Source organism: Phoenix dactylifera, chromosome 2, assembly GCF_051530095.1.
Source record: "Phoenix dactylifera cultivar Ajwa chromosome 2, Ajwa_hap1_PhDact_Kaust_v1.1, whole genome shotgun sequence".
Taxonomy (NCBI): domain Eukaryota; kingdom Viridiplantae; phylum Streptophyta; class Magnoliopsida; order Arecales; family Arecaceae; genus Phoenix; species Phoenix dactylifera.
The window spans coordinates 40,198,387-40,313,916 of NC_143191.1; the positions used below are offsets into that span (position 1 = coordinate 40,198,387).

The window sequence follows — 115,530 nt, forward strand, 5'->3', positions numbered from 1 at the left end:
TTATAAACTGTCTAATACAAATTACAAACTAACAAATAAAGAAAAATTCCATGTCTATCAATTTAACCACAACCTTATTTTTATACGACAAAAAGTCAATAGAGAATCTCAGAGATATACAGGGGAAGAGTTATAGATGACCCTAAGATTATGCAGATGTATAATACAAGAACAAGCACATATTTAATCATCAACCCATGCAAAATGGAAAGGAAAGTAAAAGAGAATAATAATGAAGGAAATTCTCCAATTTCACAAACTCCAATCCAACAAATAGTTTGCATACGTGGATCAGGTTGGGTCAAGCTACCCAACCCCTCAACCTGGACCAGACCTAATCCAACCAGGTTTCGAAAAAAAATCAGCACTAGAATGACCCAATCCATCTAAAACCAGAACAAAACCAACCCAACAAAATTGGTTCAGGTTGACCTAAATCCATAGCACCCCTGGAGCCAGCACCCCTGGAACCAAGCAGCCTGATATTCAGGCATTCAGCTTGACACTGCTTGTTTGCATCCTTCCCTCCCCTTCTTCCCTAGAAAACTCAAGAAGCAACCATTCGTTCTCCTAGATTTGGGGAAAAAATACAAACAGAAACAGAGTGAAAAGGTGAAAGGAAAAGAAAAAGGACACATTAAAGCGAACCTTCGTCAGCTTGGTATTTGTTCTTATGGTCTCCTGCATATGCCAGCAAATTATATTTAGGGTTCCACTCCACACTGTTCATTGCAGCCTTACGGAAGATCTAATGCACCTACCATCCAGTCTGAACACTGTACTAGAGACGGGAAAAGATTATCAATCAAACTATTGCTCACCAAAAATTCCAAAAACAAAGCCAAGAGACAAAGGTTCCCAGTGGCTATAGACAATATCGATAAAAGGATCTTCATAAGTTGAAGCAATATATTTTCCGGTGTAATTAAAGCTAACGGTTCTCACAGGCTATCTGAAATGTAGACAATGCCTTATATAGAAAAGCTTATGACATGCAGCTAAAAAGCAATTTCCCATAGAACTTCATCAGCTTTTGTCTTGCTTCCATGTAGATAATAATTCAAGTTTACGAGATGTTTTTAACTCCAGATGGCTCTGATATCAATGCTTGAATTAATATTTAGTTCAAGCAGCTTTGTTTTGATGAAAAACTTGTAGAATGCCTAAAGAAATGAGGAGTCAGAGAAGCTTACACAAGCTTTGTGATTGTTTGGACGCACAACATCTCTGAAATATCCCAGAGGCTGACCAATGAATCAGCGCTTCCAACAGAAAAGTTTCTATAATCATAGACATAGTTGAAAAGGATCGTATTCATGCTGTGTTGGATCCTTTCTGAAAATTCAACAGATGCTGGCCATATGCAGACACATCTAGAAACAAGCCTCCTCATAGTGAAAGTGAAAGCACATACATCGTCTCCTAGGGAGTTGTATGTTCTAATCACTGCTGTTAAGTAACCTTACGGAATTTGCTACAGTGTCCAACAGCCAACCTTTAGTCTTCAATAGTTTAAGATGTGTCAAATAACAAAGAGATGTTTGGAAATTTTAGCTCAAATTGACAATATTATAGAAAGAATACTTAATGAAATGAAAGTTCCAAATTTTAGACTGGACAAAAACACAATGACAAGAATTATATCCCAATTTTACCTAGCAATCTAACAAGATATCTTAGAAATGTATAGCGTTGAGAAGCAACAGATTTCAATTACCTTTTTCTGAATGATCTCAACTAGTACAACATTATAGTGGGGTTTCCCATGACTAAAAACATTTACCATTTATTTTTCAAATACTAAAAGCCATGACAGAGGAAGTCTAAATTCTATTGTCATGTGAACTGGTCTTGCCTGGGCTAAATTTTAGGCTAGAAAGAATTTTGGGCTGAACAAAGCATACAGCCAAAGCAAACTTAGCCTTAACAGTGGAGTTGCCATTTCATATGCCAAACAAAACAATTACAGATCCAAAAGTGGTGGATCCCAAATTTAAACAGTCAAGCTTTCGGCTGGGCATTTAAATTTCTGCTTCAGTTGGCTAAAGTCCTAGCCTAATAATTTTGTTGAGGGATGGAATCATGATGATCATCAGAATCCAGGAATCCTAATCCTAACCTTGGTTTGCAACTGCCCCTGTATACTGTTTTCCAACCCAACTCCAAAAGTTTGCAGTTGGTGCACATAAAACCTCATTATGGACGCAACCTAAAATAGAAAGCTCATTTAGGACCAAGTGTACACAATGAGAATGAACATTTGAATTTAGTGGCAACTAATATATATTCAAGTTCTCAAGCGACTGAGCAGAAAATGAAATACAACCAAGACTTTAAAACGAAATATATGTTTATTATTTCACGGAGTTTCAGAAGAATAAAATGCTACCATTTTCTTGGCGAAGTTCAAGTAAATGCAACTCTATTTTGAATTTGAGACAGCTGATGTTCGTGCAAAACATGGGAACTTCTTCTAGCGATATTTTGATCACCTCCCCAAAAAGCGAGGTACTAATTTTAGTATTTCCTGGTCTGAGAACTAACGTGGGCATGTTCTGCTCAATGTGAATGAAAAATGAAATGAGGCCAAAGCATAAACTCAGTGAAAGGAAGAAAGTGCCTAGCATTTTTCTTTTTGTAATGATTCTATTTTCTTTCATCCATTAAAAAAACCCACTGTCACAAACTGTAGATATAAGAATGAGATGCAGATAAAAGAAAATTTAAATAAGAATATCTTGATCACCTTCCAATGGGATCAGTTGCGATATTATAGCAACCTGCTGTATAACCCACCAAGGTGTGAAGCACCTTAAGAGATTGATAAGCCAGTACCTCAACTGTAACTGCTGAAAGAAAACAAAATTCTATCAGGAGAGATTTTAGGATACTAGTCATTTAAGTTAATACAGTTCCCTGAACAACGAAGAAATAGCTCCTATTCTCAGCACTGAAGTAGAAAGGTTCTTATACTAGTCATTTAAGTTAATACATTACATTCAGACACTGCTTAAGAACCTATCAACACTTCAATAGATACAACATATCATCAAGCAAATTTACTGACATCACACCTCAAGTAACTCCTTGAATGTAAAATGGTAGAACTGTTGACCTACTATGGTAAAGTTAAGAAGAAAAACAGATTATACAGAAATATATGAAACACAAGAAAATTCACATGAATGCATATGTGAATACACAACATTAGTCTCTAATACTCAAAAGTTATAAAGAAAAGTTAACGATAAACAAAATGGAAATAGGTTGCATTCATATGAAAAAAGACCTTGATGCAGAAAGCACAAAGCAGGAATCATGAATTTAAGCATTGCTTTGGGCATGACACTAATAAAGCAGTCCAAATAGTGTCTGATTTATTGAAATTAGGATAAATTTACTCACTACAAGCATCCCAAAGACATACAGTCTTGTCCCCTGCTGCAGTTGCGACTAAATCAGGATGCTTGGGGTCCCAGCATAGTTGATCTATGCTGTCCGCACACCCTTTAACTCAATATCTTGGACTTTGCCCTGCATTTAGATGTTCGGAACTCATGAATACCTCAGCGGAAACCATATCCAATTTACATTCCCTCATTATTTCTTCCTCGTAGCAACAATGTAGTGATCAAGGTATGCCATATCGTACCATACCAGATGATATGAGGCATACCATACCAAACCAGTACACAAAATAGAGGGCGTACTGACACTCGATACGCTAAACTGGCCTCCATACCGGAAGTACCGATACAGTAATAGGGTGGCACCGATACGAGGCCCGGTACCGAGACAACATACCTTGATAATGATGAAATTTGAACAAAAAAGGTTGTTAAAGTATACCTCCACTACACACACACCTTGCATAATTAGCCCATGAAACACTGCAATGTATAGTTGCTAATCACCAGGAATATAGAATGTTCACATAGTATTTTCTAGTACGAAACTGAAGATATATTCAAAGTGACCATATTGCCAGTTTTCATATATCTTTTTTTTTGTATATGCTTATCTAATGTCCTCTGACTTTTTTAAAAAGAAGAAACCAGTTAGAAGTAGAAAGAAACACATGCATAAAATGCGTAATATCAATAAGTACTCAAGCTCTTAAGGAATAACTTTATAGTCCTTTTCCCTACTTGGTCAAAATTTATTTTATAACACTCCCTAGCTACAAGGCACGTGCAATGCATGTTTCACGAAAAAAATGAAACTAAAATTGTAAGCTACATTATCTACAAACTATAAAAGAGAACATTTAGAAAAAACGACAATATATTTTTGAAGTGATTATTAACAAATAGGATTAGACCTGAAAGAATTATTAACTATATATACACACACACCAAATTGGGTTTTCAAAAGCAATCGAAAATCTTCCATATTTTATCAAATATTATTTTCTTCAAATCAGTTTTAAAAAGTAAATCTCCACAAGTACGACTTGATTTGGAAGAATATTTTCTTTTTTTGTAATGAAGTCTTTTTGTATTTTTATCAGGTTGTGTTTTCAAAAGTAGGGGTGTCCATGGTTTATGTTTGGATTGGGTTTCACGTATCCATTCCTAAATCCCAACTATACGTATTAGATGCAGATCCAAAGCTAGACTCGATTAAAATTCCATGTCCCTACCCAGTACCAGACATCCAACCCCACACAAAAGGAAAAGAAAAGAAATAGAGAAAGAAAGAAAGAAAGAAAGAAAAACAGGTATCAGGTCATATATTGGGTCGTCATCCGATGTTTAATAACATATTTGTTACACTTTTGGACTATCTTTTCATGTACCCAAAATGTTATTTCATGAACTATGAAACATGAGGGTAAAAATTGATATTAAAAAAGAGCAAAAGATGGATCTAAAAGAGGATATCTCCATGTTATTACTTCTATTACACGGCAACCAAAAGAGACAAAAAAGAAAAGAATCTACAATAATCAACCTCAGTATAAATGTTTAAGTTACAACAAATATATAGTAAAGATTAAACTTTTTGCAGTAACTATTAGCCACAACCATACATTACATGCCCATAAACATTTTTGCCATGAAGTCATATGCATGGTCTGTTAAACCGGCCCATACCGGCCGGTTCAACACATACCGTACTGGTACCAGTGCCAACCAGTACAGTTCAGCCATGGAAAACGGTTCCGGCGACCAGTTTCCGCTGCGTACCGGTGCGAACTGAAAAAGTTCAGCCACGGGGAAGAGCGCCCATGCGCGGGGCAAGGCACCCGCATGGTTCCCCGCGCTAGGAACCGCGCGCGTTTAACTCTATCGGTACCGGTTCAAACCGGTCCAAATTGGAACCGTACGGCGTACCTTACTCATATGCCATGGATAGAAATTTGATGTAACAAGATCATTTGCAGTTTGACTATTGTCTACTTGATTTTTTTTTATGATAAAAATGTGTTCACGTGTGCGTAAAATCAGGTCCGGTTTCAAGTATGAATCCACCTAAATACAAACCCAATCCAATAGTAATTAGGGTCTGATTTCGGGACCAAAACCTCACCCAATAGCTTATATGATCCATTTTTCAGACCCAAACCCTCTACTTCATGTCAGTTTGGATCACATTATTGGGTTATTGCCCTCAACAATCCAAAATCATTCAATATTTTTTTCTTTTTGTTTAACTACAGGAATTAATGAGGGGGATAAGTTATAGATTATAGAAAAATAGGAGGGTATTTCCAGTCTAAAAAATGACAAATGGAATCTACAAGTAATATTCTCTGATTTCAAAAATACCATTTTTTTCTCTTTGATATAGTATAGATGGTGGAAATGTTTATGTAGCAAAGCACTTCCTTAGGAAGAAATAAGTGGGAAAGGGAGAAGATCCTTTGAGAGGTTATGATGCAGTCATCCAATAAATTTTTCAATTATAGCAAAAGAGGGGGAAAAATCTGTAGTTAGTTAAGAGTGAAAGGGGAAGCATCCAATGCACAAAATCAATGTGATAAAAGCAGATGTTTCCTTATCTTATAAATTTAAACAAATCAAAAAAATTGAATGGTTCCATATCTATTTACTAGTATTTGGCATATAAATTAAAGCATGTACCTCAGATATCCTAAAATCCATAGAGTTTAGGATAATGTGGGCCAGCTCATAATGGTTTTGGGGCTTGATTGATTGAGTCGTAATGGAATTGGAGAATTATTTCTTGTCTCAATATACTAGAGTATAGGTCCCAAAGGATTACTAATGAATAGAGAGGGACTAAGCAAGTTGATTCTAGTTAGTCTTTTTTCATCAACTAGTCATTCATTAGGTCATGTGAAGGCCAATGAGATGGTTGAGCGATTTTTTTTTTTTTTTTTTTTTTTGGGGGGGGGGGTACAACTTTGAGATTGGTGAATGCATTAATTTCTTTAGTTTACTTCAATTAATCATGACAAGCACCTCAACTGGAATCAAAATAAATATCTATGGCTAGAGCTTCCTATCAAATAGTTGGTGATGTCATTTGGTTTAGGATGTTCAGAGAAATGGTTGGGAACTCAATTATCCAGACAAGATAGCAGAGAAATGTCTTAACTGTCTCAATCTTGAACCAAAGGGGTTAGTAATGACATTGAGGTTGGCATGTTTCTCTAAAAAAATTCAGTTGGGACCAGACTTGTTGAAGAAGTTTGCACACGTCGCTATGTCCAATTTCCCCATTTATCCTTGTTCATAATTTTTAATTAATGTTACGTAGGTTGAGCATTCTTATGGTAATATTTTTTGTAGGCAATAAGAAATAGCAGGGTAATGACCAAAATTAATGTTTATAGGTATAATATCCAAAGGTGGGGGAAGGGCAATTTTAGAACATGGTTGGATGCCCATTATAGATTGTGGATGATAATCAAAGTCTTCATCAGGTAGAGTGTAGTGACAGTTTCAGATCAAAAAAATGGATGCTCACTATGAGGGGATGTGATATTGAATTTCATGAGTATTCATGGAAGCAACTCATGAGGATTGGATACTGCAGAGCTAAGGATAACTAAGAGTCTTAGACAGTAAAAAGTTCCTGAATGTGTTCTAAGTCCAAAAAGACATTTGCCACGGAAGTGATATATATAGAATTTGTGGGGAAGAATTTATTAATTAGGAAGGGGAAAAAAACAAAAGTTCTTTCCTAGAATGGAGGTTATAGCCTTGAACCTAGGAATCACGGATATTTTTAATCTGCATTGTGTCCATATCAGATACCCATTCTCTTCAGGTACTTCTCAAATACATGTCCGACACTTATGTTAAATATCTTATGTTTCCAAATTTTTTTTAAAAAAAATATCTGATACACCTTATATACTTTCATGATAACTCCAAAAATGGAGGAGAGGGTCAATTCTGTAGCTTAGTGATATTAATATTAAGATAGAAAGCATGGATTATGGTTTATTAAATAACGACTAACGATGAGCCTATAGAAGTTAATGCTACCATATAAAGTACGGACTTTGTTATTTTGATAAGACTATATGCTTTATTGATACTTTTTTATATACATAAATATGTATATATGCATGTACATACGTACAAAATAAATGTATATATGTATACTTGCATGCGCATGTATATATGTACGCACATGTATATATACATATATACATGCATATGCATCCTAGTCATATCATATCCTACTTTTTTTCAAGATTTGTTTTATCAGTTATATCCATACCGTATCGCCTATGTATCCTATATCCTTGCCCATCCTCCATAGCCTCAAACTAATGTCGTAGGAGTGAGGAGAGTGGAGAAGGTTAATTGAGATTTTAGTGATAATGAATCATTGGATTTTGACTAGAATAGGTAATACTAAAATATAAAGGTGCAAAGCTAAAGAGAAGCATTGCAGCATTAGTTACTTTGATGGGCCATGATCGAATGGAATTATTGGGTAGATATGTCTAAAAGTTCAGCTGTCTGGTCACTTTTGCAAAACTCCTCATATAGCAATGCTATGAGAAAGAGAGGTATCAAAATAAAGAGAAAATTGGCATTCGCCCAACAAGGTTGAAACTGTGCAGCATCTGGTTCTTCACTAAAATTTAAGTATGACCAGTGTTAAATGTTGTTGAGATTAGACCTTTCCTTCCAATGAATAACTGCAGATACTGACACTACTAAGGATAGAATTATATTTGTAGAATGATAAAATCAATATTCATTAAAAAAAATGATCAACAAAAAAAGCACCACAAATTGCTATGAGCAGGCCATAGTTGGACTGAGCTTTCACCTTGATGACATAGCAAAATGTGCTATATACCACTGGAGGCCTTGGGCAATCAATCTCCAGAAATACTTGTTAGAGAAAAATGAACATGTAACAGATGTCTCCCCCATAATGGTTTTTGAACAAGCATGGTATATAACTAACTCTGTTATTGTACTAACTACTTTCCTATTAGACAATAATTTGGTTATAATATTGCGTATGCTCGTTAACTAGAGTTTACCCACTTGTTACAATATTTCCTTCATTAAAGGAAAAAAAAAAAGATACAACCTTGAAGCTTAGGTACACTTTACTCTTTCTTCTTTCCTCATTTATCTTCTTTGTTTAGCAGAACACAACCAATCTCTCAATCTCAAAACTGCAAAAATGTAATTTAATTCACGTAACAAGATTCTCAATCCAGCATAAAACCATTTTCCAACTATCACTTGTTCAAGAAATCCTAAAACATCATCATGACTTTTTATTCCACATATGCACAAAATTTGAAAAAACGGAAAAGGGAACTTCCAATTTAGGTCTAATTTTCATCCTACTGTAGAAATAACCCCATAAGAATCAAAATTTCTTCTTCTAGAATACTGTGTTGACTACTAATTTGAAAGAAAATTTTGAAATTTTAATATGTTTCTTGGTTCTCAGAAGCACCAAACCCAGAAAGAACAGAAAGATCAAAAATTTTCAATCCAACTCTATTTTTCCTCCTAACAACAACTTGTTGGGGTGGGGGTCAAAGAAGAACTGAAGTGACACGAACCAGATAGGGAGCAAGATTACATGACCATGAGGATAGATGTTCCAAAAGCAAGCAGTGTGATCAACAAAGCCAAACGCGAGCTTGGTGCCCAAACAATTCCACGCCACCAAGTGAACCTTACCGTTGGAAGTGATCACCACTTCTAGGGTTTCTGAGGGATCGAATCACGAAAACATTGTTTTTTCTCTCCACATACGTTCTTCTTGTGGCTCTGGTACTCTCTTCAGATCGGGTTCTTGAAGCTTAGGTCTTCTCTTCCATAGCCGCTGTGATCAACAAAGCCAAACGCGAGCTTGGTGCCCAAACAATTCCACGCCACCAAGTGAACTTTATCCTCCGGAGTTTTGGGGAGAAAAGAAAAGAAAGAAAAACTTTAATGAGGGAAAGGAAAAGAAAGGAATAGAATAGATTTTTCTCTTCTCTTGTTTGGGAGTTTTAGAAGAAAAGAGAAAGTACTTTTCTTCCGCTTATTTGGAAGTTTGGAGAGAAAAGAAAAGAAAACATACCTTTTTAACACTTTTACTAAAATACCCTTATTATAAAAAGGGCATGCTTATGAGTAGAGGTGCAAATGGATCGGGTTGGACCGGGTCATGAGTAACCCCGACCCAATCTGGATCCTTGTTCGGGTCCTAATTTTAGACCCAGACCCAACCCACTAGAAAATCAGGTCGGGTCGGGTTGGGTCCACGGCTACAATTTTTGACCCAAAAAGTCGAAATTTCATTTCCTCTGTTTATTCTAGCTATACTAATGTTTGTTTGATAAATTTAGTTAAAGTAACCCAACGAGAAAGACTGAATATCCATACAATCAAATAAGCATACGAGATCTATACAATCAAATAAGCAAACAAGCATATTAGTTTTTTTAGTTTTTACAACTTTTTCAAAATAACTTGTCCAAAATGAGAATGCTTAACTAATAAAACTTGCCCACAAAAAAATACATCAAAGCGGCCTGCAAAATGTTCGCTTTCACTGTAGAGAAAGTAACCACTATCCAGCCACATCTGAAATAAGTATAAAGTAAAATAAGAGGTTCATTCAATGCTATCTAAAGAAATTAGTCATTGCTTCTTACTACTACTAATATAGACTTTTTATAATGGGCTAAGAGGTTATACCTTTTTTTCTCCAAAGCATCAACCACCATAGGAGTCTTTCATCATTTTCTCCAAAATGTGCTTCCTTCTACTAGATGGACAGTCAAACATGATTCTTGCACAATCTGGATGTTTAGTGAGAAAAAGGTATGATTCATCAAATAAATCACCCTCCATTCCAATGCCCAACAATTCATTAAAAATTTCTTCCTCCGAATATACATGTGCTCGACCTTTCTCCCAAACATCATTTCCTTTCTCAAGAATAGCATTTCCTACTTTGAGGGCATTAGCAACTTCTGTAATGGCATGTTTTATACCTTCAAATGGTTCATCACTCTCTTTTATAGACTTTCTTTTTTTTTCTTTTGAGGATGCTTCACTTTGAGAAGGTGCTTGAAATGGCGGGTCCATGGACATCATATCAACTTCATTATCAAAATTATCAAATCCCTCTATTGTAACTTCATTTTGTGAAACAAATTCATCAATATCTTGAATAGACTCTAAATTATTCACACTCTTTGAAGCATCCAATTGTCTTCGTCTCTCCTTAGCTGTGATGGCACCTTCTTCTGTTGCCCTATCTTTTGCAAATAACTCTAACAGGTTCTCATAATTCTCAATAGGTGTAGTCATCCACTTTTCTACTTTAGGATTTGCCTAATACAAATAGAAGAAAAAAGTAAATAAGCATAATTTGGACAAGAAAAAATATTTTAAATTAAGAATCAAGACAAAGTAATGAATTCCAAGTAACTAATTTTGAAAACATACTTCTATCAATGGCTTCCAAACTTCAACATCAGCACTCAACAACTTTGTCACTGAGTTCTAAGAAAAACCACTAAATTTTGTCGCCTTGAACACATCATACCACTCATTGAAATGATTTTTTAAAGTTTTCATATGATTCTTCCCATGGTTCTTGTTCAAGTCCATCTCAAGATTTTCCTTCAATTCTTTAAGCACTTTATCATATGCAGTTGTTGTGAAAGTTCCATCATCCCTATTTTCCATTCGTTGTTGCTGAAGTAATGCTTCGATTAAGAAGTAATCCATACGAGCAGTCCATTTCAAGTATTCCTTCTTACTACCTTCACCTGGATTTGATTTATTGTTCATTGGTTATATCTATGTGACAATGAACATAAAAGAGAGTGTAATGATACGTGCTTCAATATAATATAAAAAAGAACTACAATCAATTGCATTAATAAAGCCAACATATATAAAATCAAAACGAGATATACAACTAATTCCAATGAGTTTGACATATATGAAAATTGTTCACAATACAACAATAAAATAAATATGTTTGAAGAAAATATAGAATTAATTAGCACATCATAGAGCTCCTATGGAATCCTATTATGTACATAATCAAGCCACATTTTAACTGCTATAGAGTCCCTAATGAATTCTCCTCGTGCAGTATCTTCATTCATGCTTCTTGGAGCGTGAAACTCTTCTTCAGTTGGAGACTGATTTAGAATCTCTTAATCTACTTCATCAATAAGTCTTTGATCAGGATCTACCTCCATTAAATAATTATGCAAGATGCAACATGCCAAAATAATATTTGTTTGTGTCTCACATGAGTAAGTGGGCTCAGTTGTGCTTCGTATGATGGAAAACCGTTTCTTTAGTATGCCAAATGCTCTCTCAATTGCATTACGTAATGATGCATGCCGAAGATTAAACAATTCTCTAGGATTCTCTAGAGCTCGAGTAGAATACTCTTTCAAGTGATAACGCACGCCTCTGTAAGGTGCGATAAGTGTACTTCTTAGCATGTAACCCGCATCAACCAGATAGTATTTACCTATTAAGAATGAAATTTAGTACTATATGATACTATAAGTATCATGCTTATATTTATTTTGTTATATTTAGCAAAAACTTACCAGTAGGAATATGCAGCTTATCTTCTCTTGTAAGCACATTTTTTATTATCCTCGAGTCGAATGCAGTCCCTTCCCAACCAGGCAAAACATATGTAAATTTTAAGTCAAATGAACAAGCAGCCAACACATTTTGCATCGGGTAACCCTTCCTACCACGATACCTCGGAGCATCCTTATTGGACACTTTCACACGGACATGTGTCCCATCAATTGCCCCCACACAATCCTGACATATACATGTTAGATGAATATATGCATATTTTCTTCAAAATTTAGATAAAGTATTTGAAATAAAAAATATTTTACCTTGAAGTATGGATAGAACCTATTATTGTTAAGTATTTCTGAAGGCACTAATGTTCCAATGGGTTGACGAAGAAATTGCTCCTCCAATGATATTAATGCTCTTAATACTCGATGAAAATGATGACTTATGGTATATCCGGAGCGATAGAGAAAGAATGACACTGTACGATTCCTCACATTGTGTGATACTATGTGAAGAAATACAAAAACTTGCTCCTCATTTTACTTTGTACTTATTAGTTAAGCATTCTCATTTTGGACAAGTCATTTTGAAAAAGTTGTAAAAACTAAAAAAAACTGATATGCTTGTTTGCTTATTTGATTGTATAGATCTCGTATGCTTATTTGATTGTATGGATATCCAGTCTTTCTCGTTGGGTTACTTTAACCAAATTTATCAAATAGACATTAGTATAGCTAGAATAATCAGAGAAAATGAAATTTCGACTCTTTGGGTCAAAAATTGGAGCCGTGGACCCAACCCGACCCAACCTAATTTTCTAGTGGGTTGGGTGTGGGTCTAAAATTAGGACCTAAACAAGGATCCAGAGTGGGTCGGGGTCACTCATGACCCGGTCTGACCCAATTCATTTACACCTCTACTCATAAGCATGCCCCTTTTATAATAAGGGTATTTTAGTAAAAGTGTTAAAAAAGGTATGTTTTCTTTTCTTTTCCTCCAAACTTCCAAATAAGAGGAAGAAAAGTACTTTCTCTTCCCTCCTAAAACTCCCAAATAAGAGAAGAGGAAAGTCTATTCTATTCCTTTCTTTTCTTTTCCCTCCTCATTAAAGTTTTCCTTTCTTTTCTTTTCTCCCCATAACCCCCAAACGGAGGGTTACTGTTAGAAGAAGGCATCAACCAGTTAGGCAAAAAAAAATAAAAAACTTAGGATTTTCCGTGGGACCCCCGATAAATAAAACGGAAGGGAAAGACGTCACCAATTCTAGTGTTTCTGAATTCTGAGGAATCTAATCAAGGAAAGATTGTTTTTTCTCTCCACGTACCTTCTTGTTGTGGCCCTGGTACTCTCTGCAGATCGGGTTCCTGAAGCTTGGGGTCTTCTTTTCCATAGCCGCTGTGATCGTCAAAGCCAAACGCGAACTTGGTGCCCAAACAATTCCACGCCACCAAGCGAACCTTACCGTTAGAAGAAGACATCACCCTGTTAGAAAAAAAAGAAAAGAAAAAAACCAGGGTTTTCCGTGGATCCCACGATAAATAAAAGCAAAGGGAAAGAAATCACCAATTCTAGGGTTTCTGAGGGATCTAATCACGAAAAGATTGTTTTTCCTCCCCACGTACCTTCTTCTTGTGGCCCTGGTGCTCTCTGCAGATCCGGTTCTTGAAGATTGGGGTCTTCTCTTCCATAGCCGCTGTGATCAGCAAAGCCAGACGCGAGCTCGGTGCCCAAACAACTCGACGCCACCAAGTGAACCTTACCGTTAGAAGAAGACATCACCCTGTTAGAAAAAAAAAAGAAAGAAAGAAAGAAAAAAACCCTAGGGTTTTCCGTGAATTCCACGATAAATAAAAGGAAAGGGAGAGAAATCACCAATTCTAGAATTTCTGAGGAATCTAATCAAGAAAAGATTGTTTTTTCGCTCCACATACCTTCTTCTTGTAGCCCTGGTACTCTCTGCAGATCGGATTCTTGAAGCTTGGGGTCTTTTCTTCCATGGCCGCTCTCTAGAAGACCGCCGGCTCTCCCCTCTTGCCGCGTCCGAAGAGCCGAACGTTAGAAACAACAGACCGCACGCTATATATCGCCCAGGTCTTTTCCCACGTGGGAGGGGCATTTTAGAAATTTCAGCTATTTTATCGGTCCGCTGCCGCTTCCGGTCGGTGCCCAGAGCCGTGTCGGTGCGAGGCATGGGAGATGTTACTGCTCTCACAAACCGGCGAATATAACAGCTGATTGCGGCATTTACCTTAATTACATCCGGTAAAGTTGAAAATAAAATAAATTATAACGTATTAGAAAAGTAGTCTAAAATTTTTCGAATATTCTTGAATTGGTTCTGTTTATCATTTTTTTTGACAAAATTATATTTGTTTTAACTCCAAAAAAATCTCTCAATTGTAAAAGAAATAAAATATAATAATGTATTTGAAAAAAAAGAAGTAATCAAATATCTCTTGTATATAATTATAAGATGAGGTGCAATTTAATATTATTGTATATTTAAAAAACAATGCCATTAAGTAACATGGTACATCAGAAAAGAAAATGCAATCGAATATTACAACATATCATGAAGGAATATGCAATTGAATATCACAGCGAGTTTCTTATTTATTTCAAATTATGATACTTTTATTTTGTTTTCAGAACTATTTTTAGAATCTATTTCATTTGCATGGAATATAAATCCATGTAACTTAAAAAGTAAGAGGTTCAAAATAATGATGCAGGTCTATAATTATACTATATTATATCTGTTTTTTAGAATTATCTTATTAGTACTGTCTGCTAATATTTTGATAGAGAAAGAATAATCTATTATCGGTCAAAAATTGGTATTGCATAAACTTATTTCCGAACATTTTACTTAGCAATGTAGACATCTGCCCAAACTTGCATCGTTGCACAATCAAATATAGTGCATTGGTGATGATGCTTGTAGATTTGTATTTGAGAAATCTATGCTTATCTTTTTTTTAAGGGAGTCTTACATATAATTTATGTTGCACAGTAGATATAACCTTATGTTAATAATCTGTAAGCCCTATAAGGGTATGTCATGACTAAATAAAGACCTTATCGTTATATAAGCTACCATTTGATGTATATATTTTCATATGATCGAGTGTCTCAATTGTGTCCTACCACATTTTTTCCTGGATGATGGAGAAGATTCTTCATCATCAACATGCTTCGAGTTAATTTATCTTCTACAACCAGTAAAAAGCGTTCGTCTACAATTAATATGCACAGGACTACAATGTTATTAGAAAATAGACATTTTATCCCTACGAAACCAAAGACAATATTTTTCTAAATTTGATTAATATAGCATTAAGAAACATGAAAAAGAAGGTTGGCATCTCCAGCAGCTTCATAATCTTTTGCAATACTCACCTTTTCCAAAAGGACCAATCAGGTTACACTTATGAGTAGGAGGGTAATATTTGGCATGGTTGAATATCTAATATGGTTACATTTTTAATTCATTGGAAAATATAAAAAATGAATTATTATAATATCTTTGGATCTTATTCTCCTTTGTCAATAAAAAGAACAATACTTTAATTAAGGATGGAGTTTGGGCAGCAAAAGGTACAAAGAATGATGAATTTTTCTGCTAATATATGATTTATTAATTTATTAATTATTTTGTAGACAATTGCTGGATTTTTTTTATTTCCACCCCTCCCTTGTGTTAAAAATTACTTGTAACCTATTCTCCTTGTATTGACAATGCGGAGATCCATGAGTTTAGACTTCCAAAATGGTAAAGTGTATAAATACGAAGTCTTGGTAGCTTTTTTTCTTTTTTTTAGGTGGATATCTCACGGTACATGAGTACGGACGCACCCAATAAAATCTAAAAATAAAATATCGTGGGGAGCCCTAGGCAGCTCTCTACCCGGCATCCATAGAGTGTCGCTTGAATGACTAGCCACGTAAGAGACCACCAATTCGCGGCCCATTGGCCTTCCAATAAACATGCTTGGCCAATAAGGCTTTTCCATTCCTGCACATAGCCCAAATGTCATGAAGTAGGGGATGGTCCCACCCTGATACGCTCGAACCCTTTTGGATCCACCCTATATTAGTAGTCAAGTCATCCTTCATAATAATGGATCTGGCCTGCAACACTCGCCGCACATATCAAAGACCCTCCCATGCAGCCTTCAGCTCAGCACTGGGGACCGAAGTCTTGACAGCATTCATCGTGGAGCCTTTCAACATAAAGCCACAAGTTGCTAATTTTAACAAATAAAAATCAAAATTGATTAATACAATATTTTTTAATAAGATCAAAATTGTGCCTTCCTCCCCCCTGTATAAATTCATGTCTGGATAAGTCAATATTCTCATATGGTAAAGTAAATTACTTTAAAAGTTTGCTATCATGTTGAACAACAACTTCTTGTTAAGTTATTGTAACAACTCTTGGACCTCATCTAAAATGGCTGGCTACAAGATATTATTTGAATTTTTTAGTCTTGTATAAGTACCCAAAATCTTCTCGGCGAATAATGAATGTGGGACTAAACATACTCCCGCACGGGTTCTCATAATTATATTGACCATTCTATTAAAAATTTGCACTGCAAGACTTTAAGGATCTTAACATGAAAGAAAAAAAATGAAGAAACCAGACAAATTATAAACACTCGACTCTCTAAATAAGTTTATGCTTGTGTGCATTAATTGTAGCTAGACCCATGGATTAGTTTTCCAAGCTAGTAAGTGAAATATTTCAAAATTTTACATTATGTATCATTTCCATCATGATATCACGTTAGCGATCATCATAATGAAGCCTTTTATCGTGAAGCCATGCGTCCGTCAACATGCCATAAGAAAACGGAAACCGACAAATATCCTCAACTTTTTTAAAACAGTTTCAAGTTTGAAACCCCCTCCTTGGTAACAATAGTTAGATCCATGGATCGTTCTCCTAGCCAAATAGAATGAATTGACTTTCTTACTTTATTTTAAAAAAAAAATGTGACTTGCTTTAAAATCCTACCACTACGTACAATGACAATGTTACGTAAAGTTATGTTGACGATAGTTGAACCTTTGATTGCAAAGCTAGGAGTTGCTTCGCATGGCAAAAAGAAATGAAAATTGATAAAAATACATAACTTTTTAAATAGGGTCATCCTTGTGCCACTTGCCATTTCATATTGTTTATAACTAGAGTAAAGAGTAAACTTTTGATATGAAAAAATAATTGCTTTAAATTCCCACTGTTATCTTGCGTACTTATGTCGGTCATCATGATTAATCCTTGCATGGTAAATTGAGTTGCTTAATATGGCAGTAAATGAAAACAAACATAAGAATCTATTTTTTAGATGTTTTTACTCATCCGGTTTTCTACCCTATATTAATTGTAGCTAGACCCACAAGTAAGTTTTCTAACGAAGAAGAGAAAGTATTTCAAAATTCTTTGTAAAGTTGTGCCAGTCATCATAATGAAAGCCTTCTAATATGAAGCTGAGTCATTTAACATGGAAAGATAGTATATAAACAGCCAAATATCCTCCACTCTTTAAACTAATTTTATACTTCTGACCCCCTCCCTATTGTATTAATTATAAATAGTGTTATTGCTGAAAATCGGACCCGGGGTGATTGCGAACCAGAAGGAGGAGCTTTTGCCACAGGCGGTGGCGGATGGCTGTCTTCGGCAGACCTGCAAGAAGTCCAGGCTGGAAGATCCGGCGAAAGCCCTCCGATGCTTAAGTCAAAGAGGATTTATAGATATTTTAATGGAGAAATCTTTTTATCGAGGAGGAGAAGTTCCTCTCTCCCCGGAGTTCTCCCCTCCTTATAGGAGAAGGTGTGGCGGTTATTCGCCATCGGATGTGATTGCGCAAATCTGGGGTTAAATAAATTACCTTAGATGGCACAGAATTTCAGACAAGCTGGCAATCGGTTGAGATTGTAAAGATTCAAATTTGACAGCTGTTATGGCGGAGACTGTGGGATTTGATCCTGAATATGGTGGATTTGGTGACCCTTTCTTTATGCAGACGACGCTCCGATTTAAAGACAAGCTTGACTTTCGGTGGAGTTGGGGTTGGTCTCAGCTTCTGATTAGGTCTTTTTTGGCCTCAAGGTCAATCAAGCTTTGCTTAGCCGAGACCGAGATCACGCTCGCCGAGACCATGCTCGCTGAGACCATATTTACCGAGACCATGTTCGCTGAGATCATGCTTACCGAGATCACGTTCGCCGAGACCATGCTTACCGAGATCACGTTCGCCGAGGCTTGGCTTACTATTGGATTTGGGTGTTTTAACTCTATGCGTTGGGTGATCCACTTTTTTCCCCATCAAATAGAGCCACCAACAAGTCTTCCATATCAATATAACAAATTAATTAACTCAAAATTCTACTATCATATATGATTACAATTTGTGAAGTCCTGTTGCCGACATGATGAAGCCTTTTACTTTAAAGTTTCAAGGCACTCAATATGGCATAAAAAAAGAAAAATAAAAAAACTAACAAAGGTGCTTCCCTTTTTATGCAAATGTAGAGAGATAAACACAGAGGCATCGTATATGTCGAAGAGGGCATCGTTGCCACCACGAAAAATAAACAAATTTACTGAAAAACATTACAAAAATGTTTGTTTGAACAAGATTTTAGCATATATAAAATTCTTTTATATTTTGAACTTACAATTGATCAATTTTGATATTCTACATCCCAAGAATTACATGGTATTACTTTGGCCAATAATATTATATTACCTTGGTTAATATCTAAAATGCCAAAAAAAAAAAACTTTAAGAACATATATTTACTATGGGATCTTATTTGTTTGATAACTACTTTTGCTTCTGAGATGAACAATTTTCATTTATTACCCATTGACTATCAATTACTTTGAGGTGTCTATATGTTATTTGATCACTCAGTAGTCATAGAATTATCATCAAAGATATTGGTGTAATATAAAAGGGACAACAATAATGATTGGAATAAGAGGGTTGTAGGGATAATACTAGTGAAAAGGATTTGAAAGGAGTGATCATGACCGGCATGGGTCCAAACAAATTGACAGTAATAATGTACTTTAAAAGGATTTTAATGCTTTGCAAGTTTGGTAACTAAAGGATTAATTGAATGGTAATGATGACTGTGTTTTTGAAATTTTTTGTTGCAGATAGGTTTAATAGAGAGAGGACCAATGCTCATTGTTAATCCTAAAGATGGCACAGGCTTGTAAAGAGAGCAATAATAATAAATAGATAGCTCTAATTATAGGCTAACTTTCGGAAAACATTACAAACTATGAGGAGAAAAAAAAAAAAACATGTTATTGTAAATCTAATTTTTAGAAAATGATAAAATTATTTTTTGATTTTTTTAATTCTAAGGATTTTCTTATGGATTTTTTCACAGGCAAATAGTTTTTTGTGAAAATATAAAAAACTTTTAGGTATTTGCTTACGAAAATGCAAAATTTTACTTTCACCCCTTTTTTCACAAACATAGTGAAGTGAATGGTAGGCCTTGCGCTCTTCTCCCTCTCCTCCTCACCTCCCCCATATAAATATATCCTTCTTCCCCTAACACCGCCCCCACTCCCCCTTCCCCCCCTTCACCAGCCCCTCTTCCTCTGTTTCTACCAGCCACCGGGGGGTGCTCTTGGGTCCCCGAGATCTCGCCGGAATTCTCCCGTGATCGCCGCAAACTGCCGGCATCCGGCGTCGATCTCGCCGGAACCATGGCTTCCGGCAGATACATGGCCTGCTCTCCCTCTACGGCCCCCCACTCCCCTCACATCACCGGCATGCGCTCCATCACCAGCGCGTTCGTCGAACAGCAGAGGTAGGGCTCTTCCTTCATCCTAAAACCCCGAGTTTTGGTTTGGAACGAAAAAGCTCCGATCTTGTGCTCTCACCCTCTAATCTTTCTTGTCGTTTCGTTTATTTTGCGAATAGATCTATAGACTTGTTCCTTAAGCAGATGCTGCTTGCTATGAGGTTCTTGTTATTAAAAGTTCGATCTTGTTGTGATCTACGCATGTTATCGTGTTTTGAAAATTGAGTTTTCGGTTTTCTGGTTCTGTTGCATTTGTTGATGCAAAGTGATCGCAGATTGCAGGCGAATTTTTTTGCAGTTGTTTCGTGATTATTAGTCTTGGATCACTGCTATTTTTTATTGCATTTAACTGCGTTTCTCCATATGCATGTGTTTTTTAGTTATCGAATGAAAAGATAGATGGTTCCGGTGAGCTATGCTATGTGCTCTGTAAATTGAAAACACTTGGAATGGAAGATGAGTACTTGTGTTTCAAGCTCTGGAACAGTCTATTAGCAAGATTTGATTTTTATGGTTTCTTATGCGAGATTCACCGGTTTAATGCTTTTCTTTTACAACATTTAGTACTTCTGATTGATATGAAATCTTCGCCTGGATGGCTTCTTTGGTATTGGTACCTTTTTTTTCTCTTCGTTTTCTAATATGTGTATGTGCTTTTCAAGGATCTAACTCTTCCGGACCTTGTGATCATTTTTGAGTTTTTAAGTCTTTTGTGATTATTTCATAAATAGTTTTATATTTATGAGCTCCTCTTCTTATGTTAATTATGGCTAGACCCATGAGTTAATCTTCCAGCCACAGTAAAGTAAAATACCTTTAAGATCTACTGTTGTACATAACGTCAGATTCTTATGAAGTTGTGTTGGGCATCATGAAGAAGCCTTTCATTGTGAAGCCATCAATCACTTTACATGGCAGATGGAAAAGAGAAATCGACACACTCTGCGTTTTGTGCGTGCACTTTTATTATTACATAAGTCTTGCATCTGTGGTTTTACTTGCATATATCATATATGTACATATTTTAATTATCTAATAGAGTGATAGATGGTTCTGATGGGTTTTAGAACTGAACTTCTGGTCTTTTGGAGCTTTAGAACAGTTTATCAGCAGTCTTTGATTCTTATTCTTTCTTGTGCAAGATTCACTAGCTTTATATGCATTTCTTTTGCAAGATTTAACACTTCTGATTGTAATGAACTTTGACTCAGATGGCTTCTTTGGTGTCGATAAATTATTTTTTCTTTCTAATTGTGATTTTCATGGATATAAGTTTTGGGGATTTCATGAGCATTTTGAGTTTTTAAATCCTTTTCATCCCTTAGTTAAACAATTTTATATTTTTGATCGCCTCGTCTTGTCTTAATTATGGCTAGACCCTTGAGTTAATCTTCAAAGCTGGTAAAGTGAAATACTTTTAAGATCTACCTTTTATATATAGCAACTTCTTGTGGAGTCATGTCTGGCATCACGAAGAATGCTTTGTGATGCCACGAGTCACTTTACATGGCAGAAGAAACATAGAAACCGATAAACATGCCCACTTTTTGTTTACGCACTTTTATATTTTTTTAATAATATCTAAATAGAAATAGATCCAAAAATTTACATATCGGTGCATATTGGTCTATATTGGCCATACCAATGTACATAGTAGCCATATTGGATCATATCAATAAGGTTTCAGTATCCGTAGAAGGGTCTTATTAGTGCCATACTGACACATGGTGTTTCACCTCCATTTTCTTGTTCTAGCACAAGGAGGCTTATTGTGTATCAGTATGGCATGGCACTGTACTCGTCTATACCATGCGACTAAGGTACTGATATGTGTGGCGGTATCGGTACTTCAATCCTTGGATATATCTGATGCCAGAGAATCTAATGAAGAGAGGGGTCGAATTTGATATTTTTTCATGCTTATTAGTCTTTTAACAGTGCTTTCTTCCTTAACTTTAATTGTGTATCTCATACATGTACATATTTTATCTATCTAATAGAATGATAGATGATTTTGGTGAGTTATAGTTTGGAATACTTGGTTTACGAGCTGTCAAGGCTTTGGAATAGTTTATTAGCAATGTTTGATTTTTGCTTTCTTGTTTGAAATTCAATAGTTTTATTCTTTTGCCTCAAGATTTAATACATCTGAATTAAATGAATTTTAGCTATTTGGTGTCGACAAATTATCTTTTCTTTTCTGATGTGCATGATACTCAAGGATCCAAGTATTCTGGATATTCTGAGCATGTTTGAGTTTTTAAGTCATATATTTGTTAAATATGACTATATTCCTTATACCCCTAGTATTAATTACTGCTAGAACCCTGAGTTAATTTTCCAAGCCAGTGAAGTAAAATACTTTTAAGGTGTACTTTATATATAAGAAAATTCCTTGTAAAGTTATTTTGGATCATGAAGAAGCCTTTCATTATAAAGTTACAAGTCACTTTATATTGCGGAATAAAATAGAATGGATAAATTCATTCCACTTTTTATGAATGCTTTCTTACCTTTTCATATAATTAATATTTTAAAATGTGGTGCATGAGGCCACATTTGCGGATGTGGTCCTGGACCGCACCACATTGCCTATATGCATTTATGTATGCAGTCAAACTGCATATGGACCTAAAAGACCACCCACTTACTATTGTACGGCAATGTATGTGGCTCAGTTAGCATTGTGCAACTACATATGTGGCCCAAGCACCATGTAATAAATGCTAATTTTTAGTTGTTATTGTTAATAATATTGAAATTATTTATCTAAAAATATTATTATAATTATTATTGTTTTATTATACTTAATGTATTTTATATAGTTAAGAAAACTAACCACATAGATGTTTGCATATGCAGCCCGTATACTGCATACGCCTATGCAGTCTCTTGACACCTGCATACTACAGCTGCATTGTAGAACACGCCGTAATATATATATATATTGCTCTAGTGCATCTGCCAAAGAGGGCTTTTTATTAGTTTCAAAAAATACTTCCTCCAAGAAAGAAACTAATTTATTTTAAAATTACATTTTATTCACAATGTTTAACATATAAATTCCTTGTTGACTTTGAAGTTATGAATATTTTCTTTAGTTGCTATTTGATGAGGCAAGGACACCTTGACATTACTTAAAGGTTGAAAACTAAAATACAAGAAAACTTTAAAATTTTAAATTACAACATCGTTGTGAGGCATAATTCATTCAATAACTACTTTGCTCTTGGGCTGAACAACTTTTCTTTGATCATTAAACAACAATCAATGATCTTAGGGAGCCTATCAGTTATTCGATCACTTGTATGGGCAAATGGTTTGTGGTGGAACTATCAATCCATTCCTACATTCATCATATGATGTTGCAGAAGGATTGTCAATGGTATTTCTAGGTTATAAAAGGAGTGACAATGATGGTTGGAACCAAATGGTTATGGGGTAAGTGTTGGCGGATGGTTCTAATAGAGTAGAGTTATTTCTTCATGTGAGTCCAGAAGAGTTGATAGCAAGATGAAATTTAAAGAAGTGATAACCTGTTATATAGGTGTTCAATGGTAGTATGCAGGGTTTCGTTGAGGGTTGGAGATCTGTATGTGTTAATATTCGGGTGGCAGCATCTAAAGGGAAAGGACTTGGCCATTATTGATTTCTAAATCTGGAGAGACCCCAATAATTGGTAGATGTTGTCTCTAAACATGGTAATATGAAGAAACCTTACAATGTTAAAGAAAAAAACTACCAGATTTTGAATAGGCATAACATCCTAAATGGGGAGGTAGAGGGGATGTAGTTGCTAACTACAACAAGGACTATGGGAGATATAAGTGGGTTCGATGGTTAGAACTTGGTGATCGCTGCATCAATTGTGACAACAGAAGAAACTAGCACCATGAAGATGGGTGAAGATGAATGCATAGATAAGAATGATAATATCAGCAATTCACCTGCATCTATTAAACCAGCCTGTTCTTCTCATCCTGAACAGTTTTGGTGAAGTTCAAATTTTCTTTAAGCAAATATTTTTGCCTAAATCTGAAGATTGTTTTTCCTTACATAATTGAAGCTCAATTTTTCTTCTTTTGTTCCTTATACAGGCAAATTTAATTTCATGATAAATAAATTCAAGTGTTTGAGTGCAAAAAAGCCACTCTACTATTACCCCATTCTTTTACAGCATAGAAAAGTTAATGGTCCTTCACTGATTCCTTTCTCTTCTTCTTACCTACCAATGTAACTACCTCAATCTCCCTTTTTCTTACCTTTCTTCCCCCCTTTCAACAGTCTCTAAACCCAAGGAACTCTTAGGGCACTGGGATTCTCCCCACAATCACTACTATCTGCCAGGTTCTGAAATTAATCTTGCCGGAATCATATCTTCTAGAAGGTACATGGCCACTTCCCCTCCCTGGCCACCGAACCCCACTCCCATCATACCTTGGCATGCTCTACACCAACAGTATGCGTGTCAGGTGGAAGATGGGCTGTTAAATTATTCCAAACCCCACCTTTCACTTAATACAACAGTGATCCTTGTTGTATCCTTATTAGTAGTTGTTTGCGGCAAGGTCTTCTATTAAAGTTTGAACCACGTTGTGGTCTACATATGTTAGTCCACTTCAGAAGATTTGGACACGGTTATGTTTTTATTGCATGCGCTGATGCAAAGAGATTGCAGATTTTGGGAAAATAATGATAATTCTGTCTTGCTTCCCAGGCTTGCATCACATTTTTCTTCAAATGCCTTTACTTGGTTATCTCATTTATATATATTTTAGTTACTTAATAGATCGTTCCGTCGTTACTTTTTTTTTGGTTATCACAGTAAATAGTTTGGAAGGTGAATTTCTTATGCGTCAGGGCTTGGGAGTAGTTCATTAGCAACATTAGATTTGTGCACTTTCTTGTGCAAGGTTCTCTAATTTGTTGCTTTTCCTTTATGATACTTAATACTTTTGATTTGAACTAATTTTGGATCATACAGCTTCTTTGGTGAATATTATATTTCTTTTTTCATGTGCATATCAATTTTTGGGATCCAAATCTTGTGATATTGTGAGCTTATTAGAATAATTTAACTATCCTTTTTGTTAAAACGTACTTAAATGGGGTGGGTAAATTGCTTGGCAGGTATCTAGCAGAGTTGCTGGCAGAGCGTCAAAAGCTTGTCCCCTTTATGGCCGTACTGCCACACTGCTATTGGTTGCTGAACCAAGGTGAGTTTTTGAAAAATATAATTTTTCAACATTTATGGTTAATTGGCAAGATCTGGTAAAATGGTTGGTTTTGGTATTTGCAACTCATGACTCTCTGGCATTTTTCTTTTTTTCTGGTGTTCTGTGTTAAGCCAATCACAAGTCTCTTGTTAGGTATCCTCCACATTCTTCCCACAGCATCCTGAGTCTGATTTAATAAATTGATTTTTTTTATCATAATTGTTCTTGTCGCGTGGAAATATTCATGTTTTGTATTAAGCCAATCTGAAGTACATTATGTGACATAGATCTGAAAATTTTAAAACTTTAATTGCAGTGCAGAGAATGATACCATGTCTAATCTGTTTTCTTTATTGGATGGTGCTTTCTTGCATCTAATCATATCAGCGACCTTTACAGAATGTGGCAGAGGGATCACATATTCGGCTAATATATCTGAATGAAAAGGTCAAATAATTGAAATATCTGTAAATTCGCTCAGGGTTTATGCTTCATAAACTAGATTAATAACTCTTAGTGGAAAGAGGAGTCGATTGGAGGCTCCTGCATTTCAGGAAATTAGATATGGAGGTGTTATTTGCGTGAAAGGTAATAGATTGTTTTGGGAAGATAGCATCATTCAAAGGGTACTGCATGAACATTTTTTGCCTGGTGGACATGTGAGACTGTAATGGTTATCATGTGGTGAAATTTCTTGTTTATTGGTGCATCCTGATACACTGTCATGTGCGCTTACCTTTGATAAAAAGTAAAATGTTGTTGCATTCATGCCTGTAGGTGGGCTGTTACAAAGGCAACTTGAAACTCGACACTTTGAGATTATCAGTCATACAAAGTATACACTTAAACAGAAAGGAGATAAGTTGTTTTTATCATCACTTTGCAACATTAACTGTTCATGAGGAATTACTTGTGTCAATGGAACTGTGACATATGATATTTGCTATTTCGGATTTCCTGTTCATGCAATTACTTTGAGGAACTCCAAGGCTTATGAAGATATGAGAGATGGTGCTGTGAAGTTTAGGTCCTTTAGTTTTATGATTTGTAAGCACCTCTCTTAATCTTTAAAAGGTAGTCCCTATCAAAACTAATGTACTGCCACATTCTGTTGCAAAATTTTGGCATTTTGGCTTCTTGCTGTGGATAGTCCTTGCAAGGACTGGTGCAGATAATAGTAAATTAGTAATCATGTGGTTCTATGGGCTATAAACGTAATTTTGTTTATCTAGGAATCTGAAGGTTAGTCATTGGTTGGGAAAAGGAAGCCAAGCCATTGATCAAGGGGTGAGTCTAAGGGAACATTCTTTGGAGGTAAAAAAACTTAGCTGGTAATCTGTATTTTCATGGGTAAATGTTTGCTAGGCAGCATTTAGATAGAAAAATAATTTACCTATATTCTTTTACGCATTGAAAAGTGGCTTCGAAATCTATTACCCATGTTCTTTTACATTACTACTTTTCCCGGTAAGTTTCTAATATCTATCCATATTTTCCATGATACTCTCTGTCTATATATATTATATATTTATAATAATATATAAATATTATTATATATTTATAATAATATATATATTTATATATTATTATATATAATATAATATTTTGTATATAATATTTTATACTATATATAATAGTAATATAATATAATATTAGGGTTGGAGATATTTTGGCAATAAAATAAAAAGGCTATTTTATTGGTTGATGGAAAAATGACTTACCCACCGTCCAGGTGGGTAAGACTTCCTCCCATTTCATAGGTAAATGCTACCCATGGGAAAATAACTTACCCACTTGGACAAGTATGAGAACATGTATAAGTTGGTCAATGGAAAAGTTGACCAACTTTCCCATGATATTTACTCACCAAAGGATGGGCCCTAAAATAGAAGGCCCTAAGGGATTCAATGAGTTGGTGAAGTGGTATATAGAAAGAAGACCTATAGATGAAGAAGAGATGGAAAGTACACAGGCCAGCTATCAAGCACTCAAATGCAAGGAAAGGTGATTGAGAACAATACAAATGGGAAAACCAGATAATCATGATGATCAAAATTCAGATGGACTCATCAAATGTTTATTCAATAATCTCCAAAGTTTGAAAGAGGCAAGTGATGCTTTAAAAACATAAAAATATTCTAACATAATTAAAGAAAAACTATCAAGAGTTTGTGTGAAGGATGTAAGTACAAGAATAGGTGAAATGGCGATCTTTGACCTAAAATACAACAACGTAGCAATATAGCTCTGAATTTGTACCATAAGATGCAATTTAACTAAAACATGAAATATTTAGAAATATATGCTAGACTAGAGACTCAAGAGGGTTAAAATAACTCCCCTGATATAATCTAGAGGTAAATTTTGCTAGTGCAGTATTTGGGTTTGATCATGTAAGGAAGGAACTTGTGTGGAAATGGTGGTAGGATCTCATAAAGAAGAAATTTTGGCCCGAGTTTTTCAACAAGCCTTACAAGGAGCTCTAGGAACTCATACCTGGAGTGGTCTTGTAATGGAGTAGTTGAATTTTGAGATCCCAACACATGACCCTAGAATATATCACATAGGAGATGACTTGTGCTTCACAATGAAAAAAAGTTCTAATATTGGATTTTATGCCCTCAGATATGTGACTTGAAGCTTCAGGGTGTGGTCCAACAAGGTTTCTGACTCTTTTTGGGATTAAACAGTTGTTTCTTGTGATAGTCAGAAGAAGCTGGTTGCAAGCATATGTCAATGAATGAGTCATCATGGCATTTCAATCCAACTTGGAGAGCTCCATAGATGGCTCTATTGCATATGGCACTTCTCTAATGGTCTGTACTAATCTAAATCTTTGATGCTGTGTAAGTAAGTTTCCCAATTCTTTGTTGGACATAAAGCTAGGGCAACCCGGTGCAAATGGCTCACCCTCTGCTGGGTTTGAGGAGGTTCGAATATACACGACCTTACCCCCATGTGCAGAGAGGTTGTTTCCTTGTTTCGAACTTTTGATAACCATATCACAATAAAGCTTCCTTACCACTGCACTAAGGCTCACCTCGTTGGAAATAAAAGCCAATGGATGCATATATAGATGAGTCTCATCCAAAGATAGATTACCCTGTGATTGGCTGAAGTAGATGCATGCATCCAATAAGGTAGGTATGAGGTGACCATGGAGGTAGGGAAGATTATAGAAGGGGGTTGTGAGGAGACATATGGACGGGGAGAATAAAGGAAGAGGTTGGTAGAGAGGATATAATGTCCAAGGAGTAAACAGTAAAGTGAAAGGGATGTTAAAGAGCAAGAAAGGGTATACATCATGCATTGATTAGATTCTAGGAAGAAAGCAATCTCTCTCTCTCTTCTCTCTCTCTCTCCCCCCCATTTCTTGTGTCGCGCGTGCACGAATATGTTCCTTAAAACATGTGGGCAAGGAAGGGGAAGGGTGAAGAGCTACGAGGAGGTGGAGAGAGAAGGTAAGGTAGGGATTTTCTTTTCTTTACATATAGAGTTTAATGGATTGTGTAACCTTCCTTGCTTCTAGTTGTATGCATCTTCAAATAAGTAGCAAGGCAGTAACCATAGTTACATCCTTAGAGAACTAAAGAAACAGAAGTTTAGAGCTTTCTTCAAACAATGGCCTGCAATTAGATTCTGCAGTGGTATCTAGTGAAAGTACCATTTTGTGTATATTAGACATTGATGAGATGGTCACATCTAGCCGCAAGTATATTGGCAGGATGTATACATCTCATGCTTTACTTCTTTGAAGTTGATGATAAGGGCCTTGGAAGCCATTGAGGAGTTCTAATATCAAGAGCAAGGTTTTAAGTACTGCCTGTGCCAACTGGTATGAGGTGTACTGGTATTGATACGATACTAAACTCGGTATGTACCCATACTAACACATAATATAGGTGTTGTGCTGACTTCAGTTGTGTACCATGTGTTGATATGTGGATGTGTTGTACCAGTAAGGTTTTGGTGACCTGATATTGAAGCATTGATCAAGAGCAGGCATCAGAGAGATTGCAAATATGCAATATACTATTTTTGTAGGAAATAGCCTAATTTTCACGATTGCCATAGGAACATCATCTTCTCTTGTACAATATGTGAATGCTGGCATCATAAAATTACTATTGTATGAAAGTGATACAAATATGTACATCAGTGTTACTAATAGTGCATTGTTCTGCTGCAGTAATATACTACTTGTCTGGGCAATAGCCTGATATAAACAATTGCCATTAGGAATATTATCCTCTCTGATATAATATATGAATGTTAGAATCATAAAACTATTCATATATGAAAATAATGCAAAGATATGTATTAGTATTTCTAACAATGCATTACTCTGCTATACTGATATTCTGTAACTATCAAGATCTTCAACTTACTTTAATAAATATGCTATCTCTAGCAATGTGTCATTCTGCTGTACTGATATTCTCTGGCTACAAATTTAATTTAATGTTTTCCTGCAAAAGCTTATAAGGTAAAGGCAGTTCAGCCTGATTTTCTTTATACGGTTTCCCTGTTAACTCTTTGTGTTTAAGATAATACTTTAATACATGTAACTTTAATACTCCATCCATTGCATATAAGAATTAACATTGCTAACATGCAAGTGCATATTGCTCCAGTATGAGTGCATCATATTCAGCTGCAACTTTTGAGATGCAGATTACAAAGCACTAAAAAACTGCACTAATGAGATTCATACGTGACATGGTGGTGAGGTTACTTATCTAATGGTGAAAGGAATTGGGAACTTTTGTTTTTTTGGATATTACTGGACTTATTAAATTTATTTAATTGGGAATAGCAAAAAACTGATTTTTGCATGTTTACTGCAACTGTAGGCGTTGGCATTTTTTTTTCAAAATCTAGTTGTTTAAAAAACTCAATTCAGAAGGATTTTATAATGTTACTTATTTTACTTATTGTTGCCACGGTTGCTACATCTAGATTTTTGCCATCAAAAGTCATTCAATGTCCAATTCTGTCACCCTGAAGTGTAAACTATAGGTATAGGTTGTCTGATTTTTTTAATTTATATGAATAAATAGATTTGTTTTGTAAATTCTGGAGAGTGCAAATTGGTGCTTTTGCCTCCCAAATGCTGAATTTTCCTAAAGTTTTTTGTGCCTTATTCATTTACTTTTAGACAGTCATGATTGTGATAATAGGACAAAGAATGTTCTTCTATGTCATAGCGTAAGGTTGGTATGCATTGTACTATCTAGTTCATTATATATCAGATTGTTTTATTTTGCAATGAGACTGAAATGTCTTGGTTGTGCTACTCTTTTATGTAATTTAAAGGTAACAGTTATGATATTAGTTAATATAGTGTATTTTTCCCATGCAACAATTAAAGCCCTTCCATTTTTTGATGGTATTATTACATATATCTATATACATAAGATCTCCTTAACCTATCAGATTGCTAATAAGCAAATTATGAGCTTTTGTCATACTAGTTTTTTTTTCTCCTTTTTCGAAATTACAATTGCTGTATTTAGACTGATATAGTACTGATTTTTGGGCACCCAGTTAGTTGACCCATGCCTGTCCATTTACTGCTAACTAATTTCTTAAGAAAAGCTAACTGGTGCATCTTATGCTTGGAATTGAAATTGTTGGGCAGAAATTATGCGTGTAACCACACTGTTGGGGAATGCCTCTCTTTTAGATCAAACTGGGCTTGAACATGGTAGCCCGCTGACCACCGGAGGATTATTTTCGAATGGAGGAGCGGCTGATATGAATGGGTGGGCATCACCATTTCAACCAGAAGTACGGATACTAACCATTAACATAACTCTCTTTTGCATCTAATTTACTGTTCACCAGAAGCGTTTCTGACATAATTTCTTGCAATTCATGCTAACCTGATTAACTGTCCTGATTGAGTGGCTGCATTCTTAGCATATTCAGTTTGCTGACTTCTATTGTCTTGTATATGTTCCTTGATACAGTTTCTTACATTCATTTGAACTTGAAAGTAATTGGACTAACTACTATGCATGATCCTATGTAATAGACTATTGTTTCTGTGCCTGGTTTTGTGACATTAACATTTAGAACCAGTGAGTCTGTGTGACCTGGTGTTTAACTTATTTACCCTTCACCAGTTCACCTCTTTTCTTCTGTTATATTCTCAAACTTATAATGATTTATAATGACTTAGTGCTGCTCATAAGAATTGTATCCCTTAATTTTAGGTTTGGTAACCCATGAATTGCAGCAACATATATGATTTTTTTCTGCATTTCTGTAGTAGCATCAAGTTTTGTCTTCTTAATGGTATTGTGGTAGCTGATTGATTCTTTTTGCCTTCATTATTGTAACAACCCAGGATCTCATCCAAAAAGGTTAGTCGAAAGGGTTTTTTTTTTTTTGTTTCTTAGTCCTATATAAATATCGAAGATCTTCTCGACAAATAACTGATGTGGAACTAAACACACGCCCGCACGGATCCTCACATACTCGCCCCGTTCAAGCTTTGACGTCCTTGTTAGGCTAAGGATTCAGATCCATTCAAATCTAGTCACAAGCACCACGATTGGCCCGTGGTCAGCTTCTATAAACCCATGCTGCAGTGTCTCCTAGTCCACACAGGTTATGGGTCGGGTTTGCTTTGATATCCTTTGTAGCAACTCAGGACCTTGCCCAAAAAGGCTAGCCGGAAGATATTTTTTTGGTTCCTTAGTCCTGTATAAGTACCCAAGATTTTCTCGGCGACTAACTGATGTAGGACTAAACACACTCTTGCACATGCCTTTACATACTCTCTCCGTTCAAGCCCTAATATTCTCGTCATGCTAAGGGTTCAAAACCATTCAAATCCAATTACAAGCACCACGATCGGCTCGTGGTCAGCCTTTATGAACCCGTGCTGCAGTGTCCTCTAGTTCACATATGCTATGGGCCGAGTTCGCTCTAATACCATTTGTAACAACCCAAGACCTCATCCAAAAAGGTTATCCGGAAAGTATTTTTTTTCCGATTCCTTAGTCTTGTATAAATGTCCAAGATCTCCTCAGCGAATAACCGATGTAGGACTAAACATGCCCGCACGGATCCTTACAATTATGATAACTAAGTAGCAGCTATTTTTGGTCTTTCCTCTTAGTCCTTTTATAGGGTGACCCTGGAACCTTACCATGTTTATTCTAGAAGCAGAATGCTTCTGAAACATCTGACTGCACCCATGAGTCTTTCTTTCTTATACACCTTTTTTAATATGCTTCGTGAATGCGAGGTTTTCTTCTTTTCATCTGATTTTAAACTGTCTTTTTAGTGTTAATAATAATGTGTAGTTATATGTTTTTTACATGGATATCCAATACTTGCATTCAATATTTTAGAAGCCAAATCATATGTGAAGGACACATCCTTATATCAATATATACTCCTTTCAAATGTTTTTGTTGCTCATTGTAGCTTCTCATGTAACATCTTTATTAAATTGCAGAGGTTAGGGTTGTTACAGCCTTCATCAGCACATGGCTGGCTTGGACAGCAAGGCAGCTCCTCAGGTCTCATTGTCAAAAAAACTATCAGGGTTGATATTCCTATGGACAAATACCCAAATGTATGCAACAATCTTCTCCTTTTCTGTTATTTTTACTTTTGATTATGTTTGAAGGCATTCATGAGATTCTTTTAAATTGTTCTACAGTACAACTTTGTCGGGCGGCTCCTTGGTCCTAGAGGAAATTCTCTCAAGCGAATGGAAGCAAGTACTGAATGTCGTGTCCTAATTAGAGGACGGGGTAGCATCAAAGATCCTGCGCGAGTAAGAATTATGCTTTGATCATTACTGTCTTTAGATACATGCATCATTATTTAATCTTAGCGTGCATCTACTACGTAAAACAACCATAACTAGAATAGTGGAGGAAGTTGATGCAAGAAAACAAGAGTAAATTATATTGGCCATTTATGTCTAGAAGGTCTGGGCAGATCAGAAACATTCAGTTAGAAATTACACTACATTGCTGAAAAGTTAATGTGAATGCCAAATGGCAAATCTATTAATCAGACTCAAAATGTGATGCCATGTCTTGCAATTTGATTATTTCCTACATTAGTGTTTATGGATAGGGAAGTGTTTGTTTGAGTTCTAAGATGCTTCTGAAGCAAAATTTTCAGATGCCACAGTTCCTAGAGAAACAGATGGTTGGTCAGTTCATTTACAACAATCTAATTTGATCATGCAACATTAATTCACATTTAACAAAGGGGACACCTGAGTAATTATAATTGGATTACTCCTTGCTATATGTTTGTTTTTATTTCTGTAGGCCCTCCGTGACCTTGTTGGTTGTGGGCATATAGTTGTTGAGAGAAGGATGGTAAAAATTTAGAGTTCGATGATCTACATATGAGATCAGGATAACAATACTGTTCACAACATCTATATGTTGATGCTATATAAGAAAAGGAATACTTCAGGTTTTAAGTTTGTACTTGTATCTTTGTCCATACCTACACCTTGAAATTAGATGGCACACTGTTTGGTTATCCTACCAGTGAAGCTATGAAAGCTCAGCATTGTGATGATGGTTTATAATGAAAAACAGGTCATTCATTTTTTTAAGAGTTTGTGAGATGTGGACTTCAGGGAATCCTAGTTTAATGATATTGCTTAACTACAAAAATTTTATTACTTATGTTTTTTCTAATCTGCTCATGTTTTGGGCTTTATGCCCGGCTTTTTATATGTGACTGCAGTACAATGAAGAGTTCTGTCTTTACTAGTAACAACTATAGAGTTTTTACAAGGGAAAAAGGCAAATGGCTAGAGAAAAAATGAAATGGATAATTGTTATTCTGCCTCTTGAAATGACTTTGGTTTATTCATGCTCACAACACTCTTTGCTTGACAAATTTTTTACGTGCCTTATCCTCAATACAAGAGGTGTTACTTATCCTACTTTTATTGGCACAACCAGTTCTCATGTATCATTAATTTGCAGGAGGAAACAATGAGAGGAAAGCCAGGATATGAACATCTGAATGAGCCCCTTCACATACTCATAGAAGCTGAGTTGCCCGTTGAAATTGTTGATGCTCGCTTGATGCAAGCTCGTGACATTCTTGAAGAGCTGCTGAAGCCTGTGGTATTGCTTCCTTTCCCTGCATCCAAAACCTAATTCTTGCTTTCCTCATCCACTAAGTTTTTAGTTACCAGAAGTTCAATTTTATCATGTCCATCACACAATCCTCCTTTTTCTTTTCTCTGAATACAGGATGAATCGCTAGATTTCTTCAAAAAGCAGCAGCTTAGAGAGCTTGCTATGCTCAATGGAACACTTCGTGAAGATGTTCCGCAATCACCTTCCGTATCTCCCTTCCACAACAGCCTCAGCATGAAGAGAGCCAAGACAAGGGTGTAGATTGAGATTGTCGTCTTGCTGCCCCTCTTTCTGGGGGCCATCTTTGTCTGCCATGTTACTGCCAAATCTCCATGAAGGGTTGCAACGTCAAATCCATGCTCCCATTAACAAGATGTGCAATGGGACAAGGCATGCTCTAACTTGGGTTCTGTCTGAAGTTCGTGTTCCTGCTACTGAGGGTTTGTTGGATATATTGGGATATAGATGGCAAACCATTTCGGGTTGTGGAGTCTGCCTATGTATGTGCCTTACTAAGTGAAGAACAAAACCTTGTGATCTTAATCCAGAGTTATATGCTTGCATTTTACAGTTTGATACCATTGTCGGGGTTGTATAGAAAAAACCGGTCGGGTTTGTGTATAAAACTGTGAGACAGTAGTTCATAGTCCCCTAAAGCAGGTCTGGGTAGTTGAGCGTCCTCAATAAGAGTTCTAAATCTTATTTATGACCTTGGTGATTAAATTCTTTGATTATGTGGATGGTGATAGTTCCTGTGGTTTCCTGGTGCATGTATCTGAATGCAGCTTATTCAAGCTGCAAAAATAGCTAGTAAAGGAAGATAGCCTACTGGGTATAGCTTTGCCTTTGATGCCTGGTAGAAACATGGATGGAATACCGTTGAAATTACATGATAGGATGTTGACTCGAGTGATGCATATTTGTTTACATAAAATTCTGCACTGTAATGCCATGTGTTAGGGAGGCTATGCCTTAACCTGTGGCTTTGTTTTTTTGATCGGTGTCTTACGTCTGCTTCTTATTCTTTTTCAAGGTGTGCGTGCGCATGCATGCATTTGCTTGTTGCACATTGGTGTTTTCTTTTATGGTGATTACTCAAAGAAGCACTGTATTTATTTTTAATGTTATTAATAATTTTAGCTGGAGCTTTGCAGAAGAGTGGTTGTTTTAAATTTCCTTTTCCACATCTTAGGGATGGAGTCAGCATTAGTTTTTCGGCGTATGACTCCTTGGAGTGATCCGACAAAAGTAGTTCTATTGCTTATGCCATGCAGCTTTGGTTTCAGCACAGACGTGAATGCGCGCACACACACACACACACAGAGAGAGAGAGAGAGAGACCTTCGCCTTAATTAGGTTTCAAATGTATCTTGTGGTTGGGAATAATTCTTCTCGTTCGTTTTTGGCTGCTTAGAAACGTTCGTAAATCAATCCGTTTCTCTCCAATTCCATAAAGTCTAAATATGATGGCCATATGATTGGCAGGACCTTGGTATTTCTTTGGCATGCATCTTTTGTGACGTTTGAATTCCAGTAGTTATGAATGCTCCTTTTTCTGCATCTGAGAAAAACACTTCAGGCTCATTTGAGATGGCCGTGACCCAATGTTCAAACATGGGTTGGGTTGGTGAAGAAAACACAAGATACTTGAAGAAAAGAGGTGGTTCCGCTTCACACAGCTCACTCACAGCTCACTAAAAATGATTCAATATTGGCTATTGAACAAGAGCCGGCCTTCCTGCCAATTAGAAGCAGAATTTTTTTTTTTTGGCATGCCATGTTTTAAAAACAAGACTCATTTTACTATGATTTTCTGAGACTTTGGTGGAACAGATCATTCATTGATAATAAAAATACTAGCATGGTACTAATACATAGTTCAAAACTAGGTGGTTCTCATTGGATTAAACCATCGAATATCAGCTGGTAGAATACATGAGAATACTCAAGGGCTTGATGGTTATTGTCATAGGATATTTGATAATTCTGCTGTTACAGTAAGGTTGCAGTTGAGAGCCAAACATCAAAGCATGAAACAATGTAATGAAACCATTGATACGAAGAAGAAATCAAATCATGCAACCTTGAATCTGAGTGGCTGTACCAGCGTGACCAACCAAACATATGATCAGATGATATGGCCACGACTTACTCAGGTTTTATTTAAAATACACAAAACTAAAGACAACATTTGACGATTTCAGATGAGATAACACTTCCCATTGAATAGTTCCATCTTGTTTCGGGTTGTGCAGTGAATAGCTGTTAAAATATGGTCACTGTTTGGAAAACAAGCACTGGAGATTGATCTGAGTCTTAAACTCAAACAGGAGCTCTTGAAACTTTACATGTCAAAAAAATTACCTAAAAACATCACAAAATTTACAAGCTAGATGGACAAGTTTCTGCATGAGCAACATGTAAATCGACATCATGCTTGAGCCATCTTGCTAAATTCTCGTGCTCGATATGTACAAATTGTTTTATATAATTCTACCAGTAATAATTATGTTTTATATTATGTTTCAATCTCTCTCTCTCTCTCTCTCTCTCTCTCTCTCTCTCTCTCTCTGTGAGTAATGAAAATGTCCTTCCTCCACATCTTCCACTTTCTCTTCCTTTCCCCTTCTATCTATTATTTCAATTTAACAGTAACTCTTATAACCTGTCTACTCGCACTGAAGTATCTGGACTATGGTAGAACATGGATCTTGAAGCATCTGCTACAAATTTGAAGCCTGAAAAATTGTTGGGGACTGGCATTGTTCTTTATAACCGCAGCAGTGCTTGCATTGACGCAACATTTTTTGGTATAATTTGACATAGGGAACAACATAATATGACATGCCCAAATATGTTTAAATTTTTGATATAATTCTAGCATTAGGTAAATCTTCAGCGACAACAAAATCTGTTTTAACAAGCCTTCAGATAGCATTCAATAATAAGCTATGCACAGATGTTCAAATGGGCATAAATCAAGTAATAAATGAATTCAAGATTGAACAATGAACTATCACGACTACAAGATTTGAACTGCAAAAAGAAAAGAATTCATTTGCTAACTTATCCTGCGATGGATGACATTATACACACTTACACATTCTAAAGATATCAAGACCAACATGAATAAAGACTCAAGCAAATGATAGATGCCCGTGAATGTCCAGCTAAAAATGTTAATAACATCTAAAATAGAAGTTTCATGATAATACTAGATAAATTTATGCAGACGCATATTTGGATTCTCCAGATCTACTAGTAGTATTATATATTCTTGTTCTTTGGATTATATAGGGCATAAATGCAGTCCCTTGAAGTGAAACGTACTTCAATCACTATGAGAAAAACACAGATGATACTTGCTGGGAGATTATCAAGGGGTTTTAATTGATGTTTTAGGTTTCTCATTAGATATAACCATCATTTCAAAAGCAACTTTCACTCTCCCTATGATCATAACAGATGGAAGACTACTAAGGACTGTAAAATCAACCAAGTAATGGGCTCAAAGTTTATTTAGGTACATCCTTGCACTCCATACCATGGGTTAATGGCTTAACTGATTATCCTAAAGGGCAGTGCTAATAATCATCTATATGTTTTTCATACCTTTTTTGAGCTATAAACATTATAAAAGTCCAACCTGAATAGAATAAAAGTCAAAACTATATTGCAACGGTAGCAATACTACAATTCCAGCAAATCTGAAAAAAATTCTTTCTAAATAATGTCAGCAGCAACTTACGTTGATATCACGTATCCAGATATTCATTTCCAGTAGAAAGTTCAAGACATTAGAAAACTGAATCACAATCAATCTGCAGTAGCCAGATGAATTCATTCCAGCTTTTGCATTGCAACGTTCTTGCACATGCATTCCTTGTGCTATCACAGCGCCAATGACGTCACACTCAGCAAATTAAATATTTCACAACAGCATATATTATTTTGTGGAGCCACAAGAAAACAAATCTTGACTTAATTTACCGAAATTAACTGCAACTGGTTAACAAAATATTTTCATAGTTAAACATACAATCCTGCGAACCACAAATGATAGAAATGAAGTTAACAACAGTAATACCAGATCTCTCATTTTGCATATTTGTCTGCAGCATAGATGATTCTGTAGATCCAAACAAATATATCATCCTTCAAAAATAATATATGTAACACGACATTAATACTTGCAAAATTGAGCACCTTGTCTCACCCTTCTTCACCACAAGGCAAACAAATACCAATGTCACTTGCAGCAATTTCACAGCAAGCATCTTAAGGATTCATTATACCATGATTACTTCATTAGATCTAGTATTTAGATCATTTATTGCATCAGTTCACAAATCACCTCAACTAGAAACTCCATTCACTAAATGTAATATCACAAACATGAACTGAAGATCCCTTTTGATAAGAAGAATGTCAGTTTCTTCCCCCAAAATTTATCTATAAAAATGTTATAACCATGTTTATGATTTAAGTTTTTCTAACCTCTCTAATATGAAGTAAGAATCTACCTCAAAAAAAACTATGAACCTACATCTGGTAAACATAATTCTAGAAGACAGTATTACCATGCCAGGGCAGCTAGGCAGGTCCTCCAATTACATGTGTTTGTGAGCATGCCAGGGCAGCTAGAAGATAGTATTACCATGCCATCATATTTTAAAATATCTTTCACAATCAAAAGGTACATGACCAATTCAATCTTAAGTAAATAGAGATGAATATAATAAAACACATACGAATTTCCATGTGCATGCTCAATGCATGGACATGCTTTTATATCTCGTTGAGACTACTAGCATGTAAAAAATGCCCCAATTTTGTCCATGCTTTTATATCTCGTTGAGACTACTAGCATGTAAGAAATGCCCCAATTTTGTCCATGCTTTTATATCTCGTTGAGACTACTAGCATGTAAGAAATGCCCCAATTTTAAAGTTGAATGAATGGCCCCAGAGAACAGTTCTTTAAATTATAAATAAGTCAAATATTCCAACCTATATTGTAGAACAAGTTCATGGGCATTAGCAAACTCGAGGACATCTATCAGATAAGAAGTAAACTATTTGAGACCAACCATGGGACCAACACTTTCCTCGGTTCCCTAGTCCTCTGTGTGAAACAAGCAACTACTAAGTGCCAAAATAGCACCCATGACCCCACTAGACATCGCCAGGAGAGAACCAAAAAATCAACAAGTCTTCCTTTACTCATAATTGCATTATCATATTAAAGATTGCTAGTAGACAACCAAAAATCAACAGGCCTCCCTTAAACTGCATATGTAACATCCAGTGTGTAAAAGACACGATTCTAAGATATCACCTGTTGTGATAAAGCTCACAACATGGAAAACTTGCCTTCATAAGATGCCTAGTAGGATATTATGACATTACCAAAGTGCCTTTTGCGGTCCTAAAACATTAGAATTTAAAGTGACTCAATAACAAATGCGACAATCAATTACAGAATTCTATGTTTGAAAAAGGATCTTTAATTCCTTCAGCAACATCCAAATGTAGCACAAATTAGACCATGTTTTCATTAGTATGCTTATGGATGATGGATGATGAAAGCGACTAAAAGCCTTGGATGCACCATTGATCTGTGGATCTCCATGTTGCTTAGGCCTCTTTTTGGTTTTTATTTCGCATGCATACATACATACATACATTCTACAAATTTACTACCTGCCTGTACATTATTAGGATAACACCTTGGTATTTTGGACCTTTCTCCATAAATTTAGTAAGCCCTTTCTCCAGTAAAGATAAAGAAATCATGAATCAAATGCATCGGTGTTAACAACATTCACATTGTAACTTAAATTATAACACCTCAGTTAAACTAAGCTTGACAGCCCAATTAAATCAAGTCCTAATGACAATCTGAAAACTACGGATGCATAAAATTGACGATAAATGTAGTAAAGACAATAAAAGGTTAGAGGTGATTATCCTTTTCTTTCTATTATGTTCCATACCATGACATCAACATTCCTGCAGTTAAACGAATTATTCATCATTAGGGGTCAATGAATGTCAATCTATAATCCATAATCACCCTAACCAGGGTGCTCCTGTTTTCCAATAATGTGCAAAAATACACGCATATCAATTATGTCAATCTATCAGACCCATAAGAAGTAACTAACCATCACCAGATCTTACAACGATATACGGCATGAGATACATTTGTCACTAGACATACACTGAAACAGATGGGTAAATTTGAACAAAAGAGACCCATCCACATAAAGCCCACAATAGACTAGACAAGCAAAATCTAATTGAATAGTTAGTTTTTCTTCTACTCCCTTCCAGCATCATTACAGCAGACCAGTCCCCCCAATTGTCCACATTCAAAACCAACGCTACCCATCAAAGCAAACAAAGAACATAGGAAAAGGGGGGAGATAGTTTGGCAGGACTCACATTGCCGGGCAGCAGCTACTGCGGGACATAGTAGTAGGAGAGGGGGTCGGCTGGCGGGGCCCCGAGGGGGCGGGGCACGTCTTCCTTCCCCTCCTCCCTGGGCACGATGTCGACAAGGAAGTCGAAGACGTCGGTGCGGGTGATGGCGGCAGCAATGTCATTCTTCTGGAGGGTGCGGCGCTTGTTCTCCTCGGCATGGGCCCAGGAGCGGTGGGTGAGCTCCAGGATGAACATCTCGCAGGCGCGGGCAAAGACGACAGGGGCCTCGGCGGCGATCATGCGCACGTCCTCGTCAGCCTTCATGATCTTCTTGATGCGGGCGAGGGGCAGGCTGTGGTTCTTGAAGTCGGTGGTCTGCTCGATGTCGCGGTACTGGTCAGCCCAGAACATCTGCAGCATCTGCTGCTGCTGCTGTTGCTGCTGGTGGTAGAGGTGCTGGTAGGCCTGGTAGGGGCCGCCGGCGGCCCCCGCGGCGGCGGCGGCGTAGGGGACCGGGCCGGCGACACCGATCACCGGAGGGGTGGGATGGCCCTGCTGATCCATTCCGTGGTGTCTCGACCTAGAATCAAACACAACCCAGGCGTCAAATTCCGAGAGGAAAAACGAAGGATTTCGGGGAATCAAACAAAAACAAGGCCAAAACTCGATCTTTTTGAAGAAAAACGAAGGAATTAAGGGTATCGAACACAACCGAGTGACGAAAATCCGATCTTTTTGAGGAAAAAAGAGGGAAATTAGGGTATCGAACACAACCAAGACGTCAAGATCCGATCTTTTCGAGGAAAAACGAAGGATTTTGGGGTATCAAACGAGACCCAGGGGTCAAAACCCAATCTTTTGATGAAAGACGAAGGGATTTTGAATTTCGAAGTCTGCTTGAAGAGGGGAGAGAAGGAATAAGAGATCGGTCTGAACTGATTGGAGGAAAGTGGAATTTTTATGGGAATTTCAGTGGAGTGAGGGGGAGTAGAGGGAGAAAGATGGAATGTCTGGGGAAGACGGCGGAATTTTAGGGTTCGCGATTGGGTTGAAGCGGCTTAGGATTGTCGCTGGCGAAGAAATCAGGACGCTAGATTTTGAGAACGAGGTGCAAACGGGAAACATGGTTTTGGTGCCGAGGAGAGCGAGGAAAAGGCGAGAGAGAGGTTGGATTTCCTTTTACCTTTCGGACGGAACGGGGGTTGGAACAGGGAGAAGAGGAGGAACAGTGGAGGATGGAAATAGAAAATAGGGAGCTTACTCTGTTGGGGTGGAGACGATGGAGTTAGGCCTGGAATTTTATTATGGGTTGTTACAAATCATTTAATGAAAAGTTAACTATAATAATAGGCCAAGAAGGGAAAGGTGATACAGGTAGAGATGATGAGATCACCTAGATTTTTTTTTTTTTTTTTTGGTGCAACCGCAACTTTTCAAATCTTGATGGGGATGTTTCGTATAGGAGGGGTGATGACCTCTAAATCAAAGATCATATAGCTAGAAATGATGAGATTACCGAATTTGGTTGCATCATGGTGATTCTACGTGGCAGTAATCCTAAATTACTCCTACTTTTTAATTCACCATTCAAACTGGTGATGTGAAATCTTTTCTGAGGACATGTATCCAAGATCACCCTAATGATAGTAATCTTGGGCTGAAATTAGGATACCAAATAATCAATAGTCAAAAAAAAAAAATTGGTATATCAATATACCATTAATATATTATATCAATATTATATATTATATTATATTTGATATTGCATATAGTATTTATAATAGATTATAATATAATATTGATCATAATATTATTCAACTATATTGTTAAATTATAATAGAAATATATTATAGTACTTTTTATTTATATTAGAAAATTATTTAATATATTAGTTTTATTTGCCTTATTTTTCTAATCAAAATAAATATTAGCATTAAAATAATGACATATTATGTATAAATAAAGAATAATTTTATAATAATAAGGAATATATTTTTAGGATTAATAATTTATAGGATTAATAAATATATTTTTATGAAATATATCATAGATGGTTTTGGTATATATGGTTAGTGATCTTAGATTTTTTATGAAATACCAAACAAGTTATTTATAGATATCGAATATTTTTAATCATTGAAATGTATTATATTAAACACGGATCATATTATCCTAAAATAAGGATCAACAATGATCCAAAATCATCTTAATGATTCTATTTGCGCGGCCAAATGCCACCATAAAATTTGTGGTACTCCTATTTGGAGGGCAGCTACTCTTCAGCTTTTAACCTATTGTTTATAAGATCTTTCTATATTAAAAAAAGAAACAAAAACACAAACAAAATGCTGCTTAAAACTTCTCCATTTCAAAATAAATGTTATATTCTAGTAGTTGAGAGCACCACGTACATGAAAAAAAAAAAGTCATGAAGGCAATAAGAGCCACCTCTTCCATTGTGTCACGACCATACTGACATTATCTCTAATATTCTTTAAAAAAACTCAAATCCTTCATGTTTTCTTTTAATCTACCAGTATTTTAAACAATATGATTTTTTACAAAATATTTGGTATTTTCAAGATTCTTCTGCCACCGAAATGGCTATTGTTCTGTCCACCTTCAATAGGTAAAAGGAGAAGAAAGTTGAAAAACAAATTAATCAACAACCATATCAAGCCTGCTAACCAAAAATGTGGACAAACATCATATGACCAACAAATTGGAGACATAATATAATCTTTTCTAGCAAAGAACATGAGGTGTTCTCCTCAAGAGCTAGTTATTCTAAGCTTTCCATTTTACTTGCATAGTACCTCCTTGTTTAATAGGTTTGTCATGACATAACACAAATCTTATCATATTAATAGATAATAACCTTAGGTTAACAGTCAAACTAACAAATTAGGTCTCTAACGGCCCTCATCGAGTCAAGGACATGGAACCACATTAGTGTACAAGTTATAGGTCTTGAAAGGACCAAATCAATGTGGACCATGCATATCTCCAATGTATCCACCTCTTCATTTCAAATAAACTTGGCTAATCTCATCTCAGAAGTCCAGTTTAAGAGGAAAGCGATGGCGCTCTTGGAGGATAGCTATCGTTTGAGTTGGTATACCAAATTGCTGCATAAGAGGAATTGGAGCAATGAACAATGTCCACCTATGGCAACAGTGTTTGCGACCGATCGAACTAAAAATTGATGCAATAAAGGCCGGTAGGTCATTGTCGATTGGGTCAAGGCTGGCTTGAGCTGAGCCTAACCAGGTCCCATCTATTGTCATCCTTAGGTGGTCCTTTTCAAAATTTTCTACTCTAACTCACATGATCTTGGTCTCTCAAAGAGCAAATCTATTGCAAATTACACAAATATCTAACAATTCTTTAAGCAAAAAAATGCATATGTTAATTTTAAGGCAGCCGGTGTTTCCACACTCTGTATCCAATTATCATCATCTCTGGCCACCATTGCAAGTTCGCCCAAATTTTTAGAGTAGGAGTTCATGTGGGGCAGTTCGGGTCTGGTCTGACCTAATGCAAATGCAGTTTATATCTAACATTATCAAACTTGAATTTATTTCATTTTTTAACATAATTTCAGGAGATTCTAAAACTCAACATGAGATTTTTCTTTTTAATGACAGAAAAAAAACAAAAAAAAAAAACTTCTTAAAAAGCATATTTCTTTTAGTTTCTATGTACCTTTAGCTTTATGAACAAAAGTCATACCATTTCTCTGTAGAGAGAGTGTCTGCTGCTTGCTCTCTTTTTTTAATTTTAAATGGACCTTTAGTGTCTTCACAAGTGCATTTTCTACTTCCTCTTGTGCTCTACTTCTTGTTCGGGTAGTTTTATTTTGCTGTCTTCTTCCTACTATTTGTGAGGATATTTGTTTGGAAGGAACATGGAGGAACTTCTGATAACAGAGTATGCTTGATCTGATGTCTGCTCTGAGCTAAAGTCTTCCTTTATTCCTTGGTTATTAGCCTATGGAGCTTTTACAAAGCACTTATCAGTTGATCTGGTAGCTTGTAGGATACAAATAATTATGAGAGACAGCCATGTTAGGCCATGCCACATCATCTCCTTTCCACTCATATCTCTTCAATATAATTCTTTGTATCATCTGTCTTTTTAAATTTCCTTGTCAATTGGGAAAGATTAAGTGTTCGACGAATTCAAGTAAGTAGAACAGTCAAATACTGAACCAATTCGCAGTCAGGTATATTCGCATCAACTATCAGCTGATGTTAGTTATGATCTGCAGCATTTTATCGCATAAGGTTAACCCCTTCATTTTTCATACTGAAGCTTGGGGTGGCATCGGTGCGTCGATATTGGCTACGAAATTACCAGAATCTATAAGCCATTCACTTGGCATATTGTAGTAGGTTGAGTTCATTCTAGGTTCACTTTTTATAAGGCATGCCCATACTCCTGAACAAATTTTAGTTAGGTCCAATTCCACCAGTTCCGAACTCAAACCTGGCGTCGATTAACCCTACCTGAGTCCATGGACAAGTATTCTTTTGATCCGAGATGGACTCGTTACATGATGAATATAGGTCTATATGGCTTGTTCACCTTGGTTTTAGGGTGTATATGTCAATTGAAAAAAAATGGAAGATAAGTAGAAATTACAGCTAAATTATAAGGTCAATCGATCTGGTCATATTTTGAGAAAGAGATCAATGGCACCAACCTAATCGATTGACCAAGAAAATTTGTTAGTTGGCTGCGGAAGAAGAAATTCCCTACAACCTTACAACCAGTTCATGATTCAGGCATAACAGATGTTGGTTTTAGCACCTGGTTTCCTTTTTTTTTTCCCCTCTACCTTTTGAATATTGTAGATGGTCTCCCATGCAAAAAGTCGTACCAGTTACACAGAAACACGACCAAATTATGTTGAAGTCGCTAAACGTGTACTTTTCACTGCATGAGAAACACCTGGTCACCTTCAGCAACATAAAATTTATGTAAGAAACTGAGGGAGGGTATTGAATTCAGAGGCATAATCCAGACCAGTTGTCACCTGATAAAATTATGAATGCAAGTGACAGGAGGCTAACTAAATTGCTTCCAATCCCCATCAACCACAGGACCACAGATTGAAAAAAAGGACCCATTGTTTGGTTAGGTGGGCTGCATTTGTTGTGGTAGATAGGTTGAGTCTTGACCTTTATTTCAATTTCCAATTCATGACATTGTTTTAATCCTGATTAGGACCTCAAGATTGCCAATATCCTTATCAAGTGAACTTTGTCTGAAGGTTCCTTTTTTAACCTGTTAATATTGCACTTTTGAAAATGAAAACGAATGAAGTAGATTAAATACACCTTTATTTGTTTTTTGGCAAGAAAAATCCACCTCAAATTAGATCTGGCAAATGCCATCTAGATCTAATCCATGCTAAGTTCACTCACCAACATGAGTCTAAAATTGCCTCAAGCCGAGACCTCCGGTAAGCGCAGAATTTTTATGACCTGATCGAACCCCCCATGAATATCTGCAGCATAATTGATCAGATACAAGAATAGTACATAGTGCTGTTGTTATAGAAAAGATTACAAGTATGACGAAAATATAGAATTTCTAAAGAGTTGAAAGTATTCCAATATGTATTGATTCATGCAAACATTCTTCCCAACATCATAGTCATCTCATCCCTAAAACATCATGGATATAATACAACTTCTGACATCTTTTTTACATATTTGAAGCCATCAATGGCATGATATATAGCGTACTCCGCATGCAAATCTTATTCTTTTTCACAATACTTGCATGAGAGACAGCGGAAGGAACAAAGGAAGATATGAGAGAGCAAGAGGTTATACATAGCTCTAAGTTGCTTCGGTTGTTTTGAGATCAGAGCTACTTAAGAAAGGCCTTTGATTAGCTTTTGCGATCCTCTCAAAGGATCATCTTTCTTCCCCTCTTCATCCCATCAAGATAGGTATGTGCCGCAGACATCAGAGCTACTGCTGCAGCCACCGCAAGCACAGCCCTTCCCTCCGGCGACCACCGACCCCCTGGGGGCCTTGGAGCGCTTACGAGGGCGGCTCGCATCATCGACGGAGGCGAAGATGATCATGGAGATGATCGAGAGACACAAGATGATGACACAGAAGATCACGTCGCCGCCGTTGTGGGACTCGAAGGCCATGGGCTCCATGGTTTTGTTGTGGATGCTTTCTTTCTTGACCTTTAGCTTCAGTTGCCGGGGAGGCTTATGTTTGATCTGCATTAGTCCACTAGTGGCACTTTATATAGGCTTTTGAGAGGTGCTGCCCTGTGCATGTATTCAACTTTGAACACAAACCATTTACACCGGCGTTGACTGACCCAATGTATTTGTGTGGCAATATCTATATCTATATCTATCAATATATATATGTGTGTGTATTTTGACTAGGCCAATCTATACCTATATGTATCTAATATGTGTGTGTATTTTGACTAGGCCAATTTATATGTATATCTATATATCTATATATGTATATATATGTGTGTGTGTGTGTGTGAGTTGCATGCTAAAATAATGGGTAGATCCAAAGGTTTTTTTACTGTAGCTATTTAGCCGGAAAGAAAATTTTTATTGCATCCATCAAATTTGAATTTTTTAAAATTTTTTGGCAATATAGATTTTGACAAGTTGCTATGAGAATATATATATTTTTTTATATATACTCTTGCAAATAAAGTCTATTATATATTTACCCTCCAAAAAAATATTATTTATATATTCTCTGGTAATCATGGTTTGCATGGACATTCCATCTCCTTAGACTTTTGGATGATGATAATATTAATAAATAACCAATTTAAATATCATTTGATTCTATTACCTTTCTACATTAACTAGAAAAAAATAAAATTTAGTTTGTATTATAAAAAAAGCTATAGTTTTATATAAATATTGCAGAAATTTTAATCTAAAAGTCTAAAAGCTTCAATCCCTCCCAAATCTAATCTATACTTTCTTCTAGTATTCAAATTTTATTTTAAATCTAATTATAAATCCAATATATTGGAAGATATAATCATTTCGATATCTGTTTCAATCCATTTCGGCGTCTGTTTCAGCTGTCAACCTCTAAAATCACTCTCATTTAGGGCTCGTTTGGTTCGCGGGAAAAGAAGGGGGGAAAGTGTGGTCAACGGGAAAGTAATGAGATGTCTCTTGTTTGGTTGGAGTTTTCAAAGGAGAGAGAAGGAAAAGTTGTATTTCCATGGGAATGTGATTCCCACATTTTATGGGAAAGTCTTTCCCATGAGAAACATGGAAAAGTTACTTTCCCATGAGGCGAGAATCACTCCTTTTTTACTTTTTCCCAAAAAGTCCCTTCAGTATTAAAGAAGCATTAAAGAGGCATTAAAAACCTAATTTTTATTAAGGGCATAATAGGAATTATATATAACTTTCCTAGAAAAGTGGATGGCCAACCAAACATAAGCACCTTGAAAATTTGTCACTTTTCCATGGTCAACCAAACATGCCAAAAGTACTTTCCTAGGTATTCTCTTTCTAGGAATTTGTTTTTCAGAAATCATATTCTTTGGAAAAAAATGCTTTCCGCGAATCAAACGAGCCCTTAGAAATTTGTGAGAACGAGAAGGTTTATATGTGAAATGGTCTTCATAAAGGATGGCTACCGCTTTTAGGTAAGCGGGGGAGAAAAAAGTTGAGCCTGAGTGCCATGTGTGATACTTCCCCACGCCAAAATGGGATGATTTCTTTAATGCTGGTGTTGGCTCTTCAGGCCACGCTAACGTTTTTGTCTTCATTTCCATGACTTCGATGTCCAAACCGCCATGGTCGGTAGGAGCTCATGCTATTTATTTCGTTTGGTCCGGACGTGGAGGATTCCGCTGGGAGCATTTAATGATTATAGCGTGTGAAGGACGATGTCTGCTTCGTCCCCACCGACGGAGAAAAAGACGGACATAGTTTTCTATCTTTTTGTGATACCAATGAAGGTTATTAAATTTGAGAAAGCTCAAAAATTTCATTTTCTATGTCCTCAGATATAAAAAAATAGCAATTTAGTAAGAAAAGGAATAAAAGTAACAACCACAAAAGATCAACTCCATGTCAAGTATCTGTCCGTTCTGACCTGGCTTATTTAAAATTTAAATAATTTTAAATTTTTAATTTTATGATCCAACTCAATTTTGAACAAGGCTCACGGGCCTTAGCGAAGATGCAAATAAGTTCTGAAACTATGAATGAATTGGTCTAAACTGGCTCGAGCCCGAATCAGATCTGAATTTTTGGATTAGATTCGAATTATACATGAATTCTGCCCAACCCAACCTAAATGATCTGTTGGGTCTGTATCCAAAAATAAAATTTAAATAAGAAATTGAATTGGATCGGATCACTCATAACCCGATCAGATATATATATATATATATATATATACACACAACCCAAAACTTTGAATTTGCCATGAGAAATGAGAAAAGGTTAGGTCCAAGCCTAAAACGGGAAAGTTGGCTTGCTTAATTGCCATAATCGAATCAACGTACTCCTGGAAATATTAAATCCCAAGGCGCTTCACGGAACCCCGCAGACAAGGGTCCGTAAACGGTGGGCAGTCCAAGTCAGCTCTGAGCCTCCGAGTCGAGAACTTGGACGTGGATTTTAAACGCCAATGGTTTTGTTGCTGCTTTTTACGTGGTACTGTAGGGGTTGGTGGGCGGCTCGGCCGGACCCCTGACTTTATCGAAAGACGCCGAATTCGCGAGTAGACATAGGGCTGTTAACGAGCCGAGCCGAGCCTCCGCAGACTCGGCTCGGCTCGTTTCACCAACTTCCCGGCTCGAGCTCGGGCTCGGGCTCGGTACCGAGCCCAGGATTGGGCTCGGGCTCGGGCTCGGGCTCGGGCTCGTGAAGCTCGTTTGCCCGAGCCCGAGCCCGAGCCCGAGCGGCGAGCCCGAGCCCGCCCCATCCCCAGCCCCATCCGGCCATCCTCGTCCCTGTCTCCGTCGACCGTCGGAGAGAAGAACGAGCAGCCGCCAGCCGAGCTCAGTTCCGGCGGTTCGTCGGAGATGAATGAAGGAAGGAAAGAGAAGAAGAAGAGAAGAAGGATAGAAAGAAATTAAAAAAAAGGAGAAGAATGACTCACCTTCTTCTTCTGAGGCGAACGAAGGGCGGCGGAGGGAGCTCGGATCTGGAGAGCTCGCGGTCGTTAACAGCCCTAACGACCGGTGCCTTCTTCTGAGACGAACGAAGGGCGGCGGAGGGAGCTCGGATCTGGAGAGAGGGAGAGGGAGAGACGAACGAAGGCGACTCAGAAGAAAGAAATAAAAAAAGAGAAGACGCACCTCGTCGGCCGGTGCCTTCTTCTGAGACGAACGAAGGGCGGCGGAGGGAGCTCGGATCTGGAGAGCTCGCGGTCGTTAACAGCCCTAACGACCGGTGCCTTCTTCTTCTGAGACGAACGAAGGGCGGCGGAGGGAGCTCGGATCTGGAGAGCTCGCGAAAGCGACGATCGCCGGTGGAGGAGTCGGCAAAGAGGGGAAAAGAGAGAGGGGAGAAACGGAACCGAGCTCGGCATCGGCGGCGGAGGGAGGCAGCGAGTCATCGGCGGCGGAGGAGAAAGGCGAGAGGGGAGGGGAGGGACACCCGGAGGGGAGGAGGGGAGGGATACCCGGAAGAGGGGAGGGGAGGGCACCGGAAGCTTCTGGAGAAACCCAGAAGAAAGGAGAAGAAAAAAAGAAAAAAAAAAGAGGAGGTGGTCAGCCAGTCAGGTGGGAGGGAAGGATTAACGGATTGGGTTTGGATTAACGGGCTAAGTCCCAACCCAAACCAATCCAATTCGATTTTGGAGCTCTCTTTTGGGCTCGTTTGGGCTCGCGAGCTGCTCGGGCTCGAGCTCGGGCTCGGGCTCAGATTTAAACGGGCCTCATTTTGGGCTCGGGCTCGGGCTCGTTTGACTAACGAGCCGAGCTCGAGCCGGGCTTTTACCGAGCCGGGCCCGAGCCGAGCCCGAGCAGCTCGGCCCGTTTGACAGCCCTAAGTAGACATGGGCATAGCCGTGCCTGGCCCGGCCTGCTACTAAACGGGCCGGGCCACACACGGCCCGCTTAGCCTAAAAGTTTAGCCCGACTCGGCCTTAAGCCCGTGGGGTGGTGGGCCGTACATGGCACGGCTTGTATGGCAAAAAAAAAATTGCCGTTACGGGCCGTGCCTGGTACGGCCCGTCTGGAAAAAAAAAGATCCGTTGCAATAACGGCTTTTTTTTGGTTTTTACCCAAAATACCCCTCCCAACAATCATAAAACGGCTAATTTGAGGGGTATTTGGGGGAAAAAAATATTTGGAGTCCTATAAATACCCCTTTCCTCCCTCATTCTCACCACATCAAACCAACTCTTCTCTCCTTCTCTACTACTACTATTTCTCTCTTCTAGCAATATTTAGCAAGTGCTCTTCTAGCAATTTAATTTTTAGTTTGCATTTAGCAAGTGTTCAAGTGCTACACAAGAGGAGGTTCTTGTTGAGAAGAGAAGGAGGTTCTTGTTGAGAGCACAAGAGGAAGCTCACAAATCTCGGCTCTACCTCTGCCTCTGGTCCTCTACTCAATTCCTCCTTGTGGTTAGTTTTTATTTTTTGCATTCACCAATTTAGATATGTCATCTTTTGAGAAAAGTCATTTTGGCATTCCTCCTGTTTCTGAGGGAGAAGAAACTAATCCCCAACCCCATGTTCCTAGTTCCTCTAGAACTAGTGAACCGAGTGAAGATCAAACCTCTTCTCGTAAGAGGACTAGTGCTGTATGGAATGAATTTGATAGAATTATGGTTGATGGAGTCTGGAAAGCAAAATGTAAAAAATGTGCCAAACTTTATAGTTGTAGTAGTAGTGGGAGAACATGCCATTTGAAAAGACATCAAGAGAGTCATAGGATACATGATTCTCGTGCTCAAAGTACCCTTAATATACAAGGGGGATCACTTGTAGGTAATTTTGCATATAATCATGAAAATCAAAGAAAAGCACTTGTAAAATGGATAGTTAAGCATGAATTACCTTTTAGTTTATGTGAATCTTTTAATTTTGAAGAATATGTTCAATTAAACCTACAACCTGCTTACAAAAGAACTAGTAGGCGTACATTTAGAAGAGTAGCTATGACTAACTTTTTAGTAATGAGACAAAGTTTAATTGAAACACTCTCTACTTTAAATGTAAAAGTTTCATTAACTTCTGATATTTGGTCAGCATCTGTAGGTAGTAATTGTTTTATTGCTATTACTACTCATTATATTGATAATGATTGGCAATTAAATAAACGTATTCTTGCTTTTCGTGCTTTTGATTTTCCACATTCTGGGCAACAAATTTCAAATGTCATTTATCAAACTGCTTGTTCATATAATATTAATGATAAAATTATGTCTATTACTTTTGATAATGCATCTAATAATAATTCTGCTATTACATTATTAAAGGACTCATTGCATCCCATATTAAATGGAAATTTATTGCATATTAGATGTGCATATCATATCTTAAATCTTTCTATTCAAGCTGGCATGGGCATGATTCAAGATGTGATTTCAAAAATTAGAAATGCAGTTTCTTTTATTCATGCTTCAAGATCAAGACTTCAAGAATTTAAGGAACTATGTATAAATCATGGTAAACGTTTTAAAAAATTTAAACTTGATGTAATTACTCGTTGGAACTCAACATATAGCATGATACATGATGCATACCCATATAAAAACTTATTAAGTGCATATATTAATGATCGTGGATTAGGCTTTACATTGACTGAAATTGATTGGAATAAAGGAAAAATTTTGGAAGATTTTTTGCTTAGTTTTTATAATGCTACTAATGTTCTTTCTGGTATTTATTATCCAACTTCATGTTCATTTTTACAACAAGCATATATGATTAGTCAAAAATTTGCAGAACATAGATATGATGATGATTTAATGCCTATTATTGAACAAATGGAATCTAAATGGAATGAGTATTGGGACAAGATATGTCCTATGCATAACTTAGCTGCTGTATTTGATCCAAGAGTAAAATTGAATGGCGTACTAATTTTACTTGATGCATATTGTGAAAATATGATTCAAGATCCTGAACCTGCTAAAATTGAGGTAAAACAACTTCTTTATGATATTTATGCTATATATGATGAAAAAATTCGTGGATCTAGATTCTCCGTACAAAGCTCTATTTCTTCTTCTAGTAGTTCTCGTTCGTCATCTATTTTTTCATTCATTGCACAGAGAAAACACACACATGCTTCAAGTTCATCTTCATCTTTAAGTAGTGAACTAGAATTTTATTTACGAAATGATCTTCAATCTGCATATGATGAAAATCAAATAGAGAGTCTAGATGTATTATCTTGGTGGAAGAGTGTTAAAAATCAATATCCTATTATGTCTGCAATTGCACGCGATATTTTAGCTGTGCCGATGTCCACAGTAGCATCGGAATCCGCTTTTAGTGCAGGTCGGCGTGTTCTTGACGAAAAGAGAAGTAGGATGACTGGCGAAACGGTTGAGATGCTTCTCTGCTTCAAAGATTGGTTGGATGCTGAGGCGAGACTTCAAGATAAAGGTGGACATGATACAACATCCTCTGATGATGATGATGATACAAACACTACTGAATAGTAAATACTGATGATTAGTAAGATTTTGATCATTTATTTTTATTTCTTAATTTTTTATAATTGTACATTTTTATTTTTTTAATTGTTAAAGTGAGTCATCTCTATTTTTCCCCTTTCTTATTGTATTCTGGAGGTCAGACCAAGGTCCAAACCTCCCTTCATATACCATTTTGATTTAAATTAATAAACTGGTAGGGGTCTATGCCAAACCCCCCACCATTAAGGTGGTTTTGTGTTAATAAATCCTTAGTTCCCAATATTTATTAATTTATTAAAAAAAATTATTCCCATTTATTTTAAGGGAGACGAGCAGTGCCTGGCCCGGCCCTGGCCCGGTTGAGGCCCTTATGGGCCGTGCCGGGCTGGCTCGCGGGCCGTGCTTGGCCCACGAATCGTGCCAGCCTAGGCCCTTATGGGCCGTGCCGGGCTCGGCCCGCGGGCTAGGAATTCTAAACCCAACCCGGCCCCCTTTTATGGGTCGTGCCTAGCCCGGCCCGTTACTGTAGCTTGCGGGCCGTGCCGGGCCATGAGCGGTCCGGCCCAATGCCCATCTCTATTTGCGAGCGAGATGTCCACCTCTTTGGACGGCACCATTCCTCACGAAAACGTCGGCGTTGGACTAGCAGAGTTCAAGCACAATAACCCAGACCCACTTCTTCATGTTTCCGAATCCGAGCGGTCAGTCTGAACCCGGTCTAAATTTGACCAGGTTACGAAAAATACAGATTCATACTGAACTTTCTATGGTTTTTTAGGCTGCATTTGGATCCACCTGCCGCAAAAATCCATCCTATTAAAATTAAAATTTATTTCTTATTTTTTTTGGATACATCAGCGAGTCACACACAATGAATGTGGGTACAGCCCACAGAAAAAAGAAGATAGTATAAAGAAGTAGAGGCAAACACGTGATTCTTCTAAATAAACTCTCCGAAGTGATGAGCCGCATAGGAGATCATCCAGTCTACAGCACTGTTTACCTTTATGTAGATATATGTAGCCCACCCACTTTTTAAAACATGAATAAGAAAACTAAATGGTGAATGTAGGGCCTCGGCTTTCTAAGCCAGACCAAGGGCATGACAACTAACCAAGTCCCAGTTTCCTCTTTAATTAGGCTAGAGGCTTGCCAACGTCCCAACTCATATTATTTTTTGGAGTCATCAAAATTTGGTCCTGTTCCAGCGTGTCCAGACTCCAGATGTGTTAACGGGTCTCATTCTAGTTTGCCACCCTAATTTAATTTGAATCCTGTGGTTCTCTTGGGAAGCTTCTATTTAGTTTTCCAATCGCTGCAACAACGCTCGACCAAGTGATGGAGTACGGGTTAGGCCCAATATTCATTGAAACCTTTGTAGATTATGGGCTGGCTTAGCCAAGCTCTGGGCCACACCCGTAAATTGATGGGCCTGATTGGACAATCACATACAAGTTGTGGGAGAGCTGTGCAACGAACGGAAGAGATGGAGTGGAGGTTACCTTGAGATTATTCACAATAGAATCATAGGTCGATGATGCTATCCTGCAATTCGGCGGTAGAAACGCCGGACCATCTCCTATTTCAATGTGAATTCTCTGCTGCAATATAAAATTTTTTGGGGCAGCAGCAGGGCTTCTCCCTTCCCCAGTGGACTGCTGTCTCTGCGGATATCATGGAGGGAAGTATTTGTTAATCCTCAATGGTGGAAGGATTGGGATGTGTTGGTTGCGGTGGACTTGTTGGTTTATATAGTTCCGGAGAAATAGGAAATTTTTTAAGATCCGTTTGGGTACATGACTCGGGCCTATTGGCCGTCCCAGTTTGCAATCATCCAAAGGCTCACAAAAGTCTTAGGGCATGTTTTCTTGGAGGGAGTTAGATAGGGGAAGCCATCGGGTCGGATGAGGGTCGAAAGATTAAACTTATCTTAAACACGTTAAATAGATCAAATTATGATCCGACCTAATTATTAAACGAGTTAAATGGATCATAAGTTTAAACCTAAACTCAACTAATTTAATAAATAGGTCTAGATGGCTTGCCCTATTTATGACCCAAATCCATTTATATCAAATCCGAACCTACTTAAAGCAGGTCGCTCGTGGGTGGATATGACGAGTTGGGTCATAAATTATTATGCCTAAGTTGGACTCTGGAATGAAAATGGAAATGAGTGACTCCCATTCCAACCATTTAATTGAGGGAGTTCTATTACTATTCTGATTCTAGGAAAGAATAGGAACGCCCCAATCTTCCAAAACCTAATCCCTACTCTTATCTGTTATTCAAATCTCATTCCAATTTTGGTCACGAACCAAATGCTTTGGGGAATAATGCTATTTCGATTTTCATTCCAATCTATTTTAATTTTAAGTCTAGTTGCGAACCAGATGCACCCTAATTTAAATCCCAGTGTAGATTTGCTAATCTACGGCAAGAAAAAAAGAAAAAAAAAGATCCATTAAGGTCTTTTGTTCCTTTTACACTGGATTTGGGTTAGAAGGGTGTTAGGTTGAGATAGTTCCTACCTAAATGGGTTGCCTAATCCACAAATTCAATAGGAAATCTAGTCTAACCCTGCTGGATTTTCTGAACAAGCCCTTAGTGAGAGCTTTTAATTGCATGTTGGATTGGATCATTCATGAAGTTCTTAATGAGGACTTGGATACATCGAGCAGATAAAAAAAGTTTAAAATTCATTACTATATATACTACAGAAAATGATGGACAGTAACACATGATGCAGCAAAAGAAAAGGAGCTGGATTATTTTTTTTCAATAAATTACCCATAAAATATAGATTTTACATGCACAACAAGATAAATATATAATTAACTCCAGAGTTGATTTGAGAACAAAAGAAAATGGACAATGATGGAAAAAGATGCATGAAGAGTGAAGACCTCGTCTCTTTCTTCCTTTATTCTTCATCTCTGTCACCTTCTGTGGGCGGTACTAAATAACTCGACCAAAAGTTCTCCGTATAATTGAGAATAACATGCAACCCCAAAACCATATTCTCCCTCCTCTCCTGTTTATACTAGAAGGGAACGGCTCTAGAGTGAAAAATCTATAGGCTTCTAGGTTTGCCACCAAGGTGGTAGCCTAGTGGTAAAGAGGCGAAAATTCCGTCCAAGTTGTCCAGGTTTGAAACGCACGGGCGTCGATTAAATTAGGGGACTGGATGCCCCACGACCGGATAGTTTGCTGGCGGTTATACTTTTCTTCCACTTATACCAAGGTGGCGCTGGGGTGACGTACCCACACGTGAGACGATGAGCCCACGGGTCGGAGAAGGCACGCGAAACCTGCGACCTGTATCAAACATTCTCCGGTGGAAGGGAGGCCTAGTGGGGGGTGGTTCTATATACACCCCCCCTATTGCTCAGGACACCCCCCAAAAATTTAAAAAAAATTAAATACTCTCTACACCCCCCATTTGCTAAGGACACCCCTAAAAAATTAAAAATTCCTAAATTACCCCCCACCCTCCCTACCCCCTCACCTAAATTGCTCTCTACACCCCCCAAACCCCCCCCCCACCCCGCTCTTCCCCTCCAAAACACCCGCCGGCTTCTCCCTTCCGCCCAAAAAACCTCGCCTCAAGCACCTCGCCGGCGGCCAAACCCCCTCCGTCTCCCCCTTCTCCCTCTCGTCGCCGGTCGGTGCAGTGCACCTCGCCAACGCCCAAAACCCCCCCGTTCCCCCTTCTCCCTCTCGTCGCCGGCATTCTCCCGATCTCTGACCACCTCGCCGGCTTCTCCCGGAACCACCTCCCCGGCCATCTCCCGAGCAACGAGCACCTCGCCGGCGCCTCCACGACCACCTCGAGGTAGCTCCCCCCCCCTCCCCCGCCTCCCCAAATCGTTCGGCACTGGATCGCCGAACAAAAGGCTTCTGTTCGGCTGCACAGTGCCGAACAGAAGCCTTCTGTTCGGCAACCCTCAACCGAACAGAAGCCTTCTGTTCGGCAACCCTCAACCGAACAGAAGGGTTCTGTCCGGCTCTGTGCAGCCGAACAGAAAGCCGAACAGAAGGCTTCTGGTGCCAAATCGCGTGCCGTGCTGAATTTTGTGCCGAACAGATCCTCTGATTCATTAATTCTTGGTGATAAATTATTTTATATATAGGGCTATGCTACAACCGAATCGTATACTTTTATTGAGTTATGTCTTGAGTTTACGAGTCGTATACTTTTGAATTATCATTTATGTATGCAATTGAAGTAACATTGAATTATTTATCACAAAACCCAATCATGTAGATTCCAAGAAGTAACTTGTTTCTTTTTTGGCTTGTTTTATCATTTATCATTTATGTATGCAATTGAATTATTTTCTTTGATATAGCCTAACATTGAATTTCTATATTTTCAGACATGGATCCCGGTCCCGCCAGAGTTAGACCTACGGCGTCAGCTAGGAGACGTCGTGCTAGGATTGCTTCTCCCGAGCCTGCTCATATGCCATCGCCCTCTCCTGAGTCAGAGCATGATGATATGCCCGCTAGGGGCGAAGACGATGAGTCCGTTGGACCATGTCCAGGAGGTCCAGAGGATGAGTCCGTCCTGATCAGTTTCAGGACGCATATAGCAGCTTCCATCTGGAGGCAACAGGTATTGTTTATTTGTTATAGCATTATATTTTGTTTATTGATGTTTGATAAAGTAGTAGTAATTATACATTTATATTACAGGAACGGGCTCCACTAAAGTGCATGAACCATACTGCCAAGGTTGGTGAATGGAAGTGGTGGTCTTCAAACCAACCAAATACCAGGTTCAAAGCACTATTGAGGCAGTCGGGCCTCATAGAGTTAGTACAGTGCTCTTATCGATTCATCGATAAGATTCTGATTTCGGGCTTCGTAGAGAGATGGCAGCCCGAGACGAACACCTTCCATATACCATTTGGCGAGATCACTATCACGTTGGATGATGTATCCGCCATTTTAGGGATTCCTGTCGCAGGTGCCTCAGTAGCAGTTTCTCCTGAGAGGATGAGTGATCGGGATGCTGAGGAGCTACTTGTGGAGTTGTTGGGGGTGTCAGCTGGAGACGCGCGTCAGGAGGTACTGTCATCGCGCGGTCAGTCTGTGAGGATGGAGTGGCTGAGGACTCAGTTTCACTCTGTATCTGATAGAGACAGCCAGCAGAGGATAGAGTGTGCAGCACGAGCCTATTTGTTATTTTTGTTAGGCTGCACACTCTTTGCTGATAAGAGTGGGACCAGGGTGCTTATAGCGTATCTGTGTTTACTGCGGGATCTGGATAGGGTGAGCACATATGCCTGGGGTACAGCTGCCTTAGCATATTTGTATCGGCAGTTGGGGATTGCGTCGAGGTCATCAGTGAGACAGATCAGTGGTTATATGACGCTTCTGCAGGCATGGATTTATGAGCATTTTCCAGCACTCAGTCCTCACCCGTCGCTTGAGTATACTGATGCCAGTCCCCGCGTGCACCGCTGGATGCCCGGTACTCCATCCCGTACCACGATGGACCATTTAGTGGTTCTACGTGAGTCATTGGACCTTTTGAGCATCGATGAGGTACGTATCATATTACCATTTGCTTGTGTTTGTCAGTACTTTTAATATGCGATATAGTATAAAACTGAAATGGACCTTTTGTTTTGCAGGTTATTTGGGATCCCCATCATCGGCTTCGGGGAGATCGCCCATATGTTGATATCGCATTTTTTAGTGGCTCCATCAAGTGCCTTGATATCGTAGAACCCTATCATCCAGAAAGGGTTCTTAGACAGTTTGGTCGTATTAAGACCATCCCTCGAGCGCCACTAGCCCCTACGCGAGCCAACAGAGGTTCCACAGCAGGCTCGTACCGGATACATTACTCCTATATGGATCAGCTTTGGGAGCGGTGGGAGGACCACGTGCTGAGCCAGGCGAGCAGGAGCCACCCAGTTACCCGGCCATCAGACAGCGTACCGGGATACATGGAGTGGTATCTCCGTATCACGCACGTTGCAGTTCAGCCTCCTCATCTGCGCTCGAGTACTCATTCTGGAGCTAGGGGAGGTCATGATGATGCTGACATGCACCGGCGGCGTATTGCAGATGCACTCGGTATCAGTACCGACATTGTACGGATGGGTCCCTCAGAGGCTACGTCACTAGGTGCCGGGCACCTATTTCATGCTATTTGTCAGATGCATCAGTTACTTCTGGTGATGAGCCTGGCCCGAGTACAGCACCCTCTCATTCGGATCCAGCACCCTCTCATTCGGACGTACAGCAGTACACGCGTCGACGACGGCGTCATAGGGATTGATGATGGAGCCTTTGTAATCTTTGTAAAGCCTTTGATATTAATGAAAAATATATATTTTTGGTACATTTACGTGTAATCTTTGTAAAGCCTGGCCCGTTCTATTTTACACAAATATAACAGTGCACATAACAATCAATCTAACAATGCGAAGACAGATATTTTTTGATTTATATTGATGATGGAGTTTCACAGTACATGACTCTAAGAGCCCAAAAAAATTTACAACTTTCAAAAATTGTACATATATAAACAATCAATCTAACTCTACTGTCTCGCTAATTATAACATTAGGTGAGATGCTCTCTTTGAACTGTTGAATCCGGGCTTCATATGAATTTTCCCATCCGGTAGCACAAGGAAGATGATATTTTCGCCAGTTGGTCGCTACTGGCGGAACGGGATGTCCCGGCAATAAGAACACCTTCAAAATTAGAAATAAGAAAATATTAATAGCTACAAAATTATAAATAAGCAAAATTAAATAAGCAAAATTAAATATTCGCAAGTGTTGTGAACGTAGTACCTCAACAAAATGATTTCCATTTACGAATCCGATAGCGATATCTTTGCGGGATAGAAGAGGTACTGGCACAGAACGGAGAGGTAGGAAGGTCAGACATTGTTGCAACGAGAGATGGTATAGGACAACATTATAGCAGGATGCTATAAGATGACCCATGTCCGGCATAGTCATCCATCTGTCATATGGTGGACAATCATCATAATATGATAATGCATGAGTGATCTCAGCAATCGTCCCTTCCACACCATATAATGTGCGATAGTGGTCCGAATGACATTGCAACTCTTGCAATAAATCCTTCCTAACACGCACCCAGTCATCTTCTCCAAATCCCAGTAAGTCAGCTATTGCCCTAAATCCGCAATTCCCATCAGCTTTTACATCCTTGATATGCTGGATGTATGGTCTCAAGGCAGAAGGAATAGCATCAATATAGATAATGGGCGTATGTGACTGGGCTCTAGTACGAAAAACCTGCAAATAATATCAAATGATAGAAAATATGTAACAATGGCAGAAATATCCAAATAGTTATCCGTCTCAGCACATCCCGTACCGGCACGGCACGGCACGTCCCGACATGTCCCGTATCGGCACATCTCGGCACGGCACGTACCGACATGTCCCGTATCGGCACATCTCGGCACGGCACATCCCGTATCGGCACATCTCGGCACGGCACATCCCGTATCGGCACGGCACGTCCCGACATGTCTCGTATCGGCACATCTCGGCACGGCACGTCCCGACATGTCCCGTATCGGCACATCTCGGCACGGCACGTTCCGACATGTCCCGTATCGGCACATCACATACCGGCACGGCACGGACCGTCCCGTAGACGTTGTGATACCTATTGTAAGGAAATAAATATTTGGTACTTACCTTTTGCTTGGGCCGCCTCTTTTGAATCTGAGTAGATGGATTGCGGATGGTAACTTTCTCAACACCAGGTGAATAACTATCCTGTCCAGATAGAACCAACTCAAACGCAGACGGGTCACGTCGAGTAGACGTATCAACCTTCATTGAAGCGCGCCCACGTGAACCGGTCTTCCGTTTTGCAGGCTCTAAAAGAGGTGTACTATCTGGACTTGCAATCTCTCGTAACTTCTTGATCATCTGCAATTGAGAAGCCCCATCTAACTTCTTGAATCGTAGCGCAATCAAATCTAACTCTGCATCACAACTCAACTGAATTGGCTGCACGGGGGGGGTAGGCACAATATCAAGTTTCCTCCAATGAGGATCTATGCAGTCGAGAGGAATGGGCCGACCTTCCACCCTGTACCGCGCAATCTGGTGAGCACATGGTATACCATGTGTGCGTCGAATAGCGCACCCACAATTTAAATCATCAAACCCAACTAAATTGGCTCGTTTCGATTGGGCGAGGACATGATTTAACGCACTTATAAATATGAAACCTCGCAACTCTTTGAATTCAGCTGGCTTGAAGTTGTGCTGCACTACCAATAAACTCTTCTCCAATGAGGCTTTAACGGAGCTGTGCTGCAACTCAATCAATCCATGTATTCTAGTCCAAGATGACTCGAAACTTCCTTGGCTTGATCCAAGCTGCTTTTTGAGCTTTGCATGTGCACTCTCGACCCTAGTAAACAAATGAAAGTTAGATATAATAATTGAGGCAAATTAAAATTAAATGAGTCTTTATTTGTGATACCTATTTGTCGTCACATTTCTGTAGTGCCTGCATGTATCCGTCCACGCCGCAACAAATCTTTCCTTGTATTTGCTCAGCCAAGTATCTGACACATACTGTAGTGCATCTGGATAGGTACCGAACTCTCTCTGCAGTGCACTCCAGCGATCATTATACTCGTCTTCCGTGGAGGACAGCACTAGTACATTCCAACTCATAATAAATTTATCCCATTTCTCCTTCAATTCGAAAAATTTTTTGCACTTGGCCAAAACATTCCTACTAATATGCCATCTACATAATAAATGTCTAGCAGTAGGAAATACTCTATGAATTGCATTCATCAAAGCCAAGTCTCTATCTGTAACAATCAACTCAGGCAAAACATCATCAGCTATGACACTGCGCAATCTCTCTAATGCCCAAGTATAGCTTTCTTCCCGCTCAGAATTTAAGTATACAAAAGCAATTGAAAATGTCATGTCAGTAGATGTCACCCCCACAATCTCTAAGAGCGGAAGACGATACCTATTCGTCTTGTACGTGCAATCCATTATCAACACACGGGGAAATGCACGGAACAAATCAATGCTGCCAGGGTGTGCCCAAAATAAGTCATGCACAACATCCGTATTAGTACAATTCCTATGCCACTCAATATATTTAGCCTCTGATAATTTACCTAATAGATGTTGCATTTCAGACCTCCCGGCTTTCTCTACAACCTTAAACCGTTGACGTACATTGTAGATAGTCTTGATAGTCGTAACATTGAGGGCATCTCTTTCCTTCAATGTGGATAATATGTCATTTGGACGAACCAAACTCTTCGACATATGCACTACAATTCCGTCTCCTGCTCAGATAATCTCCCTGCATATGAGTGCCCCTCCAGATTCTCTGCAGCGGGATGATTGTGCACTCCACATACGACCAGTAATATCCAATCATCCGCAGTATCCAATTTCTTTCCTCTTAATGCAAAAGGGCATCCACACTTCTTTGTCCCACAGGCAGTCTTTATTCGCTTTTCTTTTTTGGTTCGGTACGTCCCACCCCTCTCACAACCTAACGTAATTCTGGGTTTCTTAGAAATGGTACCTGCATCGGATGATTTGATTACAACAACAAAACCATTTCGCCTCCCAGCTTCACGACACCAATTACACAAGTCCTCTCTACTCTTGAAGATCTATACATTAAACAATTTATGTAAGTACACAGTTGTAAAAATAGCTCGCTAAACTAATACAAAATTGCACAATACATTATAATACCTCGTAAGTTGTAAATTCGCTTGTGTAATCCAGTACAAATTCTGATCCAATTATACTCGATTCGGTTGTAGCATAGCCCTACATATAAAATAATTTATCACCAAGAATTAATGAATCAGAGGATCTGTTCGGCACAAAATTCAGCACGGCACGTGATTTGGCACCAGAAGCCTTCTGTTCGGCTGCACAGTGCCGAACAGAAGGCTTCTGTTCGGCTGCACAGAGCCGGACAGAACCCTTCTGTTCGGCTGCACAGTGCCGGACAGAAGCCTTCTGTTCGGCACTGTGCAGCCGAACAGTAGGCTTCTGCTCGGTTGAGGGTTGCCGAACAGAAGGCTTCTGTTCGGCACAGTTCAGCCGAACCGAAGCCTTTTGTTCGGCGATCCAGTGCCGAACGGAGCACGAACCGTGAAAAAAAAATTTTTTGAAACAAGGTGGAACACGTACCTTTGCGGCCGATTCTTCGTCCCAAATCACTAGTTGCTTGTCCATGCTTCGAATGGGGCTTAAATCTCCTTCAAAGATCGCCTAAACGATGTAAATGGATCGAGGGGTTTAAGGGGGGTTTGAGGGGTGTTTTTTTTTTTTCTTTTCAAAACGAAACGGAGGAGGAGGAAGGGGGGGTATATGAGAAAATTTCAAGGGCAATATGGTAATTACACTAAAGGTTAGTTTGGGTATTTTTTTTTTGGTTTTTGGGGGGTGTCCTTAGCAATAGGGGAGGTGTATATAGAACCACCCCCTAGTGGGGGCTGCTACGTGGGTGGGCTGGTCCCTCCCCCTCCCCTCCTATTATTTACCAAAAAAAAAAATCTATAAGCTTTTGTGACACCAACTTAGGAAATCCCAGGCGACCACAATCCACTAGGCATGAACCCTAAGCATGTGGCTGTCTGTCTCAAAAGTTTCTAAATGCAATCTACCACCTAAAGTTGGCCGGAGGAGCCGACAATATAGAAACCCTAAATCTAAGGTTGCGAATAGTCTATAATACCAGCTCGATAGTTCTTATGCAAGCCCATATGAACTAATTTGTATACCAAGTGTATGGTGCATTTGCGTCTGAGTTTGGTAATGACTTTGGTGAGGACTCTTTTTTTTTTTGATAGAATATGGACTTTGCTTGGCTTTAAATTTTTGTTACATGATCTATTCGTAATTCTCAGTTTATCCAAGGAAGATGACTCTCCCACAGTTATTTTTTTAAAAAAATAAATAAATGTCGTATAGTTGGCCTGCCTAGTGGAATTAATAAGCCTTTTATCAACAACCAAGAGACCAACAAAAAAAGAAAATGATGGACCTGTTCATGGAACAAGAAACACTGATCCTGTATATATAGAATAAAATTTTCATCTCCTCCGAGTACTCGAGATATTATTTTTAAGGAACTGGCCTTTGTCATGTTGTTAAGGAAGATGGTATCACATTGGATGTTCTGCATGTTGCCATAACATGGTAACATCTGGCTGGCTATGGCACCATCTCAACAAAATCAATATAATTATATTATGTTGTGCTCCTGAAGCCCAAAGATATTGGAAATAAAGCTCAGAAAACTCGATCATCCAAATTACTAACAGAAAGCACTGCACTTATCTATGTATTATATTAGCAAATATCAAAGTAACATAATATAAGAGTGGTCTTCACATCACAAGCAACCGGTAATACATCAAAACTCTTATATATGAGTCATATCAAGGCAGCAGTGGAAATGACATGGCCACCTTTGACATGGCTTTGTAAAACCACAACAATTTGACTCATAGGCTAATCACATTCAGATTTTTTTTACATAAATACCCTCTTAAATATCAAATTTTACATAATTATATTTCTAAAAAATTAATTTTTATTTGTATATTCTCGTAAAATACTTGTTTTGCTATTCTATTCTTTTTTATTCTTCTTTTTGCATATGTACCCACATTATCTAACATCGTTAAAAAATTAACGGTTTCAAATTAAAATAATTAAAATATTTTTAATGAATAATTATGCAAAAAGAAACATTTATAAAGTGATCGTAATAGAGAACAAAAAAAATTTTAAAATTATATTTTATTTTTAATTAAAATAAATATAGTTTTTTATTAACGAATTAGAAGAATCGTTATATTAGAAATATTTATGTAAAAATAGTATTTTATGATAGTACAAAAATAAATATAAATTTTAAGAGAATATTTATATAAATTTGAATTTTAAGATGGATATTCGTGAAAAAAAAAATCTAAAATGGGCGGAAAAATTATTGGTTGGATCTGGTCCACCAACTCAACGGTGGACCAGTCCAACCGCAAAGCAACACCATGCGTACGCATTCAGCGCTGAGCTGGACGGTCCAACCAATAATTTCACCCTATTGCGTTCCCACACGAGGTGCCCGTGTCCCCGTGCTCGTCCAAAGCCAAATAACGGGTGGGCCCCACGCCACGTGACATCTCCCGCTCACCGTTTCAAGAGGTGACACGTCGAACCTATCTCGGCTCCCCAAGAATCACGTGACCCTAAACGGCAGCGGTTTAGGGTCCGATTCCATGCTTCTAACGGCTAAGATAATATTTATTAAACCCTAATAGCTTGTCCCGTCGTAGCAGGAGATGGAAGAAATGAATAAAGAAAGTGTACGGTTGGAAATCGAAGCTGCTGGATTCTTAATTTGACATCCCCCAGAATGTTCGTCCCCAGAAATAAACAGAGTGAAAGTCTTTAAATATCCCTAACATTTGCAACTTAAATAAAACATTAATTTGATGGAGATCGTGTGATAAATAATGATTATAATCTTCTTACACATTATTAGTTCACTTATTTAGTTTTCTAGATCCTAGGGATTGAAGCATTGTAAAAGAGTAATCACACACATGCTTACATACCGTCCATGTTAAAAAATGAAAAGATAAACCCTGCAAAAGCTATATTGTTATGAGTAAATTTCTCTATCTTTAATTGTATTTGCACAAAAAGATGATGTTATTAATATTCCATGAGAGGTGTGATCTTATGATGATCCCTGCATAAAATAGAAACCTTGAAGCAAGAAGTATAATTGAATCTTAATGCTTTTTCTATAGAATATTATTAATTTTTTTTGTATCAATTCAGAAAAGGCAGATTATGCAATATTGGACCTCATTAGCTCATCTCCTCTAGGAAAATAAATGAAGATTTTTTTAAAATACTAACCATAGAATGCACAAAATATCATCTTACATGATTCGTTATTGGATCCATCTCTCTCTCTCTCTCTCCATGCATGCATGCATGCATGCATACATACATACATACATATATACATACATATATATATACATACATATACATATATTCGTTATTGGATCCATCTCTCTCTCTATGCATGCATGCATACATATATACATACATATACATATACATACATATATATATATATATAGATAGATAGATAGATAGATAGACATATATTTCAACTTTTAATCTATTTTAATCTTTTTGCCAATATATACCAATTTTTTCAACTCATGCCATAAATAACCATTAATGGTTCATATATGAACATGCTAGAAAAGTTATAAAATTCTCAACTTGCAATCATGGAAAAAAAAAGAGATGATAATGCTTACTAATAAAATTTAATATAAAAACTATTAAACTTGTTTGGGTGTCAAATGTAATTGCCAAAAAATACTAAGTTGAGTTTCAAGTTGTTTAAGTATAAAAGGATAAGAAAATTTTGTCCGTACTGAAACCAAATATAGTTACAAATATTCAAATTAGGTCCCTCTAGTAAACTATTTTTAAAATTACAAAATTGTTAGCTATTATTTGTTATGAGTTGAAGGCTATTTGAGTTCTTATTGATTTTATAAAACATGTTTAAACGTGTTACATTAGAAATTAAGCATATTGATGTGAGCTATGGCGGCTAAAAAATAATTTCTAAATTAAATTCAAAAAATAGAGAAACAACGAAAAGGTGTTTTAGTAATTTAGGTCACTCTGAGTGGTATTTAGGAGAGTGAGGAGCGCTATTTCTTGTTATCTTACCGGAATTGAAGTGGCCTTCCCTGCCGTGCTCTCCACAAGCAACGGAATTCCAAGTACCCACACTCTCTCTCCGTTCGAGAGCTCACTCGCATGGCGATGGCTGCGATGGGGATCTCGCGAATCCCGCTCTCCCAAACCCTAATCCCTTCGACCTCTCCCTTTCCATCTTCCGATCGGGTCTCCAATGATCCACCGCTTTGCCTCAAATCTTCTTCGAACCGGGGCCTCGCCTCCTCTTTCCACCTTTCCGGCGAGACGCTCTTCTCAAAGGCCGTTCTTGGCCGCCGGAGAACGGTCTCAGGGGGGAGGACGCCGGTTCTTGTTTCTCCCAAGGCCGTCTCGGACTCGAGGAGCTCGCAGACGTGTCTCGATCCTGACGCCAGTCGTGTAAGTTGGTTCTGTCTCATATAACCCCGGTGGCATTGGGGTGGCGGGATCTTGAATTCGAAGGATTATTATTATTATTATTATTGTGTGAGCTCTGTGTTTTGAATGCGTTCTTTAATCCTGATTCGGAAATAACTCGACGAGGTGGAAATGCTGGCGTTAAAGCAAAAATGATGGACGTCAAATATTGATTCGAGTGAAAAGATTGCTTCTTTATAATTTGATATGGTTCTTATTGATTGTAGATTACTGCTTTTCAACGGATAGATATTTAGGGATATATTCCGTTCAGGTGTTAAATTGTCCATGAACTGTATATAGTTTCGATGCTTGCGCAATAGCTACCAAGGGATGGATGAAGCTGGAACTTCTGGATTATGCTGTAGTGACTATAAGATCTAGGACCTTTTCTTTTTTAAAAAAAAAAATTCTAGTATATTTTTGTACAATTTTGAAGTGCGCCTTTTTAATGGGTTGTTGTACAATAAAAGTGCAGAAGTTTCTCGAGTAAGGTTGGCAACTACTCAACTAAATGATTCCGTCCTCCAAATCTTGAACTACTTTCCAACAGGCTCAACTTTCAGTATGTTAATCACCTACTTTCCAACTCTAAGAGCATCATATATTTTTCAAGTTTGGAGCATCCATAAATGACCTGATCCGTTCTAAGATTATTTTTTTTTTGTCTATTATTCTAATACAGATGGGCCTGAAGCCCTAAGCTGACCTGATTTATAGTAAATCCTAAATAGCACTAAGACACTTTCTAAATTTTTAATCCTTTATAAATATTTTTTAACCCAATAGGATGCTCAGTGCAATATTCAGGAACAGATAAATTCTTACATCAGACAGACAAGTTGAAAGGGAAATACATATTTACAGTGTTACATCCTAAGAACATCAAAGCAATATCCTTCTCCTGAATCCCTCTAGCTTGGCTCTTGTCTAGGTCATCAATTCTGAGGAGTATTATATGGTTTATAGTATGTAAAACCCCAAATCATGGCTTGATTATTTCTCTGTATAATGCCATGACATTCATTTTCCCAGCACCAATGGGACTTGCAGGGCTGCTGAAATTTAGGCCCAGTTCATATAATGAAGAACTGGTTCTAACAAGCTGGTGCCTGTAGACGAGTCTGCTCCCCTGTCCAGAATTTAAGTTCTTTGGGAACGTTCTTTGATCTAGCAGATCTCTCCCGTTGTCATCTTACCATATTTGGATGGTCTTTCCATACTGACTGTGTAAATAACCATCATGAGAAGGCTGTAAATCTGCATCCAACATACCATTTTTCAAGATAGAAATTTAAAATCCATCCTCACTGATAAAATAAGAGCTCTCTTTATTTTATATTGATTAAAAACCAATTTACTACCCACTTAGATATATTTATCTTTTTATTTTGATACAAGACTTAGGGAAAAGTAACTTACTTTATTAAAATCAAATAAGAGAGTAACAGAGAGGTGGGAGAAATATAGGGGAGTGGAAAAAAGGAGACAAGAGGGCAGGAGGAAGGGGAGGAATGGGATGAAAAGGAAAGCACATTAAGAAGAAGGAAAAGCATGAAGTACAGAGGACACCTTGTACAGAGCAGCCAGCAAAACTGAGGTACAAACACCAGTCTCCCAGGAAGTTAATATGGCTGATGGCATTAAGAGATGATTCTTGAGAATTGGAGAAGATCCTGCTGTTCCTCTTTATCCCTCTTATATAAATTAAAAGGAGAGATTGGGTGGGGGTGCGGGGGTCAATTTCATGTTGGAGGACCGACCAACCATACTAAGTTGGCATCCCTCTCCCATGTGGGAGAGGTCTCAGGTTTGAATCCATGCAGTTGCATCCCTATTGTATTCCTCAAGGGAAAAAAGGAAAGAAAAGGTTGGAGCGCTGTGGCTGGTGATTGTGCAATCTTATATGTCTATAACTTGAGCTTGCTGATGGTTGAATAGCGTTAATGTTTAGCCCATGGAATGCAGCTGCTTCACTTGCCTTCATGAAGGAGCTATGTGTGGATGCTAAAGACTACAGAGGGGTTAATAGTTTCATACTTGATTACATGCATGCATGTCCCATAGTCCTTAGATGGTTTTCGTTGTCTCTATATTTTGATGTGCTCATTCATTTTGTAGATAGACTTTATCTGCTTTTAGTTGATGATAACTGATTAACTTGATCTCTGAAAAAGTGGAACGACTGTCCTATGTCTTTCTCTCTGCAGAGTGTTTTGGGAATTATACTTGGTGGTGGAGCTGGAACCCGCTTGTACCCTCTAACAAAGAAGAGAGCCAAACCAGCAGTTCCTTTAGGAGCCAACTACAGGCTGATTGACATACCTGTCAGCAACTGCTTGAACAGTAATATTTCAAAGATCTATGTTTTGACGCAATTCAATTCTGCTTCGCTCAACCGCCACCTTTCACGAGCTTATGGAAGTAACATGGGTGGATACAAGAATGAGGGGTTCGTGGAAGTCCTTGCTGCTCAACAGAGTCCAGAGAACCCAAATTGGTTTCAGGTTATTTATTTGAATTATTCTTTTATTCTTATGGTTATATGCTTATATTCAATATTTGTTTATATTTCTCTATATTCTTGATGATCCAAATGCTGTTCATCCAAGTTCAGGTTTCTGGAATTCGATGGTGGATAATCATTTTCTTTTGGTAATAGGTGTTTTTGTATTATTCACAAGGATAGTGTTGAATTATGGAAGGTCATGGTGCATGGGTATATATGATTTCTTCTCTGTGAATAATTCATCTTGCATAGGCTTTAAAAGTTTCAAATGTGCTATATGTCAAGGATCTTGTGGCGTTTGTTTGACAATTGGCATAAAATATCCAATTCTTAGTAATTTTTTTCTTTGATGGGTATGAAAGGTTTTAATAATGAAGTAATGATCACAAGTAAAAAAATAGCCTTTGCTCCTCAAAATGGGAGACTTGTCAGAATTTTAAGGTAGCAAAGTTTGAACAAGTTCTATTTCTAATAGAACCTTATATAAGCAAGTGGTGCCACCTAAACAAATTTGATTGATATGAATACATGCTACCCAAGAGGCTGTCTGAATTTCATCAATGGAAGACATGATTTATGAGGATTTTAAACACCTCTGCTTATGCATTGATGCTATGGGCATCACCTCCCTCCACAAACATCCCCTGGAAAGTGACCCTGAACAAGAAAATTCCGTCCCTGAAAACTAGTCTACATGATGCTTTATTCCAGCAGATTGAAGACATTGTTGTGAATATCAATATTTCATTCTTTTATGTGATCCTAGTAAGTTAGATGATCTTTGAATTCGCGGATCATGAAGCGTCATAATCAAAAATCCCAGTTCTTATTATTTCTTGATCTTGTACACAAAAGCAGTTGAAGATAATTGCAAACAAGGGCATGCCTGCAGAGTAAAGGTCATTAGGTCATTAAATGAGAGTGAGACCAGATGTTCCTTTTGTTTCTTCCTTGCTCAAACTCTGGTTAAGTTATAATCGGATGCTATCTGCTGTTTGGAGTGGATGTGGAAGATAATCTTGCCTGAAGCTGGTCCCTGATAAGATTAACAGTTTTGTAGATTTTAATATCGCGGCTTGAAAGTTTGAAATTGATGCAAATACTTGAACTAAAATTACAAAGAAATTGGGAAATAAATATTTAGAGGTTGCTAAATGTTGTCCCTGAAAGCCTGGTTAGTTTGTATGAATACAATTAATTACCAGTTGCATGTAGTGAGTGGCCATTTTGTACATGAAAATTATCTATTACAGCTTTCTTGTACTAGGACAGCTGATCTCTAAGTTAGGGTCCTGTTGGTTTCCAGATGATGGTAAAGCAATTTTCTTAAGCCTCAGTTATTCTTCCTTGGTGAACCTCCTATAATGTGCTTTCAGGGTACTGCTGATGCTGTAAGACAATATCTTTGGCTTTTTGAGGAGCACAATGTTATGGAGTTTCTTGTCCTTGCTGGAGATCATTTGTATCGTATGGACTATGAGAGGTTTATCCAAGCACACAGAGAAACAGATGCGGATATTACGGTGGCTGCACTTCCAATGGATGAAAGGCGTGCAACCGCTTTTGGCCTAATGAAGATTGATGAAGAAGGACGCATAATTGAATTCGCGGAGAAGCCAAAAGGGGAGCAGCTGAAAGCTATGAAGGTAGGGACTTTCTAAATAGCTTGCTGATGTCTGTAAGGCCATATGTTTAAACATTTATCAAGCTTATAAACTTCCTAATTGATACATACTTCATCTTAATGAACTGATTTCACTATTCTGTCTCACAGGTTGATACCACCATTTTAGGCCTCGACGAGGAAAGAGCAAAGGAGATGCCATATATTGCTAGCATGGGCATCTATGTGATCAGCAAAGACATAATGTTGCAGCTACTTAGGGCAAAATTTCCGGGAGCCAATGATTTTGGAAGTGAAGTCATTCCTGGTGCTACCAATATTGGAATGAGGGTATGCCTAATATTCTACAACTTAGTAATTTATCATTTTTATCATGCTCTTTTCTTAAGATTGAGAAGTTCAAAGTTATCAAAGAGACAAAGTACATTAAAAATGGCATATGCTGAAGCAACATTGATTTAAAATTTGTAAAAATCTACTCATAATATTTGACGTGTTCTTTCAATTTCATAATCCTTGGGGCATGACTGCAGCATCAAATATTGCTCTTATGCTGGAAGTTATCTTTTAGTAATTTCCAAGTTCTCACTGCATGCATTTAAACATCAGTAGAAGATTGTCATACGAATTACTGACAATTCTGAAGATCCTCCATAGAAGGAAATATCTTTACTGTGCACCATATGGCGATGTGATGGATTTAATGGTATTGAGGGTCTCACATATCATGTTACAGAAAGAAATGATAATAGTTTCATAATTTCAACTGTTTGCATGTAATAATTTGACAAATACCTTGTGAAATTATAGGTACAAGCGTACTTGTATGATGGCTACTGGGAGGACATTGGGACCATTGAGTCATTTTATAATGCAAATCTGGGAATAACTAAGAAGCCAGTACCAGATTTCAGGTTAGTTGCTTGGAAGGATGACAGGTTGTTTTTTTTTTGAAGAAGCGTTACTTTCATAGCTAATGCACCAATAATTAATTGAACCTGAGCTATATGTGCAGCTTTTATGATCGTTCATCTCCAATTTACACACAAGCTCGATATTTACCACCTTCCAAAATGCTTGATGCTGATGTTACAGATAGTGTTATTGGTGAGGGATGTGTAATTAAAGTAAGTTATTTTTTTAACGTGTTATATGCTTCTTTGTGGTCGAACTTGTTCTTATATATAAGAGGAATGAAAACTTTTGGTGCACCTGCAGGCCTGTTTCCCCATCTATGAAACTGGCAATACTATTAGAACGCTTGATTTTTTACCTTTTCTCATATTTAGAGCCTGTATATTCATCTCTTATTGAATGGAACTGCTGGAGATTCAAACAACCTGATGTTTTCAGTATTTATTGTATGATTGCAGATCCAGTTTGACAGATTTTTTGCCGATGACCATCATTATCTATTTATGTACATATCCACTGCTCTATTTTCTAGTTCTGCCTGCTAATAGCCTGCCAAAAAATTGCTTGTTCTGTAATTTTCATTCTCTTTGCATGAGATTCCTTCATAGGCTAGTGATTTTGACCAAAGATGATATTCTTAACATTCATTTTTGATATTCTTTTCCTTATTCGCAGAACTGCAAGATTCACCATTCTGTAGTTGGGCTCCGTTCTTGTATTTCTGAAGGTGCAATCATAGAAGATGCATTACTGATGGGAGCAGATTATTATGAGGTAATTTTGCATGAGAAAATAGGAAAACCGAGCAAGTTGGCTATTATTGAATGATATCCAGAACTATAAATGTTATCAGCTTCTTATCTTTGATTAGATTTATTCAACCTTAATCATGTGTATCATGTATCATGCTGCCAGACGGATCAAGAGAAGAGGTTCCTAGCTGCAAAAGGTAGCGTCCCAATTGGCATCGGACAGAATTCTCACATCAAAAGAGCCATTATAGACAAGAATGCTCGCATTGGAGAAAATGTCAAGGTAGACCTGCTACACTTACCTCCACTAGATTTTCTTCATTTTTAATATTTATGAGTTTGAAAATAATAAATTTAAAATTTATTAATTTTCTCATTGAAGGACACCACATTTGCATGTACTATATAGTATGCGCATCATTCATGAATGTAAATTTGGTTTTTATGTGCACCCTTCTAACAGCTGCTTGCTGTTCCAGATCATCAATGGCGATAATGTGCAAGAATCAGCAAGGGAGACGGATGGATACTTCATCAAGAGCGGTATCGTCACTGTAATTAAAGATGCTTTGATCCCTAGTGATTCGGTCATATGAAACCTTAAGGCATTGAGTGTCGCGAACATGATGGAGCAACTCCTGCTTTGTGGTGTGCAATGTCATGCGATCATTTTTCTTCCAGCGTAAGTGAAGTGCTTCAGTGAAAGGATGGCCTTGTTGAGGACATTTCCTGTATAAAAGCAAATAAATTTTCCTTGCTCTCTCTCTGTTAAACTGCAGAGTTTCTTGGATGTTTAGGGAATTTTATGAGCAGTCATGATTTATTAAATATGTTGACATTAACCTGTCAGCCAAATATATTTAGATGATCGCCATCTGATGGCACTCATCATTTGTGATAACGAGATTAGGGCATCCTCAGAATCTGGCGGGCCCCACCCCCACAACCATCTGAAAAAAAAACAGAAGGAAAAAATTTCCTTCTCACCATTACTATCAAAACATGAAGGCATGAGAGAGAAAATGGGCATGGTTTTTATGTTATTTGATTTAATTTTGGATCTCTTGGTTGCATTGCACTGCTCAGAAGCAATAAGTTACATTAAATAAATCTGCCGGATCTTATCGTACATTCACTGGCACCATTTTATTCTCTAGCCATGTTTGTGATGATGAACGTTTGGTATAGGAGATTGAACATTGCTAGGGTCGTAGCGATGGAGTTTTCTTCCACCCGCTAGTAATTGGGGCCCACCGTGTCCTGCAAACGATAAGATAAAACCCTTAGCTGCATGAAAAGGAAGGAGGCAGGTCACTCAACCGTCTTCCACCATTTACATATATATGAAAAAAAGGTCCATCTGTATTTTTATTTATTTTAAATTTCAAAAAATGGGGAAAAAAAGAAATAAAATATATGGACTAGAGAGAGAGCATCCATATTTTTATTTTTAAAAAAAATTTCGAAAATGTCCATTGTATTGGGGATGGGAATAAGAGATAAAATGAGTTGTTTTTTTTGAAAAAAGAAAAAACTTTTTTTTTTTTTGCTTTTTTTTTGGGGGGGGGGGGGGGGGGGGAATTAACCCCACCCGAGATTAACTAGTTTCGGATCTCTATGAAAAACTGTGTACATGAGAAAAATAGAGAAGAATGAACAAATAAGGATGCACACTGATTATGTATAGTATTTTTTTTTTTGTAGATATTCGTAAATAGAGGAAGCAAGAATTAATATTTTAGCCACAAAATTTGATAGATGAAATCTAAAAAAGCAAATTTTTTTCTCATATAATAATATTAAATCAACAAATGTAAATTTTATCATCCTAACTTAATCATTAACATTTATGCTCAAATTCTATTGGTGTAAAATACATGGGAGAATTTCAACTTATCCTATAAAATCTAAAATACTTGCTATCACCCTTGGAGCCACGACATATTCTAGTGGTTCATTGCCCATCGCTCGAACTTAGAATACTTGAAGTTTGCTAGTTCATGCACAAATTGGCCACCAAATGGATATTTATGAATAGCAAGATTATTTGTTAGAATTAACTTAACATTTTTATTGTCAAAGTAGGAAAAGAGTTAACTTGTTCTTTGGAATATCTACAAGCTGATAGACAACATGCAGACCATGACCATTGACCATTATTGTGTTTTGGGTTGACAAACTTCATGCATGTGTGGCACAACTAAGAATTTAGGTACTCTTCTACCATAGAATTTGTCTATCATTCAGCTGCTCCATTTATTGTTTAACTACGCAAGGCAATTTGTTTTTATTAGGGACTCGTTTGGTTCGCAAAAAGAATTTACCTCACTGAAATATTTTGTCTAATATTTGAAAAAGTGATTTTTGCGAGTTTAGTTGACCATAAAAAAATGGCATATTTCAGAATAGTTTATATTTGGTTGAGCATCTACTTTTTTAGTAAAATTGCATAAAATACCTGTTATACCCTTAATAAAATAAAAGATCCGATCTCGTTCTATCTAAAAGCTTAAGGACGCTTTTGGGGGAAAAAATTCTAATTTCTAGCCCGTATGAATTGGGATTTCTTATATCCTATATGAATTTTTCTTTCTCATGAAAGTTACTTTGCCGTCTCTTTTATTTTTTTTTTAAAACTCAAAGTAAATATAAGACATTTTTTCATTTTTTCGTTGACCACACTTTTTTCTTTTTTTTTCCTGCAAACCAAACAAATTCTAAATGCACAATCTCTGCTTCATATAGGTAATCACATGCTTCATACAGCTTCAATTTCATTGCCTTGTAGGTGCCTATGTAAAAGGGATGCATTCTTGCTTTCTGCTCTTTCCTCAACAAGAATTAAGAAGATTCTTCAGAGAGATTAATGATAAAAGAAGAAAGATATCATGATAACAACAATAACACCATCCAAAGTACTTTCTTTTTTTCTTCTTTTTTTTTGAGCAAGGGAATTTTCATCGTGAAAACAAATATAACAAGGTAGAGTAACTTGTACCATGGACGGAAAGGAGGGGCATGGCTCTTGAATCAGCTCCAATTGAACAAGCAAGAAGCACCACAAGGAACAACACCATGTAACCACTTCCCTTATCCATTGTGTTATTTGTGGCGCTTCCTCTCCTTCCCCTTCATCTTATATAGAGAAATTTTCTAAATCGTTGGGTTGACACTTGAACAATAAATTCTTCCTTTCTCCACCTCGTATGAACGTCAGGCATCATTCATATTTAAAAATTAAATTTCTAAGTGGCAACGAGTTAGACTTGATCAAAAGCGCGTGGAAGCTTCAACCATATATATAAAATTAAGAATAAATTATATTTTTGGCCCTTCATATTTAGATCGGCTTTTTAATAAATTCCTGAACTTCAAAAAGCCCAATTTTGGTCCCAGCCTTTTCTCGGCTATTTTAGTGGTCTTTTTCCCGAGATTCCAGCCACTTTCACTTACCGTAAACTTGTCGGCATTATTCGGTGATTATGTGACTGAAATCATTTAGATAAATGATTACGTGGTCAATTGTTAATGACATGGCATATGGGTAATTATATGGTACAACAAGTTAAAATTTTTGTTTTGACCATGCCGCATATAGATGATGACGATGTGGCGCATGCTACAGAATTTTTTATCTAAAAATATTCGGTTGCCAAGCCCCACATCATTGCTATATACCATAAATTATGTTTTTAGTCATCTAAGTTTCAAAATTATTTTTATATGAGTGATGATGTGGCATATGGGTGATGATGTGGAACTCGATGATTGGATAGTTTTGGATAGAAAATTCCATAGTATATGCCATGTCATCACTCATATACCGCATTATCAAAATAAAAATTGCTATTTGTCATGCTACATCATCACCGTATACCATGTCTTCACCAATTGGCCACGTAATTATCTATCTATGCAATTTCTGCCACGTAATTACTAGTTAATGCCAGCAAGGATTTTCTGTGAGAGAAAGTAGAGGGAATCAAGAAAAAGGAGCACATTAAAACAGTTAAAGAAAAAATAGAGATCTATAATTTAAATTTCAAATGGCAAAATATTTTGTACCAAAAAGAAATGGCAAAATGTTAGAAAATTCCTCCTCTTTTACATATAAAATTAATGATCCTCCATTACAAGACGATTCTCATGTTTTATTTGAGCAAAATTACGAAAATTCTCGCTACAATTGTTGCGTTTGATTCAATTACTTTCCATGCTGAATGATTTGCAGTCATAATTGATGACAGCAAGCTTCTTGGGTTTCAACTTTCAAAGTCAAACTTAGAAAATCTAAAGTCATCGGTCGGATATAGTCATGGTCCACAGAATCTGCAAACCCGGCTTCAAGCAATATTTTACGATATTCTAGATTTTTTTTTTTTTTTTTTTGGGTATAGCAGAGGTTGGGGGGGGGATAAGCCCCAAAGGAAATATTATAGTACTTATTTTTTCTCAACTATTTTAGTGTATTCCTTTCCTCATATTCCAGCCATTTTCTCTTACTGAAAATCCTTGTTGGCATTAATCGGTGATTACATGGCTGAAATCATTTAGATAGATGATTACGTGGCTGATTATTAATGACATGGCATATGGGTAATGATATGTTGTAATAGATTAAATTTTTGTTTTGATGATGCCGCGTATGAGTGATGATGTAGCATAAAGATGATGACGATGTGGTGCATTGCTGCGGAATTTTTTGTCCAAAAATGTTCAGTTGGTGAGCGTCACGTCATCACCATGTACTATAAATTATATTTTTGGTTTTCTAAGTTTCAAAAATATTTTTATATAAGTAATGATGTCGCATAATAGTGATGATGTGGCACTCAATGATTGGATAGATTTGGACAGGGAATTCCATAGTATGCACCACATTATTACTCATATAGCGCATCATCAAAATAAAAATTCTTATCTATTATGCCATGTTATCACCGTATACCACGTCTTCACCAATCGATCATGTAATTATCTATTTATGAAGTTTCTGCCACGTAGTTAATGCTAGGAAAGGACTTTTTGTGAGAGAAAATAGAGAAAAGGGAGGAAAAGAAGCACATTAAAATAGTTTTAGAAAATTAGGATCAAATTTGAGATTTTTGAAGTTTAAGAACATAAATCCGACATAAACATAGAAGACCAAAAATATAATTTACCCTAAAATTAATGATCCTCTTATATATATATATATAATTTAAATTTCAAATAGCAAAATGTTTCATACCAAAAAGAAATGGAAAAATGTTAGAAAATTCCTCCTCTTCTGCATATAACATTAACGATCCTCCATTACAAGACGATTCTCATGTTTGATTAGAACAAAATTACGAAAATTCTCGCCACAATTGTTGCGTTTGATTCAATTACTTTCCATGCTGAATGATCTGCGGTCATAATTGATGACCGCAAGTTTCTTGGCTTTCAAAGTCCAACTTAGAACATCTCAAGTCATCGGTTGGATATAGTCATGGTCCATGGAATATACAAACCCCTCTTCGAGCAATATTTTGTGATATTCTAGATTTTTTTTTGGTGTAGTAGAGGGGCGATAAGCTCCGAAGGAAAGAGTATAGTCTATTGAAAGTGATCCCATCCATATCAGCCACGACTAGCAAACGTATAGTTGAGGGAGCGTTGAAGAACACTCAGACTCTATTTTTTGGCAGACTTGCAAGATGGTCGACAAAACCGTTCCAAACCGCTTAGTTTAAGGTATCCTAAGTCATACTGACGGCGGACCGGGATGGTTTCAACAACAAAACTGAGACTCCATCGCCAAAAAGAGAGAAGAAGAAGAAAAAAGAGGAAAAGAGAGAGATAGTGGGGGAGGGAGGGAGAGGGAGAGGGAGAGGAAGAAGGAGAGAGGCCGGCCGGAGTCAGCTGGCGGAGGCCGAAAAGCCTTCACGCGGAGGAAGTGGAGGGCATTTTTTTATTTTTGAGAATTTTAAGTAAAAGTCGGCAAACCCCGAAAAGGACCCCGGCCTCTCTTCTCCTTCCCTCTCCCATTCTTTCTCTCTCTTCCGTTCTCTCTCTCTCCTACCTCTACTTTATCGGTACAAGGTCAGCACGATGCAGGATCATACCGATCCGTGCTGCCATATAACCGGTATGAGCTCCAGTACCGGCATAGCATTATAGTCAACGATGGTGAGAGAATCTCCTTCGAGCCAGATAACGAGTAAAGCCAAGACGATAAATAGCTACTACATTCAAATTCAAATTCCATCTATCCACCTTCCACGGGATAGACATACATGCTTTAAATCGTGTAAAGATAATTGCCAAATGTTCTCTCTCTATCTCTCCAGTAAATTAAAAAAATAAATAAATAATTGATGTGTTTACCGAGTAACAAAATTTAACCCTGGACCCACCTTTCTAGCTTGGGTCTTAGCTATTCACATATTAGGTCTGCCTAGACCAGGTTTAGTTACAAAATGGAACTTGTTCAAGTTATATCTGCACGCCCATTAGAAGAAGAGAAATGGATTATAACCTAGCACCCCAAGGCCCGGCCCCAAACTAATGGCTTATATTTGGTTGGAGTTTGGTTGGAGTTATTCAAAAAAAATAGAAAAGTAGTTTTCTCGAAAAATAAAATTCTCGCGTTTCATTAGAAAGAAAAATACATATAAAATATGAAAAAATCCGATTCTTTTCGGCTGAAAATTTGAGATTTTTTTTTTTAAAAGTATTTTTGAACTTTTTTTTAGATGGTATCGAATAGGGCTTTTCTTTTATTAAAAGACATAAGAAATATTTTACCTAACTGTTCCAGAAAGAAAAATAGGTGCTCGGCCAAATATAAACCATTTAAGGATATACTATTTTTTTATACCAAATGAAATATAAAAAAATATTTTTTTAATATTTTTTTTCCACGAACCCAACAAATCCTTAAGAGTCACAAGTCAGAATAGGTCCCGATGCTCAACCGGCTCGGATCAAGCGAATTAGCTCGGTGCTTCGGAAATAAAACAGAAAAAAAAAAAAGAAACTAGCGAAAGAGAGGAGGGCCATGGAAAAAGCTTGTGGATAGAATACTTCTCTGAACCAGAGGCCAGACCCCCTCCATTCCCACCACTCTTTTCCTACAACTTGCAAAACGAACCCAGTTCAATCCTCCCATCTCTTCCATTGCTACGCAGTAATCTCCGAGCCGTCTCTGAGAAGTGGTCGAAGTAGAACTCGAGCATCCATCTTAGCTTTTATATGCCATCATAATTGAGAAACTTGGCGTGCCGTGCCTCTGCTTCACTGGCCTCCTTCGCCATGGCTTCTCAGTCTCTCAACGTATATAGTCCTTTAACGAGGCAGGTAAAGGGCGATACCGTTCCAGTCTTCTCTAAGGCTCCGGTAACCAGTGATCGAAGGCACAAACATGGAAGGATCGTTCTTTCGCGTGGCAGCGTCATCTGTTGTTCGGCTGTACAAGAGTCCTCTGCTGCCGCCGGTATTCCTAAGTTCATATTTCTTTATCTTCCCTCCATATTCTCCCCCTCTCTGGATGCTGAACGATAATTTTATCCATCATAGGTAGCTAAAATTTAATTTAGTTTTGATCTTAAAACAAGAATAAATTAGTTTATCTTGTTGACTAGAGGAATCTATCTACGTTTCCATAGTAGTAAACATGCTTGCACTCATTAGTAATTTGCTCTTTATTTTGAGAACTACGAGTGATTTGCTCTTGGTGAATATGGATCTTAGAATAAGCAAAGCTAAAGAAGGAGACTCTGCGGTACTTTTTTTATTATTCTAATTTATCGCTTGGTGCAATCTTCTTCAACTAGTTACTGATAAAAAGGAAGCAGAGCCAGCGGCGAAGGCAGCGGCACCGGCAGTTAAGAAGGCTCCTGAGAAGCCCAAGAAACCCCCTGCAAAGCCTCTGCCACAGCTGATGGAAGAAGATTTGATTCCTTCGCTGAAAGCTACTCTTGAGGCTCAAGAAGATGTGTCACAGATTGAAATCTCCTTTCGCGACAACAGGGTTTGTGATTCTTTACAACCACACTTCATCAGTAATATAACATTAGCATTATCTTCTAATATGTTCATCATGAGAACTTATATATATATATACAAAGAAGTGCTCTTCCTTATGTTGATAATTGCTGAAAAATATGTTGGTGGCAAGACAATGAAGGCTATGATACTATGGTGATTGGTTATGTCAGGAACTGCAGTGCTTGTAGGAATTCCTAAGAGATACTATTACTATGCAATACCAAACACTGGGCTTTAAACAGCCAGCTTAATATGGTTCTTCTATGCTCAATCTATAACCAATCATCTTTGTAGGAGTTCCTAAGTGTCACGTTAGAACTGATGAATTTTGTGGCAGAACGCAAACTGTAGATTCCATTCCAGATATTCTTTCTTACGCTGTAGATAATTGAGCAGAGACAACAATATATTGTTAAAGTGATTCTGTTGGTTGCTTGATTGAATTACAGTTGGAGGGTTCCTTTCTGAAGGAAGACGTCCCCTATATTTTTTGGGCTTTCTTCCCAAATGGAGACCTAACAGGTACTATCTTCTCTTTAGCGATGCGCCCTTCTCCTTAAACATGGCAACTGGATGCTAGTTTTCCCTTTTGGCAGGTCCTAAAGCGTTTTCTTTATCCTCATATGGTTATGAGGCCAGTACTGTTGAGCCCTTCTTGATTGATGAAAGGAGAGTCACAGCCCAACTTGTGGTCTTTTGGATTCGGAAGAGATTGGCAGCTCAAGGAATCCTCCCCGTCTGGAAAGAATAAATGTACAGCCCGCATCACATAAGATCATGACAACATTTCCATACCTTCATCTGTATTGGCAAATTTCATAAGGCTCATTTACTGTAACAACATAGATTGATGGTTACATGGTCATTTGGCTAAAACAATCTATTCTGGCCACTCCATCACTTGCTACAAAGATTGTTATACTGTAACATACGTTCTACATAAGTAGAAAACTCGGTTCATCGTTTTTGAGTTCTCTGGTTCTTATATCTTTTTCTGAGAGAAGTTCTTAGGCTCTTCGGGTTAAGAAAATCGAGTGGAATTGGGATGAATTTCTTGTACTATATCTTTTTCTGAGAGAAGTTCTTACGTTCTTCGGGTTAAGCAAATCGAGGGGAATTGGGCTGGATTCCTTGTTGGAATCAGGTCCGTTAGCCTGGTAGGCCTGTTTTCTTCTAAAGCCCATCTTAGTTTTAGCTTAACTCTCTTTTGTGAGTCTGTCGGACTGCAAGATAAAACAAAAGGATCTATGAAAGATTTTTTTGGCTTCCACAGGATTTGGGCTAGAGAAGAATTAGATTGATATATGCCTTATTAAACAGGCTATGTAATCCATAATCCTATAGAAGTGGGTTAGGTGAGGTCTAGTTGATATGGACTATTCGGGTTGATATTTTGATATCATCCATATATTTGCAATCCAGCGGATCCAACAAGATTATCCAAACAAGTCCTTAACATGCATAATAAACCCAATTTCAATCCTTGATATCATCACGACCTCTTCCTCTAGGGATGCAAATGGGTTGGATTAGGTTGGATCGGGTCATAAGCGACCCCGACCCAACTCGATTTCTTGTTCATGTCCTAATTTTGGACCCAGATCCAACTTAGTAGAAGAACGGGTCAGATAGAATGGGATCCACTACTATAATTTTTGACCCAACAAGTCATTCGGGTCGGGTCGGGTCCATGTATAACCCTGATCCAACCCAAAAATTTCGAATCTGGTTCGAGTCTAGGTTGGGTCAACCCATCCATGGCTTCAGAACTTATTTACACCTCTGCGGGCTGCAGCCCATGAGCCGAAATAATTTTACAGATCAGGTTGGATCGGGTCAGGACGGGTCATAGAATTGAAAATCCAAAATTATCCAAATTTCAAATAGGTTAGGTCGGTCCGAATTTAGTATATCCAGACCTAACCCAGAAAATAGAACGACTCCAATTTTAGAACTTGATATGGCCCACGGATCTTCCAAAATATGTCGAGTGTCTAAGTGGGTCGGTTCGGGTCACGAGTCAACCCGATCCATATGCAGCCTTATCTCCCTCTCATGTAACCAGTGTATCTCATCCTTACCCAACAAATTCACTATATTATATTTTGAAAATTTAGGGGGCCATCAATAGCATTATCCTGATCATAACCTAGAACACGGTGAAAATATTTGTAGTTTGGTCTCCCTTTAAAGTTGCAAAATCTTTAAAAAAAGAGCAATCTATCCTTTTTGTCTTAAAAAGGTTGATCATCACAATATCTTGCTGAGTATCGCACTAATTACTTTTATCCTGATTATGCATCATTCCTTCTTGTCATCGTTCGAGAAGTTGATAGTTTTATTTCAGAGATGCATGATGGCAAAAATCAAATTGTTGATGCCAGTAAACATAACATTATGAGCAACTCATACCACTAAAGTAACATGGGGTGTCTCAAGAAAACATTTTAACAGTTGAACTGGGAATCAGTTGTTTAAGATTAACATAGACTTACTCTTGACAAACCCCTATACATTGCGTCGATGAAATGAGGCGTTTTTGCAAATTTCTTGTTGCAATTCAACTGAGGTACGGAAATTTATTTAGCAAGGAGAAGCTGACTTCATTTCGAGTGTGTACATTCGGATCACGTTCGATATAAAAAGACGTCCACCGACCCGCCTCGTGCACGTGGCAGGCGGAGACGACGAGGCCCTTGTCGCCCCTCAGTATTATGGGCCCGGAGCGAGCTGCAATTGAAGAGGCATTGGCCCATAGTTTGGGGCCTACCGACCTTTCAAAGCCCCATTTTGATGCCCAAGCTTTCGTTATCCCACCATGACCATGCACAAAAAGATCTATTCTTTCTATCCAAAAAGGAGTCCGGTCCACTGTTTGTTTGACACGTGCCATGGCATCTTTTCAAATTTTTTTGGATGATTCTAGTTGCCAGTTTTTGGGTTTGTTTTATTACTCAAAGCTGGGGAGAGAAGTCATGAAGCAAATTCTTGGCATTTAGAGCATGTTTGGTTTGGAAAGAGTTGGGCATGAGAATGGTTTCAGCCATTTGGTGGAGAATCCCATTCTGATTTTGGAGGGGGAAAGAGGAGCAATGCAAATGCTCTAATCCACCAAAATATAATCCAAACTTTTTTCTAATATTCATATCTGATTTCAATTGTGAACCAAATATGCCAGAGAATTTGCCAAATACACCCTTCTCGGATTCTTTGGGCAAAGCAAGTGGCAGGGGCAAGAGAGGTTTGAAGACTAGCAACGAGTACAACCATGGGTAGATTTCAACTCGATATGTTTTGCAAGTTTCTTCTGTTTTTCTCCGGGGAAAATATAAGTATGAAGACGGATTTTATTAACATTAGATACAGGATGAAGTTTGTCTGAGGCCAAAGATTGGCTGGCCACCTTAGATTTTAAGACATGACGCTTTTATCCATCATACCTGTTATATGTCAGTTTGAACAATCTCACTAATGAAAGATTCATGGAATTCCCCATGTGCTACCAGTGACAGACAAAATTATGCTTAGCACAGATATTGAGGTGATGAAATAACAATTTCTGGCATAAACAAGCTAAAAAAAAGTTTTTACTGCCAATTGAAAATATTGCCCCAGATCAATTGGCAGTTCATACACAGTAAAAAGCAAACTATTTAGTCCCATATTAGTTATTCGTCGAAAAAATCTTAAGTACAAAACTAAAAAATCCAAATAATACCTTCCGACTAACTAATTTGGATGAAATCCTGAATTGTTACACCATCAATCTCCCATGCATGTACCACTTAAGTAGATATAAAGGAGCTGGGGAAAAAAAATAGCAGCCGTGCTAACAGAAAGAAATAGTGACACCAAATAAGATTGAGATCTGGAGGAAAATAAACTACATTATAAAAATTACAGGTATAATATTACAAGATATCAAGAACATAAATAGCCGACATTGTAGAGCTCAGACCCCTGGATTCCAGTTCTGAAGCATGTACAACATAACTTAAGTCATGCAGATGGGATTGTGAGGACTGCTAGAGCAACTCTTATGGCTATAAACCATTAAAAAATCGAACTGGTTAATCCAAGTCCACTGAAATGTGAACAGAGAAAAGAACAAGGAACATCAAAAAAATATGTAATAGCAGTGGTCAAAAAGATATCAAGGCACCAATAGCCCCTCTAAGGAGAGATGTTGCATTCCCGTAGAAATACTTGATCATAGTCCACATATTTAGACCAGTAGTTGCGATACTTGGGCACGCCTATCTCTAGCCAAGGCTTCATGTTTCCATTGTAATGTATCACTGCTGCTCTTTCAATTTCCTTCTGAGCAACGTGTGGGTTATAACCCAGGCCAAGAATATGCCATGCTCGGTCAAGGGGGAAAGTACGATTCCAGAATGTTATCAAACCAGGCGGCAGACTTCCCAGCTTCCATAGCAGCCTGTCATGGTTCTGCAGACACGAAGTGTGGATGGCTTAATCAGGGCACGATTATAGTAATAATAATAATTTGGTCAAAAATCAAACAAAAGCAGTGGGAACTTCATAATTTTGACCAAATAGGAGACTGAGGTTTTCAGATGCTTTTTGGTCTCTCAAGAAATGGAAAACATAGCACTCTATACATCAAATAAAAATCAGAATATCTAGTAATGCAGCTCACACCTGTGATACCAGTAGAGTATCAAACAATGGTCCGCAAAATATACCAAAGAAACAGAAGTATGCAACATATATGTTATTGGTCATACTAAAGAGAAATTAACTGTTGTATTAACTGTTGTACTGTGAAATGGGGGAAGATAGTATCAGAGGGCCTTTTCAGGACGGAGGTAGTAAAGCACCAAATAATTACTTATAATGTACATGTTCACAAGACAAATAATGAAGTAGGATTAGCAGATTATTGATAACAAGAAGCACGAATGAATGAAGCAAACATACCAGCCGCTGCCAGGAGTGGTAGACTTCTGTTATGTTTTGCTTCCTCCACTCGACCAAATCAAACACATTCATTCCATAGGCCCAGCCACAGGCATGAGGGTCAAAATTTTTGGAAATGAGAGGGTTTGAGAAGTTCAAATATCTATCAAAACGATGGAAGCTTTCTCCACAAGTTTCAACCGCACCATTAACCTTCCCTTTCAGATTGATTGTCCAAAGGCCACTCAGGTCCTTCTGTACTACAATATCATCATCTAGAAACACCACCTTATTCAGCTTTGGGAAGATCTCAGGTAGGTAAAACCGCAGATGATTCAGGATTGAAAGGTATTTTGGGTTTCGGAATTTCAAGTTTGGGTCAGAGTTTGCATGATGAGTCCTAAAGTAATAGTCAATCATTGACTGAGAACCAAGCTGTTTCAGTACTGGACTGTAGCTAGCATTCAGCCATGTAAATTCTTCAATGTTCTGAACATGGATGGCAGCTTTTCCAGGTGGATTAGATAAAAACCACATCTTCATTGCTGCATAGTTGAGCCTGTCAGTGACTATGTGGAAAACAAGATTTGAAGGGTGCTGCAAGGAAGAGATGTTCTCATTAATAATAAGTCTCAAAAAATAAAAAACAAGAAGTCAAACAGATTAAAGGAAACAGTGGTAATAGTGAAGCCGCTTGCCTTAGCATTGGAAACAGTTGAGTTCACAACAACTGCAGCTGCCAATATGTTATCTGAGAATAATGCATAGTGATGGAGGTTAGGATCTTCGAGCTTTTCTTGATTTGGAAATTGCTGTTGACTGGGATCCAAGGCGTAGTATTCAGTGGATAGCCTCAAGGGAAGGCAATGAAGACCTTTAGGGAGGGTTTTAGCTGCAAGTTGGGTTAAAAACACTGCCTGCTTCTTATTAACATGTAACTGTTCCTCCATCGAGTGAAGCATGGCACGCAGCTTTTTAATGACAGCAGCACAGTCATCCTGAATTTGCTTGCCCTTGGCCAAAGTTTGTTCCATTACTTTCAGTTTCTCATTGGCACTAGATTAGCCAATATAAATAATAGTTAGAAATACTAGTTAAATAAAACAGAAGCATGGTAGAATCCTGTTACCTTTTCTCAAATATAAGATAATACAAGATCCTAGGAATCCTAAAATAGTTTGGCTATAACACCTGAATTAAGTGAAAGAATATTTGGAAATCGCTGCAGTTAAAGCACTTACTTCCTTGGTAAGTCTGAGTCCTTGGTTGCATCCCCAAGTGTTCGCTGAACTTCTCTTATACGCAAGCGTAACTCCCTGATATACTGAGGATTGGTCCTGGTTGCTCCAAGGCCAAGGAAGACCTTTGCCCTGATCAACTGATCCCTGAGATGCCGGACTCTAGCATCAGGCATAACAGTGCTGCTACTGTTTCTATCTTGGGGTGCTGTCTTAAGTTTTTCCGGATCAACCTTATGAGTTGTTTCTTCAGATTTCTTTTGAGACTTACTTTCCTGGAAAAGGACCAAAATAAACATATAAAAAAACAGGGTATCAGACAGGCAGGAAGCAATAACAACATGCAATTGATTCAACTGATTGGAGGGTACAGGTTACAACAAAATTATGACACCAACTCTCTATGAAGAAAAGTCATGACAGCTCTCTTTTCCTCTCCCACCTAAACTAATCCAACAACTTTTGAAACACTCAATAGAATATGGATATTAGTCAGCAGAGTTTTGAACTGGCTGAAAAATCCTCATTAACAAACAATCAAAATACAAGGATGAAATCGACTTTACAAAGCTGGATATCACCTAAGGAGGAATTTTCAAAGTTAATGGATCTAAAAGTCACTGTTTCACCAACTCTTCACTATTTCCTTAAGCACCTTACAAGCAGATCAAATGATCATGATGTAATCAGCTTAAATGACTGAATCGGCATGCATACAGAGACTAACAGACAGATTTCCAGACAAGAACAGATAATTCAAAACTGCGTTTATAATATACTACATCTATTAGCAAACCACAATAGTATATATACACCATGTCACTGTTCCCGTTAACCCACATAGTAAAACAATTAAACTAAATTTCCAATTCTCACAGCAGACTGCCTCCATGGAAGAACAAAAAGCTCCTGATTCTAATGAGAACTCCTGCCATACCAACCAATAAAAGTTACCCAATTTCCAAAGACTAATATGAATTCAATCACCCTGCCAAAATTGTAACTAATTCAAAGAAGTCATTTTCCGCTGACACATGCTCAAAATGCTTAAAATTTGAAGGACCTAGTCTTTCATAGCCAAAAGCTGTTAACACCTATAAACTGTAAGTCCATAGGACAATCACGAAATCCCACCTAGGGAACTAAAATGATCATATAATAATCAACCAAATCCGCAAAAAATAAAAATAAAAATAAAAAAGGAAATCACCTGTTTCTCTGGTGTACTATGAAGCTGTGTCTGTTGGGATCCCAATTCCTTGTTCTCTTCCTCTGCTTTGGACTTCTCTGAATCATCCTTTCCGATCCTCCTGTTGACTACTTGCTCAATCACGCTCCCTTTTTCTGAAAGGTTTCTCCCATCTGTGGCAGACAGCATCCTGCTCTTATGCTCTCCAGATTTCCGTAGTGGCACTTCTGTAAATAATTGAACTAATAAAAGTCTATCAAAATACCAGTCTTTATTCTTTAAGGGTACAATAAGCCCCGTTTCTCGACCACTTAAAAGGTTCGAACGATGAAAATTCTCAGTCCACCAACTGATTATTTTACCAATTTTCAAGCTTTAGGATCCAAAAAAAGGGTAAAATTTCTTTTTTCTAATTCTTAAAAGGAAGCCCTAATTCTTGGAAAGTAATCGAACAAGAATCCTACCTTGAGCGTTTGATGTCGCCGAGCCATCTCTAGATTGAACTGAAATCTGATGGGAATTGCTCGAATTATCAGGATAGACGATACCAATCGGCTCTTTTACAACATTATTCAATTCCTGCACTCAAATTTAAAGATCTTACTTTTTTCAAGTATTTATCTTGGGAAATTGCAAAAAAAAAAAAAAAACCCAACAGATTTAAAAATAATAACCATAATAAAATAGATAAAAAGGGGGATTATGGTTAGACTACCTGAGGTAGAGCGTTTAGTTTCCCAACCTCGTTCCCAAAAGCCTGCTTTTTTTTCAAACGGAAAAAAACAAGAAAGAAATTTACGACTTACCTCCAACATTGAGTCATTAACTAAGAAATTATTAAAAAATCCAAGAGGGAGGAGACGGTCTATACCACATTAGAGACGTCCTCGATAAAATCGTCATTCGCTGCAAACAGAAAATGAAAGAGGAAAAAAGGGAAAAAGTTAAAATGCTGAGATTTTCTTGGTATTACTCAAAACAACCCCAAATTTTCCTCTTGAAAAACATTTTTTTTCAGTTTCGAGTCTTACAGATGGAACTGGGGAAGGACGAGAGCCGATCGGTGTAAAGAAAGATGGGCGCAAGCACCGTGAAGCACAGCAACACCAAAACTGGCTTCCGTCTCACCATCTTCCCGCCGGAAAACCACTCAACAGAAACCGCTCATTCCGGCTGGAGAACCGCCTTCCAGACCCGAGACTCCTCCTCTTCCTCCCAAAACCGCCTCGTGAAACCACCGTCCACTCCCCAAGAAGGAGATCTTAAGTCGGCACAGAGGTCGAAACCGGGGCCTAAAACCGCTATCCTGGACGGAGAACCGCTTCTGGAATCCTCTCAAGGCCTCGCGGCGAGTGCGGCTACCGAGAGGGAGAAACACATGGGCTCCTACCGATTAAATGATGAGAACTGATAAATATCGCTCCTTTTCTGCACCCCCTCGCTCGACAGGGAAATCGAGTGTAGGAGCGCATATCGCGTGCGTTTATCTTATCGTCGGGCACGGAGAAGTTCCTATGCGGTACCAATATCCTCCGTCCGTATAGAATAAGAAAACATCCCACCGTCCGTTCGCACCGGCGGTGACTTTTTGCGCGGCCCATTGCTCGTTGAATCTAGGGTTATATATGGATCTTTTTGGCACGACACTATTTTCACGCGGGATGCAACGCGGGGCCGCGGCTCATCTGTCTGGGGTGAGTTGTCGAAGCCGTATTTGCTGGAGAAATGTACTTGTCGAGGAACGACCTGTGCTAAGAAAAGTGGGTCCCGGAGTACGACAGTGAGGTCCAATTTCTGGGTCTCCATTTGGGAAGGGCCACGTAAAAACGGAAGATCGGGCGGAGGGAGGATCGGGTGCCACGTGGATGGGATGACCGCGATGGGGGCGCCGGGTCGTCGGCGGTGGAAAGTTTTACTTCCCGGTAAATGGTAACTACTTTGTTTAATAGAATGGAAGTTTTCGTTAGCCTATCATATTTTGGCACGTGGTAACTGATGACATTTTATTGGGTAAGATGTATGGTTGTAGGGGCTAAGTAGGTATTTAATCCTTACATTGGAAATATAATTTTAAAAAAAAATGAAGGTAAACGGGAAGAACGCCGAATATTTAGAAATGATGGCATGCACATGGTTTTAGAGTGGAATTATTAGAAGATATAGAAGATAACGACTTGGAATATCATGGATTAACCATCCCTCTTCGTGCATGACATCATTATTAAAGTATATTTTACTCTCCTCTTTGAAGCAACTCATATTTAAGAACTGGATTTCAATGCATGGTTGGAAGGGAACATTGAGATAAATGACACAGCCTCAATTACAGCATCCCTTCAGCTTGGTCTGGAATCAGATTCAGCAAGTTTACCATATTTGAGAACTTAACATTTTCAAATTTTGATTAGAATGGTATACAGGAGGTGAGATAAGGTCTTTCATGTTTCCAAGAGTATAAATAGATGTTGAGATTGAATGACTTCATCTACCTTGCTATGTAATTATTTTCTTTTTTTTTTTGGATATGAATGATGCCCCCTCCCCCCAACAAAAAAAAAAAAAAAAAAAAACTGCTGTAAAAAAGTGCAACTAATCAGCTTGGAGAAGGTATCTTATATTTTGAATTTTTTTGGATAAATTAGTATTTATTAAATTTGTCTAGTGTAAGTATATTCATGAGAATCAAAAAAATAAAATATTTAGAAATTTAGAAGAAATATTTATTACATCAATTGACAATATTTTTTTGGCACGATTAGCTATGCATGTTGCGGTCCAATCTACATGCTGGACTATTTGCCTCTCGTTGAATACGTGCCACTTCAAATGTTAAAAATGTTACTTTCATTCTCCAACAATCCTATATTAATGGATGGCACTTAAATTTTGACATAGCAAATTTAAATAGGCAAGGTCGAATGTGTACATTAGTACACAAAAGACAATATTCGTGTTAACTTATTCAATTATCAGCCATTCTACAATTTGCAAAAAAAACAATGATTTGAAACCGGAACTCTCCAATTTAAACTGATCTCTTCAATTCAAACATTAACTGCAGAGGATTTGGAATCAAACCATAGAATAAAATCTTCACACAGATCAGGTATCCATCCCTTCTCTAGATACAATTCGGCAAGCTAAATAACATAAAGCATAGGTTTATCCCTTACAACCCCATCTCTTAATCAAAAACTCAAAATGCGAGACATTCAGTATGGTTAAACATTCCCTTCAATAAAATTAAACGTGAATGAAATGTTGATTATCTTGAAAAAATAATTATTCCTCAAAAAATAAAATCATAAAAAAATAAAATAAATATATTGTTCGAAATTCTTGCATATGCAGCACCCAAAAATCAGCCAAAAGTAGCAAAGATTCAGTTGGATCCACAGTGGACTGTAGCTGATGGACCTGACCTGCACCTTACTGTTCTTCTTAATTATAGAAAAGTAGATATGAATAAATAGATGAATGCAATTCCAACCGAACCCAGTATTATAACGAGCATTGCACACCAACATCGGCAACATGGGTACACTTTTTCATTACAAAAGAAGACACAGCCATAACAGCATACCAAACCCGGAACACTAACAAAGCCCCATTATACAAAGCTTTCCTTGCACTAAAGCAACTACCAAACCTTTTACTTAACCTCGCTCTACCAGCCCATTCTCGCTCGGTTGCACCGGGTCCTTGCGCCCCCAAGGCCCACCCCTTGGCCCAAGCTGACCCACTCAACTCTGGTAAGCCACTTCTCTCGAATAGAACGGAAGTCCCATGCGGGAGCCGAGAGACCGGCAGCGGCCATGGCGGCGCCGGCGCTGAACCTGGCTACTGAGGTGGCGAGTATGTGAGCGGCGACGAGGAGCAAGGGGCTGAAGAGGAGGAGGGGAGGGAAGGAGACAAGGAGGAGGGTGAAGCCCATTGCCCCAAGGAGAGAGGGCCGCCGATGGCGATGCCTGCGAGGGAGGCATAGAGAACAGTGGTGAGTGGTACCGGCGAGGTGGTTTTCGCCACCGCCCGGTGTGTCACCATCCGCCATCTTGGCCTGGTGTTCAGGGGAGGGATTGGTGCTGAGAATTCCAAAATGGAGGGGTGGTGAACGGAGGGGGAGGGTCGGAGGGGGGGTGGAACGCAATTAGAGAGACGGAGAGTGGGTACGTCCTAGAGACGTAGCGTTGGGATGCAGCGTGGCACGTGTGGGGCACTTGCTGGCAATTTTGTGTCAGAGCACCCGCTTCTCGGTTACATATGGCAGATGATGCGGGAGTAATATTCTCCGGAAGGCGAATCAAGCTACAAATTGGATCGCCTCATTTGCTGCTTATCATTTGAGAGATTTTCTATAGATCCAGTAGAGTTTTTCTTCTATTTTGTGTAGTCTTTTTATTAGTGATGTAGCTGGCTATAGCCATGTGGCATCTGTATGAGCATCTAGTTAAAAAAAAAAAGAAAAAAAGAAAAAGAGAGAGAGAGAAGAAGAAGGAGGATTCTCACACGCTGGGTGACCAAATATGGAGACTACCCTCTAAGCACGTGGAATTGTGTCGGTGAGATGTCAGAGATAAGAGCCAAGGGTGCTTACTTGGGCCCAACGCTGCTACGAATAAAAGTTCCATGACAGGACGAGTAATCGCTGATTCTCATGTGGCAGGTACCTACGGAACATGCCGGGATTAGCCTTGAGACGTTATCAACTTGTAGCGTACCGGGAGCAGCGCAAATAGAAGAAAGTTTAGGGCCCAACATTGAATTAGTTGTTAATTCACCCATGCCAGCGGCCGCATCTTAATTGCTTCCATGCCTTTCTCTTTTTTTTTTTTTTTTTTCCCGAGTTTGGTTGAAGAAAGAATATTTAGCCAAGTTCTGCCTTACCCAACTTGATTTTATAGTTGAGTCTAGATCCAAACCTAACCAAATAGATAATTAGGTCGAGTCAGATCAACAGAATATTTTTATTTTTTTAGACCCATCAAATTGTTTAGGTCAGATCAGATTCCGTCCCAACTCAAAATATTCGGGTTCAAATCAAATCCGATTAGATCCAAGTTGGACCAAACACCCAAATATATTAAAATAAAATTTAAAATTGTTTCATACAATTTGATTTTAGAACATTTCAAATATACAAAGATGTGTAAAACTGAATTTTTTCAGGTTGACCAAAGCTACTACCATCTAATTTATTGCTATTTAATATTAAATGCCTGGAAAACTAAATTCAAAATAAGATTAATGTGTAATATGCTCAATTAATTCCAATGATGAAGTGGATGCAAATATAGTAGCGTGACAAATGTTTAGTGAAGAAAGACTGAGGTCCTCCATTGTTGGAGTTGTTGGTTTAATTCGCATAAAATGGTGAATAAGCCATTGCATAAGTATTTTTTGAATCATTTGAATTAATTTTAGTTTTGTTTGAGCAACATCAATTTGCATCATCTACACATGCAAGGCCAAATTAGACGGAAAATATATTCTTAATGAATAATGGCAAAAACCTAGCTGCTCTTTTTTCTTTTTTTCTTTTTCATGATATCATGGAATTGGAAGTAGATAAAATGCAAAACAACCTTTAATAACTAGAAATTAAGTCGTTAAACAATATGACTCAAAAAAATTATAGCAGTTCTTGCTTATAAAGTTTGATGTGACGTTAAATGAGATAGAGAGAACAAGGCAAAAATATTAATGGAGTAAGTTAATGCGGATGGATGGTAAAAAAATCATGGACTTTGCTAAACGTCTGGGTTGAGGTGAGGGGATGATTTGGGATGTTGTCGAATATTGGATATGTGGAAAGAACCAGACCATCGAGGATTTGGGAAAGTCTCTTGGGAGCAAATAGAGACACCGTGGAGGAGATTGACATAGAAGAGGGACAAGGGATTAGATCATCGAGGAGGTCAACATCGCCAAACGGCCAGATCGAGGCAAAAGAACAATGGATTTCAATGACGCTAGTGATACAGGGTCTCAAATTGGGAAGGCGGAGATATCCATAGCCTTCAAAACTTGAGGGGCGCGTAGTGAATATGAGAGAAGGATTTGGGACATTACCCGACACAGAATTTGTGATAGTGATTGGACCATCAGGAATTTGGAAAAGTTTCTTGAGAGAGAATAGAGATACTATGGAGGAGATTGATGTAGAGAAGGGTTGAAGAATCGGATCATGAAGGGAGGCTGATGTCAACGGATAGCCAAATTGAGGCAAAAGAATGATAGATTTCATGGACATCAATAATCTAGGGTTTTGAGTTGGGATATGGGAGAGTGATCCAGAGACTTTGGGACTCAAGGATGGATAGTGAGGGCAAGATTGGCTCACTTACATCTTTTTTTATTTCATGAGTAAATGGGTCAGATGAGTCCAAGTAAATTCGAGTCGAGTAATTAGTAGGGAGATGCAATTTAGACCCACATAACATATCAATCAGGTTGAGTTAGGTTAAAGTTTATGAGAACCAGATTTGACTCGAAATGTGGAATATAATCCAATTTCTGAACCCAACCTAGCCATATGGGTCGTCAAGAATAGGTCAATAAAGTTTGGGCAAAGGTTAATTGATCCATTTGCAACCCTAATTTGAACATGGCTATGCAAGGTTGGAAAACTTGTATTCGTGCTCAATTTAGCCTTTCATACTCTTTTTTTGAAAAAACTTAGATAAGTCAACTTGGCAACTCGAACCAGCCATGCATCACACACATACACACTATATATATTGTGCACATACATGCTTCTATAAATCACTAAAAAAGTTTTGAATGAACTAAATATCTATAATTAATTTGAATTCAAGTTGCTCGAAAATTCTACTAATACTTAATTAGATATGGATATTATAGATTCAATAATGGCAACTTTATGCAAAAGGAAAATAGGTGAATAACAGCACCAAATTGATCATTCAATCTAAAATCAATCACGTCAAAGCCATTTAGTCTAAAAATATGCAAACTCTAAGTTAATGCAAAAAGGAAATACCGGTGTTCTTATGGTCTTCTTGTTAGTTATGGTCAATTTGTCTTTCACATATATAAAAAGATACATCCATTTCTTGTCATTCATTAGCAGAGGAATATTATTTTGCTTTTGCATTACTTTTTTAACTCTCAACTCCTGAAAACTTGGCAATGACATGGTTCAACTCAACAATATCTCGATCTAACTCAACAAAAATTCAGTCTAATTCGACAACAAGTCGCTCTAACTCAATCAAGTTAAGATCTTGAACATTTTTTTTTGACTTATCAATTCAACCAAGTCATGAGAAACTCGGCAAAACTCAGATGGGTTTTTCTAATACTACTTGAGCCATCTTGACTTTTGATTCGGACGATCCATGAATTAAGTCGTTGAGTTTTCTAACCTTGGGTTGATGGTGTCATTGGGGAACACAATTTCATGGAGTAACAATAAGAAAATAATTTTGCTTTGGACAAAAGCGGAATGGAGATCTAAACCAATTATCATTTATATGGTATCCTAAAAAACCAATTGAATGACACATCATTCTTCAAGAGAAAAGAAAGCCATAGCTTTGATGAAAAATTATAAAATTTATATTAAGGAGTGGAATTAGGATATAGTTGATGTGTTATGCACTTTTCATATATATGGTATAATCTATAAATTGAAATGCAATCGCGTTGGCATCCTCTCTAATTCGGGATCGAGCAAAGAAGTCTAGTTTGTCCATCATTATTTATGTATCATGTGATAAATATGACCACAAGAACCCGCTTAAACTATATGGAACAAGGATACATGTAGGGTATAAAATTCATAGAATCATCACACTATACAAGGATAGACATGATTGCAAAACTATACATCATTAGTCCAATCATGGATATGAATTATCAAAACTCATTGATGCCATACTGATAAAAATATTAATGACACATTATTTGTCCATGCTCGTATCCCATATTGGAAACTACAAGGATTTTTCAAATTCATGCTGTTTCGGAACGCTCTAAAATAATTTGATTGCTCCAGAATCATATAGAAAACTGTTGCAACATTCATGTCCAATTCCTAAAGTTTGAATAAATTAGAAAATTTGCCCTTTGGCATTGAATTCATTTTCTATTTTTGTTTTCAAAAGATCAAGAAGAAAAATGTATTAGCCTGGCAACCCGGATGATGAAATCCTTCCACATTTTTAAGTAAGCTCAGAATTATTTTTTTTTTGAGGGTTTGAGAGCGACAATGTATTGCTTTCCAAATCGAGTAATGAAGGAATAGCAGTAGTTTTGCATGAATGCCTCGTTGCCGCATTGGATTTCGCTGATATATGAAGAAGCAAAAATAGAAAAATGGCATCGGTGTTAAACAGGCCCTTAATTATCTTCTCAAATGGATATTTTGATTTTTTGAAAGTGTTTTTTCTGCCTCGGTAATCTTTCGTACATCATTCATCGGATTATTCTCTGCATAGATCTCAAAGCATTTTAAAATTTTATATTCATCATCTACACAAATCGCAAAGTAATCATTGCGCGATCCCATGGATCTGAATTTTAGGGCTCTTAGTCCCTGGGCTTTTGACACAAGGCCCATAAAGCCTTGCTGGATTTCGCCGATTTTCTTTTAGAAGGGCTTCCGCCGATTTTCTTTTAGAAGGGCTTCGGGCGCTCAGCTGTCGCTCGTCTGTCGTCTGGAGCCCTAGCCTTGCCCTCTCTCTCTCTCTCTCTGTCTCTTGCTCCAAGATGAAGCTTGTCAGGTGTTCTTTTTTTTTTTCCTCCCTCTCTCCCTCTGAGATTTTTCTTCAAGGAATCGAAATTTTAATAAATTTAAATTTCGTCTTCCAATATTCTTCTTATATTTCTAGTTTCTTGCTCTGATCTCAGTTTGTTTCCAAACGTTTATCCTGTCAGGTTTTTGATGAAGCTCAACAACGAGACCGTTTCGATCGAGCTCAAGAATGGCACCGTCGTCCATGGTACTATCACAGGTATCTTCCTCCTCGCTCTTTCCCTCTGTATGATCTTTCGTGTGGCTCGGCTAGGGTTTTAGCCAAATCAGGGTTCGGTTCGTGAAATTTTACCAATCAAGGGTTTTCTTGATTCCACGCTTCACTTAGAGTATTTGGTAGTAAAAGAATCATTAGAATGGTTGTTTTCATTTGTTTCTTGGAATTCTACTCGATGTTTCCATTTGATCTCAGACATACCTTTTTTTTATCTTGGATTCGAGAAGAAGTTATCATGGAAATAAGTGAAATTTCATTTTTCTTGCCTCTTTGTTTACGTGAAACCAAGTGCAGCAGTAGAGGCCGAGTGAAGGTGCTAAAAAGTCCCATTTGTAGTCGTTGTTTATTTATTTTCGTTCGTTTAAAGAAAATTTTTGGTTTGATTTGCATTGATCAAATTCGCTGTTTGGATGCTTTTCAAGAAACCCATTTTGGAAAATCTTACGGTTTCACACGAAAAAAAGCCTGCAGCATAAGTTTTAGTTTCACGAAAATAAGAAACACCATTTTTCTCCCTCTTTTCTACTATCCATCATAGAACATCTCTCACATATCAGGTTAGTGAAAACTGTTTCTGAGCTCACATTAAGAAAAACACCTCTGGGGACCTCAGGATTAGCCATATATGTTTGAGTGGGCTTGCATGTGGGAGCGTAGTTGATTTGGTGCTGGTGCTACATTAGCAGAATACTCTTACATATCATGATAGGGTACCACTACTCAATGATATCTTTTTTCAACGCATTGAAAATGGAAATTTTTTGATTTCAGCCATATTGAGATGCTTCTAGCTTGTGCTAACTGATGGTTTACATCTGCCAGATTTTATCTTGCTATGCATATCAAGATAATTAGAAGTGATGCTGATTTCTAACTTATCCACACACTAGAATGAGTATCAAACATGAGTCACCAAGGTTTGAAAAATGATCTATTATATATCGAAGTAGACCTGTCATGGAAATAATAACTAGTTAAATTTGATCTGAATTAGAAAATAGAGGGGTTTATATTGTGGAGCTTTTAAGTTGTATATAATAAATCAAAAGTCTGCACAAGTGCACATGAACTTTGTAAATTTAGGGGGAGTCTATATTCCTCTCGAACTTGGAAAGATCTATGAAACAATCAGTCCTAGTCTTTGGAGTTTGGAAGCAGGGAATTTGGGGCACCGCTTTTCTTCTAAGTTATACAGAGTGGATGAGTAAGGCCGTGTTAGTTATTCCTATCAAAATCATCGACTAAACAATATATTGGGAGGCTACATATTTTCCCTTCTGCAGGATAAAAGTGGGATTGCCTTTCACTATGAGCATTAGCAGTCATAATTGTTGTTCATATCTACGAGGAAGCTAGGAATTGATGCATTGGGGGGAGGAAAGAATGGAATTAGGTAAACATTTGGATATCACCCTTTTAGAAGAAAATGGATTATATTCGTGGAATTTGATGGATGATATGGTTGTATTGATCAATGGTGACGAGTGAGTTTCATGTCTGGCATGGTCCTTAGTCCATGATGCTGAGATGTTTCATGTAAACCTGTTGTTCCATTGACCAAAGAAGTACATAGAACAAGGTTAAGATAGAGGTCTTGAAATCACGTTATTATTGGTGATAACTATTAACTGGACCCAACTCCACCTCCAAAAATGGTGTCTAACTGTTCTGTGATTTTAAGAGTTGAAAGATAGAAGGAAAAAGAGGGGTTTGATGGAGAGGAAAAAAGTGTGAGATAAGTGGAGGGTATGCTCATCCATAATTAGGGTTATGGAAATGAAGATTGAAAAGTAAGGATATGATTGACAAACAATTAAGTGTTTTTTGAAATTGTTCTTGGGCCTTCATTAGCCTCTTTAGAACTTAGTAGCTAAAGAGCGCTGCTTAGGCTACTGCTACCATTGTAGAAGCTCACTTTTAAGTTCAAAACTCGCTTCTTAATTCTTTTACTCTACCTCGAAACAGGAATCTCTGAGAACTAAATCTATTTTATCAAAATATGTCTCTTTAATAATAAATATACCAATAATTGTTTAATCATTTTCTGAAGGGAAAAGTACTCTTGACCCTACCAATTTTCCACGAGACACAATTTGGCCCCAAAACTTTAAAATGTTTTAATTAGCACAACTAAATTATTTTACGGTCCAGCTATCTATCTCCAGTAGATGGCAGTATGTATTTAGTTATCACATGGTAGGTATGTGATAACTAATGTCTAATTGTTCCCAAAACACCCCTATTCTAATCGGAAAAGCCATCTAGTAATAATAAATTTGTGTAATGAGCCAAGTTAATAAACCATCTATCTTGTTATTGACTTTGGATCTCATAATCCAGTTTGACCTCACAACTAATTAGGTCATACATGATAAGTTTATTAGATATCTAATGCATATTACACAACCTTCTGCCAGATCAGAGTTCGAAAAATGATGCCTTCCCTCTCCATGCACCTAGACACCCTCTTTTGCTTTTGGCATGTCACCAACCACCTTTGGCCCCTCCTCGCACATCTCGTCATCACCGGCATCATCTGTCACCTCCTTGCCCTCCGCTACCTTGTGAAGCTCCTCACCCTCATTGCTACAACCTTGCCAACCCCTCCTGACTCGCCCCTTTCGCATTTCTACTTTTGTCTCACCCTCGTCTCCAACACCTTCCTCTCAAGCCTCCTCATTTGTGCCTTCTCCCGAAGCCCCTCCACCCTGCTAAGTCTACCGTCTTCTCCCTTCTCCACCATGGCGATGGCTCCCTCACTTACTGCTTCACCTTTCTCTTTCTTGCCAAGGTCGGTTTGTTGCTGCTCGCAAGGAATTTGTTTGACAAGATGCCGTTGAGGATTGGGGTGTTGTGGAATGTGATGGTTTCGAGGTATGCTTTTAATGGGATGATGGACTAAGCGAGGGAGTTGTTTTTTGATCTGATGCTGGAAGGACATGTGGTTTACCGGAGCTGCATGATTTCATGCTATGCACAGAGTAATTGGTACATGGAGGCACTACAATACCTCAAAAAAATGCACTTAGAGAGCAACATAAAGCACAATGAAGTTACTCTAGTCAGTTTGCTCTCAGCTTGTGCAATCTTGGAAACTTGGATCAGGGGAAGTGGTGGCTTCATGCCTTTTTTTTTTGGTGACTGTGGCTCCATGCTTTCATTGACAAGAACCACATGAGTTTGGATGATTATAATCTAGGTGCTCCATTGGTTGATATGTTTGTCAAGGGTGGAAGCATGGAGAGAGTAGTTGAACTCTTCCACCCATTCCCTAGAAAGAATATTTCTAGTCGGAATGCTCAGATCACAAGGTTAGTAATTAACAAGCCAGGTTGTGAGTCTGTTGAACCTTTCAAGTTGATGTAGAGATCAAGGACAGCCTAGAAAGAATATTTCTAGCTGGAATGCTCTGATCGCAAGGTTAGTAACTAACAAGCTTGCTTGTGAGTCTGTTGAACCCTTTGGGTTAATCCTGTAAAATCGAGTGGGATGGGGTAGGAAGAGAGTTGCACAGGGAAGAAATTAATTGAGCAGGAGAGGGAGAGAGATAATGTGAGGGTCACGGGGCTTGATCCCTGCAGGAGTTAAAAAAAGATGTCCAGAGCTTTTTTATTCCCATAAGAACCCCCTTATGAACTCCCCTTCTTGCTCTGCTCCTTTCTTCACCCTCGCGCTCTACCCTAGTTCCATCCAATCCCATCTTAGGAATAAAATAATAAAACCAAAAATAGAAAATTAATTATAATAGAACTCTAAGTTATGATAATTTAACAAAATACTAAAATAATAAAATAAAAATACAAGAAACTATATTAATTAATATAAACATGTGAAATAAAAAGAAACAAAAGGTATAAGTAAAAAATAACAAGGGATAAACTATTAACATGTAAAATAACAACCATTATAACATCCTAATAATTGTTACTTAAAAAGTTTGTCATATGGATATATAGGATGTGGTTCTGTTCCCTTAGTCAATGATATATTTAGAAAATTTATTTAGAATTAATTCTATTTTAATATAATACCAGATAAATTAAATATGAAAATTGAATTGGTATAATTCCTTTTCCATGCATTTATTTGTCTAGCGCCCAAACAATGGAATAGGAATTGCGATTTTGATTTCCTGACTTCCATTCCATTGCATTCCGATTCTTGTCTATTCCTACAAACCAAGTATATGATTAGTTCAACAACCAGAGCAACGAAGAGATTGGTGTGTAATGGCTTTTCCATTTACTTTGGTGTGCTTTCTTGAGTTCGATTGTAGTCTAATAGCATGTCTGTTGTCGTTGCAGGTGTGGATATCAGCATGAACACACATTTGAAGACTGTGAAGCTTACTTTGAAGGGGAAGAATCCAATTACTCTTGATCACCTCAGCGTGAGAGGCAACAATATTCGATACTTTATCCTCCCTGACAGCTTAAACCTTGAGACTTTGCTGGTTGAGGAAACACCTAGGGTCAAGCCCAAGAAGCCAACTGCAGGTATTTTTCTCATGATTTATCATCTCCGCTAATATGCTTTTTTCGATTTAAATTGATTGACCCTATAATTGGGCGTTGGCTTCACAATCATTGGTGGTTTTCAACAGGGAGGCCTTTGGGACGTGGTCGTGGGCGTGGACGTGGTCGGGGGCGTGGACGAGGCCGTTAGTCGCGGACCATCTTGATCATTTGTGGTGTTTGTTTCTGTACAAATGCCTGCTACCATAGAGAATTTTTGAGGGCTTTTGCTTTACTAGTTAGAAGCAGGACTGCTTGGCTACGACAGATAGCTCTAATGTATGTGTTTTAACAGTTGGACTTTGATGATGAAATTGGATGATGAATCAGAATTCCGATGCAATCCTTTTGTCTTTCCACTAACATGGTGCTCTGGGTTGTTGAGCTTCAGTTATTGGTGCTATGGCTATTAAAGTGCAAAATTTATGTCGGAGAAGTGAGAACTCATAAATCAAGGTATAAATCGTAGTGCAGCTATGTTATTCTGGCCATGAATCTGTTCGTGTAATCCATCTTTATATCCAGACATGGACATTGACAAGAACATGGATTTGTTCCTTTGTGCCTTGTAGATGGACCATGTGGTTTTGGCGAGCTCTTCAAGCTTAATTTCCCTCTGCACACTTCTGATCTGGGTATATAAGGAATCTCCTATTTGTATATACGGTGTATCTTATCCATCATTCTGTGTAATCGTAATATGTGTTAAAGATTTCGAATGTCAGAAATTGAGGGTTGAAATTTCGACTCAGGCTGTTGCAGCTCCCGTGGGAAGCATTTGTGGTGAGTCTGGTGACGTTCATGGACAAGGGCTCAGCACAAGTTTAGATTTGTCCGATTCAGGTTTGGTCGATTGTATCCAAAATTTTATCAAAATTATAAATGAAATCGTTTCTTATACCTAGATCTTGTTAACATTCACCACCACCACCACCAGGAATCTTGTTGCCAAAAAGATGGATAGCTTCGAATGATGCCCATGATCATCACCACGTTCCCTTTCCAACGGCTGCTGCCATCTCTCCAAGGGTGGTAGACGTGGCCGTGGTGGCTCGACCTTTCACTGTCATCATCATGCCTTGCTGCCCCGGCGAAAACTTTACCGCCATCTCCGGAGCCCTTGGAGGAATGGGAGGAGAATAGCTCCGGTGGCGCTGCCGACAATAAAGTTCTCACATAGATGGAGGATGATAGGCCATGTCAATGATGAATTGTTACAAGTCTTGTCTATAATTTTCTGAAGAGGAGGAAGAAGGGAAAGAGGAAGGGAGCAGGAGGAAGAAGAATTGGATACAGAGAGTAGTGGAGGTGGGGGATTGGAATGCCAGGTGTTGGCCCATGATCTCATTCAGTACAAAGGTAAGGGAATCACAGTGATGGGAAAAAGGGGAATGCCATTCACATAAGAGCAACTTCAGAAGCCAGCGAGCTATCTCAATTCATGCTTCTCTTCTTGTTGGTCATGTAGACTCGTCTCCTTGACTTGAGATTCTGTCTCCTTGGTTCTGTCCATACTAATTTTAACACTTTGGGTGCTCATGCCACTCTTTGGGAGTGGTCATGGGAGACACCAATGAGAGAGCAAATGGTGTTCAAGCGGTCTTGTCTTCATGCAGCGGCAGCAATGACAATGATGATGGCGATGATCGTGAGGAGAAAGGGTTGTATTTCTAGGGTGACTGCCTGAAGGATGCACTATTGCTATTCTTTTTCCAGCACCCTTCTCCTCTTTTCAGGTGCGATTTTTTTTGCTTCAGAGACAATGTATATTACTGAAAACAGACCCAAAAAAATTGTCTTATTGATCTAAAAGTCTCTAAGGTTGAGAAATTTGCACAACATCCACAAAATTGTAGTTTTCAAATGGGGCATTCCTAAGTCTTGAGCACATGAAGTTTCATAGTCCATAAAGATAACATTCCCTTGGGCAACCTCTTCAAAAGAAATAATGATTAGATGGTGCCGAGCAAGAATATCGCAAGGTTCATTGTATGCTGTTGTTAAAATCATTTTTAGGAGTATTATAGTGTTTTATAGCTATTTGTATTTTATTGGAGATATTCCACATATTGAAATGAAGTGCCCAATATTACCATTTGTGATGTAAGGATTTCTTTTCTTTCTTTTTTCTTTTTCTTGTCAACTTGGCTATTTTTCTTGCTGTATGTCAATAAAGGAAGCGAACTTATTTATTTTCGCAATTTTCTTGGTCCATATTTGTTCATATTCTTGATAAATGATTTGACAACCATATGTGAAAGGCTAGATAGAGACAATATAAATAGTAGGCTAAAGATGGAAGCATCTTATATAGGGCTTCAATCCTTGACCCAACCTAGGATTCAGATCCAATATTAGGTTATCATGTTTGTGTTCTGGTTTAAAAAAAGGTAAAAGATTTATTCGAAGTCATCATCATTGCATTTTTCTTTCTTTTTGAATGAAAAATGGCAAAAATCTTAATCCCAAAATGTTTTATTGGTTTGAACAAATTGCAGCCATTTGTGAAACATTCCTTCCTCTAAATCCATTATTCTAAGACTGGTCATGACCATCCATCAGATACTCTCTCAGATACTCTCATCACTCGAGTTATTCTTGTACCTCCATATGATAAGATCACAACCATCCAAAAAAATACACTTTCCTCTTCCAACAATTACATACACCACATTTACTAACATAATTTGTAAAAATTAGTAAAATCTGATGCCATGAAAACTGACAACAAAACATGCTAATCACAACCATCTTATACTTGTACTTCTTCCTCAAGAGCAAGTTATTATAAGGAAGATTATTTTATAATAATAAAATCTGATGGAAAGAAAAAGTCCAGACATCTCATATCATCCATTTAGTGCCCCTTTCTTTTGATCTGTTTGCATGCATCTTATGTGCAAAAAAATAGCTCAACTGATCTTCATATAGACTGTTTTCTTTGATCTATAAGTTGACCCATACAGTCAATATACTTTGCTACTGTTGGCTAAGTTTAAGAAGAACTTATATATACGTACACACACAAGTAAAATGGATTGACCTGCAAGAATTCCTGGTTATGTAATAATTTCATACACTAGGGAGGTCTTGTATTCGCAAATTCAATGGAATAATGATGAAGGAATGTCAAAGTCGATATCTACAACTGATATCTGCAATTAATTGGCTTGGGCTTATATATAATCTATTTGACTGTTACAACAATGATATAATGGCTACGGGGAAAATTATATCATCTAACGAGGATTCTTCTAAAATATGAATCCTAAAAGTAAATCTCTGTCTCCCAAGAATTAATCCCTAAAGGAATGGTTAATGTCAAAAACTTGTCTCGTGTATCGTATTGGAACTCCACGTTTTTCGAGTTCACGATGCAAGTTTTGGGTCTTATGTTTGAATATGCTCCAAAAGGACCAGATCCTCTCCCTTTGATGCTAAATCGGCATGTAGGATTCCCATCAAAAAAATCCATCACTTCTACAGCTCCACCAGAATTGTACATTTTAATTAATCCAACAGGTGCAAATTGAATACTTTGATTGTAATTCTGAACAAAAAAAAGACAAAGAATTAACGATTAGTAAAATTACTTTGCTGTTCTTATGTTTATATTTCTGAATTGTCTGCAGTGATAACCGTTCCATTGGACACAAAATAATGGTCAACTAACCTTGATTGGAGTAATTGTAAAAACTTCAGATTGCAGAACTTGTAGTGAGACAGCCAATAATCCATTCCTTGGCAATTGATAAAGTGAACCTTTATTTTGAAAAGACACATACAAAGATCTTTTGATATCAGATCGCCAAAGAAAAAATGAAATTGATTTCTGACAGGTAATTCTACTTCAAGCAAAGGCATCCTCAAATCTAACGACAACAAGGAGAGTAGAAAAGGCAAAATTTTCAAATCTTGTGGAGAATTAGTATATATAACAGGTTATTGCCTCAATAATTACAATCATACTCAAATCTAGTTTCAAAAACTGTTCTTTTCTTTCCTTTCTTCTTAACAAGTAGTTTCAATTAAGTTTGGAAAATATTTAACATATTATACAGGACCTATGCTTAAATAATGCATTCACCTGAATTTAACTTAATCTATTCAAACCAGATGCATGAGGAAAATGAAATTCTGTGTTGTTCATGAGCACAAAGCTAGTCTAGGTGGGCTAGAAAAGAGTAACTCAGTCTTATATCTTCAAACCTAGATCATCTTCATTGGCCTGTCACTTTGTTAGAAGGTAGTTTTCAGTTTGATGTTGACCACTGAAGAGAAAGTATTTATGCTCTTGGTATATATTCTTAGTATGTGTTTTGTAGGTCTATTTGAACTTAGAAAGTTCCAGTCAGGGCTTGTTTTTATAACTAACAACAGAAATTAAATCAAAACTCTCTCTCTGATAAGATGAGTGATAAATTTGGCTTTATGCATGTTCAAAATTCATCTATATCTTTGATAACATACTAATTTAGATATCAACGTTAGACGTTAAAATCTGTAAGTATCAATTTCCATTACAAGTGAATCAATTTTGTACTCAGCTATAAATGTTGTTGTTTTCCCTTTAAATAATTGATTTAATTGAGAAATGCTCGAACTCTTGAATCCATTATAATTACTAGCTATGAGAATTTCAAGCTCCAAAATTTACAGCAAACTGTATTTTGCTAGGATACTTGAGTCAATTAGTAGTTATTAAGAGTAATCTCAACTCAATTCACCAAATTAGTACCAATATCTCATAAAAAGTTGATTGTAATTTCAACTATATTGATAGCACCTACTGTATATTTCTCTACATGTAGCACTCATCTTTTTCTGGCTGACATTGTCCAAAGTCATGCTTTGGAGGTCATATTTATATTGTATTTTATAATATTTTGATTGAATCCTTCACGTTAGTGTTTCTTTATGTATTCTCTTTATGCACCATGAAGATAGATAGTCATATGGATGCATATTTAATAAAAGGGAAGTGTTCTACGTAACCAAAAAAAAGAAGTGTGCTATCAATGGAGAAGTCCTATGAGATGTGTAATTAATCTTACTCATGAAAGAAAAGTTTTATAATGTGAATAGAGCTAATATGTGGATACCCACTCAACAGCCCAAATGATGTTGGTCTTCACCGAAAGACTGGGGATTTCGCACTGATGCTCGAGCTATTGGATATGTTCTACTATCTCTAAATTACTCATTAGCAAAAAAATCATATGATTTGGAAATCTCTAGCATATGCATTGCTTATGTATCTAGTGGTAAAAAGTAGAAATTTAGATAATACGAGCAATGCATATTTTTCACTATCAGATGTATTGATTAGGGATCTCCAAATCATATAATTTTTTAACATCCAATGGTTTGAATCATTAATTCCAGGTCCCTGGTCAGACGGACCTTATTTGAATTATTGTAAGGATACCCACATATTAGCCCATGATATACTCACCAGAATTGAAGGAATAAACTGCACAATCTCCAGTCCAACCATTCCCAGCAACCTCTTCAAGATACTCGATGTCACTTGGGCTAATATGACCAGTGAGGTATGTTGGCTTAGAAATTGGGATAATCTGTTTTTTGTTAAGATTTGGCCAGGTTCCAGCTCCTTGGCAATTGAAAATGCCAAGAACTCCAGTATATGTATTCAGATTCCAGATCTTCAGAAGACTGCGTAGTGGAGTAATAAATGATAATATTTAATCAGAAAACAGACATTCGATTAAGATGCTGAAGAATTGCTCCACTGGGAAACTATACCTTTTTCCATCCATTACTGGGTCATTGAACAGACAATCTCGTGTAGGCCTCCCAGGGTATTTAGCCCTTAGAATGGACCCATTGGGAAGTACAAGCTTTTTAAGTAGCTCAAAGTTGTGCTGATTAGGTTTGTCGCTGTAAAATATATAAATCATTGTATAGATCACTACAGAGATAGTAACTTTGGCTCTCAGCTACTCCTAAGTACTTGATGCTAGTAAACACTATGCACAACTTACCTGACATAGACTCCACAACCACCCACGGCTCTTGCAGCTGCATGAAACTCAGCAGAATTGTGGAGGCTCTGAAATCAAGTTACGATGACATAACAACCAATAACATGATTACTATAAAACAAGTTAAAAGATGGCATGACAATAAGCATGAAATTAGATAGCAACAAAATAATAACTGTCAGGTCCTGTTCAAACTATTTGTATGTGGCCTCATTCATCAGCTATTCCTGTTCCTATTATGGGTTCCCTTTCTGTTACTGTAAGAATTTTCATATCCTGATAAACATTAGTACCATAACTAATAAAGTTGATCTCTTAGCCTCTTACATAGAACATATCCCAATCTGGGACCACAATCTCTCCAAAAAAGATGCTATTGAATGCAACAGCAGCAACATGCAGTGTCTGTGATGTTAGGTTTCTGGGCATAAAGTCATCTGATGCTCTGGTAATGGCACTCACATTTGAACTGAAATAATAAAATATATGAATAAGGATCTTTGTCCTAGAAATAATTGAATCATAAGGATGCGAGGAAGCTCTTTCTTTGTTGCATCACCTGTATACAGAATCTGTGTTCTGACCCATGCAGCATATTATGTTATTGTCCTGAAAGTTTTTAGATATAGATTTTTCCAGTGCCTGCTGGAACCTATGAGTCAGGGAGACCCGGCCACCATAACCTGCTGCAAGGGTTTCAAGAATATTCTGTACATCTACTTTAACGCCGTCCACATTCTGTGACACAAGATAGCTGTGTAGATCACCATAGAATTCGTACGCCTTGTTTGGATCTATCATGGCAACACCATACTTCTCCATGCAGTCCATTGTTAAGTCTCTGGAATGTGCAAGATTTCCCGGAGATTGGAGAGGGTATATTAGCTTGGAATTATATTTCTTTGTTCCTGGTGCATCTGGATGAACTCCTCCCCAATATCCCATCAGCGCATGCCAGACATAGACATACCTATACATTGTTGCAAATAGTAAAAGAACACATGGATCAAGTATTCATTTACTATGAATTTTATATTTAAATGAATTTTATGTTGAATTCAAATCCCGGAATGATAAAGCTACATACTTCACTCCAAAATTCTTCTTTATAGTCGCAACAAAATCCTTTAGCGAGTTTGGTGCTCCATTTGTAGCAACATTTTTGGAACTCCTGAACTTGCTGTTTTCTCTAATGCTGACTAATCTGGCTCCATACCTGCAGATTGGGAGATAAACACGGTAGAGAAACTAAGATAAATTCTTGAGCTGTGTAGAAACCACAAGCAGAATGTCATCTCAGGATGAAGAGAAAGTGACAGGGAAAACATACTGAGATCCTTCAATGGATGGTTCACCTTCTTTCTGGAATTCATTAGCTGTGTCTTGCCAACCATCATCTATTATCAGAAATTTTGCTGGAGTACCACCTTCCAATAAACTAGATCAAAAAAAAATGGCCAATAGGATTAGTTGCCCATGACATTGTGTAGGTCTACTTATTGAGTTATATATACACTATATTTGGAGCATATATTTTCAGCACATTGATACAGGTAAAATGGAATATAAGAGGACTGCCACACATTTGAATGTGAAGTGTGAGCATTGCTGATTTGACTGTATACATGTAGTCTAAATCGATAACGGTTACAGAAACTCAATTTCAAGTCTTGCTAAGACCACTAATCTACCGAGTGCTCTATAGATATAAAATCTGAACATGGTACTCCTAATGTCTGCAGATATAAATATTCATAACTTTATCTGCAACTTCAAGCAAGAAAACTCATGAGGTCAGAAATCAGCAAACACTCAGTCTGTCAAAGGTGTATAGTAACATAAAAGCCGAACCTTACATCAAAAAGAAAGAAAAAAAGCAAGAGCGTCGACATATCTGTGTGCACCATGGTACTGTTGAATACTGAGATGAAGACAAGAAACTGTGACGATACAACAACCAGAGTAAAATGAGGAGAAAAGACATGCTCATAGATAGGATACCTCTTCAGGCCATCTTCAATTCCCCGGGGATTTACATCAAAATAGAAAGCATCCCAGGTGCACCAACCAAACCAATCCAGCATTGCAGGCTTCTGGTTCAATAAACAGAGCAAGGCCCATGGTTCTTTCTTAGAATATGACTAAAAGACTTTTCAGCAGTTTGGTGTTACTGCCAACTGAATTGATATATTAGAAAAGCAAATGACGGCCACTGGAGCCTATACTTGCCTGTTTATATTCACGCACTGAAAAGGTTCCTATGTGCTTTTCCAGTATTCTGTGAATGGTTATAGATGCAAGGAAGGTCAAATTGATAATGATTAGTGAAGGATTGATCTCAAAAGAAGCAAATAATTTCTTGTAAGAATTTGATGATATCAGACGGTCTTCATTGCAGTGCAAAGGGACCTACTTCATAGATTCCTTCATGAGGTCAAAGGGATTGTTCCCATAATTAATGAATACTGCTTCTAGGAATTGAGATGCTTCCACAGCAGGATCTCCTGTGACAATGTTGTGAAAAGTTAGATCTAAGAAGGGGACTTACAAATATCTGAGAATAGTTGAACTAGTAACTTAAATAAGAAGCAGCACCTATCTTCTGCCTTCAAATCTTGAAACAAAAATTCTAGCATTAAGAGGATGGACTGTAAGTTTTCTACCGCTTTCGATGCAAAACTCAAGTTCGTCTGAAGAATTCCCTTGCAAACTGCTCCTAAAGGGACCATCGAGCACTGGCAAGAAGAGAATATAGTGAGTGGGCCCATTAGAAGCTTCATGGAGTCCTTTGTCAACACCTAAATCTTCTCTTGCTTCCATAAGCAACATTTGTGTCTCCATGGGTATATCACTTCCTGAATTTCCCATTCGAGGTATCATCCACCAGATCTTGAACCTGAATAAGCAAAGTAGTCGATGATCCCTGTATGACAAGCACACAAGAAGAATTTCATTAAATGAATTCTAATTCCTCATAATTGCCTCAAAGTGTAGTGCTCACAAGAATTGCATACCAAGTTGCACGGCTACGGAAGGAAAATTTTTTGGTCCAGCAAAAGTTCTGGCTAGGCTTTGGATTGCTAGAGATTTAGGCGTAACAATGTTTGCAATAATAAGCTGCAAAAAGATAATGTACATGCATGCCTGACAAATTGCATTATGGATGCTCTGATATTAAGCATTCAAAAGCATTGGGCAATGGTTTCTTTAAATGGTGTGATGTTTTTGCATCTGACAAACATATCAGTGGAATTCTGTCCACCACTTATACCTTGCTGACATAACTAAACCAAGTTATGCATTCTAATTTCTATAGTTTAGAGATGCCAAAGTTAGGTTCAGACTTGTTCAACAAATGAACCTTGCCATCGATGCGGGATTCGCTTTTAGGATCAAAATGCGATCCACCAAATCTAAGTTCTATGACCATCACCTAACCTTATGTGAACCCTCCAAATTGGAACTAAAAAGTTATCATTAAGCAGAGAGAGTCTATGATAGTATGATGAACCCAGAGGCATATTTGACGGGTAGGGAGGTCCAATTTCTTCTTTATGCAATACAAACTCAAGTAGCCACAGATCAAGCCTTCAAGGTTTCCAGGATGTAGAGATTAGACGAAGTGACAAGAAAGAAACTTTTGATTCTATTTTCCAGTCTTTAAGACTACTTACAAGACAAATAACTAAATCTAATGGGAAAACCAGCTTTCTTAGACATATTGGTAAAGGCAAAAGCTTGTGCTCACAAAGGCATTGACTAACAAAATTCTCAGCTTAGGAAGTCCAAAAAGAAGAAGAAGAAGAAGAAACGAAAAGAAAAGAAAGCTCATTGGGATTTCCCGTGGAAATCCAACAAAATTATATGAAATTTCATCAACAGCATTCATGGCTGCCCCTCTAAAATAAATCTCATGGACCAGGATTTAAAATGTTACCGAAGAACACCAAGCGTGAAGACATGGCGGGATCCCTTCCTATCAGATACCGCTCCTAAGAATGCCGAATCATCAGTCTTGGATGGGGAGACGACGACATTCTCGGGTACTCTTGTGAGTGCCTCCCTCCCATTAATCCTTAAAACCCCGTCTTTGATGAGGGTCCTGGTAGCCAAACGCATGGAACTCCTCCAGATCCTTCGAGATCTGGGGTACCCATGTCGGAGGTGAAGGTGAGGATTGGGAGAAAGGAAGAGGGAGGAGCCGGCGTGGAGCTGGACGGCGCTCGGGGAGGGAGCGATCATGGTCTCCTCTTATCCTTCTCTTGGGTAGCAGGGGAGTCCGAATAATTTCGACCGTTGGAACGGTATAGTCTCCCTTCTCGGATATTTCCCGGGAAAGAAGAGGTGAGAGGGGCTTGAGATACGAAGAGGTATTTATGGCCAACCACAGCCTGAGCTGATCTTTTCGAATTGTAACGCACGTGCCGATATTTGGGGAGGAATTGCTGTCGGAGGGGAATCTCTGGTTGGAAATCAATGAATCCAAAATAATATCTGCCTAATTCTGATTGCTCGATTTTTGATTTTTGGATGATAAGAAGCCTTTGGGTTACCATGACATCCATCTTTTTTTTTTTTTTTTTTAGTCATCTTAATTGAAGGATACGTCCAAACAAAAAGAAAGACAATATAAACATGCTTGTATTGCCTTTCAACGGCATTTTGACATGCAAGTGAAAGCCACCCAGACATCATGTGAACTATAATTATTCATTTGCTTGATGAGCCTCGCATCAAATATAGATTAAGATCCAAAATATTTTATACTATAGGTAAATGTTAGTGCCATTCTTCCTAGGTTTGAGTAGAATTTGTTAAGTGTATATCACCCACTATAATAATGTTGGAAAGTTCTCCCTTACCCTCCTAGATAAGCTATGGATAATATTTTATGAGTTGAATGCACAATGACGACTAATAATTCAATAGAAGTAAAAAAAATAAAACAACTAAGAGCGTAACATCAAACTAAAAAAACCCCAAGAGCACCAAGCGAAAATCTACTAATAAATGAAATGAAAAGTGTAAGAGGTTCATGACAATAAGAAAATTTCAAAAACACAAAAAAACCTTTGCAGGAAAAGCAATAACAAGCTTCTAACTTACAAAATTTATAGACATATCTTCGAAGAGAGAAATCCTAACTTTCTAGAAGCAATAAATAATCCCTTGTGTCTTGGTCTTCAACCCAAGAAGATCCTTGTATGAGAGACCCTTATTGTGTGTAGAAACTCAAAACCCTACCTTTTCTCTCATCTTTTCTTTTTCTTCTTATGTTCTTTCTCCTCATGCAGGCTACCGGTTAGAAACATATACCTTATTAGCAAAGCCCATGTCCAACACCTATTAGTATAGTACAGGGCCACTCCATATGGGGCTAGCCTAAAATACTAGCAGTAAGCCCAACAAATAATTATTGATTTTGTAAGAAAATAATTTAGTGAAAGAAATTGGTGAGTAAATGTTTTTTTAAAAAACTTCGAGAACTAATATGAAGGAGGCTCGGCAAAAAATTAATCATGATAAGAGCACAATCTAACCTAGGTGTGTTATATGTCGACAATAGCTAGATGGAATCACTTCCTTATTTAAAAAAGGAAACAAGAGGGAATAGGACAAGGGCAAAAACAAGTACACTATGATTTTTTTTTTTTTCTTCAGATGTTTATCATGATTTTATATAGAAATATATCTCATGTGCTTCTATGGCTTTACATGTGAAATCCTGTGAAGGGAAGCAATACCTTGATTGCGTTGAACACCTTCGTCCTCTCCAAGTTGCTAAATGTGTTAATGTAAGCATTGGTATCATCAACTATAATAGATAAGAAAATCATTATCAAGTCTAGTCAAATTTTGTATTTAATCAATATTCTAGTCTTTTGTAATTATCTTAGCTACTAAATTACTTGCATTTTTTTTCTCTCAATTTTCTAGTGGATTCTTAATCCACCTCATATTTTCGATTCAATATAATTGAATTATAATTTTACTGATGCGACATAGGGTGCAGCCAGCAGGTATTATGATTAACTAGACCATGCCAAGCTTTGTAGAGGTGGAGGATTTATGGTAAATACTTCGATAAGAAAATATTAAATATTATTTTATAAGATTTAGAGATTTTTTCTAGATTTATCAAGAGATTTTGGCAGTACCGAATTTTAGCTAGGTTTCTCCATTTTCAATAGAATAATGCTAGTATATTTTCACATTGTTGAGTCCTAATTCGAATATATTTTATACCGGGGTTAATGTTCGAACGAGGGTTAGGAGTCATATCCTCTCTCTATATACAACCAATATATTGTATGGGGAGCCTTTTGACATATTAATAAGATTTATCGAAGACAACTTTCTTTACCAAATGAATAGTTCTTCAATCCATTTTGCTTCTATTTATGTATTGATCTTCGAAGTATGATCCGAGTAATCAACTTGCTCTTCATCCTTCTTACTACATCATACTCTCATGATGTGAGTCAAGTCAATTTTTGGCTTATATTGACTCATTTTGACTTGATTTACATTGAATCATTTAAAATATGCTGAAAAAATTTCATGACCCAAACCCAAATTTGAAGCCCCTAAAATTCTAACTTGACCAGGAAAGATTTGAATTAGAATTTCTGGCCAACTTAGCTTTTGCTGCACCTAATTAATTGCATTTCAACACTTGCTAGCAATCCATCAAACCGCAGCACAGAGATTTTTTAGCATTTGAAATACATGTAGGACCGCTGATAAACTTTTCCTATGACATACCTAAATTTGGCAGAACTTGCACGAGTGCCTAGGAACTGGTAAATAATTAAATATTTATGTCAAAATCTTTTGTTAATTTTCTTGATAATTTTCTTTGACATCGTCAAAGAGGATCTTAACTTAGGATCTGATAAAAAAAATAAAGTCGAGCTAACTTTACATGCGCCTTATCTAAAGTCGTTGCAACGTGCCGGCTTCATGTAAAACTTGTATGTAGGGACAGGAAAATAATTAAATACGAAAACAGGACCTTGGTTTTTGCCGCGTTAACTGCATTCAAGGAACCGATTTGTTATGCTCGATCGATTTTTCCGTATTGCTCAACAAATTCCACCAGACACTGTAACGGGCGACATTAATTGGAGATTGATTTCACTCTATTATCTACTTCCTAAGATTGATTTCTTGATAAGATTTCAGGGTGTTTTTTTTTATTTATGGAAATTTTGAGAGCGCACTCACGCTATTCTTATTTTTTTTAATGATGAATATGCTATTTTGCTTTCAGTGTACGAATTCTTGATACAATATTTTTTGGGTAATGGCAGAGGCTACCCTCCAAAAAATCATTGGCTAGACCTGGTCTATTGCTAAGTTGGTGGACCAGGCCAATGATGAAGCAACACACACACAAA

The 115,530-nt window shown here is 37.8% G+C and overlaps 10 protein-coding genes across 68 annotated transcripts; 4 read left to right on the forward strand and 6 right to left on the reverse strand.

The window, feature by feature from the left end:
• Positions 1 to 212: 212 nt before the first annotated feature.
• On the reverse strand, positions 213 to 14,148 carry LOC103710663 (uncharacterized). 50 transcript variants are annotated; one of them, XR_016399385.1, is made up of 9 exons: positions 13,949 to 14,148; positions 13,640 to 13,772; positions 13,342 to 13,474; positions 10,899 to 11,224; positions 3,406 to 10,784; positions 2,747 to 2,846; positions 1,194 to 1,474; positions 649 to 776; positions 213 to 570 (listed from the first exon to the last, which is right to left on the reverse strand). XR_016399385.1 is itself a non-coding variant. In XM_088716405.2 (5 exons), the coding sequence occupies exons 1-5, from the start codon at positions 14,131 to 14,133 to the stop codon at positions 758 to 760; spliced, it is 570 nt and encodes a 189-aa protein (XP_088572531.2). In that variant the 5' UTR covers positions 14,134 to 14,148; the 3' UTR covers positions 213 to 757. The 50 variants fall into 50 exon arrangements, 5 of the variants coding, with proteins under 5 accessions (XP_088572531.2, XP_088572532.2, XP_026661872.4 ...); XR_016399395.1 differs by lacking the exon at positions 1,194 to 1,474 and having other exon boundaries at positions 10,143 to 10,784; XR_016399387.1 differs by lacking the exon at positions 1,194 to 1,474 and having other exon boundaries at positions 213 to 538; positions 2,747 to 2,849.
• A 5,423-nt stretch (positions 14,149 to 19,571) lies between these two features.
• Positions 19,572 to 34,912, forward strand: LOC103710664 (KH domain-containing protein At5g56140-like). The gene is made up of 7 exons (XM_008796510.6): positions 19,572 to 19,859; positions 24,984 to 25,069; positions 30,711 to 30,859; positions 32,541 to 32,660; positions 32,748 to 32,864; positions 34,048 to 34,191; positions 34,321 to 34,912. Exons 1-7 carry the CDS (start codon positions 19,756 to 19,758, stop codon positions 34,465 to 34,467), a joined length of 867 nt encoding a protein of 288 aa, XP_008794732.3. The 5' UTR covers positions 19,572 to 19,755; the 3' UTR covers positions 34,468 to 34,912.
• Positions 34,913 to 40,267: 5,355 nt separating this feature from the next.
• LOC103710665 (nuclear transcription factor Y subunit C-6-like) lies at positions 40,268 to 41,982 on the reverse strand. 4 transcript variants are annotated; one of them, XM_088716409.2, is made up of 2 exons: positions 41,893 to 41,982; positions 40,268 to 41,211 (listed from the first exon to the last, which is right to left on the reverse strand). In XM_088716409.2, exon 2 carries the CDS (start codon positions 41,193 to 41,195, stop codon positions 40,668 to 40,670), a length of 528 nt encoding a protein of 175 aa, XP_088572535.1. In that variant the 5' UTR covers positions 41,196 to 41,211; positions 41,893 to 41,982; the 3' UTR covers positions 40,268 to 40,667. The 4 variants fall into 4 exon arrangements, with proteins under 4 accessions (XP_088572535.1, XP_017699181.3, XP_088572536.1 ...); XM_017843692.5 differs by having other exon boundaries at positions 41,815 to 41,943; XM_088716410.2 differs by lacking the exon at positions 41,893 to 41,982 and adding an exon at positions 41,406 to 41,791.
• Positions 41,983 to 46,226: 4,244 nt separating this feature from the next.
• Positions 46,227 to 46,888, reverse strand: LOC148714808 (uncharacterized). Its single transcript, XM_088716411.1, has one exon. The coding sequence runs from the start codon at positions 46,882 to 46,884 to the stop codon at positions 46,585 to 46,587; it is 300 nt and encodes a 99-aa protein (XP_088572537.1). The 5' UTR covers positions 46,885 to 46,888; the 3' UTR covers positions 46,227 to 46,584.
• A 12,808-nt stretch (positions 46,889 to 59,696) lies between these two features.
• On the reverse strand, positions 59,697 to 61,616 carry LOC148714809 (uncharacterized). Its single transcript, XM_088716412.2, has 2 exons — positions 60,967 to 61,616; positions 59,697 to 60,555 (listed from the first exon to the last, which is right to left on the reverse strand). The coding sequence occupies exons 1-2, from the start codon at positions 61,201 to 61,203 to the stop codon at positions 59,812 to 59,814; spliced, it is 981 nt and encodes a 326-aa protein (XP_088572538.1). The 5' UTR covers positions 61,204 to 61,616; the 3' UTR covers positions 59,697 to 59,811.
• A 5,430-nt stretch (positions 61,617 to 67,046) lies between these two features.
• Positions 67,047 to 74,031, forward strand: ADG1 (ADP glucose pyrophosphorylase 1). Its single transcript, XM_008796513.5, has 9 exons — positions 67,047 to 67,440; positions 69,669 to 69,965; positions 71,344 to 71,613; positions 71,742 to 71,921; positions 72,402 to 72,505; positions 72,607 to 72,718; positions 73,182 to 73,280; positions 73,422 to 73,541; positions 73,738 to 74,031. Exons 1-9 carry the CDS (start codon positions 67,144 to 67,146, stop codon positions 73,852 to 73,854), a joined length of 1,596 nt encoding a protein of 531 aa, XP_008794735.3. The 5' UTR covers positions 67,047 to 67,143; the 3' UTR covers positions 73,855 to 74,031.
• A 6,235-nt stretch (positions 74,032 to 80,266) lies between these two features.
• Positions 80,267 to 82,245, forward strand: LOC103710667 (DUF2996 family protein). The gene is made up of 4 exons (XM_008796514.5): positions 80,267 to 80,717; positions 81,058 to 81,254; positions 81,721 to 81,793; positions 81,868 to 82,245. Exons 1-4 carry the CDS (start codon positions 80,537 to 80,539, stop codon positions 82,020 to 82,022), a joined length of 606 nt encoding a protein of 201 aa, XP_008794736.1. The 5' UTR covers positions 80,267 to 80,536; the 3' UTR covers positions 82,023 to 82,245.
• A 2,895-nt stretch (positions 82,246 to 85,140) lies between these two features.
• On the reverse strand, positions 85,141 to 90,212 carry LOC103710668 (putative galacturonosyltransferase 4). Of its 5 annotated transcripts, none has more exons than XM_008796518.6 (9): positions 89,650 to 90,212; positions 89,490 to 89,524; positions 89,334 to 89,375; positions 89,083 to 89,197; positions 88,640 to 88,845; positions 87,433 to 87,704; positions 86,890 to 87,247; positions 86,213 to 86,788; positions 85,141 to 85,720 (listed from the first exon to the last, which is right to left on the reverse strand). In XM_008796518.6, the coding sequence occupies exons 1-9, from the start codon at positions 89,747 to 89,749 to the stop codon at positions 85,445 to 85,447; spliced, it is 1,980 nt and encodes a 659-aa protein (XP_008794740.4). In that variant the 5' UTR covers positions 89,750 to 90,212; the 3' UTR covers positions 85,141 to 85,444. The 5 variants fall into 5 exon arrangements, with proteins under 5 accessions (XP_008794740.4, XP_008794737.4, XP_008794738.4 ...); XM_008796515.6 differs by having other exon boundaries at positions 88,640 to 88,860; positions 89,334 to 89,378; positions 89,650 to 90,134; XM_008796516.6 differs by having other exon boundaries at positions 88,640 to 88,860; positions 89,650 to 90,074.
• A 7,048-nt stretch (positions 90,213 to 97,260) lies between these two features.
• Positions 97,261 to 102,484, forward strand: LOC103710670 (small nuclear ribonucleoprotein SmD1a-like). The gene is made up of 4 exons (XM_008796521.6): positions 97,261 to 97,362; positions 97,517 to 97,593; positions 101,916 to 102,107; positions 102,215 to 102,484. Exons 1-4 carry the CDS (start codon positions 97,349 to 97,351, stop codon positions 102,274 to 102,276), a joined length of 345 nt encoding a protein of 114 aa, XP_008794743.1. The 5' UTR covers positions 97,261 to 97,348; the 3' UTR covers positions 102,277 to 102,484.
• Positions 102,485 to 105,154: 2,670 nt separating this feature from the next.
• On the reverse strand, positions 105,155 to 112,482 carry LOC103710671 (putative galactinol--sucrose galactosyltransferase 2). Of its 3 annotated transcripts, none has more exons than XM_008796522.6 (14): positions 112,068 to 112,482; positions 110,794 to 111,053; positions 110,544 to 110,634; positions 110,360 to 110,408; positions 110,132 to 110,223; positions 109,461 to 109,568; positions 109,218 to 109,346; positions 108,690 to 109,100; positions 108,458 to 108,599; positions 108,131 to 108,198; positions 107,892 to 108,026; positions 107,581 to 107,801; positions 105,799 to 105,887; positions 105,155 to 105,675 (listed from the first exon to the last, which is right to left on the reverse strand). In XM_008796522.6, exons 1-14 carry the CDS (start codon positions 112,370 to 112,372, stop codon positions 105,394 to 105,396), a joined length of 2,382 nt encoding a protein of 793 aa, XP_008794744.3. In that variant the 5' UTR covers positions 112,373 to 112,482; the 3' UTR covers positions 105,155 to 105,393. The 3 variants fall into 3 exon arrangements, with proteins under 3 accessions (XP_008794744.3, XP_026661873.3, XP_026661874.3); XM_026806072.4 differs by having other exon boundaries at positions 111,145 to 112,476; XM_026806073.4 differs by lacking the exon at positions 112,068 to 112,482 and having other exon boundaries at positions 110,726 to 110,864.
• Between the last annotated feature and the right edge of the window lie 3,048 nt (positions 112,483 to 115,530).

What these genes read in the sequence shown, in the direction of transcription:
- LOC103710663 (XM_026806071.4), bottom strand. Translation starts at nt 14,133, where the DNA reads ATGCCCCTCCCACGTGGGAAAAGACCTGGGCGATATATAGCGTGCGGT. An exon ending in ACCAGGGCTACAAGAAGAAG is followed by an intron (nt 13,773 to 13,948) that starts GTATGTGGAGCG and finishes TCTAACGGTAAG; the next exon opens with GTTCACTTGGTGGCGTCGAG. An exon ending in ACCAGGGCCACAACAAGAAG is followed by an intron (nt 2,850 to 13,341) that starts GTACGTGGAGAG and finishes GTTTTCTTTCAG; the next exon opens with CAGTTACAGTTGAGGTACTG.
- LOC103710664 (XM_008796510.6), top strand. Translation starts at nt 19,756, where the DNA reads ATGGCTTCCGGCAGATACATGGCCTGCTCTCCCTCTACGGCCCCCCAC. An exon ending in GCGTTCGTCGAACAGCAGAG is followed by an intron (nt 19,860 to 24,983) that starts GTAGGGCTCTTC and finishes ATTGCTTGGCAG; the next exon opens with GTATCTAGCAGAGTTGCTGG. An exon ending in GCATCAAAGATCCTGCGCGA is followed by an intron (nt 32,865 to 34,047) that starts GTAAGAATTATG and finishes ATTAATTTGCAG; the next exon opens with GAGGAAACAATGAGAGGAAA.
- LOC103710665 (XM_088716409.2), bottom strand. Translation starts at nt 41,195, where the DNA reads ATGGATCAGCAGGGCCATCCCACCCCTCCGGTGATCGGTGTCGCCGGC.
- LOC148714808 (XM_088716411.1), bottom strand. Translation starts at nt 46,884, where the DNA reads ATGCAGATCAAACATAAGCCTCCCCGGCAACTGAAGCTAAAGGTCAAG.
- LOC148714809 (XM_088716412.2), bottom strand. Translation starts at nt 61,203, where the DNA reads ATGATCAAGAAGTTACGAGAGATTGCAAGTCCAGATAGTACACCTCTT. An exon ending in AGAGGCGGCCCAAGCAAAAG is followed by an intron (nt 60,556 to 60,966) that starts GTAAGTACCAAA and finishes TATTATTTGCAG; the next exon opens with GTTTTTCGTACTAGAGCCCA.
- ADG1 (XM_008796513.5), top strand. Translation starts at nt 67,144, where the DNA reads ATGGCGATGGCTGCGATGGGGATCTCGCGAATCCCGCTCTCCCAAACC. An exon ending in AAGCCAGTACCAGATTTCAG is followed by an intron (nt 72,506 to 72,606) that starts GTTAGTTGCTTG and finishes CTATATGTGCAG; the next exon opens with CTTTTATGATCGTTCATCTC. An exon ending in GCATTGGAGAAAATGTCAAG is followed by an intron (nt 73,542 to 73,737) that starts GTAGACCTGCTA and finishes TTGCTGTTCCAG; the next exon opens with ATCATCAATGGCGATAATGT.
- LOC103710667 (XM_008796514.5), top strand. Translation starts at nt 80,537, where the DNA reads ATGGCTTCTCAGTCTCTCAACGTATATAGTCCTTTAACGAGGCAGGTA. An exon ending in AGAGTCCTCTGCTGCCGCCG is followed by an intron (nt 80,718 to 81,057) that starts GTATTCCTAAGT and finishes TTCTTCAACTAG; the next exon opens with TTACTGATAAAAAGGAAGCA. An exon ending in TCTCCTTTCGCGACAACAGG is followed by an intron (nt 81,255 to 81,720) that starts GTTTGTGATTCT and finishes ATTGAATTACAG; the next exon opens with TTGGAGGGTTCCTTTCTGAA.
- LOC103710668 (XM_008796515.6), bottom strand. Translation starts at nt 89,749, where the DNA reads ATGGTGAGACGGAAGCCAGTTTTGGTGTTGCTGTGCTTCACGGTGCTT. An exon ending in TCGAGGACGTCTCTAATGTG is followed by an intron (nt 89,379 to 89,489) that starts GTATAGACCGTC and finishes TTGAAAAAAAAG; the next exon opens with CAGGCTTTTGGGAACGAGGT. An exon ending in GACTCAGACTTACCAAGGAA is followed by an intron (nt 87,248 to 87,432) that starts GTAAGTGCTTTA and finishes TGGCTAATCTAG; the next exon opens with TGCCAATGAGAAACTGAAAG.
- LOC103710670 (XM_008796521.6), top strand. An exon ending in CGTCCATGGTACTATCACAG is followed by an intron (nt 97,594 to 101,915) that starts GTATCTTCCTCC and finishes TTGTCGTTGCAG; the next exon opens with GTGTGGATATCAGCATGAAC. An exon ending in GCCCAAGAAGCCAACTGCAG is followed by an intron (nt 102,108 to 102,214) that starts GTATTTTTCTCA and finishes GGTTTTCAACAG; the next exon opens with GGAGGCCTTTGGGACGTGGT.
- LOC103710671 (XM_008796522.6), bottom strand. Translation starts at nt 112,372, where the DNA reads ATGATCGCTCCCTCCCCGAGCGCCGTCCAGCTCCACGCCGGCTCCTCC. An exon ending in CTCATGAAGGAATCTATGAA is followed by an intron (nt 110,409 to 110,543) that starts GTAGGTCCCTTT and finishes AACCATTCACAG; the next exon opens with AATACTGGAAAAGCACATAG. An exon ending in AGTTTATTCCTTCAATTCTG is followed by an intron (nt 105,888 to 107,580) that starts GTGAGTATATCA and finishes TTCAAAATAAAG; the next exon opens with GTTCACTTTATCAATTGCCA.